Source organism: Lissotriton vulgaris, chromosome 10 (genome assembly GCF_964263255.1).
Source record: "Lissotriton vulgaris chromosome 10, aLisVul1.2, whole genome shotgun sequence".
Taxonomy (NCBI): Eukaryota; Metazoa; Chordata; class Amphibia; order Caudata; family Salamandridae; genus Lissotriton; species Lissotriton vulgaris.
Window position 1 is genome coordinate 36,194,695 of NC_141698.1, and position 144,179 is coordinate 36,338,873.

General features: G+C 46.5%; 2 protein-coding genes across 2 annotated transcripts in view; both read right to left on the reverse strand.

The window, feature by feature from the left end:
- Positions 1–2,021: 2,021 nt before the first annotated feature.
- LOC147684444 (uncharacterized) lies at positions 2,022–65,817 on the reverse strand. Its single transcript, XM_086942346.1, has 8 exons — positions 65,760–65,817; positions 56,294–56,550; positions 50,461–50,524; positions 49,964–50,091; positions 37,127–37,245; positions 22,842–22,974; positions 18,073–18,169; positions 2,022–2,318 (listed from the first exon to the last, which is right to left on the reverse strand). Exons 1-8 carry the CDS (start codon positions 65,779–65,781, stop codon positions 2,272–2,274), a joined length of 867 nt encoding a protein of 288 aa, XP_086798472.1. The 5' UTR covers positions 65,782–65,817; the 3' UTR covers positions 2,022–2,271.
- A 28,344-nt stretch (positions 65,818–94,161) lies between these two features.
- LOC147684445 (uncharacterized) overlaps positions 94,162–144,179 on the reverse strand; it is a 58,062-nt gene continuing 8,044 nt past the window's right edge. Inside the window, exons 2-8 of the mRNA XM_086942347.1 lie at positions 137,373–137,629; positions 131,556–131,619; positions 128,407–128,534; positions 123,822–123,940; positions 107,047–107,179; positions 105,498–105,594; positions 94,162–94,635 (exon numbers count right to left, since the gene is read on the reverse strand). Of these exons, the coding sequence (XP_086798473.1) occupies positions 94,589–94,635; positions 105,498–105,594; positions 107,047–107,179; positions 123,822–123,940; positions 128,407–128,534; positions 131,556–131,619; positions 137,373–137,629 (845 nt within the window). The 3' untranslated portion in view covers positions 94,162–94,588. The remainder of the gene's footprint in view (positions 94,636–105,497; positions 105,595–107,046; positions 107,180–123,821; positions 123,941–128,406; positions 128,535–131,555; positions 131,620–137,372; positions 137,630–144,179) is intronic.

The window sequence follows — 144,179 nt, forward strand, 5'->3', positions numbered from 1 at the left end:
CGCAACTCTGGCTTCAGATCAACGTGTTTCTCTCTGTCTCGTGAAGTGTGTAACCCTTGCACAGTGGCTGAGCTCGCACTGACATGCATATTATAGCGATTGTTAACATGTGGTAATGAGGGTTTCTAGAGTGCTAAGAAGAGAGGTCACTGCACAGGGAATGACAGTGTGAAACACACTAGCATCCAGCCAAGCACATAAGGGGGGGGGGGGGGTACGTTTATTGTGCCTTTTTTTCTTTTTTTATCTTTCTCACTCTTGGTATTTCACTCCCCTTTTGACTTCTTCACTCGAATTACTCGATTTTATCTCATTGTCTTTCTTTCCTTTCCTCTGGCCCTCTTCTCTCTCCTTCTCTTTTTTCCACCTCTTTATCCTTTGCCATTTCATATATACGAAAAACGCATCGACATGAACAATTTCATAACAATATCGCATTTCACATCGAGCCTGTGGCAGTAGTTTCTTCTGCTGTAACAAAGAGATGTTCCTGCCATTACCCAATTTAATGATACGTCATTTATCACTCTTGTCTGGATGAAAGGCCGACATGCCGTGCAGAGCTTGGACCCGGGCCTGCAGGTCGCACCAAATGCCCTAATCTATTGCTTAACTCGCCAAGCCGCCCAGAAGTAAAAAAGTTACCACTGGCCTTCAAAAATATTCATTTTATTTCTGGCATTTGAAACCGAAGGAGCTACTTCGGCCCTCAAAAAGTAATTTAACTTCAAAACGTAATCAAGCTTCGTCTGGTCTTTACCAGCACTCAAGTTATTTCGGAGTTTTATATTTTAGTTACTTATGTCCTCTGGGCGGAAAAGGTTTTTATCTTCCCTTTTTCAAAGTATTTACCCTCACTCTACCTATCTATCGCCCTCACTCTACCTATCTATTACCCTCACTCTATCTATCTATCTATCTATCTATCTATCTATCTATCGCCCTCACTCTATCTGTCTATCTATCTATCGCCCTCGCGCCATCTATCTATCTATCTATCTATCTATCTATCTATCTATCTATCTATCTATCTATCGCCCTCACTCTATCTATCGCCCTCCCTCTATCTATGAATCGCCCTCCCTCTATCTATCATCGCCCTCACTCTATCTATCTATCGCACTCATTCTATCTATCTATCTATCTATCGCATCACCACAGCATCACTCAGCACCACCACAACATCACTCAGCGCCACAACAGCCTCAATCTGTGCAACCATTTAACAACAACTGGTTCAAATATGTTCTCTCAATGTTTCAGACTTTATTACAAATGTCACAAAAAGATGTTACTATTTCACTTCTGTTTTTGGATTTTCGTCACTATAAAATACACTGAACATAATCTTTACAAACGTTATTTACAAAAGTTTAAGCAATTGCCATTATAAATTACAATAACTTTTATTTAAGTATTAATTATTTTAAAAAAAATTAAAAGCCATTGTTAGTTGTAATATCAATATGTCTAAGTCACGTAAATACAACCCATATTGCATTACAAATGCTATAGGTGTCACATTTGCGAAAGTTAAAACTATTGGCATTGTAAATGACAAAGCTATTAATTTCGCTATTTTGAAAACCAACACATAAATAAAAAAAATGTCATTTACAATGCCAACAGCTCAAACTTTCCTAATGCGAGACCTATTGCATTGCAAATGCTTGTTTTTTCTTGCAGTGAAAATTCAATGCAACCTTTACAATAAAGAACGAGCTGTCCGGTGGGTCCATCTTCGACACAAATGTGTACTGTTCGGACCTTTATTTCACTAACGGTTCTGGCAGATGTAGGTTGTCGTTTGCCCCGAGAATAACTGAAAGAGAATGTCAAGCATGTGGGTAAAAACTTTGTTTATTTAATATTGTAAAAAAGAAATCTGGCTTCATCACCCTGGCCACTTTGCTTTGTTTGTTCTTCGTTTGCTGGCGTTTGATAGTCAAGGATTTTAGAAGTAGATACACATCCATATACGACCATAGCGGTTACCACCCGTTCCATAAGGGTTTGGTTCGAAATACACTGGCATGCCACCACCCTACTGTTGGATTTGATTGGCTGACCCAAACCCCCCGCCCCCCCCCTCCCCCCAAGAGTTCAATGCCCCAGTGTAAAAGCACAGCTTCCACTTCCGGCCTCCTAATCCGGCCCCCATAGCTCGGTTTGTCCTTTTCCTTTCTGTAGCTCCCAGAGCTTTGCCTTCTAGGAGGACTCCACCCTCTGAAGATGTGTCAGGAAGGACTCCTGGCTGCACCTTCTCCGTGCTCACAGCGCCCGGTGGAGGCCTTCAACAAACTCCAGGTAATACGGGTCTGGGAGGGAGAAAATCAAAATACAAGAATTGAGGATATTTGTCTGTTTCAAAGCGAATAAACACTAACGTTACCCAGAACGTGAGACTAAGTAATGCCCAACCCAGAAGTTTAGCAAGAACTATTATGAGGCAACCCTATTAAATGCAGGAAAAAACAATAGTTTAAAGCCTAAACCACCTAGGGCTCGTGTTCATGATTCAAAACCCACTTTGCGACCGTTTTGCCCACCTGCTGATCCTAAATCTCGCATCAGCACAGCCCTCGGAACTCCTGGTGGGTCGCGGGTCACAGGAGCAGAGCGGCACTATTAACACTGTCTTGTACACTCGGGGAAGGGGGGGGGGACTACAGACCCCAGAGTGCACCAGTGCTTTGCCCAGCTGCCGCGAGTGAGGAGGGGGAGGCGTCACCAACGCTCTTATAGCGCAGCCTCTCCCACCACGGCGCGGGACGCAGCCCGGACCAAGGGCGGGCCCATCTGAGCCCGTCAGAGAACGACTGAGGCTGGGCCACACCTCTTTCCATCACCTCTCACCATCTCTCTGTGAGTCCCACCGTATGTACACTAGCTCCTACTGAGCTTTGTTGAACAGGACCGAGACCTTGGGGGCTCCATAGAGGAAATTTCTAGATTGCATGCTATTTGAAGATCTGTGGATCTGTGGAGTGAATGCTTCTTCCAGTGTACTGATTTACATTAGCTGGTCTTGTTCCAGGATCGGGGAGGCCTAGATAGTAAACGATTATGGGGAAAAGTACCCCCCCCCCCACCCCCACGCACAAGGCCATCCACTAGGCAGAAAGCCCCTATTCAAACCCCTATTATTCACTCTACTGCCAACAAGCAATAGGAGCCGTCTCCAGTGAAATATAACGCACTGAGGGACGACTTGCATTAACACCAATGCTTCCAAGTATCTCTCAAACCATGGAGCCACAAGACCCTCGTTCACCCCAATTACCAGTTGTCCCCACCACTCTAGAACTATCGCCTGCCCTAGATACTCTAGTCCTCAAAAATACCAGCAGGATCGGCACGGGTGGGGTTGCACAAAGGAAAGGAGCCCCTCGAAAGCCAAATGACCGTAAGGAAGGTAAATATGCGAAACGCACTCCAGGGGTAGAGCCAAACCAACTGCCAGGGGGCTATATTTCTGATGAAAGTGCCAACAAAACTTCTGAGCCCCCAGTATGGGCATCGCACTTGTCAATCGAGCTCAAAGCATACTTCGAACACCTCATAAAATCTGAACTCGAGGATGCATTAGACGTATTGACAAGTTAAATACACTTATGGACTCATGGGGAACTAAAATCGACGCTGTATTGCATACCATCCAATCTACTAAATTCCCAAATAGGGTAATTACCCCCCAGGGAGTTCAGACAACCTGGGCGGTTTGCACTCAGCAACCCTCCTCTGAAGGGGAAACATTTGTCGAGCAAACGAATTTGTCCACCGAGACAAACTATCCAGCTAAACAAATCCAACCCCTAGTTACTTTACATCATAGGGCGCCTCATCCCACTGACAATGCCCAAGATCGCAGGGCTGCGATAACCACCCCTGACCTACCAACCGAACACCAGGCCCATAGAACTCACGAAGAAATCCATCTCACTTTAAGCCAAGGGAAAGAAACACCACTCTCCCTTGTATAGATCTGCCTCCAGCATCAACACCATATGTTGTCATTTTAGCTGGAGTACCAGAGCTGGTAAAGGGTCGAGGGGAATCATATTCGGAATTGAAAAATAAAACCACGTATCGGCTAAATAAATATAGGCCGCTCCCCTATACAACACATAGCGAAATTCTATTCACCCGTAAGGTTAGTTGGTTGAGGCAGAGACAAAAAGACATTATGGGGGACTGTGTTCTAATCAATTTTAGAGACAGAAGGGCGGTCCAACATATCCTCGAATGGGGGCCACTTAGGGAGACAGGATGTATTCAGACACTGCCTCTGGGCTACTTTTACCCCCCCATGCCCCCTGATAGACAGAGTGGGGAGCGTGTACAAAAAATGGGAATTGAGAGCCCAGAGAGGCAATCCGCCAAAACCAGGACAGGGATGGGAAAACAAAATGACATTTAATATCCCTGTTAGTAATAGATTTAGCTCCCTAGACCTTATCTCTCGTTGGAAAAAATTAGAATTTTATCAATACCACCCGAGCCCCAAAACCCTGAAGGAACAGTGAATGGTGATCAATTTGCTGAGAATAGCCATGAAGCTAGCGCATTAGTTGGTACTTCTAGTGTACTTGCCAGGACGCTAGGCGACCTAGGCTGTATTATGCAGAACGAGCTAGGGTCCAATGAAGAGGCTAAAACTCTCCTATAAGATATGGGAGTACCAGCTTATCTATGCCACCAGCTGAAGCGTTTGCATCAGAATACGTATGCAAGAGTAAGATATGGTAAGAAAGGGGAATTGACACCTCCCTTCCCTGTAGAGAAAGGGGTGAGAAAAGGGTGAGACAGGGTTGTGTGTTGGCCCCGACCCTGTTCTCCCTCTTTTTGAATGGCTTAATTGAAACCCTACAGGCAACAAAAGATATATACTCTCCAAGGTTAGCAAAACGCAAAATACCAGCGTTAATGTTTGCAGATGATACGCTACTACTGTCCAAGACTCCTATGGGGATGCAGCAGGTTCTGGTGGAGTTCTGCAAATTCTGTAGGAAGAGGGATTTGGAGATAAACCTCCAAAAAACAAAATATATGGTGTTACATGCTAATACTAGTAACTGCCCACACCCTCTAATGGAAGGCAGGCCCCTAGAAAGGGTGTCTATTTTTTATTATTTGGGTATCACACCCAATGATAAGATGGATTGGGGGACCCAAGTAAAGAAAGCTAACCTAAAATTGACACAGTTTACCGGGGGCATTCTAAAAGTGTACAAAAACTGTACCCAAAAAGTCATAAGACCACCTGCAGAAATTTACAAAGTCCAGGCAAGGGGTGCGTCAACATATGGAGCAGAACTCTGGGGCCACTGCTTATCTAATATACTATCTATTACATGGAATTCCTTTCTTAGACAGCTTATGGCCCTTCCCAAAAGCACTCCTTTAACACTGCTAAGGATGGATTTGGGTATTGGCCCAATTGCTGATTTGATCGCCTCCCAACCAATTTTATTTTGGCGCCGTTTATGGAGTACCCCATAGCTATTAAATTATAGGGAGGAACTGAAGGATGTTATGTCCATCTTGGGAGAAGGAAATATTCCATGGCTATCCTATATTAGAAGGACATCCCAAGCTTTGGGGAGGGCAAATATATGGCAAACTCCTGAAGAGACCTGCCCCACCATCCCTAAAAAGTCCCTATCTCTTGCCCTCAAAGATCTTAAATTTGCACAATTATCCCAGAGCAGTAACTCATGCAGTTTGACCTCCAGGTTTCTGGATGTCAAACAGCAATACAAGCTAGATCCAGCTCTGGATAACATCCAGCCAATTCTCGAAAATAAATTGTATTTTCAATTCAGATATGGTGTGCTCCCGCTCCGAGCATTTACAAACAAATGGAAGGGAGCCTCCAAACTGGACTGCCCTGGGTGTATGGCAACTGAAGAGACAGAACTCCATGTTCTCCTCTTCTGTCCTGCCTCTAGAAGGTCACGATCTAAGTGGGTCCTCCAGTTGTGCAGAAATGTGGGGATTAGAGACCACACAGAGGCCTATAGGCTATTAAAATACGAGACACACCCATTATTTGTCATTGCCACGTCTACATTTTTGTTTGTGATGTGGTGCATATGTCGAGGCGTTATAAAGAAAAAGAGCTCAGGAAGTATCCAAGTGTGCTCATCTATTGACTATGCTGCTAACCTAAAACTGTATATGTTCTTATTTGAAAATATGTCAGCTATTTTTAAGTTTATTTTTTTACGTTTTAAACAAAAAACATACTTATTGTAACGTTTCTAAATGTTTTTTATTGTCCTTAAATATGTGATCATAGTCCCCTGGTATTGATCAACACTGAAGGTTATTAAATATCGAGCGAAGAGTGGCCCAGGGGTCAGAACACATTCCAAAAATATGGTTCTTAAGGACACTCTGCATTATTCCCCGATTGCATGAATTACTGTGTACTATAACCTCTTGTATTGTATGAATGTTTTAATCAATTGTGCTTTTATGGCTGTACAGCCGAAATAACGTTTTTTTGACTGACTGATTCAAAAACATTTGATTAGACTCAGACAATGATTTTAATTCTATAAATCCTATCACATTACAGTTTCTGCAAACAACGACGCATACATCATGGTAAATCACACCAGTCCAGACAGCTTTGCAGCTCGGCGCGTCCTCACTCAGGGAGAGAAACTCTCTGAAGACTCTGGAAGGAACGAACTCCAGGGCTGGGCGGACTCTTTTCTTGATCTCCCATTGACTCTACATTATTGTCCTGATTAATACTTCTCTCCTCGCTGATTCTTCCCTTATATTCTGGTTGGTTTCCTTATTCCTTTGTCTAATACCTTATCGATTTAATTCCGAGTGTTAAAAGTGGTACTTGTTACCTCACAATGACTCACAACACAAGAAGGGACAACAAGTGCACAGTTTAATGAAGATGGGAGGGGAGGGTGGGACTAATTCCGGCAGGGTGAGTGCCTGTGTCCGACAGGTTTCCACTGCAGCCGGTGATCTGGGAGGTCTACAGTTAAAAAGCAGCTCTAAATAGTTCAGCTGTCAGAAGTGTCCAGAGTCACTTGAAGCTGGATTCATGTTTCAAGGCTTGTTGAGTGAGTTTCAGTCTGTGGCCCTGGATGTCCAGGGATCTGCCTCAAAGTCCCTTCCTACTGAAGGATCAGTAATGTGCCAGGTGGGTGGACAGGCAACAAGTCTGGTTCTAAAGTAATGTCTGTTTCTGCAGACATTCTGGGCGTTTCACCGAGCTAGTGTTATGGACGGTGCAGTGCAGAGAGCCTTGCATTTTATTCTGGTTTCTACTGGAAGCCTTTAGAGGGCTTTCAGAGGAGACCTGATGTGTTCATGTTAGTGGAGGTTCAGGCACATTCTGGTGCTTGTTTCTGTTGCCCCTGTAGCCTGACATTCACGTCCAGAGAGACCAGTGCAGATGAGGTCCAGGCATGCCATGACAAGGGCTCTGTTCAACTCCACTTAGCGGTTGGCTTGGAGTAGTGAAAGCATGTTTTTAAGTAGAGAGTGCTGGAGACTTGGGGAACAAGATTTCAGAATCAAAAAGTATCCGCATGTCTTTTGGGTATTTTATGGAGCGGTTCCAAGACTTGGGGGTGGGGCAGCATGCGACGGATAGTGTGGCATGCTCAGTTTCACCCATTTTGAGGAGGATCTTGGGATTGGTTCTGCTCTTGTAGAGGAAGCTCTCCTTTGTCCAGTGATGTACATGGTCCAAACAGAAGGTGAGTTGTCTTCTGCCCCTGCATGGCGTAATGTGCTTACCTTTGTTTCTAAATTGCTCTGAAATATTTGGGCTTGAATTCCACGCAGGCCTTGCGGTTCTTAGGACTGTGGTCTCTTGGTAGGCAAAGGTTGCACGCCTGACGATTGTCCTTCTGGGGAAACCTTTGGTGAAACTCCAGGCAGAAGCGAAAGGGTGTGTTCTCCATTTCACTCTGAGAGGGGGCCCCCTGCCCGTGCATTGTCCGCTCTTCCTTCGACAGGTAATTCCCTTACTTCTCCACTGGAAGAAAACTCTGACTGGATTTTTCACTAACCAGATTTTTCTTACGATCGTGGTTTCAATGATTTCACTCTGGAACTTCGACATTGCTTTTGGCATATTCTTATTTTTTCAAAGACTGGGTAGCCCTTAGTGATGTTTCTAGACCCAACGGCGGAAAAAAGAACCTGAAGATGGCGACCACCTGTAGAGTCTTCTGGAAAGAGGCGTCTGACGTCAGGCGAGGATCACCAAAGCACTAAATGGTGAAGACAATCGACGGCCAACAAAAAAAAGAAAGGGAAGGAAAAAGGGACCAATACACAATGAGAGCTCTGGACCCATCCACTAGATGGCAGATTAATGCAACAGCATGTGAATCCAGAAAAGATTCAAGCTGCAAAACGTGTTCTTCTGAGCAGCCGAGTTCTCAACTTTTGAATAGATACCAAAGCAATACCCATTCGGAGGTGGGTCTGTGAATAGACTCAAACCAGAAAGTCCTTCAGGACAGAGTGGGCAAAATGCCATTCTCAAGGAACCTGAATGTCCAGATGATAGTGCTCCAAGAACATGTGGAGAGGTACCCACATAGCCGCCTTGCAAATGTCTAGGCAGGGACTCCATGTGCAAATGCAGTGGTAGCATCTTTAGCTGTGGGAGAATGAGCATTGAGACCTTTTTGGCCAATGTGTAGCAGAGCTTGATCCAGTAGGAGATGGTTCTCTCCTGCACAGCCTTGCCTTTTTTGCTCTAGTGAACCCCACAAAGAGCTGACCATCTCCCCAGTGATATTTTGCATGATCTATGCAGAACATGTTTGGCAGGGAAGAAGGTAGTATATGGTGGATTAACACAAAGAGCTTGAAGATAACTTACACTGCATGCATAGGTGAGAGGAACAAAGTCTTCATAGTGAGGAGCTGTAAAGAGCAGCTATGAAGAGGCTTGAACAGAGTACACAAATAAGTAAGGACTAGGTTGAGGTCCCATGTGGGCATTACAAAAGGAGAAGAGGGAAAACATTTATTGTAGCCCTTTAAAAAAATCTGCATCACAACCGGTGACTTAAACAAGAAGGGCTGATCTGGCAACTGCCAGAAGGCTGTAAATGCCAAAAGATCTTTAACCATGCCCAAAGAAAGGCATTGCCAGGCAAGAGACAAAACAAACAATTGAACATCAGATATCTTGGCCTGGAGGGGGTCTATCTGTTTGCTGCATCAAACCACAAATTTGTCCAAAATGCAGGCATATATAAATTTTGTCGAAGGAAGCCTGACTGACAAAATTATATCAACCAACTCCAGAGGCAGGTTGAAGGTGTTAAACTGTAGCCCCCCAGTTTCCATGCATGAAGGTGGAGATTGCGAAGACCCGGGTGCAGAACCCTGTCCTGTTACTGCAACAGAAGGTCCTCCCGGAAGGCGGCCTGATGAAAGGTCATGTGCTCAAGCCCAGGAGTTCTGGAAACCATACTCTTCGTGCCCAATCCGGAGTCACTCAGATCACCTGGACTTTGTCGGTCCTGGTCTTTGCGAGAACAGGGGGCAGGAAAGGTATCAGTGGAAAGGTGTAGGAAGCTGGCTCTCTATATAGTGTACTAAAATGAAGTATACAGTGCAGAAAGTCCAGTGGGTCCTCATTTGGTTTACAGGGGCTAAAGTAGATAATACTAATGCTCGCTTTTGTGGCAGTGTGGAAAAGCGGTTAGGCTTATCAGAGGGAAGTGCTAAGCATCTGTTGTACTCACAAAGGCTATAAATGAGACACACACATAAAGAGTAAATCCGAGACCAATTTAGAAAAATAACACTTCTTTTTAAATGTATTTCAAACTCAAGAACTTAGTTTCAAGGTAAGTACAGTTTTCCTAAAAAAATATGCACAGGTAAGTAAAGCGTTTAAACCTGTGCACTTTTACACATAATGCACTCCAATGGAAGGAAAAGTCAACAATGTGTAAAAGTAGGTACAGTCGGATTCAGGGGTTCACCTTTGGGAATCTGAGTAGTAGTAGGCCAAGGTTCAAAGTACTACCAGCAGTTCTTCGGGAACCACCCGAGTTTTAATAGGAGAAGGAGACTGGTGAGGCTAGTTTCTTCACAACTGAGAAGGGGATCACCTGAAAAGAGGCTGTAAGGGGGACTTGCGAGCAAGTCAAGGGCTCCCAAATAGGGGCTCAGGTCGCAAGGGGTCTTGGAGCACAATGGCACAGCAGGATCTTAGGGACCCAAGCCAGGGTCTCGGGAGCAGAGGGGTTTGTTCAGCTGGCTGGGTGCGCAAAGATGCACCTCGCGGGAGGGGCAAACAGCTGGCAGGGCCAAAATGAAAGCAGCTGGGCACCTCTCAAAGTGGGTCTTCAGTGACGCTGATGTCCCACGACGGCCGATTGGTCCTGGTTCAGTGAGAATCCGGACAGGACTTCCACTGTCTGTGTTTGGTGCAGAGCGCCTGGAACAGCGGGGGTTGGTGCTGCAGTGCTCCAGTTGGTCATGGTATCGTGGCGAAAAGATCAAGCCAGGCTTTACGCCACCAATGTGTGTAGTTGCAATCCATGATCTCCTAGGCACCGACAGCTGAGCTCATCCACTCTGGCATTTCATGATTATCCCAGGTGGTTCACCACCAGGAAAATACCTTTGTTGTGCAGCTCTTCCCTGTTTGCTGTAGTACCACATGGTGGGGTTGTTGTCTGTGAGCACCTGCACCAACCTCCCCTTGAAGGAGGTCAGGAAGGCTTTCAACGCCAAGCAGATGGCCCACAGCTCCAGAAAGCTGATGTGGAGCCTGCCCTTCACCAGAGGCCTCAGATCTCTACCTGTCCCAGGAGGCCGTCCCAACCCAGAAGCGATGCATCTGTCACCACTGTCAACTCTGGGTAGGGAAGGAGAGGACCTTGAACTGACCCTATTACCGTCCAGTAACCACCACTGTAGATCTTTTGCAGCCTCCTCCGAAATCTGAACGTGGCAGGAGAGGTCCCTTGATGGTGGGTCCACTAGGAGTGCAGACCCTGCTGCAGAGCCCATATATGCTACCTGGCGTGCTCGACCAGCAGAATGCAGGAGGTCATCTGTCCCTGTAGCCTCAGTCAACTGCACTGAAGTCCAGGACCAAGCCTTAAAGATGGGACCATACCCTGAATGAATTGGACTCTCTTTCGCAGGGCAAAGGTGCAAAACTGAACCGTATCCAGAATGGCTCCAATGAAGGGGAGTGTCTGAAAAGGGGTCAGGTGTGACTTTGGAACATTGATAGTTAGAAAAAAGGATAAGGCGTATCCTTGCAAACATTCTGTAGGAACCGCCTCTTCGAGGTGATCACTTGACAGATCAGTGAAAATCAGAGGAATCTGCCTCCCACCAGGTGGCTGTGTCGCTGCTAGGGAATATAACGAGTGTTATGGAGTCGGTGGAAATTCAAGTGGGGAAGCAGCTCCTCGGGCAGATTTGTGCGCAAAGTCAGACCAGCATTATGTCATGTCCGTATCGGAGAGGGCAATCGGAACCGCCGCTTCAGGTAGCGAAGTCAGCATCGGCATAGACATCCCCAAGGCCGTTGTGTGTCATGGTGCTGGCTTCGGAGTCAGAAGCATGATAAGCGTAGAGTGTCTACCCGGCACCAAAGACCTTGTGAGGACTGAAAGAGCACCAGAGGGGCTCAGCAGGTATCCAAAGAGCCAGAGCACGGCTGTGCTGAACTCTTTGATCAGATGTGGCGCTGCCAAGGGCCCCCGAAACTCAAGACTGTGCCTGAACCAGATGCAGGATCGGCTCTGAAGTAGCCATCTTCGGGAGCAAGATCGAAAGGAGAGGCGCCACCTACGCACTTGCTCAGGCGAATGTGAGTGGTGCGAGGAGGTAGAATCTCAATTCGGCTTCTTACACTTACCTGAGGACTTGGAACAAGATGACGACCGACCTGTGAAATAGCTCCGTCAGCTCTGGGAATGGGACAGAGAGCAGGCCTTGAATGCGGAGCGGGACTTTGAACACCAGAAGGGAGTCTTCCTATGCTTGGCAAAGTAAAGTTTCACCTTGCGTTCCCTGATGTAATACAGGTTCATTGACGTACAGTCGTCACAGGCCTTTCAGTTGTGGCTCGACCCCAGGCACACCTGATGGTGATTGATATTTGTTAGTGATAGTCCCTACAACACTTGAAACTTGTAGTTTTGGGGGAGACAGCCCTTGCACACTGTGAGAAATTTTGTGAAAATATTGAGGAAAGTGTCTCAGAGAGAATATCAGTATCTGGGGGCGCAGAAAGAAAGGAACTGATGACAGCGCGTCCATGGTCTGGGCTGGAAAGGGCAGTAGATTTAGGTTGAACATCTTAACCTTACAATGGGAAAAGGTAGGGTTGCAACGCCCATATATGGAGCTCTGTTACATGGCATCCCAACTGCAGCTTGAATTGCAGTTGTTGGACGAAAGCATTACCTGGGAGACCATTTACTACAAAGGGGTGAATACAAATGTACCACTCCTGGAATTTCTCAAGATGGAGGGTGCATCCCAGGGCACTTTTCAAATACAATCGGTAGGTGGGTCGAGTCTGGGAGGAATGGTAAAAGTTGGCATGATGCACCGGCCATTTGCAGGCAATATACGGATGTGGAGTCACACTGTACAGGAGATGTCAGCGACATAATGGAGGGAGGGAAGAAGATACCGGGGAACCTTCATCCTAGAAACAGATCTGTCACATTTGCTGATGCGCTGAATGATTCTGGAAAGCCTAGGGGAGTTATGCAGAGAGCACACAATATTTGGCAGATGTTTCCCAAAGCCCCAGAGCCAACACACTGATGCTGGCTATACCAATGGCATTAGCACATGTACGAATGCTTGTGGCTAATATATATAGGGCACCAAATAAGGAAAGTGGTGGTGGTGCTATGGACCAAAGACTGCGAGGAACCACTCAGTGAGACAAGGCGTGCACCTAGGTTTTAAACAAGTATCTAGCAATGCATGTTTTTTTTTTTAATTTCAAAACCTTTATTTAGGCGTCACATAACTTACACAGCTTGCAGCCTACAACCCTGGGGCCGGCAGCGAAACATAAGTAGCTAGAGCACGCTATCCGCGTGGAGCAAGCACAGCCGATTAGCCGGCAACCCGGAGGTCCTGCGGCGTGCGGTAACATTAAATGCAATCATCTCCAGTTTCCATGTAGCTTCGCTACCCTCCTCCCTGTCCTATCCCTCAAGGGTTAGGGCAGTCTCTCTTCCGTAAATCACTGTTGCGGCAACCCTGCCAGGAGGTAGATGCATGGTTTCAATTGGGTCCGTCTAAATACCTCCATACAACAAACTTGTCACTGCTCATCTTAAGTAAGATTTATCCTGAATACTCTAACTGCCCATGATTGCCAGAACCCAGAGCAGACTACTTTTCCATGACATGGCAATGTTCACATGGAAAAACTTAATGGTCAGAGGAGATGGAAAAGATAAAACAAAGCTTACTGGAGCTGCTCCTGTAAAAAAGGGTAACACGGAAGAGCTACGCCGTGAACCAAGATGGCCGCAAAGGCTCCCGGCTCCGCCGACCTCCACCGGCGGCCCGTCAATCCTGTTGTCTATCCTCTACCCACGCCCTGGGCCTGGATGTATGAAGGTTGCCTGATGCCAATGGTGCTTTCCCGGATTTTCTGCACACTTCAGCGACAAAGTTATGTCGTGTTCCATTTTTGGCCTATCCCCGGGCTGCCGCCGGGACCTCGATTTTTGCAATACCCAAGGGGGACCTGTTCAATATCGGCTATGGGACCGTGATTGTGGCCGGTCTTCCAGGCCTGAAGACATTTTTTCCACCTTTGAGTCCCTTCTCCTCGTTTATGGATGATGCCGGAGTAGAGACGCTGTGCTGTGCTGCTATCCTCCTAGACCGTGCTGTGGGTTGTGTACCTGACCCTCGTTTCCCGCCCCGGGGGCTGACGGGCTGCACCCACGGCTGGTGTGTGTGCTGAGTTTGCTAGTTTGGGGCGCCCGTGTTGTTGTTATCGCCAAATGTGTGCCCGGAGCCCGGCGTTGTGGGCTGGAGCTTGTGCCCCCCTCCGTCCCTTGGACTCCGGGATGGAGGGGGTGGATTGCGCACCTTCGCTGAGATCCGTAATGGCGGCTATTGGGGCGCTCCAATCGCAATTTACCGGCACATGTGTCTCCCTGGCGGCGAAACTGGACGATCTTTGCTCACGACCGGCCGCAGACGCTACATCGCCGGCACAGAAAACAGCGGTCCAGTTGAGTGAATTGACCCGCCATCTCGAGGAGCCCGTGCGGCAGCCCGACTTTGTTTCTCTGAGTGTCGACCTCACTTTTCCCTCATCCTCTACAGTGCATGGTCGTCCCTCTACATCTCCTATCCGATGGTATATCGACGATGGCTGTACTGCACTTCCTTGTTGAGTCTCAGGGTCCCGTCTACGGGGCTTGCCAATTTCCTTTGTCTCGGCCTGTCTATATGGGAGATGCCGCCATTTTGTGACCGGACTTTGCTTCATCTTCAACGCCCTGATCTGCCACGGACGCTTTGGATGCCTCTGGTCGGATGTGGCTTGGTCGGGATGTGCTCCGGGACGGATTCGCACTGGTCAGGGCTGACTTTGTCTTTGAGGTTTATTCGCCCCTTGCCACTGCTTCGGACCATCTGAGACGCTCCCTTTGTTTGTAACTGATATGCCTTTGGTTATGGATCTCCTCTTGAGACTTGCAGGGTTGACTTCTGTTTCCCTGGGGTTGCTCCGTTTAGTTTTGCCGGGACTGCACCAAATCCCTCACCGGGCTCTGGGTAGGGGGGGGGAAGGGGTGTTCATGGTGACTATCTTACCCGTAATATTGCTGACTGTTTAGTATTGCTTGATGAAGATTGTATTATTGGGGGGGTTGCCGCTGGTGGGGGGTACCAGGTGTCCGGGGGCTTGTTTGTTTTCTCTCCTCCTCCGCCTCTTCTTATATTTTCCCTTCTGTGGGGCAGTTTCGGGGCGACAGGCACGCTGTTAGTGGGTTTGGCCGTAGCCATTACAGGGGTGCAGGGTGGCGGGTGTGGGGGGGGGCTTGTTATTTTAGTTTGTTTTGTTCTATGGTCCCTATCGCTCTTTTCCGTCTTTGGGAGGGTTCTTTCCTCTTTAGTAGGGTTGGCTGTCTCTTGGTCTCGCACCTTTCTTCTTTTTCCGGCTTTTTGATGAGCCTCTGTTTTTCTATTCTTGGGGGGTAGGCTCTTGGGGGTGATCTTAGAATTGTGGAATATTCTACTATGGTTTACTGTCCAATATCGTCACCGTGGCTGCCCAGATTGCATAGATGCTTTTGTCATTGCCTGTCTCCGATACTACTTGGGGAGAAATCCCTTTCGTCTCCTTGGTGCTTTTATCCTTTGAGGAGTGATGTCCTTGTTGTTGCAGCCCCTACCTCTCTTCTAAACTTTTAAAATGAAAACCTCATATCCTATTTTCGAGTCCCACGACCACTCCTTATATCCTTCGATTATATCCTGCTTACTGATTTGCTCTAATTTCTCCTGTTTCATTGACTGTTTTTGCGGCCGGCCATGACGGTTGTGGGCCTGCGCATGTACCTCCTTTTTATGAATAAAGGTTTTCAAAAAAAAAAAAAAAGGGTAACATGATGTGTAGGTTTGGGGTGCTGGGGCGGTAGTGGCAAAACATTGGCTAGCCATTCACTGACTAAGCCCGTGGTCGCCAAGGATGCAATGTTCGGTCAGGGACATGATAGATGAGGCCACGGCGGAGGAAGCCAGATGAAGGCAGGAAGGAGAGATGACAAACTTACTGAGGATTTGGCAGAATGGGCAGCACTACTTCAGGAACTCTCCTTGCACACACCGTGCACAAGAGCACAGGCCCATGCACACACAAAAAGAAGGTTCTGCCTTAGGCTGAGGTGAAAAGAAGTAAACCGCCAGCTACAGTAACACGCATTTGCAATGCAATAGGTCTCTCATTAGGAAAGTTTGAGCTATTGGTATTGTAAATGACAAATTTCTTATACATGTTTTGTTTTTGAATATAGTGAAATTAATAGCTTTGTCATTTACAATGTCAATAGTTCTAACTTTCGCAAATGTGACACCTATAGCATTTGTAATGCAATATATGTTGTATTTACGTGACTTGCATGTATTGATATTACAGTGAGGGTGAAGGGGTGAGGAGGGTGTGTGGGGGTGTGTGAGGGTGATTGAGGGTGAGAGGGTGAGGGTGAGTGAGGGTGTGTGAGGGTGAGGATGAGGATGAGAGGGTGTGAGGGTGAGGGGGTATGAGAGTGAGGGGGTGTGAGGGTGACGAGGGGTGTGAGGGTGACTAGGGGTGTGAGGGTGTGAGCGTGAGGGGGTGTGGGGTGTGAGAGGGTGAGGGTGAGTGAGCGTGAGAGGGTTGTGAGGGTGAGGGGGGTGTGAGTGTGTGTGAGGGTGAGTGAGGGTGTGTGAGGGTGAGGAGGTGTGAGGATGAGGGTCCGAAGTAAATGGTGGCAGGGCAGACATCACAAGACAGAGAGAAGAGACTGCGTGGTGACGGCGTTGGTCAGTTTCAGAATCAGGAGGGGCAGAGTCAGCACAGTCTGCGAGGGATCAATGTGTCTAGAGGCAAAGCATAGCGGATGTAGTATTGCAGCTAGCAAGTCGAGTGTTTTCAAGCTGAGTTTCCCTAGAGACATGGCAACACAGCAACAGCATTTGAGGAGCATATAGGCCATAAAATAATGGATAGTTATGCAAAACCAAACCAGAGACAAAGAATGCAGAACTTAGTTCCGATGTTTGACAGTAACAATTCCCAAGAGAAGCCATTGGATAGTTTGCTATCCCTTTAACATGCGATGTTGCCGGGGGGCCACTTGATCCTACGCTACTGCAGAGGGGGTGCTTCGTAAATATAATTTGCTCTTACCTGCCTCCTCTCCGACGCTTCCATATTTTAAACACCGTATCTAGGATACAAACAGCCATTTCCAAACAAAAAGTCGGCACAGTGCCCGTGAGAGGGGCAGGGAGGGAGGGGTTAGCTGAATATCCCTTCGAATTCCGGAAGAGTCATGCCTGTTGTGGGGCGGGACTTCCGGGGGAAGCCCGTGCCCAGGGAGTTGCTGGCCGGTTGGAAAATGGTGACGCGGGGCTCCCATCCCTGAGGGAGAGCCCCGCGGTGGCGGCAGAAAGGGGCGACCGTCGATGCAAGTGCGGTGAGTGGGGCTTGGTTGTACCGTGGGGGCTGGTGCGTGGAGTACGCGTGCAGTGGCTCGGGGCGGCAGGTGTTCGCGGCTGGGGCGTGTGTGCGCGCGCTCAGATTGCAAGCGCGTCTTCACAAGCGCGCAATTGAGTACGTATGCAGTGGCTGGGAGCGGCTGGTGCGTGTGTGTGCGCGCGCGTCCAAAATGCAAGCGCGTCTTACAAGCGTGACCACAATCTGCTTGTGCACCGGTCTGTACCACTTGGGAAGCAAGTCAGTAACAAAGGATCTCTCGCGCTGCATCGCCAGGCGCGACCTAAAAAAGGAAGGTGCCACTCTAGGCAGAGAAGAAAGAAGGCACACGTCAGGCACAAACAAAATGAAATCATACTCCACGCAGAGTAGAGGGAGGGCATAACCCAGGCACAACCATAGGGAAAACATACTAAGGCACAGAAAAAAGGAAGGGTTCACCCTAGGCAGAGGAGAAAGGAATGCATTACCATAGGTAAACAGATGGCACACGCCATGCACAAACCAAAGGAAGGCGTACCGCAGGAATCGCAGAGAGAGCGCATACCTAGGCACAGACAAAATAAAATAATAGACTCAAGCACAGACAAAAGGCTTAGCACAGGTACAGAAAAGGCATGATAAAAGGAAAGCATAGCCCCAGATAGCACAGAGAGAGAGAGCACACCCTTGCACAGACAAAATAAAGAGCTACACCATGCACAAACAAAAGAAAAAATAGCCTTAGGCATTGATAAAAGTAATGCTTAGTCAGAAGTGCAAGTGAAAGGAAGGCCTAGCCCCAAGCACCATGATGTGATGTCTGCATTCCTCTAGAACAGCACTCTAAACCCACCCTCTGATGACATCACCTTGGTCAGGGTCAATGAATCCATGTCGTATCAGGAAGTCGAGCATCACCAAGGCACAGTTGGGTTTGAAGTCGGTGGTTGCTATGGTCTCTTTCACCTAGGGCCAAACCCCAAAACAAAGAGTTAGGCTGCAAAGGGAAAAAAGTTGAAACAGAAAAGGAGAGGTAAACTTGAAACAATTGTGTTATTGGTCACCGTCCCTGCGCTCAACATCCTCAACTCCAGCCAATGAAGTAGGAATCACAAGCTGAGCCCTGTACCAAGGGACGCCTGGTGATGCCCTTCTGTATGCCAGTTATGAATCTGCAAATTCTTGTGCAAAACTCTCCATCCACGTCTCATTGCTAACAATCTCACTCTGTCGATGCCCACAGCATCTTCCTTTGGGATTACAGACTTTGGCCTTATTTAGACTCAAACAGAAGAAGGTATCACATGCTAAGCGGTGTGCCATGGAACGCCTCGCTAGGTCAGTGCTCTTCTGCATACCAATCATGAAATTCCAGGTACACCTTCTGGTGCACAACTGACCATCTGTGCTTCACCACCACAACAGAGCCCTGGCCATGCACAGAGTTTCTCCCTGTGGTGTTCCAGTGACTCAGCTTCTTCACTCTGAACCAAATGAAGCCAGCTTCACACTTGAGCTCGATGCAAAGGAACACCTAGCCTGGACGGTGCCCTTGTGCTCAACTCTTCGTTTGCACCACACTAGCCCAACACAGTTTTATCTATGTCCAGAGAATCAATTACATGATGCATTCATCACACACCTTACCTGAGCAGTGCACTTCTGTCAACCAGTCTTTAATTTCCTGGTGCAGCTCCTTATGCACCGCTGCCCATCCGCATCTCAACATCCATGCACAGAAGATCGACCTGTGGTGTTACATCCAATGACCTTCTTTAGACTAAACCAGAGAAAGCAGGTATCACATGCCCCTGCCCGCCGCACATCTTCCACAGGGCCGCCGCCATCGCACCCGAACTAGGACGGACCATCAACGCCTCCTTCAGATCCAGCACCTTCCCAGACGACTGGAAGCGAGCAGAGGTTAAACCCCTCCTTAAGAAACCCACGGCCGGGGGGAGGAGCCAAGATGGCGTCCAGGTCGGACGCGTAGTCCCTCGGCTCCGAGGACCGTCACCCTATTCATATCTATCCTGCCGGTGATCCTGACCCGGAATGACACACCGTGGAAGCAGACGGGCTCCGACGGCTTGTGTCGAAATCCCGAGGCTCGCGCTGCACTGCAAGTGGGCGAACCGTCCGACGGCAGGTCGCGGCCTGCTACAGCTCTGAGACCGGGACCTCGAGTGGATGTCGAGACCGGCTGCCAGGTGAACAACATCGGCCTTCAGCGACTGATGTGCTCCGGTCGGAACTTTTTCTAGCGAAATGGCCGCGCCTCCATTCATTGCCCCGCTGGACTGCAGGTACAGAGATGAGTGTGCCCGCCGGCTCGATTGTTTAAGCCGTTTGTCTGTATGAGCCCGGTCTTTCGGCTGCCCAGTGACTGCTTGTTTACTCTCCCGCTGACTGCGGGCGGCTCCCGACCTCTTTGTTCCCTTATCATCGGATGGGGCGGCATCTCTACAGGACAACGTCTGTGGCCTACCTCGGTTCACCTGCCGCCCCCAGCCTCCTGGGGAACTTATGCCCATTGTGAGTAGCCTGGCCTAATTTGTAGCGTCCCTCCTGAAGACTATGGAGGGCGTACTCGAGTGCAGCATTGAAATGTCTGTGCCGCAGTGTGATCGCTGATGTATGGAGCAGCGGGCCATGTTTGGAAGGGAAAATGGAGATGCTCTGTGCTACAGTGACTTATTGGCGGCTGTTGTTTCCCTTCACCGTGATGTGGTGTGTTCTACTCGAGCTCTGGCCAGTAAGGTGGACGACATAGTGTGTGCACTGGGATGCTCCAAAATGGCTGACTCGCAGGTCCACAGTGACTCTCCTTCCTCTATGCCCGCCGGCGACAAGATGGCTGCCTCATGCGCCCCAAGCCTCGGGATGCCTCACGCTGTGGCTGGTGTTCGCCCGGGACAGCGTGCAATTAGTGATTCGCGACTGCGACTGGAGTGTTCTCCCCATCTCATGCCCCCTGTTTCCCGGGGTCCGCTCCGGAGGGGACCGAACACTGAGACTTTCTCCCCAGGCCCGGCCACGCCTTATAACAAGAGAACTGTGTATCTTGTGCCCTTCCTGGGATCGCTTACTTTGCTTGTACTTGGACCTATTCAATACTTGTTGGCTCCTTTGATTTGTTGTCCACGTCCCTTTGGGTTTCCATGATTCGCAGTGGTGGAAAAGAGAGAACGGGCCAGGGGTGAACGCCTATTTTCCTGATTTGGTTGTTTCCTTGTTGCTGACCTGGGCATGTGGGTGGTGTGTTGCTGCCTTTGATTACGCTATGTGTCGATTTTGTGCCTCCAACTTACTTTGATTGTAATGCTTAACATCACCGGACTTTATACTTTGTGCTGTTACCGGACTTGCGGGAGGGTGTAGCTGAGGGACTGGTGGTGGGCTCCTCCCCGCCTTTCTCTATTTAATGAGAGTTATAGATTAGGACCCTTTTCTTACTCTCTATATTTCGGGACTCCTTTTATTGGGCGACGGGCACACTGCTAGGGAGGGGTAGGCCGTAGCCAGCTGCAGGGGTGCAGGGTGGGGGGTGGATGGGGGGGGGGGGTTATTCTTTTTGGTTCTATGGGCCTTCTATTCTTTTTCCTTTCTTTCTTTTCTGGGTTTAGACGTTTCTCTTCTGTGTGGTTAGCAGCGATTCTGGCATTTTATTACGTTGTGTATTTGTGTATCCTGCTCCTACGAGGCCGGAACCAACTCGCTGTTCTGCGATATCCTGCTCCTGTCTATCCTTCAGAAAAAAACCTTCAAAATTAGACCTCAGTATTTCTGTAACAGATCCTTTGCGCTTTCCTATGTTGCAATGTACTGTATCTGCGAGCCCTCGGGCTCTTTGTTGGGATGTATGTGCGATTTTCTATCAATAAAGGTCTTCCAAAAAATAAAAAATAAATAAAAAAGAAACCCACGGCCGACCCAACGGACCTGAAAAACTACCGGCCCATCTCTCTCCTCCTCTTTGCGGCCAAAGTCACCAAGTGAAACGTAAACGCTCAGCTGACCAACTTCATCGAATAGAACTCCATCCTAGACGCCTCCCAGTCTGGATTCTGCAGCAACCACAGCACGAGACCGCCGTCCTTGCTGCCACTGATGGCATCTGCATGCTACTCGACAAGGGACACTCTGCGGCCCTCATTCTTCTAGACCTCTTCGCAGCCTTCGACACGTCTCACATTGCATGCTCGCAGCCAGACTTCTCGAAGTGGGGATACAAGGAGCCACCCTCGACTGGATCCAATCCCTTCTCTCTGGCAGAACCCAGAGGATCAGACTCCCTCCCTTCCTCTCCGAACCCACAGATATCAACTGCAGAGTACCCCAATGATCATCGCTCAGCCCCACGCTCTTCAACATCTACATGTCCCACTTGCCACCATCGTCAGACACACCGGCTCCGCATAGTATCCTACGCTGGCGACACTCATCTCATTCTCTCACTCAAGAAGAATCCCGAAAACACCAGACTCTGCTTCCAGGAAGGAATGAAGGACATCGCAGCCTGGATGAAAAACAACTGCTTGAAGCGCAACTCAGATAAAACCGAGGTCCTCCTCCTCGAACCCTGCACCTCCGCCTGGGATAACACCTGGTGGCCCTCCGCCCTCGGGAGTCCACCCACCCCCACAGACCACGCACGGAACCTCCGCATCATCCTCGACTCCTCCCTCTCCATGAACCACCAGATCAACGCTGTCGCTTCCACCTGTTTCAACTGCCTGCGCATCCTCTGCAAGACCTTAAAATGGATTCCTTTGATTGCAGAAGAAACATCACCCACCCACTCATAACCAGAAGACTGGACTATGGCAACGCCCTCTACGCAAGAATCAACAGAACTCTTCTACACAAACTCCAAACCATCCAGGACACCCCAGCCAGACTCGTCCTCGGACACTGCATCACGAACACATGACCCAACACCTACGAGACCTCCACTGGCTCCCCGTCGAGAAGCGGGTTACCTTCAAACTCCTCACCCACGCCTGAAAATCCCTCCACAACATCGGACCCAGATACCTCAACAAGAGTCTCCTTCCACGTACCCAAGAGGAACCTCCACTCAGACGGCCTCGCCCTGGCAGAGGTCCCCCGCATCCGCAGAAACAGAGCAGACGGGAGAGTCTTCTCCTAAATCGTAGCCAAGACCTGGAACGAGCTCCCTGTGAACATCAGACGCTCCCCAACCCTGCACACGATCAGGATGGACCTCAAGACCTGGCTCTTCGACTGATCCGGAGCTGCAAACCCCCCACCCGCCCTGAGCACCTTGAAACCCTCACGGGTGAGTAGCACGCTTTACAAACACCCTGATTGATTGATTGATGCTGGGGTCTGTACCAAGGGAGGCCTGGCCTGTGCCTACTGTGAAAAAACTCTGGTGCCGGCTTTGAGTGCAGCTTCTGCACAGCTGCCCAAACACACCTCACTTCCCCACACAGCTCTGTCCTTGCCATTGTTTCTCCCTTCTCGCCTTCTCCAGGGGCCACAGGTATAACTTCACCTCCCCAAACAGCCCTGTCCTTGACCTGCTATCTCCCTTCTCACCTTCTCCAGGGGTCACAGGTAGAACCTCACCACCCCACAGCACTCTGTCCTTGCCCTCGCGTCTCCTTCTCACCTTCTCCAGGGGCCACAAGTAGAACTCCTGCACTTCTCCATCTCCCACTCTAGGCACAAAGTCCTGGGGCAACTCCAGGTCAAACACGAACACGCACTCGGGGAAAATGCCCCTTACACTCTCATAGGTGTAGCTGCAAAAATTAAATCGGACACAATTTATGTAATTGTTTACAAGAAACAGTCTAATTTTAATACATTGTATGTTTTGGTGGCTCGGAGATCCATCTAGTGCTAGCAGTTGTTTATTCACTGATATACTAAAAACTATGCTTGCACATGAAGGCCCTCATTATGATGTCAGGCAGAATCACTTTCGCCCAACACAGCATTGGTTATGGGACCAGCCGACACTCGGTCGCAGTCCCTACCGCCACATTAGGATGCAACCAAACACTGTTCCGTCGCATTCCTACATTTTATAATGGGAGCATGCAATCTGCCCGTAAACCAGCAGTAATGCATGCTCCCATTGTAAAATAGAAGGTGCGGTTCATCCCTGCACCCACATGGAAGGCACCCCAAAGGCCCGCCCTTGAGATTACTTGACGCATTCCGACTGGCTCTCTGAGCCCGTCGAAAGCCAGCTAGAATGCCCGGTCAGATTCCTTTCCGACTACTTCATTACAATGGAGGCGGTCGGATTTGGCACACTAGGATGCGGTTCGGAAGGATAGGATCAACGATCAGAGTCTTCCAAACAGCATTGTAATCGGGCGGAAGTGTCTACATTCACTGCAGAGAGCCCCACCTCCAGGCATTACCATAATATTAAAAAAACTGGAAGGAATCTTAAATTCACATCAACACTGTGTGGTTAGTTTCGGACTTAATTTTCTTATACATAAAAATACACAGATTAGTCCCAAAATAGTGAAGGTGCTACAAACCGCTTTTTCACTTTTTTCTTAACTTGCTGGTTCTGCTTTCACCTTAGCAGCACGGCTTAGCTTCAATTAATAAAAAACTAAAAAAAGAAGCTAAGATAAAATCAGTGCATGGGCCTAAAGATTTTCTTAGGAATCCTCCACTAGTGCTACTGAATTCTGGGCTTGCCAAATATCTGATGTCTCTTTCTTTCACCACCCCACACCTTCTGTCTCTTTTTCTCACTCTTCAAGACTCTTTTTTCCTCCCTCTTATCGCCAGTTGTCATTCTCTCTATTTTTATAGGTTGCACACACCAGCCGTGCATGGGTCAGGACTCGCTACACTGCAGCTTACTGAAATCACCTCAAGAACCTTGGAGGCCCTTTAGCGCTTGACCTTACAACCTAGCCTGGGATCTCTTTAATAAGGACACACAGGCGGTTCCTTTAGGCCCGAGGCCATTTTACGTTCAAAAGATGTCCTTAATTTCGGACGTTCCACGGTAACTACACTCTACCGGAATTTTCTTCCTTGGCAAACATACTTCGCATTAAACTTTTTGCCCTGAAGAAGCCAATGTTTGGGCAAAACACGTTGGCTGTCTCAAAAGATGCACACCAAGCGGGTTTGAAATAAAGACATACAAAGACATCAACAAACGACTACTGATTGTTAATCAATTTGTACACCTTGCATAGTGTTACTTGCTACTCGTGTCAATTGCCTCTCATTTTTCTTCTGTGTATATCTCTATTTTTCCTCCTTATTTCTCTCTTTTGTTTCTTTCTTGATCTTGTTCCGGGAGATGATGAAAAATAAGTCCCTGTCCCCCAAAAAGTAAGCACTACGTAACTCCCTTCCGTAGAAGCCACCAACAAAAACAAGAGGAGAGAAGAGAGTACAGGAGAAAAGAGAAGAGGGGAGAACAGAGAGGAGAAGGGGAAAGAGAGGAGAAGAGAATAGAGAAAAGAGAGAAGGGAAGAGAAAGGGGAAAAGAGAGGGGAAGAGAAAAGAACAGAGGAGAGAGAAAACAGAGGAGAAGAGAAGAGAGGAAAGAGAAAAGAGGAGAAAGAAGACGGGAGGGGAGAGGAGAAGAGAAGAGAGGAAATTAATGAGGAGAGAAAAGGAATGAGGAGAGAGAAGAGAAGAGAAGAGAGAAAAAAGGGAGGAGGCAGGAGGTGAGGAACAAGGAGAGGCAAGAGGTGAGGAATGAGGAGAGTCAAGAAGTGAGGAATGAGGAGAGGCTAAAAATGAGGAATGAGGAGAGGCAAGAGGTGAGGAATGAGGAGAGGCAAAAGGTGAGGAATGAGGGGAGGCAAAAGGTGAGGAATGAGGAGAGGCAAGAAGAGAGCGGAGAGATTCCAGAGTGAAAGAGCCATTGTGTCTGGGAAAGAGGAACTAGCCTTATGCCCCTTTGTAAAACTAGCAGTGTTCTCAACGCTGATCACTCAGAACTCCTTCATCCGGAGAACTGCTTTGTGCATAGCCAGATGTGCTGTCCTGGCTAGATATCATGTGGTCAGGTACCCATCTGGTGCCGTCCTAAATACTGAATATGCTCCAGCAGACATAGCCCTCCTCTAAAAAGAAACAAACACAGTTTGGAACTGTCCAACTGGCACAAATGGAGTATTGTAGCCCAGTCTCTCTATGCCTACACAAAACATTACAGCTACTAATCTTGCAAAGTCAGGCAAGAAGACTAAGTGTAAATATTTAAAGAGTCCCCTGGCCATACTGGTTACCCAATGAACATCTGAGTAAAATGAAAAACAAATGTACCAACACAGGACCATCTGGGCAAAGAATGCAATATAAAAGCTTGAATAACAACTATTGGTATCAAGGGTCCAAACCCCATTGGAGTGCCATGCCCACAGATAAAACTGGGCATTTCAAACGACAGGAAGATGATGCTGATCCCTCCGCAAACTCAATGGTTCAATAACAACTATTGCGTCTAATACTGGGCGAGAGACAGCTTTAGATGTATTGCAAGATTCACCCCCCCCCCCCCCTTTTGACCAGCCCTCTTCATCCATTGGCTGTGTCCTTCACATTTTGCTTTCGCCCACAACAGTGGACAGCACGGACAATGAGAAAGCCTGCTTTAGCTGAAGGCTCCCTCTACTATGAGTTACCTCTTTTGCTTAAGCACATGTGGATATCCACCCACAAAATAGTTCACTTCAGTGACAGGAATGATGTGACAATCCCTGCGTTAATTTGATTTTATGTATTTTTGCGATTAGTCATTTTTTTAAACGTATTTTATTTATTTTGCAAACATTATGTCACTATTAGGCAGCAGCATTTTACATGTTTATTTGTATTACTTTTAATGCCTATTGCATTTGTTTGCAAATGAAAAAAGAAACTACACGCTTACCAAGTTCGGTCACATTCTCTTTGCTAATGCTTGAGTTGGTTTTGGTTAGCTCCAAGTGCAGGCGCGAACTGCTTGCTTCTTCTGGTTAAATTTGCAGTCTAGGCACTTTTGGGCGATAATGGATCACTATCCACATGTAATAAATAATTTGAGAGGAAAAATTAAAGGGCATTGTATCCCGCCACTAACCCTCCAGCACCTTTTCTCCACTCCGGAACTAGAAACCTTTTAGATGAAGCTTAAGAGCAACAAAAAGGCATACTACTTGTGTCTGATGTGAGAGGACAATGTATGTGAGCCTGCACCCCAAAACAAACAAAAATTGACCTCAATTGAGGGGTTGCCACCCAGACACCACCTGATAACACAATAGAATAGGGAATTCATCTTGAGAGTATACTCGAAACTGGATGGCAACAAAGTAGGAATCAATCTTAGAGTGCAATCAACCTGGCCCCCAACCTCAGAGAGCACTCAAACTGGACCCCACCTGAGAGCGCACTCAAACTTGTCCCCAATCACAAAGTGCACTCATACCTGACGCCAACCATAGAATGCGTCCAAACTGGACCCCAACCTGAAGGTGCAAGCGAACTAGAACACAACCAGAGAGTGGACTAAACCTGGACACCAAACAAAGAGTGCATTCAAACTGGACAGCAACTTAAAAGTGCTCTCAAAAAGTGCACGAAGCTGAATGCATAGACGCGTTAGCAGTGAGAACAGACTGAGTGTGTTCTGAGCATAATCAAAACTGATGCACTAAACTGGGAGCAGAATTACACTGGAATTCGTTGTAGGAGTGCAATCACACTGCACCCCAGACCAAGGGCCCAAGCAAAATTGAACTTAATATTTAACGAGAAAGAACTCAAACTGGACCTCAACAATTAAGGATTACATCAAAGTGCACTGCTAACCTGAGAGTGCATTCATACTGGTCTTCAACTTGAGATGACACTCACACCTGTCCCCAAACTGAGAGCGCACTCAAACTGGATCCAAACTTGAAACAGCACTCAAACTGAACCCCGACCACATATCTTATCTTACGTCACTGATGTTTGGGATAAGCGTACCGACTAGTTCACACTACTAATGCAGGATGCAAGCTTGGAGACTAGTTTACACCACTAATTTATGATGCATTCTTCGAGACTAGTTCACACCATTAATGCATGATGCACACTTGGGAACTTGTTTACACCACTAATTTATGATACATGCTTCCCTCCTAGTTCACACCACTCATGCACAATGGAAGCTCTGGGACTTGTTTACACCACTAATGTAAGATTAATACTTCCCTACTAGTTCACACCACTGATGCGCAAGCTTGGGGACTTGTTTACACCACTAATTTATGATGAATGCTTCCCGACTAGTTCACACCACTAATGCAGGATGCAAGCTGGGGGGACTTGTTTACACCACTAATTTATTATGATGCATTCTTCCAGACTAGTTCACACAACTAATGCAAGATGCAAGCTGGGGGACTTGTTTACACCCTTCATTTATGATGCACGCTTCCCAGCTAGCTCACACCACTGATGTGCAAGCTTGGGGACTTGGTTACACTATTCATTTATGATGCATGCTTTTCTCCTAGTTCACACCACTGATGCAAGCTTGGGGACTTGTTTACACCACTAATTTATGATGAATGCTTCACGACTAGTTCCCACCAATCATGCACAATGCAAGCTTGCGGACTTTTTTATACCACTAATTTTATGATGAAAGCTCCATGACTAGTTCACACCACTCATGCATGACGCAAGCATGTGGACTTCTTTATATCACTCATTTTATGATGAATGTTTCCAGACTAGTTCACACCAATGATGCACACGATTGGGCACATGTTCACACCACTAATTTATGATGAATGCTTCACGATTAGTTCACACCACTCATGCACGATGCAAGCTCGGGGACTTCTTTATATCACTAATTTATGATGAATGCTCCCCGACTAGTACACACCTCTAATGCACGATACAAGCTGGTGGACTTGTTTACACAATTCATTTATGATGCATGCTTCCCTACTAGTTCATGCCACTAATGCACAATGCCAGTTTGGGGACTTGTTTACACCACTAATATATGATGAATGCTTCACGATTAGTTCACACCACTCATGCACAATGCAATCTCGGGGACTTCTTTATACCACTTCTTTTATGATGCATGCTTCCCGACTAGTTCACAAAACTATTGCACGATGCAAGCTTGAGGACTTGTTTACACCACTAATTTATGATGCAAGCTTCCCGGCTAGACCACACCACTCATGCACAATGCAATCTCTGGGACTTCTTTACACCACTTCTTTTATGATGCATGCTTCCCGACTAGTTCACACCACTGATGCGCAAGCTTCAGAACTTGTTTACACCACTAATTCATGATGAATGCTCCCCGTCTAGTACACACCTCTAATGCATGATGCAAGCTGGTGGACTTGTTTACACAATTCATTTATGATGCATGCTTCCCGACTAGTTCACACCACTAATGCACGATGCAAGTTTGCGGACTTGTTTACACCACTAATTTATGATGCATGCTTCCCGGCTAGTCCACACCACTGACCCAGGACGCAAATTTACAAAATTGTTTAGACCACAATATACAATACACTTTATATGTTTGTTTGGAATACTTATGTATGATTTGGGCTTGCTGACTTGCTTACACCACTGATACATGATGCAAGCTTGCAGACTTTCAGACCTCTGAGGCAGTGCTTAAACTATGAAAAAAACAGATCTAAACTTTTTCTTAGGAGTCCACCTCCAGTGCAGCCAAATACCGCTATTTGAATAATCAAGTGTTTTTCTATTCCTCAAATTCTTAATGTTATTTTTGATAAAATGTTTTAAATACATGTGAGACCTTGGGTGGTGGATTGGAATGGTTCTAGGCAAAGAACAATTTTTATGTTTATTTAGTTGTAATTTTATAATCGTATAATTTAAAAGTGGGCGTGGCTGCATGATGTAACCATGCATTGTTATTTGAGGGTTTTCAGATAGTCGATTTTAGGAATTTGAACGTTGTGTAATATTTCTACAAGAAAATATTTCTTGGAAATAATTTATTTCTGAATCTGAAGGTAATGACCTTTGTCTTCCTTCTCTCTACACTTCCTATCACTTTATCTCACTCGAGCTGGTTCTTTTTTATCCCCGCTTTCTCCTTTGTCTCCGTTTCCATATTTTTGCTTTCTCCTCCCTTCAATTTCTAGCTCTGGGTCAAAGTCTTATGCTGAAAGTAAGCTGGGGTCTCAAAGATGAGTGTTGGTGCACTACTCTGATGTATGATGCTCGCTCAGGGTCTGGTTTACCCCGGTCACTGGCATATGATGCAAACTTGCAATCCTGTTTCCCCACTAATCTAGGATTCAAGCTTACTGGCTTGTTTACTCAACTGATGTGTAATGTAAGCTTGTGGACTGCTTTAAACAACTCATATACGGTGCAGTTTCAGTTTGATGCAACTAGATTCCTGTATTGTTTTTAAATGCTCGAAGTATCTGAAAACCATCCAAAACAATTGTGATAAATAAGGGAGACAGACAGAACACATGTTAAAAAGAGGCAGATCCGATTCTTAGAGCTGGGGCTGTTTAACCAAAAGACTCGGGAAAAACAGACATGCCCAGGGCAGGTAGAAGATGTAATCTTTGTTTTAAATGGCTTGTGCATCTCATGAAAATAAATTGTACTTAAACGTAGAGGTATACAATCCCAAATGCTTTGCCTAGTAAAAAAACTTTAATGACAGTACAAGTTTGTAAAATCGACTTCTGGTGGGCATTCAACCCATGAACCTGCAGGCCATGCATATATTTCTGCAGCGAGTGTGAAACTCACTGAGATGTGGCTAGCTCTCTATAGAGTATATTACTGCAATGGTCAATGCTCCTCAGCCGGAGGTTGTACACATTAGTCAGTGGGACCTTTTCCATTCAAGTTACATGAGCATGTTCACTGATTCAAATGTACCTCTATAGGGGGACTGTCTGCTGTTTACAGAAGGCTTCACTTTGTTACAATCAAGTCACACCAACATCTAGCGCCTGGGATTGGATGGGACCTTTTCGGTCTCACTTACAGCCAGCTTTAGGTGTCTGTTGTCAAAGACCTATTATCACAAATACGTAATAATACATACAAAGGGGATACTAGGTTGACAGTGGGCTTCGACTGAAACCTACCCAGCAGACACCCAACCTTAGAAGAGATACTTTGATGTCAGTGTGCGTGTCATCTGAGATTTTCTTGGACACCCATCCATTTATGACTGCCAAGTCCGCTTCAGAGATGCTAAGTGGGAGACAGCACCACATGAATTATTCCAGACGCGTCCAATCTTACAAGAAATCCATGGGTCCCCTCAGACTGACTCGGACACATGCCCGTCCTCTCAGCCCAGCAATACTCAGAAGGAGGTTCAGAAACAATAGTCTCTTTTACCCAAGACCGTCTAAGACAGACGGTCATCACAGGACACTTGAAATGTTCTTGGACAGACACACATCCTTCCAGAAAATACTGAATCACCCGAAGATGTCTCAGGCAGACTCCATCCTTTCTGGAGAGGCAGACGCACTCCGCGAACTTCAGAGATGACAAAGAAGATCTAGCGAGACCATCTCGGACAGGCACCCATCCTTGCAAGCGACTCAGGGGTGACCCTCTGCGTCACAGTAGACTCTCAAGACAGCCACTCATTCTCACAAGAGATCCAGGGGAGATTGTCTGTACTTTAGTCAGATATCCCATCTTGCTAAGAGTGCCCGGAGCACTCCGCGAGCTCCTTGTAAATGCACTTGGCCCGAAGGCCTCCTCAGCGCTCTTGTCCGCGTGGAGATGTGCATCCATCATGTCTGATCTCCAGTTTATGACAGCTGCTGCTCTCTCCAAGCTGTGTCAGCAGATTCAGTGACGCCTGCCCTTTTAGGCAGACCTTTCTGGGGAGTCCTACTCCTGTTCAGACTTCCACTGCACTCCAGGGAGCCCGAGGGTGGATAACCCTCACTCCTGCACCACCGGCAGACTTCTGATGGGAAACATCGCTTGTGAGGCCAGTTTCGCAGAGTGGCCTCCTTTCTCGCTTGCTTACTTTTGGTTTCCAATATTGAACCAAAGAATCCCCGGAATCTGCATTGTTTGTAGAATTACGACACAAATTTAAATAAGGCTCTAAACTACTGATCCTGTGGCAGGGCACGTCAATTCTTAATTTTTTTTAGGACTAGAAAGCTTTACGGGTCTGACCCTCTTCATATTTCCCAAATACTTTATAATAACAATACATTGCACAGCCGAGAGTGCCTGGGTACGTATGGGTAGTTCAGAGTTTACTTTGAAAATGTATTTTTTGTTTTTTTAACAACTTTGTTGCCGTTCCAAGAATATGCATGAAACTTTAGGGAAAAAAGTTTATCCACTTTGGGTTTGGCATGGCAAGTTTCATACAGATCTGTCAGGCAAAAGTCAAACTAAAATGGGGTGTTGGGGAGGGGAATAAAAAGACCCTTTTCACATTTTACTTTCAGGAGTTTGAGAAACTTCTAAAAATTATTTTAAGTGGCTTGAATGGGTTAAATTACGGATATATTTGGACAGTTAATTTGTAGAACTCTGCAGATCTTCCCAGTCCCCAGATTACAAAATGTACTCAAATCTTATTGGCCGAGAGAGCTTTCTTTTAAGTCATCTCATTCAGGTCTGCAAACTTCAAGTTGGATCCAGAGAATCAAAGCTCTCGGACTGGTTGACCGCATCTTCAGGAAAAGTTTACAATGCCACACTGTGCCTTATCGGCCGCCCATGGTGCGCCACCATACACCATTATATCGTAGCTACTTAACTATATGCAATGAAATGCAGTAATCTGTGCAATCCACAGCACAAGAGAGGTGTTCCTCAACTTGTCACAGTGATGTCTTTCCCAGATTATACCCGACTGGTTCTAGAGCAGAAAAGATCCCATTTCAGTCAAGCAAAAACTACATGCCATGTAGTTACAATGAATTTGACTGTATCCCACAAAGCTCAAAGTCAACACTGGGGGAAAGATGCTCTTTTTGAGACACCAGAGGCTGCTTGGGACTGGATTGAGGAGAGGAGGGTCACTCCAACCTGTCCGGGCAACTGGGAACCATCTCCCATGGCAGGATGTATGCCACAGAAGCATCCTCCAAGGAGAGAAGAGGCTGAAGCAGAGGTCGCTGCCATTCTACAAGTGTCTCGTACACTAGCCTTAGTGACAGTCAGGATTATCCCAGAAAATCTGACGAAAAGAGGCCGCATCCAACAGCAAGACCATGGCTTCAATGCATTGAGTTCCAGAATCCTCTGTGCTGTATCCATGTCCTTTGCTTTTGTCCCTTGGTTGTTCTGGAGCATTCACTCCTGTTACCGAGGATGGTGGCACATATTTATTTTCTCTGAACAACCCTCACATGTTCGGTTAGGTAGGGTGACCCACCCTCATCCTGGACTTGCTCATATCATCTGGTATCAAAGTGGTGTATTCTAGCTTCTTATTATAAATCACGGCAGTTGGGTGGGCTTTTGGATTGTTTCACATAACAAACGTTTTCAGTTTTTATTTGGATTAATTTTTAAAAAATTGTTGAGAGACAGATACTTCCCCGGATAGAAGTGTAGGCTCGGGAGGTGTTGGATGTTGGGACTTTGTTCAAGGTCTTCAAGTTGTTGATCATCCAAGGTACTCTTATTGAGGAGCTGACAATTATGAGGCTGAGTTGAGGCCAAGCAGAGGCATCCTTTCCCGAATAGTGGGTCCTCTAGTAAGAGCTGAGCAGGCTCAAACTATCACCCTCTACTGCCCCACCAGAATCTTAACCATTGATTAAAGCACTGAAAATCTTCCGCAGAACATTCTGACCTTGAACATCAAAAGACCCAGTGGTAGAATCAAGTCAGGAGCGGTATTGCAATATGCCAAGCATCATTCTCCACCTGTCCTCCAGTTGCAAGAAATGCATCTCATGAGCACCAATTGTAACTTTCTGGGAAGATCCACTTATACTAAAGTATATCATCCATGCTTCACTGTGAGTTCTAGAAAGCGTAGCAAGCTTGTTTCTTTTTATTGATGGGTCCCGGGTACACAAAGATAGTTTAGGTCGATACATATTGGTGACAGGTAAGCAGGAACGTCCTGTACACACAGAATGGGGGGGGGGCGAGGAGATTTTAAAGACCAGCGAGGGCGAACTCCTCGATTCTGATAACAAAACACACAAGAGCTCTCGAGTCTATCAAGAGATACTAAGGGACAAAGAAGGCTGACTAGGAGGAATGCGCCCCTTCATAGGATATTTTCCCTCAACCACCGGAGATGGCGAGCTTCATCATTAGAAATACTCCTCGCATCATGAAACCTAGTCTGGTTGCAGGCTACAACCCCCTAACTGGAGTGGAGGAGCTCAGGGATGTTTTTTGTGGGAGGGTTTATTATTAAAACCTAATGTGAGCTAACAGAGTGTTGTGAGGGGTGCAGTGCTGGTAGTGAAGTGGTGTAAAACTAGCTACAGGGTTTACCACATCATTTTATTTGGCTACCTTGTGCTAGGATTAAAAACAGAAGGTACGACAGAAACCATTAGATTCTATCGTATTGTACTCAGATTGACATGTTTCAGCCAATGACCTAGAATGAAGATAGATGTGGTTTTCTTCAGGATCTCAAGTTAGCTACTGATGTGAAAGTGATATTGATTCGAGTATATAGGATTTGATACTGAACCAGTGACCCAAGGAGTGCAAGATGGTGAATTCACTGGTTGTACATGCATACATCAGGCATAGTTCCCCAACTGTCCTTAGCATAGATGCTTAAGGTACAAACGCGTGGAGTGACTGCTGCACTTGTGTCTCTTTTTCATTTCATCGACCATCTTTCAAACTGGAGGGTCCCCCATGGTCCATTTTGAGTGTCTATTACAACCCACTTCCCTTACTCTGGGTACTCCATGGGCTCACAATGACTGGAGGACACTTTAATTTGACTATGGAACTTAGCGACTACCACTCTTGTCCCATTAGAACTTCAAGAAATGTGGGGATCGTCAATAGAGTGACCTATTTGGGCCTGAGCAACATATGGCAGTCCTGGCAGTCAGGCTTGAAGACCTTCACCTTTTATTCATCTGCCCATCAGTTATCTTCCCATATGGCACCAGCCACAGAACACAGACTCTAACATCCTACCCAAGGCATATCCGATCACGTCCAGTGGAACTGACCATTGGGCCCAACACGAACACACCAAACACCGATATCTGCTCCAAAGGACTGAGTTCACCAGACTGTACCTTAAGCAATTGGATTATGACATGGCTTCACTCGTGTGGATAGCCTGGGAAATGTGTATTGTGGAATCCATCTGGTTTTGAGTTGCTTTTTATAACACTCAAAAGGCCTGAAGAACGTACAGAGACCTGCTGGTCTATAGCTGAACTTGTCGCACCCTTGCAATCACAATGCCTTGAGAAATGACAGTTACAAGTGTGTGTGACAAACTGTTGTTAACCTATAAAACCCTCAAGTCAACCTCTACATTTCGAGTTAGTCCTGAATGGCACTACTCTCCACACAGCAGCTTTATATAAAGTTACATTTTGAAACCTTACTATCTGCTTGGTTTATTAAATATTAGGCTTCTACAGCATGTACAAGATGGGAGATTAGAGGGTTAAGATCATTTAGTGGTTGGCCAGCTGAGACATGGCTTCCAGGTATTTTGTTGCAATCTGGGATCCCTGGGTGGCACTGGGGTCTGGCACCTTTGCAGGCTATTACAAAGGCCTTTTCAGGGCTGATCTTTATCAAGCTATGAGGCTACTAATCCCTTATTATGAGAATTACAGATAAAACTCTTCCTAGGTGATCAAACCCCTAAATGCCTGGATGCGAAAGAACAACGTTGCGCAACGGTTCCAAAGGTAAGGGAGAACGGAATATCAACTGCAAGTCTATGCAGATGACATAGACGAACAGATATATTGGAACTAAATCGTAAGGCTTCCGGCCTTGGGGTTAAACTGCATAAATCGTTGTTCCTATCAAGGGTGGGCAGTTCGACAGTTATTGGCAGTCGTTGCCTGTACTGACCCGTAGAAATACATATTACTGTGGATTTGAAGTTGTGTTGGGATCTCAATGGCCGTTCTCTCCTAGACAGCCTGTGCAGTGTCCTCCAGGACTAGGATAGCCTTCCCATTGCCATAATCTGAAAGCAGCCTTTTATAAAATATTGTCGTTTTTCCTAGGTTCCGCTACATGCTCAGAAATAACTCCTATGAAATTCAAGGGAATTTTTGCGATATTTTGAGGGCTTTATCCCATGCATTCTTGTGGAGCAGTGAGTAGTTTAGGGTTTCAGTGGACAAATGTGCGAAGTCAGCCGACAATGGCAGACCTGACATGGTGGACATGCCTGTGTACTACTGGGGTGCAAATAATTGGCTTTTCATTTCTAATGACAACCTTGCCTTTAGCCTATAAATTGGATTATCCGAAGTTCCCACTCTGTTAAGATTTTTATATCACTACCCGATCCCTGACAGTCAACCTCCAGCCACAACAACAAAACTAAACTGTGGCAAGATGGGGTGAGCTGGACTATATATTTTTTTAATTGAGCATAACATGATTATTAGATCATACAATATCCAAATTCACTCTTATATCAGTCATCAGGGCATATATTACAACAGCCAAAGAATTAACCTGTGTCATACAAATACATTCTACATTTTAACAAATTTAATTGCCATTGAGTCACCAATACCCAAAGTAGCAAACTGTGAAAAAAGGCATTTTATGTATAGTTAAAACTAAAAGAATAGCAGAAGAAACAAATCTTACTCCAAGTTCCCCTAGGCATCCTTCATAAATGAAGAGTATCGCCCTAGCTTAGTCACCAGGTCTGGGGCAAGCCAATCACTATAACCAAAGCGCTCTATACTCCACTTTGACATGGGGGACCAAATCTGTGTCTCCCGCTTTCGGACAACCTATTCCTTGCAATTATGCAAAGTTCTCTCCAGATTATGCATGCTCAGTAGCCGAGAAAACTATTGTTGTGCCACAGGTGGTTCACTACCTGTCCATGTGTTCACATGTGGCGCACATACATGCCCTAAGGGCATGTATGTGTGCCACATGGCACTCTGTAAAAAGCCAAAAAGTGCTTTTTGAAATGAAATCACAAAATACCACCAACTTGAAGTTGGTGGCATTTTGTGATTTCTTAAGGCAAAATTGCAATTTGAGATGCCAATCAGCATAGCATTTAGGGAATTTCAAATTGCGATTCTCTAAATACTTGCGCAAAATAAGAAATTGCAGGTTTTGAGATTCCTTATTTTGTGTGCGGGTATTAGCCTACCTACATTGCTCACAGCCAAATTGCGATCGCAAACGCTGAAATTCTGTAAATTTCAGTGTTTGCGATCACAATTTGGCTTCCTACACCTGGCTCTAAGAGGCTTAAAGTCTTAAATCACACAAACCCAAAATGCAATCAAAGTGGTTATTAAAAAATTGAATTCACAAAATGGTTTCAGTACTTCTGGAAATCTAAGACTGAGGTTTCCAGGTATAACCTGGGAAACTGCTCTATCTTTAGCTTTCAGAAACCAGTGCAGGAGAGCTGAAACTAGTCATATTTTGTGAAGAAAGGCCCCAGAAAGCAGACATGTCTGTACTTCCTACTCATCCCAATTTTTTTTCAATTATTTTCTTTGACAAGACAGAAATCTGAGCAAATTGTTCGAGAGAGGTCACATGGCATTTGTAAATACATTGTTTGCACCACTTCAAGGAAGTAGAGCATGCACCTACAGATGCCCATAGGTGTAGGAGACCTCTCCTTACCTGCTTTCATAGCTCAGTCAAGTGCAAAAATGTACTTTAACTCAAAATTTCACAGTCACTCATCATTTTGAACAGAGATAAAATGTGCGTAGCTCATACCGGACAGATCCGACTGGCTTAGCTCTGGCTGCAATGGCTTCTGGGATACACGCTTCCTCATGGCATTCTTTGATCATAGTCTCTTTGATTCCCATCCCAGTGGAGATGCCCCCGGCTGCCTGCAACAAGGAAGGAGTGACGATGACAGAATATTACATATCAATAGCCTATTGCAGTTACGGAATTGTACCCTTTACCAACCCCCTTTATTTTCAGATCCAGTTTGTGATCAGCATATCTTCCAAAAGTGAGTAAACCACATCTGCCATAAGAAGGGCCGCAAGTAGGACCACTGAAGAGCTCAGGAGGGAAGCTGTCGGAAGAGCAGCATACCTTTTTAGGTCTCGCGCCTAGTGTTGCACTGCGTAGCAGTGCTTCGCACAGCGCGAGGCATTTTGTAAACGAAAAAAAGGGGTTCAGCAGTCACTTTGGACTGTGAAACGCTCGTGCGTGTGTTTTTTTGTATAGTGATACCCCATTGGCCTTTGCGTGCGTCTTATTGTAAAAGACTGCACGCAATTGGCCCAAAGCACGCGCATAGCTCATCCCATGGTCTATTGGTGTCTATTACGCGTACCAAGCGCGTAATTGACACCAATAGGCCATGGGAGGAGCTATGATTGTGTCCACACAGGCGTGACGTGCGCGCCACTTGTTCTTAATTGATTTCCTCTGGTTTTTCTTCTTTACACCCTGCATTGTGTGGAAACAGACTGTTGGAGCAGTAACTTCCTCTTGGCTCACTCAGTCTGTGGTATTAAATCAGCTTCTTTCCTTCCCTTGCTGAAGGTAGGAATGTTATGTCTGCGCAGTTTAGATTGCCAATGTTGTTAAACGTACACGTGTTAGGTTTGTCAGGAGCGCTTCAGGCGTGTGCCAACCACAAGGGCAGGATCCGGAAGCGGTTTTGTTTTATTTGTTATTCCGGCTGGAGCAAGCACAAACGCATTCACAAGCGCTCAGAAGCAGACTTCAGGGCGCCGTGTTTGATCCTTCATTTCCCACAGGATCACATGGATTGATCTCGGCGGAGGTTCTCATAGACATTTCTTGCAAGCAGACTGTTTTCCCAAGAGTTCGCAGCGATACGGCGTTCCTGGCCTGAACGGGTGGCTTCCAGTGGCCGCTGGAGGCCAAGGGGGCATTACTTGTGAGTGGAAAAAAATGTGAACATCTGCTCGCAGCTTCACAGGCCCTCTGCGAGGAATGTGCGCATACCTGGAAAGCCAAACCTCAAAGTTGGAGGGACGCCGTAGATAGGGGGAGGAGGTGTAGCGGTTGGTGCAAGGTGGCGGGCATTCCAGTAATTCAATTATTCACCCACTCTGCACAGTGTGTTACCTACGAAGGCAACGCACGTTCATTAGCCCAAAAAAGTGAGATAATTAATGCTGACGTGCGAGCGATAACACAAAGTAACCAAATCTATATGTTAGCCCGTTTCATGAGATGAACTTTCTTGGTAGACATAGCTACCATGTTTCCCAAGTCCACGAGTGAGGAACTGCCCCAGTCCAGATGTACTCGCTGAATTCTGGGACTTGTAGTCCTGGATTATGATGAAATAAACAAAATGAGTGCATTTCCCATTGAATCGAATAAAGGCGTTGCTCCCAGGCATGCAGTTTTTTAGGTTTAGAACCCTTGCACATGCACAGCCTCTTACCCGTCTTCGTCAGAGAGACAAGGAGTTTATACACATTTTTTGTCATCCGTATAAAATATGAACAAAAGGAAAGTTCAGCTTATCAGTTTTGCAGAGCCTTTGATGACTGTGCTTCAAGTTCTCTTCTCCCCCTTCCCTCTGCTTGCTACCTCCGAGCAAAACCTCCCCTCCTGGCTCCGGGACGCGGGCTGTGCTCTCCGGGCACCATGGCTCTCTCCTATGATTGCACTGGTGCCAGAGTGCTACTAGCCTGCATGGAAATCTGAAGATTTCACAGCAGGCCAGAGGCTCCCAGAAGCAAGTAGGGCTGGGGCAGGGACAGTTGCGTGACAGGTGAAGTCCAACGTGTGACTGACTCTCTCCTCACTCCTTGCCTGCCAGAGGTCATGAGAGCTTGCTAAACCGCCTGAGTTTTTCCATAACTCGCCTCTGTCGTCTCCCAGCACTGCTGTGCCCCCTGCCCACCTCTAACAAGCAGGATGTGCCCCCATCCAAAAGAATAATGTTTATCAAACTACACTTTGTTGCAGGGCACTTGTTTTACTTACTGCAAAACGAAGTGTTTCAGCTTGAAACACGCCTTTATAAAGTAATGTGCCCATTACTTTCTTTAGAGAGGATATAGTGGAGCAGCCACAGGTTCCGACATTGGAACTGGGGAACCTGGTTGGAATCTGAGCGTCGGCTCAACTGTGATTCTGGGCAAATCACTTAATCTCCCTGTTTTTAAGAACAATGAACATGTCATTACATGATATAACTGATTCTCATGTAAAACATGCCAATACCATTTGGTCGATTTCACGCTATATAAGAACTGCAAATAAATCTACCATGGTAACCAAAATAAGGATAATTTCATAGACGTACAAAACAATGTACGGTGGTAACTTAAGCAGTGCACTGGTATGATTTTACATCCTTTAACTGGTACGGTTAATATGCCATAATAGAATTCAATATTCCATGGTGCTATAGAATTCTCACACAGCCATTGTCTGCCGGAAGAGCCTACAAACACATGACATTCCACAAATAAACGTCATTACTGGGAGAGCTGGGGTGGTATACTTGCCAGTGCATTGTAAAAATGTATAAACAAAGTCTGTTACACACCTAGCACTGTGCTCACCCCCTTTCCTTTCGAAGTGCATTAACTTTTTCTTCGGTTGACCCATGAAATACAAAACAAAGGACGTCCTCCTTTAAGTTATGCACAGGCATTGTTTTTAATACGACTAGCTGGACTTATTCAGAGGAAGCCAGAACAGAAACAGTAATGAAATTTGACCAGTACTATCACTGAATGGAACGTTTAAGGACATATTAATGGCCTTTGATTAACTTAAGCCATTTGCTTTGCTATACAATACCATATATAGCAAAGCAAATGGCTTTAACTTATTCAAAGGCGAGACCTATTGCATTTTCAATGCTTGTTTTGGATATGGGGAGTCGGGGAACACAGAAGCATGGTTGTTTTTCCTGCCAATTCCTCTCCTGACTATGTCTCCACGCACACACACGCTCCACTCACCTATTCACTCACACGCCCGCTCTTTTACCAGTTCAGGTTTTAATTTGCTCCTGGACCCCTCCTACAGGTAGAAATGCCATGAAATTCTCCATCTCGGGCAGCTTGCTACACTATCTAACCAAATGTGACATAACATAACCTCATTCTCCCCCAGCATAGGCATCCTGATGCTGGAGGGGGACTACTACAAGAGGAGAGTCGGAGACTGTAATCAATAATGCTGGAACAGCCATGTTTTAAGAGCTTCCTTAAAAAGGACAAAGACAGGTTGATGACGGAGAGAGGTTGGAAGAGCATTCCAATTTTTGGCGGCCAGGTAAAAAAAGAGTAGCCACCACTCTTGCAGCGAAGTTTGCAGGGGACAGCTGCCACATGGAGAGTAGCAGAACATCGTTTCAAGCATAAGTATAGAAAGTTTCTTGTTTATCTGAGAGGATCCAGTGTTGTGAAGAGCTTTGTGCACAAAAAAGGGTTTTAAAAAGAGCGCAAAGGAAGCCAATGCAGGTCTTTAATGTGTTGGAGAACTTGAGCAGAGGCAGAAAGACCAAGTGTGAGCATGGCTGGCAAGTTTTGAATCCTTTGAAAATGCTGTAGCAGATGGTTAGGGATGCCAAGAATGAGTGCATCACTGCAGTCAAGCCGAGATGTAATCAGTCTTCAAACAACAGTTTTCCTTACTGAGAAAGATAACCAGGAGAATCTTTTACCCAGAAGTCTCAAGGTAAGCAAAAACCATACCGTGCTCTGGGTGACTTTACTTCCTATGGTAAGACTATGATCTAGCATGACTCCCAGATTTCTGGCTGAGGTGACTGAACTCAGGAGTGAGACCCGGATCTGCCAGCTGCCATGCTGAAGACCACGTAGAAGATAGTGTCGAAACATAAGTATCTCAGTTTGATCACCGTTAAGTTTTAAACTGTTCTCCTTCATCCAGGAGGTAGTAGTTAGCATGCAGGAACAGAACGTAACCTGGATATCAACAGAATTGTTAGATAAAAACAGTTATTTGAGTGTCATCCGCATAGAATACAATTTCAAAGCTAAAGTACTTGATTAAGTTGTCAAGAGGACAGACACATATGTTAAAAAGAGCAGGACTCAATGACGATACCTGTGGGACCCCCAAACAGATGCTAGTTTCTTCTGAATGAAATGGTGGAAGCAAAACCACTTGGGAGCTTAGTCATAGAAGATCCAGTTTAGGGCTTTTGAGCAGATACCAAATTCATATAGTTGACTAAGGAGGATGGAATGAAACTCTGTTTTGAAGGCCGCAGAGTGGTCGAGTACAATCAGGGCAGCAGAGCCAGCTTTGTCCAAGAAAGCTCAGAGGTCATCCGAAGCAGCCAAAAGAACAGACTCTATGCAGTAGGATGTGCAGAAGTTGGAATGTGAAGGATAGAGGTAGTTAGTCTGTATGTTTACATTTAATGATCAGTTTTTCTAATAGTTTGGCCGGGAAAGGTACCAACAACGGTGACGATTTTCAGGGACCGTGGGGTCTGCAGAAGAGTTTTTTAAATAGGAGAAGTTCAAGAGTGTGCTTCCAGCATTTCGGTACAGAGGCACTGGTGTTAGAGAGATTGAAGAGATCTGTAAGAGCAGGATCAATAAAGATAACATCTGAGGAAATGAAAAGGGAGGACAAAGCTGCAAAGGCGAACAAGATTTATTGGAAGGAATAATTTTAAGAACCTCCTTCAGAGTAACAGAATTGAATTCGGCAAGAGAAGCCCCATTGGGAGTAATTCATGGATAAGCAGATAGTCAAGTGGGGGTCGGGATTCAAAATTGGCTTGCATTTTGGTTATTATATATATATAAGAGTAGAAAGCACAACATAAGGCTGTGAAAAGTTAATAGCGTTGTTGCAGGCACTGCGAAAAGTTCTCATTTTAGCAAATGTTTCGCAAGAGGAGTTGGAAGTACAGACTGCAATATATGCGTTGTGTGGCCTTAAAAAGGTGTTGGTAATCGTTGATGCCGCTTTATAAGCCAACCTGTCTGGAGCCAAATAAGAATGCACCAAGGTTTCTTCAATTGCTTTGCTGTGGCGTTTTTTTCTTGCTGTTCTTCGGAGTACCAGAGGGCTGTAGGAGTCTTACCGTAAGTCTTCAATGATCTACTGCAATAACTGGTTTATTAAAGATGCCCAAAGCAGAGGAAAGTTCCATACTGACGTCCCAAAGCAGAGGAAAGTTCCATACTGAGGTCAGGAGGGGCCGCATAGAGTGCATTCAGAATATTGTTTGAGGAGATTTTAGACCAAGAATAGCTAGATACGGAGGGCTATCTCCTCTAGCAGCCCTGAAACCCAATATCCTGGAGCCAACCAGGGGGAGGTCTGGTAGCCAAATCCAGGCCCAACTTTCAATTGAGTAGTGCCAAGGTGGGCCTTCAGCATCCAAAGAATCACTCTTCCTCGAACTGTGATGCCTTTGCCTTCTCAGAAGTCAGAACATGTGAGGAAATGATGGGAAGTGCATAATTTACTTTAGGTCTACCTCCCAGCATATCTCTCTTTTACGTGGGGGCCCCACAGCTAAATGTATCAATCAAGGAGGCGATTGTTTGCGGAAATTTGTAGACAAGGAGCAAGTAAAGCAACTTATTTCACTGGAATTCTACTTGGCCCAGTAACTGGGGACTGAAAACAGGCTAAGAGAGCCTGCAGCCTGACAGCCAAATTACTGAGCCCTAGACGGCACACTCAACACCAATTGAGGGTCTTAACCAGCTCGCTGATGTACTGTTGACTCGGTAAACCCCTACTAAAGGCCATGAAAGCTAATACAGGGTGGGACAATGTTTGGTTTGGGATTGTTCTGTGCTTAAAGGGACAGAAGAATGTCCTGGTGGGATTAGGCTACCAGTGTGGGTGAGGGCTGGAGGGATTCCAGTGTTGAAAACTGCACAGCAATTTGCAGTACACTGGCACTGTGCAATCATTGGAAATATGGAGAAATGTACCAGTTTCGACACTACTCACTTGCACATGCAACTTCCATATACTGCGGTGACTCATGGGCCGACCAAATAAACAAGGCCTGCCCAAGCTCACAACCTGTTTAACATGGAATGTGTGAGGTTTCAGCAATCCTTGCAAGAGGAGACAGGTCCTGTCATATCTGAACTGACACAAGGACCAGGTAGCCTTTTCACGGGAAACCCACACTGACATACGCTCGGTGTGTAACTTTGCCTCCCAATGAGCTGCCTATAGGCTATTCTTGTCATACTCTTCCTATTCACGAGGAGTAGCTATTATCACAGAAGTGGGTATCCCATTTCACACGCTAGGTTTCCAATTAGATGCCTAGGGCAGCTATGATAATGTTTGGGGACGGCTGGGCACCACTACAATCAGCCTAGTGAATTACTATGGCCCCAATATAGATGAACCCACCATCTTTGACTTTCTCTGGGGTGAGAACCTCTCCATAGGTTCACACTCCCTGAAATAGGGAGAAGACTTTAATTGTGTGCTCCAGGACCACTCAATTAAGTGAGCCTACCCGCTGCTCATCCACGGCGACAATCCAAGACCACTGTCTGGTGGATATATGGGGGGAGAGACATTCACAGGTCTGGGATGGCACATTTTACTCAGGGGTGCACAACGGATGGTTGAGACTTGACTGGTGACTTGGGACATGAGTAGCTGGGTGCATGAAACCACGTATATATAACAAAGGAGAGAGTAAGGGAAATTGCACAGGCTATGTGTGGTGGGAACTCCTGGTCCCCGGGAATAGATTTAACAGCAATGGAGGAGTACCCCCTTGGGAGGAAAATACAGAGAAGGATTTCTTCTGTATCTGGAGCGTGAGGCTCAGGTTAGCACTAAGTGCCCCAACCCTTTACCGGACAGTGCTTGTCCTTGAAGAAGACCCCTCACTCACCAACCTGGTTGGTGACATGCTTCATCATCGGGGTCCCACCCCATAGGCCGAGTGCCCATAGGGTGTGCTGCGACACCTGATTACAGTGGAGCGGGTTTCTTTTTTTTTTTTATATGTGCAGAAAGTTACAGTGATACGTGTATTAAAAAGGGCCAAGACTACTCACTCCAAGACTTTATTCTTGAGTGCTTGAACCCTGCTAAAATCAATGTGGCACCTGTGCCTATTTAAGAAGGCTTTGGTGTCTCGAGAAATGTGATAAATAAAAATAGCGTAGTGTGCTATGTGATTTAGTTAAAAGTAGGTCTACATGTTTCAACCATATGGAAAAATTATTTGGTTTTCGTCAGGACCGTGAGGTTTGAGCGGGGTGGTCCGCACACGCTAAGGTGCGTCCAGCCCTCGTTCAAATGAAGACCACAAATTATGGTCTGGTGTAAAAATGTGTCTTTTCCTGGTTCAGGAGAAAACCTGTAAGAAAAAATGTATAGGGTTGGGTTTACGTACTGGGGAAGACAAAACGAGGGTACACACTTAACAAATAATGTGCTTGGTGGGTTCACCAAAAGTAAGGTGGCAGGAGAACACCTTATGTATCAGGTCGTACCCGTGGTCTATCTGCAGTGATAGACAGCAGTGCTCAGGCGGTAATTACCGGAGCGTGGATGTGCTTAAATATAGAAACAACTCAGTATCTTGTTAATATGCTATTTTGCTGGGGATAGTGAGAGGGAGGAGGAGGTGTGGGAGAGTGATCGCCACTGCAACGCAGCGTCAAGCACGCCCAGGCATTACTGGAAGTGATCGGCGGCTAAGTGATTGTGCCGCAGTTAAGCGGGTTACTTTGTTATTAAAATAAAGAAAAAGTGAAATATTGCTCTGCTTACACTTGAAGCGGTAACTATCGCTTCATGGGCATCGAGTTATCCAAGACGGCAAGTATCCGTCACCTACAGAGTTTGAAAAATGAAGGGCGAACATATAGTTAATATACAGCCTGTTTTCGATGCATCTAGTGCAGGACCGGTGTATTTTGCCGCATGATATGCATCGTGCATCTCTCTCAAAAAAGCACTTACTTGCAGCTTCTGCTCATCTGGAGTACAAACCTACTTGGTTGCTACTCGCGAATGCCCCGTGGAGTGTTCCGATGGATCAGCGACGCCGAGAAGTAAACTCTGCGTTACTTCCTGGATGGGCGTGGCGCTGGTCTGGGGCTCTAGGTGGGCCAATCAGAACGGGACACAGGGGCGGTGTCCGCTGGAGTTCTGATCACGCGGAATCTGGTGTAGCGGTTGCTACAGCAACCGCGTTGGTGAATAGACGGGGCTTTTAAAGGAACCGCGTCTAATGAAAAGACGGGGCTCTTGAAGGAACCGGGTCTAGTCATTCCTTAAGTTAAAGAAAAGAAAAACCTTTTGAACCAAAAACGGGGGAAGGAACAGAACTGTTGTAAAAGGACATGGGGTCAGCCCAATTGCTGATAGTGGACAGATTAGACGTACAGGTTTAGGCATGGACGTCAAAATAGAGTGACCACTGTTGGACCTTCTTTCACAGAACAGGCTTAGTAAGGGAAGTTATCCCATCACTGTGTTCCATGGAATATTGTCATTTAGGCCAGTTTTATGCGTTGCAAGTCTATAAACCCACCTTTGTTCCTTTTCAAAAAGGCGTTGGTTCATATTGGCTCCTCGTTTGATTTGCTCAATTAGGGTCCATTGTATTTCGTCAGGATTGTGCCCTACCGACAAGTAATGTTCGGTAAGTTTTGTATTGGCCTTTTTGCACCTAATAGTGATCCTGTGCTCTCCAATACGTGTTTTTATCTTTCTGCTGGTCATCCCCACATAGTGTAGGTTGCAGGGACATGTCAACCTGTACACGACGTTCTCGCTGTTGCAGTTAGTATGCCCTCTGATCGTCCAGGTTTTGTTGGGTTCCAGTTGTAGGGTCTTGGTGTTGTGAGTGAAAGGGCATACGCTACAATTGCCGCATTTATAGTGGCTTGTCACTTTTGGTAACCCCCATGTATTGAGAACTGTCTCATTTTCTACCACGTTTATTCTGGGTCTGGTGTTCACTACTGCATCTCTGATACTCCGTGCCCTTCTGTATGAGAACAGTGGTTTTTCCCATCTCAGGTTGCCGGTGTTGAGGATGCTCCAATGTTTCCCTATTATCTTTGTTACCTCGTTGGAGATGGTATTATACGTGGTGACACATGTTAGGGGGGTTTCCTCCACGGTCTTTGTTGGGTCCTCCAAAAGAGCAGCTCTATGTTTATTTTGGGCTCGTTTCTGACTTTTGTGTAAGATCTTATCGGGGTATCCCCGGTTTTTTAGTCTGACAGTAAGATCTTGGGCCTGCTGTTTGTAGTCATCAAGCTCGCTGCAGTTTCTGCGGAGCCGTAGATATTGTCCATACGGTAAATTCTCCCGCAGTGGTCTCGGGTGGAAGCTTTCGAACCGAAGTAGGTTGTTTTTAGCGGTGGGTTTATAGTGAGTGACCGTTGACAACTTCCCGTTAGTTTTTGTTATGGTGAGATCCAAGAAGACCAAAGAATTAAGGTCCTTCACATAAGTGAACTTCAAATGGTCGTCCAGTGTGTTGATCCAGTTGAAGAAGGATAATAGGGTATCTTCAGTGCCTTTCCAAATGGTCAGCACGTCGTCTATATACCTTCTCCAAAGTAAGATATTGGAACTGTAGGGGTTTTGGTTGCTGAGGATATATTTTTCCTCGAAATCGTGTACATATAGGCCTGCTACACTAGGAGCAAAAGTACTGCCCATAGATGTACCCCCAGTTTGGAGAAAGATCTTGTCCTCATATTGAAAATAGTTCCTTTTTAGGGCCAGTCTTGCACATTCCAAGATGAACTCTCTTGGTGTTCAAGGACAAGCACTGTCCGGTAAAGGGTTGGGGCACTTAGTGCTAACCTGAGCCTCACGCTCCAGATACAGAAGAAATCCTTCTCTGTATTTTCCTCCCAAGGGGGTACTCCTCCATTGTTGCATGAAACCACGCACATGGCACATACCCTCTCAAACCACTTACCAGTGTTGCTAAGGCTTGCGATACCTGGCATGACAAATGCAGTGGTGCCCCGACGCCTCTTTCCTAGCACACTACTAGAGCCGACATTTGCAGATGAGCTACAGACTGAAACCACTGACTTCTTTAACTGTAATGGCAGCACAGTGAACTAAATGGGCACCATATGGGAGGCATATAAGGTCATCATGAAAGGCCTCTACATAGCTGAACACAGGGGAGTCCAGATCTCACTGTGCGATCACCTAACAAGGCTAGAAAGTGAACTCCGATCCCTTCAGCAGTCACTAGCCCAGAAACCTGATGGTGTCATCCTTGAGCAGATCAGAACCAAGCTTACCCAATATGAGTGGCAACGAGGGAGAGCAATCACAGGAGCAAGTATGAGACAGCTAGAACTTATGGTGAGTAAGAGGTGCTGGCAAAATCATTAGCGTTTAAGATAATGAGAACTAAAGCTGCTAACCCAGTACTTGAAACAGAAAACACGTAAGGTGGAAAATACCATGACCCCACAAAGTCCCTTTCTGAATGTGTGGCCTTCCTTAAAACACTGTACAACTCATCTCACACCCACCCCCGGGAAGACATCGGGATCTGTCTGGCTTATGTTGCCCTGGTGTGGCACAGCGATGCCCATAGGTTCTTCATAAACAACCCTTTACACTAAATGAAATTTCTTCGGCTATTGGCACACCCCCCACCTGTGAAACACCCAGAGACGATGGCTTCCCAGCTGAATTTTTCAAGAGATATACACAACATACTCGCTGTATATGAGGTGGCTTGACAGAATGGTGTGTTGTTGTGGTCCATGAGGAATTCAGTAATAATCTTGCTGCCAAAGCCAGATAAGGACCCCATCTATGCGATTCAAAGTGGCCGCTTTTGTTGATAAACTGTACGCTAAAATACTTGCCAAACTCATTGCGAGCTGCCTAACATTATTACTGCCAAAGCTGGTGAGACCGGATCAATCAGAAATCAACCCTGGCCCCTCTCCTTCACTTAACTTGCCCACATTGTTTGCCCTCGAATAGGATTTTGACCCAGACACAAATGCCATGGCCATTTATTTGATGTCACTAAGTCATTTGATTCCCCAGAGTGGGATCATCTATTTCCTGTTCTACCTAGGATGGGAATGCCCTTATCCAGCGACAGATAGATATGACTCTTTTACACCCAGCCAGTAGCCAGCGTGTACATAAATGGGTAATGCCTGGAACCCTTTGACTTGTCCCATTGCAGTAGACAGGGTTGCCCGCTCTCGTCGCTCTGATTTGTATTGGTGGTGGAGTCCCTGGCTGCCAAACTCAGGCAGCAGAACGCTGACTACGCCGTACGGTATACAAGCAGGCCGTTCCTAGTCTCACTCTATGCTGATAATATCACCATTTATGTAGGCAGGCTGAGGGGGAGCATGAATCCCATATTGCTAGAATTTGTGAAGTTTAATGCACTCTCAGTTGTACAAATAGTTTGAGAAAAATCACAGATCTTCCCCTGATAACACACAGCCGTTTCCAACAGACTTTCCTGAGATGGTGCGCAAGCGAGCTTAAGTATCTAGGAACCTGAGAAAACGGTACGAAGAGCTAATTATGGCACCACACATAACACCAGATCACTCGCTGTATCTCACTCCCACTCTCCCTGGCAGGGAAAATAAGACTAATTAAAATAGTGCTCCTGCTGAAATTGTTACACCCTTTCTTTAATATCCCTTTCCTGCTCGCAACAGCCTTTTTTGCGTCATTCAAAACCCAACTATTCCACTAGATATGGGAGGGAAAATAACCCTGATTAAAATAGGAGACACTCACGCTACCATTCCACGAAGGTTGGTTCGAAGCCCCGGATGTGGAGATGCATTATATCTGTGCCCAGGCACATCATGCTAACTACTGCATCACCCTGCCCCCTTCCTCACCAGCCTAGCGTAGAGGAAGCCAGTCTGTCCCAGACTCCTATCCGCCCTTACTGGACTACCTCCTTGCAAAAACGCTAAAGATAGATCCACCATGGGATGCACAATAAGAGCATAGGAACAATTGGGTGGGTGAGTGCTACTCAAATTATTGTACTCCCCTGTCCTCCCACTGATATTCCACCCTCTGCTACCAGTCACGCACGAGCAGATGGGGATATCCAGCCTTCGAGCAACAAAACCTTGCTGGTCTGTGGCAACCTTTATTGCCAGAGCGTCTTCCTCACACTGGTGGTGTTCCTGGGTGGACCTCCACATTCCCCATTGGATACTTTTATATACTATAGGGTTCGCAGTGGGTGCAGTCTAGCATTACCAGGATTTCCAAAGGAGAGGGCTGTCTTTGCAATGCTAAATATCACCTCCCCACACACATAGACACACATACATGTGGTCTTCTCACACACAAAGTTCATCTGTGAAGCCACTCAACCCAATTTCAATCCTTCTCAACAAAATTGCAGTACTATTAATCTAACCACCAGGTCTGCACTAGGGGTCCTAACCTTCAACCACTCACTGCCAACTCACAACGAAAAGCTGATTTTTCTCCCACTTGCCTGTCAGCCGCAAAAAAAGCGTATAATTGAAAACAAAATCCAATGCATGACAGAAACATGGATACCCCATGACAAAGAATTCAGTAAAAATGTAATGGTATAGTACCTTGAAGCCACCTTACCATGTTGTCCAGCAGGCCTGGGTACGTAGGTTTGTTCTGCGACCTTCTGGCGATCCACATGAAAAGCTCACTTCCACGCTTAAAATAGCCATTAACGTGGACTCCATACTGTTTCACCCCAAACAGGGCTGCAGTGAAAGAAACATAAGCATTTCTCCACACAACAGCATCAAAGGCCAAATCTGCATTTAGGCACAGAAGAATCGTCTCACTGCATCTCTTTGGCCCTACCAGCAACATTACTTGGATGCAAGAGGCCCCCCCAAAGAAAGAAACCACATCATTCGACAATAAATCATGTTTTAAAAGGGATTGTCTGTAACCATGATTCTAACGGCGTTCTTGTATTTTTATTTTTTAGATATCATATTGCTGTACCTTATTCTTCGTCCTTAATAGTACCCAGAGAAGTCTGCGTGTGCTGCATTGTAAACAGAGCTGTAACATAAACCAATGGAGTTTGAGAAGAAAGAAGATGAGAAACTGAATGGACTCACCGGTCGCAGCGCGCTCCATGTTCATTAGAGAACGGTCAGAGTATTGGGGCATCACTTCGTAGCACTAGCAGGACAGATGAGAACACAAGGTGTCAGAGCAGGCCCAAAGCAGAGAAGCAATTCTGTCTGGCATGCAGGCACACCACTGATTGTTTGTGAATATACTCTTCCCTCCACCTGGGCTTTGGGACCTGGGTAAATGTCTGTGTCCCTTCTAAAACGCATCTGAACTGACTACAGGGGTTTACTACTCATCTGCAATATTTCTGGATTTTCTTGGCCCATAATATCTTTCTTAATATCTTTGATATATTGGGATCCATGATTACAATATATCACACCTGGTCATTGTTTTTGCATTATCCTACCTGTGACATTGCAACTGGGCTCACAGACCCGGTGAACCTCTCCATGCCTGCTGCAGAGATAAGCCACGACACAATACCAGAAACATACCAAAAAGCGGAAAACTTAGAATTGTGTACGAGGCACCTGGGACAGCAGAGAATGCTAGGAAGTAATATTATGGCTCCATGCCAAAACCGTAAACACTACATTTATGTCACCTATCTGTAAGTGGGGCACTATGGCAAGTGGGAAGAGCCCTTATGAATTATTTACTTCCAAAACAAGGCTTTATACTATTAATCAACAGAGTCAATGTGACATCATGGTGGAGACACGTAAGTACCTCAGAGTATTACTTTCTTAACAATTCGCAATTCCCCAAATTCTTCTTCAGTTTTGGTCTGAGGCCTGTAAAGTTCTTCTAACTAAAATGACCATATCCAGGACACGAGGAACCATCACAGATCTTGCCGATCTGTTCATCCTGCACAAAACATTGGACATGTGAGAATTGCCGCATTACTTTAGTCTAGCAACTAATTTTTCTCAACTGATGGGATATAAAATGAACTCCTGGTGGACATTACTTGGTATAGTCTTTATGGAAGCTCATTTCTCTGAATATTATGTTCCTTCTAAGGCAGGGGTCTTCAAACAGTGATACGGGGTGGGGGGGGCTTAGGCTCTGGCCAAAATAAGCATTATGCTGGCAACAGTGCTTTGTTTTAAGCAGAAAACAATTTGTGACAATAAGCTGCTCTGTAATGGGCCATCACCAACACATTTTGCTTTTTATATCCTAGCTGGGAGTATGTGTCAAAAGGGAAGAGACTCCAAATAGTCTTCAATCCCCCTAGTCCCATTTCTAATAATCACACTATGATTACTTTTACATGTTAGTAAGTAATTTTAGGGGATTTTAACCATAAGTTACATCCAATGAAGGCAGATCGCTGGTACACAGAACTACTGGACACCTATGGAATTAATTATGCTAGTTTTCCAGCATGTGTTCCCTCGAAACTGGATTGGGATTTGGTCAACTATCTAGCGGAAAAGGGCATTTTTTGCTTAAATGGCAGGTTTAAAACAGACTGCCCGGCAAAGAAGACCTTTAAAAAAAGGATTACAAAACTCCCCAATCGACTATGTCTTTATGCCAGCTTGGAACTTCCCCTTAGTGCAGGAATTTAAGGTACATCACAGCGAGGGTAGTGACCATAACCAGCTCTCACTGAGGTTAAAAGGGGGAAGGATGGAACCAAGAGAAAAGGTGATCCCACAAGAGATGGAATACCGAAAATGGGCACCAACAAGATTAACAGACGAGTACCAGGAAAAGCTAAAATCATTTCAACAAAAGATAGAATTAGTAAACCACGAGAGGGAAAACCTGGAATTGTATGAGGAGAAAATAGCCCAACTAGTCCAATGCCTTAGGATAGAATAAAAAAGGAGAAAAGAAAAGATACAATAAACCGGGTCAGCCGCCTGAAATGGTTTTCAATGGACTGCCAAAGTAAAAAAAGGGAGATAAGGGCAGAAGCTAGAAAGCAAAGGAAAGAATTCAACCAAGAGAGAAAAAAACACATTATTAATCAAAAAGCTGAGCTTAAAAAGATGGTCCTCGATGCAAAAAGGGACTACAAAGAGAAATGCTGGGGCAAGCTGTTAGAATCAATTGAAGATAAGAACTTGAGACAATTTCGGAAATTGATAAAATCAGCATCGTCCCCCCCCAGCCGGAGATATGATCTGCGTCGTAAGTGAGGCAGCCTGGGATAAATACCTAAGGGAACTGTATGAAGCCAGATTAGTCTTAGGAGCTACAGTACCCTCAGGTTGGCAGAAAATCTCAGAAGAATTCAAATTAGACTTTACAGAAGACCATGTAGAAGAAACAATCAAGAAGCTGAATCTAACCAGGGCTTCAGGGCCGGATAATCTCCCAGCGATAATACTAAAGTCCCAAACAAAATGGTGGGCAATATTCCTTTCTCACCTCTTCCAAGTAATTTTAACAGAAGGAAAAATGCCATTAAACTGGAAGGGCACAATAATTAGACCTATCCACAAAAAGGGTGGTACCGGGGAACCTCAAAACTATAGACTGATAAACCTCCTGGATATAGGGGAAAAGGTATTCTCAAAACTAGTCTTAAATAGACTAAATGACTGGGTTGAGGAGAACTCAGTAATACCCATCGAACAGGGAGGGTTCAGAGAGTAACACTCTACAATAGAACACTACTTCTCTCTATGGGCAATGGCAAGGAAGTCGACGGAGCAGAACGGAAAACTCTGTTGCTGCTTCGTGAACTTCCGAGCCGCATTTGACTCTGTGGATAGGGGCTGCCTCTGGGAAACATTAATTAATAAAAATATCCCAAGAGACCTGTTGACGATATTAAAAGAATTGCACCGGGACAACTGGGCTCAAGTAATTCGGGATACCGAGGGGTAACTGACGCCAAAAATATCTATCGAAAACGGTTTGAGACAAGGCTGCGTACTGGCCCCCCAGCTATTCTCCATATTTCTATCGGAATTACCGGAGTGGCTTGAAGTGAAGGGTAGTACCAGCCCAAGAATGAATGGCAAAAGGTGCCGTGTCTGTTATATGCGGATGATCTCGTAATAGTGGATCAAACAGAAATTGGCCTTCAAAGGAAGTTGAACTCTTTTAACGAATATTGTATAAAGAAATGTTTAACGGTAAATTTAGACAAGACGAAAATCCTGTGCTTTGGGAAAAAAGTGATTAAGTTTAATTGGTTTTTAGGGGATCTTAAATTAGAATCTGTTAACGAATACCGCTAACTAGGTGTGTGGTTTGACGAAAGATTAAATTGGCAAACACACCTAGAAGCCCAAAAAGCGAAGGCACAAACTTCAATCGCTGGTCTAAAAATGTTCAACCGTGACTATGGGGATAAATCACATCGACCACTGTTAAAAGCTTTCAATGCAATGATCCCACCACAAGTACTCTATGGAGCAGAAATCCTTTATTTGAGCTGTAAGGGAGCCTGGGACCTAGAGGAAGAAAAATGCTTGAAAAACCTCTTATCCCTGCCCCCATCAGCAATGGTGCAAGCAATAAGAACAGAACTGGGGACAACAGCTTGGGGGGTACAGTCACAAGTTGCAGTGATTAGATTGTGGAAACGCCTCGAAAATGAACAAAAAGTTGCACAATGGTGTCGGAAAGAAATACAACTAAGTAATTTAAAATGGGCAAAAATGTGCAGGAAGAGAATGATACAGGCCTGCGAAAATATGAAAGTGGATATATGCCGTGATTCCCTAATAGTAGAGTGTTCAAAAAATGAGCTACAATTCAATGGACAAGCTGCTATTAGAAGTATGGATAGGGAATACCTTGGTAAGAAAATATTGGTTGAATTTATGATGAATGCATGGGCAAAGGAAAACTGGTTCCCCTATTTGGATTTCTTGCCAAACCCGGGGTTTAGACAAGAGATCCTAAGGTTACGCATTGGGATTAACCCATGGTTATTAAATAAAGAATTTAAAACCAAAATGTTGGACCCTAATGGGCGTTGCAAATGCAGGCTGGGTACAAAAGGGGATACCGTGCACTGTTTGCTGGACTGTATAAACATCTTAGATCAGCGCAAACTTTGGCTGCACCCAATATTTGTAAAATATGATACAATAACTAGGGGACAAGCAATTGAGCTGATCACAGAATTACCAAGTATTGGCATTGCAATTGCCCTAGGGAAATTCATAAAGGTGGTACAGAGTTTTATAATAAGTCAGAAATAGATTTTAGAGTTTTAAACTGAATCTTGCCTAGAGATAGCCGGTTTTATCAATTTTATTAGGATAAGAATCAAATGGAGGAATCAATTGTATGAGCACCCAGCGTTAAATGTCATATTTCTAGGGGAAGATCATTTTATGATCAAAGGAATAAGATTTTAATTACAAATCTTCATGAGTGATTGTTGGGAAATATTTTATCTCAATTAATTGTTATGTATTTGTTTAAAGATTACGATCTAAATAAACATACTTTTTGACTTGACATGTTAGTAAGGCCTGTCTGACCAGAATAGTAGGTTTTACATTCATGTATTTGATTGCATATTAAAAACCATAACAGAACTTACCTGCAGTATTTAAATAAGTATAGACATATCTAAACATTGCCAATATAATAGAATAATAACAAAAAATACTGGACCGGCCAGATAATTTTTTTCCCCAACTGAGGTGGGGTGCGGAATTAACATGTTTGAAGATCACTGCTCTAAGGGGTAAGGAATACCTAGCATCCATACCAATGATGTAAGATTAGGAGGTCTGCTTTTGACTTGCATAGTGCAGCTGCCTAGCTGCGAAAGACGTTGCGCGCATACCAAGAACATAAAGCTGCTTGCAGCCCACCCATTGCTTACCATTGGACTGCTTTACGGTCACTCTTCTTATTCAATGGTTGCCTTGTCCATATTTTGTCTGTTCCTCCCATGGAGCATACACCAATGTACTTGTATCCTTTATCCTTCTACTGCTCGCTCACTTATAGGGAACAACTTTTTTGTTGTTGTCTTAAGCACTCCACCAGAGTCCAGGCATTCCGAGCTGTTTCCCTGGTGAGCATCTTTCCCTCACTCCTTATTGCTCTCTCTCGCCCGTGTTCTTCTCCCAGTTCCGCTTCGTGATGTACTCAAGCACATGTGCTTCTCCTCTCTGGATGCTTTCTTTATCTGTCCGCTTCTCCCTCAGCTCCACGTTGCTCTCTCCTACCCCTTTCCTTTTCTCTGCCCTCCACCCACGGCCTCTGTATTGCTCCCACCCCATCCCTGCCTCGTGTCGCTTCCCCTCCACTTTCATTCCCCATTCTGCAATCCTTGAGTTGCTACCATCACTCATGTTGCTTCCACCCAGTTTTGCTCCCCTACCCGCTTTTAATCAAAGGAAAAAATGCGCTGGCGCCCTTTGTTTTCCTTTACCAATTCAACTGGGATCGGCAAATAAAAAATATAAGTGGCTGTCATTTTGTGGGAACACACATGCCTACAAACTGACATGGACAGCCAAGTCATAGGCTTTTCCCCCCTCTTTTTTAACCATGCTGTACAGCATCACACAAAAAACATTAGCAAAGCCTATCTGTCCTAGAGGTGAGAACAATTGGGTTTGCCAATGCTTGTTCATGTTGGTGGAAAAAGAAGAATTTAGGCAAAGGGCGACACGTTGTTGTGCTGGGAAAAATTTGAAGGAGGCTCAGGAGGCCAAAATAAAACAAAAGTTAGAAATCAAGGCTGCTGCATATGCAGAGCAGGTAACGTCATAGTTGCTACTTGTGATAAGCACTGCAAGTGATGTATTGTTGGGAAGCAGAAGAATTCCCCCCTGGGTAGTTTACAAAACTGCTTTGATCCCTTTTGAATTGGAAGGCTGAATGGCTCTTACAAGAACAAATGGGCGGCCTCTTATCATGGTCACTGCTCACCTCATCTCTCCACTCTCTCAGTGTTTGAAAAAGGTTCTTGCTTCTCAGGTCCTCCAGAACCTGGTGGACCGCTGCTGAGCGCAGATCGTAGGACGACAGCTTCGTGTTGAGCTCCACCGAGGGCGGTCCTGTGGTGGAATCTTGATGCACAGTGAAAACCTCAGGGTAACCACGCAGCTCCTTCACCACAGCGGCTGGGATGGACCCCACATTCTGGCCATCCACGAGGAAGGTGGAGCATGTCCCTTTAGAGGACCCTGAGGTTATCAGAAAAATATTATCCCATGATCACATTAATACACTCAATACTGTCTGCAAAACGTACCGTTGTTTTAGAGTTTTGTCACCAAGCGTTTCATAACAAATACGGATATATGCAAATGAGGCTCATTTCCAGTCTGGTAGGATCCAAGCAGCCATTCTTCCATTTTGTACAAAGAAGTGGTAGCGAGTCCACACACCACTGCATCAATCACCACTCCTTCCACCAATCCAATTAATCTGACATCACACTAAATTAAATTATATTTGGGTAAAAAGTCAAGTCTCCCCTTAATGACCAAAGAGGTCATTTAGGGATGGATGGTAATGAGACATATGCTGAAAATAGCAAATGCCCCATTCCTCCTTTCTCTTTATCCCTTCCCGCCTCTTTTAGAGTAAAAAAACACATGGTTTCCAATGGCAGAGCCTCAGCAAACTCAGCAGTGGGAAACATCCTGTGGCTGTGGAAAGCTGCCCTATCCAGTGTACTCCTTTTTAGGTCTCGCCTAGGCAGCGCTTGCGCTGTCTCTTCGAGACATGCTGTACATACAGCTCCGCCCTCTTTCCGCCTATCTTTTAAATTGGCTCCTGTCCCTGTCCTTTGTAAATTGTGGCTTTTCATTGGTCAATAGGCTTAGTAGTTCCTCCTTAGTACCGCCTGGTCTCTTCTTGTAATCTCCCATGAGGACACCCCCTTTTATATGTGCGGTTACTCCCTAGGTTTTAATTATAGTCTCAAGGCACTATTTTCTTAAAAGGCTTCAGGCAAGACACACACTTGGTCCTAAGCTAGGCTGGCAGTGTTTACTTTGGTCACTAGAGTACAAACGAATCCGAAATTAATGTAATAATTCTTTAGTCACATTTCAAAGCAAATAATTGTATATATGGACAAGGCTATTTGAATGTACTCGTAATACTGTCTTGCATGCAATGCATTCTGGGTAGGGTGGATTTACCATATCTTCTGCAGGGTGCAGTCCCATATGTGACCAAAAGAGGTCCGTAGTGCTGGTGCCTTGCTCACTAGGGACCTCAAAGAGCAGCTTGCGGAACTGCACCAAGACATACAACGCTGGCATCTTGCTCACTAGGGACCTCAAAGAGCAGCTTGCGGTACTGCACTGAGACATACAAGGCTGGTTCCTGGCTCACTACGCAAGCATTTGCAATTCACTAGGTCTCGCATTACTGAAAGTATGAGCTATTGGCATTGCATTATAATTTGCAACGCCAACACCTCAAACTATCAGTAATGCGAGACCTATTGCATTGCAAATGCTTGTTTCCTGTATGCTGCTTATATGAAAAAATGGTGGTAAAAAACAGATGGAAAAACATTAAGAGCATTGATTTTTTTTGTTTGTTAGAAACACCCCCACCTAGAGGATTTGTTTCTTTTAAAAAAATGCCAACTAGCCCGCACTGAAATAACACGCTGGCCAGCAATGCATTTTCAGCAAAAGTCCTACCACCATGTTGGAAGGAGCACTTTTGAAGAATATTTCCCAAAGACCTGACCAAGGACTCAACATTTGCCAGTAGGGTCAAAGGGTGTTGGACAAGGTGTGTAGAAACCACACTGCCAAAACCAGGATTAAAGCCAGTAATTGTGACACACTGCACCACCCATATTAAAGCTCTAATTTATCAGCAACAACTGATCTAAAATTCCACAGCACTCACAGAGTCCACAAAGTCATGGAACCCCAAAGCGGAGTGAAAAAGCAGTGTCGCCAAGCAGGTCTATCACGCTTGAGATTCACAATTTTTTTGATAGAATTTTAACTCTTATCAGGATGTTCAAAAGCAAGCCCTTGGTGGCCCGTTAACAGAGTCCTAGTTAGGGGCCAGCGTTCCATGCATGTTGTGAGCACTAACAAGGCAACACAAATGAACATGAGCCAAAAATTGTCCTGTAATATCGTTAAGAGGACAGCTAATGGGAGGGGCAGAACACTGACCCCCTAATTCATATCTTCTTTCTTTTTCAGCTTAAAAATTAGGGCATTCAACCATGTACAAAGGGCATCACGCAGTAGTGGAAACGAGGAGGACGCCCAATCCTTAAAATGAACAGGGGCAAAGTGTGTGTTACAGACCAACTGCATAAAGATTGGTCCATCCCTTCAAATGTACCTGTAAGTCTGACAAGAGTGGGCTAGCCAGAGAGTCAGGAAACTGCACATGCAAACCAAAGCAGAAGATGAATAGAAAGAATAAAAGTAGCAAACAGAAAAGAAGCTGCCACCTACACTTGAGGGGTATATGCGTGCAATACAAAACAAAATGAAACAGAGCAACTTTCCTAAACCTGCAGTCTGCTACTGGGGTAACCAACACCAAACCCCTTGCCTACTTCAGTAATCAGTGAGATTCTATGGAACAAAATACCTGCCTGTAGGATTTAATGTATAGTATTAACAATAAACCTGTAAATGTCTATTGTTATGTTATGTTAGTAAAGCTTCTAGAGCGCATTGAGTGATTAGTCTTGCATAATTCATTCTTGAATTATATTTCCTGAACTCTTTAAAGAATTCTGACTGACATTTGACGCCCAATTCCCTTCCTTTATGGAATGCTTTGTATGCAACCTATAATATGTTCTGTATTAATTCTATTTTTCCTGTTTTCCCAATTCTGTAACCTGATTGATATTTGACTAATGAATAAAGGGTCAGAGAAACTTAACTTTTGACTAGAAAATAAAACCCTTTACAATACTCACCAACTCTCTTTATTGGCTTAAATATTATTTGTATTTTGATTGTTCATGTTTATGTAAAGTCTCCTGAAGGTAATACATGGTGTCAAGGGTCCAATACCTTTTCAGCTGTAAGATAGAGGTAAATGAGGGTGTGAATTAAAAATACTCGTACAGCCAGAGAGAAGGTTTAATAGGTCTGGATTCGAGATATCGATTAAAAGGTAGATGTAGTGTGTATTGAGATTTGATTAGGGATCTCCCGCACTTAAAGTGTCCTTAAAAAGGTTGACGTGTTTGAACCCTTATTTTGCCCCTGGGGGTCAAGTGGGCTTTCTTCAGGACCTAGAGTGCAAATGGTGATAGGAGACTGTTGGTTTCTCTGTGTGTGTAAACCTCAAAAGAAATGTATTTTAAGAGGTGGTAGGAAAAATATATATTAATCAGTTTCCGTCAAGGTGCAGCGGTACCTTGTGTTTATCTCATTGGGGCATCAACGGGCGGCCACGTAGTCTTTGTCCTTCGGCTCTGCTTCAGCACTGCTTGTGCTGACTCTTCCACTGGGGGCACCTGGCAGGATTGCTAAAACACATTTTACCTTTGGTTTAAAATATGTGAGGGTTTTTTTATCCTTTCACAAAATTATGCAGGAATGCTGACAGGGGTTAGACTAGAAATTTCACTTTCTAACGTCCACGGAAATACAGCTGCTGTCTGTCTGCCCTACTTGGACTGTAAGAGAAGAAGCAGCAGCGCTATATAAATAAATACCTTTAAAAATTATTATACCGGCTGTATTAGAAAGAGGATGTTTTACAAGATTTTGGTACACCCCGTAAAATAACAGGACTTCTTACAAGATCTTAGTATACAGGCTGAAATAGAAAGAGGACTTCTGAGCAGTGTTGCCAGATTTTGAGACCCATCCCAAGCCCAAAGCCGCTCGAGAATAAGCCCAAATTAAGCCCAACGCAACCAGTTTCTGCCCAAAAACCAGCCCAAAGTAGCAAGTCTGAAATTATGCAGAAATAGTCATCAAAAACAATTTTAAGGACAAATATACATTCTATTCAATATACAGATAGTGGGAGAAATGTAAGAATGTCAGATGTGTTGGTCTGTCCAAGTATTTACACAAACTTTAAATAACTCAATTTTATTTCTTTTATAGTGTTACTCAACCTAATGCGGGGTGTCAGAGTGCTTTACATACCATACACCACAGCTTTCTAAACTTTTCATGTTGGTGACACTTTCTAGACATGCATCATTTCGCGACACAGGAAAGAAGTATAGCAAGTGAGCCTGAACCACCTAAATGGGTTCAGGGGTTCTCAAACTACAGATGTTACAGGTGAGGTAAAGTCTAGTAAGGACTAAATCAGGTTACCCTTTTAGTCTTCTTTTTTCTAAAGCTAATATTGCAGGTTAAAAGCACCAGCCTCCAAGATCAGCACAGACTTCTAGCTGTGCCTCTTACTCTTTTTTGTTTCCAAATATTTTATTTGCATTTTATAAACGAGAACCAAAAGTGTTGTACAGAAAAGTTTAACAAGTACTGCTGTGGTGAATGGCCAGCAAAAATAGCAGAGGCTGCTGAAATGAGACCAACCAGCATCGGACTGGTTAGGCCTCAGACAAGCATGTGTGACACCACAGCCAGACAGAGGAGAAAACAAAAGGTGGAGGAGCCAGAGGTCTGTGGACTTGGCAAACAGGACTCGGGCTGCAGAGAAGGCTCTGGGAATTGTCTCCTGCTGTTTAATGACCGCCCTGTAGGTATTTAAACGTCCCCAATTGGCATTCCTAAAGAGAAAAAACACGTGTTTAGAAATGCATTTGGAACCGCAGCAGCATCACCATCAGCCGCACTTCAGAGGCTCCTGTGAAGAATTTACTGAATGCAATAGAATCCTTTGAAGTGCAGCTGAATATAGAGGGAACCATGATGGCAATCTGAAACCTTGGCAGCTATGCATCATCGTGCGACACACCCAGACATGGCAGGTGGCACAGTACTGTGTCCCAATACAGAGTTTGGAAAGCTCTGCCATACACATTGACAAAAAATCATGCAAGTGTGTAAATCATTGTACAAGATGTGTTGCATGACACAGTAAGGGTTAAAAGATGTAATGTAAAAAAGATTTATAGAGCGCAACATACACCGGACGGTTTCTTGGCGCTGTTCACTAAATCATAAAGAGACAAAGGAGGGAGGGAGAGGGAGCTTATGTGTAAGCACAGCGGAAAAGGTGAGTTTTTAGGAGAGACCTGAAGTGAGGGAGGAGGAAAGTCTAAGTTCCAGTGGAAGAGAGTTCCAGAGTGAGGGGGCCAAAAAAGAGTATCTGAGGCCACTGTGCTTTTTGCGCCTAAACCTAGGCGTCTGGACGAGTGCATGGTGGGAAGATCGGAGGTGTCTAGAAGGGGCGTACGGGTGCAGAAGAGACGAGATGAAGGAGGGGCCGATGCCGGCCAGGGATTTATGGGTCAGACAGCCTAGTTTGAATTTACAACGCTCTGATACAGGAAGCCAATGAAGGGCTTTGAGTAGAAGACGGACGTGATGATGTTTTGGTTGGTGGTAAATCAGGCGGGCTGCCTGGTTCTGTATCAGCTGTAGTCTTTTGATTTGGTATTGTGGGATACCTGCGTACAAGGCGTTGGCATAGTCGATCCGAGAGATGACTAATGCCAGCAACGTCAGGGTGAGAGCTTCAGTGGTCAGAAAATGGGCTATTTTACGAACTTTTCTAAGCTGGTGGAAGCAGGAAGACACTGTAGCACTGACCTGATGTTTCATGGAAAGATCATGTGAAATGTAGACCCCCAGGCTTTTTACCTTGTCAGAAGGACAAGGGGAGGGGCTAAAGGAAAGGGGCCAGAAGGTGGAGTTCCAGGGGTTGGATGGGCCTCCGACAAGAACAAGCTCCGTCTTGTCGGGGTTGAGTTTGAGATGGTGAGTGCCCATCCAATTGCTAATATGACAGAGGGTAGACTGGAAGTCCAGAGCCGCTTCCTGCGAGGAGTCAAGATTGAAAATGAGCTGAATGTCATCTGCATAGTTAAATGCAGTGACATTCCTTCCCCGGAGGGAGCGGATCAGGGGGGTGAGGTACAGATTTAAAAGAAGTGGGGACAGGGACGACCCCTGTGGCACACCGCAGGTGAGTTTCATCCTGTCAGCCGAAAATTGGGAAAGTCAGACAGATTGGTGGCGGTTCGTCAGGAATGAACGGACCCAATCAAGGGCCGTCCCTCCGATACCAGCCTCTTTGACACGGTCGACCAAGATGGTGTGGTCGACCGTGTCAAAGGCCGCCGACAGATCCAAGAGAATCAAGGCTTGATGGGTGTTAGAATCGGCGCCTCTACGGAGTTCCTCCATTACAGAGAGAATGACCGCCTTTGTCGAATGGGCGGGTCTAAACCCGGCCTGCTGGGGGTCCAAGAAGTTGGAGTCCTCAATAAAAGAACTGAGGATACTGGTTACATATGTCTCGAGTACTTTGCTTAGGTAGGGAAGAAGGGAGATGGGACGGAAGTTGCCCATAACCGTAGGGTCGGCAGTGGGTTTCTTTAAAATGGGTACTACCTCCGCGTTCTTAAACTGGCTAGGGACCTCAGCGAGCAGAAGGGAACTGTTCAGGAGGGCCAGTGGAAGGGCGGGGCAAGCTGAAAAAGCAGCCCGGAGAATCGCGGGAGGGCAGCAGTCTGTGGGGGAGCCAGAGGGGACTTTGTTAAGCAAGGCGATGAAAACGTCTTCTGATAAGAGGGGGAACTGAGTCAGAGAATGAGGGTTAGTGGAGGGAGCAGCCTCAGTGAGGGGTGTAGCCGGGGGTGTGGAGGAAATATTGTTTTTGATTTTGCTAATTTTTTCTATGAAAAAGCAGTTGAGGGAATCACAAAGTGCTTGAGACGGAAGGGGTTTGATGGTCACCCTATCCGGATGTGAGAGTTCTTCTACAATGGCGAAAATGTCTTTAGATTTTTGCGCGGAATTGAGGATTTTGGTGGAGAAGTAGGCGGTTTTGGCGACTGAGATTGCTCGTTTGTATTCTCCCAGTAATTCACATACCCTACATAGCACACTGTGCAATATTAAAAGCCTTAAAAATTATGAACTGCAAGTAACAAAAGGATAGGTGTTCAAAGCAGTAGCCCACTAACTTAGCTACATTAAAAAATTAATCTGTCATTTGCATATTACATGAAGTGCTTAGTAGGAGACACATTAACCTTCAAAACTACTTTGATTCAGATCTGGGACTACACAAAACAAAGATCTCTCAAACAAATACTTTAACCTCCAGAGTTCTCACCAATTAGTATTCCCTGATATTTACTGGGCACCTCTGTAGATGCCTTAACACCATAAAATGTTTGCAACCAATTAAGCATAACATGATGTATGACCATGTGCATTATGAGATTTAACACATTTTGCTTTAAACTTGTTCTGAAAAAAGTGGCCTCGCCGGGTCACCTGGCCTTGCCCCATCACTCACACTACGGGACTCACTCATTTATGCACAACAATCCGTTCCGAAGCGACTTCTCTGGCTTGTGGTGCACTAGGCTTGACGGTGTGGGGAACACACAACTTTTAGCTGTCCCAATCGGTACGACCACAGCAGTGAGTTTGTGCTTGGTCGCCCCTTCCTGATTGCCAGGCAGAAACCCCATCTCCTGGGCCCCCTGAGATTGCATTGGCACCTAATATAGCCTCAGCAGGATGGGAAGGTGCTTAGCTGCCAGCAAGGGGGTGCTGCTACAGTGGGAGGTGAGAGAACATGATCTAATGTGCTGGGGAGGGAGCGAGGCAGTGGAAATCGCTTATATATGGACCATGGCAGTCTGAGGATGCCTACGAATGGAGTAAGAAAGCAGGGACTCTAATTTTGTGCGATTTGTTGTGTGAGTCAGGTTTGGGAAAGTGTGCTTTCCTTATCTGTGCCATTGCCTCCACCTTGATCAAGCCGTCACCTTGTTCTACGCTAATGGATGCAAAGTGCTGCGCTGCGCTTTATATAATTTGATGATCATTCCTACCTAGTCGTTGGTTGTCTACGTCCTCTGCACAAGACACGTCACACTTGTTGTGGACTCACTTCTTCACTGAAGGGCCCCGGTCTCCCGGTCAGACTTCTCTGTCAACTGCCAGTGCCACCAATTTCCCAAGGGTAGCAAGGAAGGATGGAGCCAGGACGCGACCACAGGGGCACAGCAGCACACAGGCCAGGGAAGGATGGAGCCAGGCCCGGGACGCGCCCGAGATTGACAGTCCTGGAATCCACATACCTGTCGCTGACTCTACTACTAGGCTAGGGTGCGCAGCGCTGCTCATGTGCAAGACCAGGTGCGCTTGCACTTAAAAAATACACATGTGCTGCTGCGGCGGGCACGGCCCACTTCACATGTGGGGGTTGGGGTGGGCGTGCTGTGTGCCATACAAAGGCTAGGGCAAGGGGCAGGGCTGCAGGCAGCATATACGGACATCATTGGAGGGACAAGAGTTAGTCACGTCACGCCACTGTATGCGTAGGCTGGGCTGGTCGTCTCCGTCCTGACCTCCTCCCTCCTCCACTCATACTTCTCATCCAATCATACCTCACCAATGACCGCCTTCCTCCTCCAATCATACCTCTCCTCCCTCCTCCAATCATACCTTACCAATCCAGCTTTGCAGTGCGCTCATTCACCAGCAAGCGCTTGACAACAGACTCCTCGTGGTCGGCGCCGCCCCAGCAGTATTTTTGCGCACAATGGGCTTAAACCCGCCCAAAAAGTAGCAGCCCGCCAGGTATGGGTTTTTCCTGCCCAAATGGGAAAAATGTCACCCAATTGTGTGGGAAATAGCCCAATCTGGCAACACTGCTTCTGAGAGCTTGATAAACTGAGTGAAAAAGAATAAAAGAAAAAAAGAAAAAAAAGAACTTGGCACACCCAGTGACACAGAAAGAGGACTAATTACAAGGCACCTGGCTGGAATTACGCGCTCTGAGCAGTCATCCTACTACAACCCAGGTGACGATAGACTAGGGTGACCAGAATTTTTAAGCCAAAAACCGGGACATTTCACAAACATCGAAGAAGGACTACAATTTTACTTCAAGTGATGAGAGCGCTCCTCAGCAGAGAATTACAGAAACTTCAGTAAGAATATACAAAAAAAACAATTTTTAAACCCAGTAGTTAGCCTGTTAATTAAATTGCTTTCTTGAGACAATTGCTAACTATCCCTGCTTTGTAAAACATAAAAACACCTCCTACCGTTTTCAGTCGACCCTCTTTAAAAACAGGGACATGAGCTAAATTTCTTGAAATTTGCTGGGACAGCTGGTTAAAAACTGGGACCGTCCTGGCAAAGCGGGGAACGCCTGGTCACACGTGTAACAAAACAATACAGTGCTCGTAGGTACACAGAGTAGAAGATCCGAAGACCTAATGCCTGAAAGAAAACCGTTCTGTCGTCGCCCCTAAACAGTTACAGACCTGGCAGATGAAAGGAATTCATGCTGCGCACCAGCGCGCGCGTACGCTCCGACCATTCCATGCCCTGCTGGTGAGGAGACATCTTGTGAAGCCCCGCCCTTCACGCGCTAGTGCCGTGTTTTATGGCCAATCCGTGAGCAGGCTGACTGATGACGTAGTCATTGTCCTTCTGCCTCGAGGATACACGCGCACGAGGATACACGTGCAACTAGGATAATGGCCACGGCGTCTGCAATTATTAGTTAATTTAAACCAAAGGAGTGGCAGGCTCCCTTATGTAAACTCATTAAGGATTCCCTCCTTGTACTTGAATAAACAATACCTAAATTAGGTGCTCCAAAGGAAGAGGGATGCCACTATTGCCCGCAAATATGGGCTGAAAGCAGCCAGTCCTAAAACAATCCAATAGAATTTCCTGAGCACCAACAAGTATAAAGTAACACGTGTGTCTTCAGAAAACGATGTTCTAACATCACTGACTTCATCAGGGCTATAATTAAACAAACAAAAAGAATCTAAGATCCTATTGGTAAATCTTTTCTTCATGCAAACCGAAAATGTAATTGTGTATTATTAAGATAAACACCCGGGCAACCCAAAGAGTGACTTGCACTCTATTCACATATTGATGGTCGGGCTCACCTTCTCTTCTTGAACATCAAATCTTTAAATCTTTCCTAAGCCACAAAAATACAAATAAAGTGTAAATATTTTGTTACACACAAGTCCTCCAAAAAAGTATTCTACTCCAATATTTAAAACAGAGTCCTCACCTTAATTCTTTTCTGCCTTCTATCCCAAAAGTAAGGATTAAACCATGTAATATTCAGCCTACAAGTAATAAACATTTATTAGAACACTACCAGCTCTCCGGAAAATCTCAAATTATCTCCACTTTACTTCACATAACATCCGTTCATCCGCTAGGACTTTCACACGTAAAATTGGACACATTACTATTCCTTTATCACACACTTTCAAGGGCTGCAACCAAACAGCTTCCTTAAAATTCCTATATTACGAGAGACGTGTCCAAGATGGTGATTGTGTAGGACGTGCTTCATGGTCGCTCCGGTCCCGCTAAAAAATTATACAAATTGTGTGGTGTCCATCTGTAGTGTTGTCAATTGATTACTGTATGTGTTCACAAATGCTTTAAACAGTGCCTCTGAGATAAGCCTGTCTGCTCGTGCCAAGCTACCAAGGGGGGGAGCAGGGGTTATTTTAGGAGTGTACCCCCTTACCCTGACTAGACGCAAGGGTCCCTATTTGTCACAGGTACCTACCTATGCCAACTAGAGACCCCCAAGTCTACCAGATCTTAGATTCCTTTTGTTTCTTTAAATATTGCCCTGATGAAGTCAGTGATGTAAGAACATCGATTTTCTGACGAAACACGTGTTATTTTATACTTGTTGGTGCTCAGAATATTGTGTTGAATTGCAATGATTAGTTGCGCGCTTCTTCCCTGGTCAGGCAGACACTTTTGCCACCTTCAGTTACATTATCTGGTTACGCCGCAGTTTTCCTGAATATCTGTAAAACGTTTTAGTGAAGTTATTTTTGACTTTGCATTACAAAGTCAGTTTTAAAGCAATGCCCAGAGTCTAATGGTATGTGTAGTGGTGACCTATACTGGTGCCGGGGCCTATGGCTGAGAGCACTAAAAATACACAACCACTCTGCCTGCTAGTCTGGGCCGGAAGTCCCGAGCGACCTCCGTCCGTTTATTGAAGCTCTTTGGCCACGCCTGGCCAGAGAGTGATGTAAAGTGTGGAAGACTTTCTGGGCCAGCATCAGGGTCCCGACTGCACAGTACTCAGATCGCTTCATCCCTTCCTAAGTTAGTGTTCAAACATAATTTACAGATTAACACACAAATTCTTTGGCTGGGTTTGGGATTGGGTCTCAGATTGAACTTTTGCTGACGGGACCTCTGACTCCCAGTCTGGCTGTGAGGTGATGACGTGTACCCACTGATGTTCAGATCAGACTCTGCAGTTGGGGTTGGGGACGATTCCCAGATTTGGTTCCTCGCCGGCCTGGATGGGGGTGCCCTTGACTTGAGCTTCTTCTCCTTCCGCAGGTCTGGGAGAGTCTTTGTCATGGCCTGAGTGTTGGACCGTTTTGTGCCAGGCCATATTTCTGGTGATTGTTTCTGTTCCCCGTTGTACTGTGAATGCCGTGCCATTTGTCTTAAGGACAGTCCACAATTCAGGTTCATATGCTGTTCTGAACTTTCTCCCGCTGCGGCGGTTCCAGACTAGGACAGCACTCCCTGGAGTGATGACGCGGGCTTTGGCTCTTCTCCGCCTGCTGGCCCACTTTTTGTTTGCTGTTCGTCACGTTTGAGTGTTGGTGGGGTCATGCGGCGCTGAAGCCCAGCAATAAGCTACAGGAATTGTATCCTGGTGGTGCCCGGCTGGCATCAGAGACCAGGGTGACCTCTGTTCTGCAGTGCGGGGTACTGCAGTATTCACACAGAAATCGTTGAAGCGCAGTTTCAGTATCGGACTCATCCGCCAATGCAATCCGGAGGATCTTGTTAAGTGTCCACATGAAGCGCTCAGGTTCGCCATTGGCCTGTGGTCATTGTGGAGTGATTCGGTGATGGTGGACTCCCAGTAGGGTGAGCAGGTCTTTGAACTCCGCACCTCCCCCTGAAATGGGGGCCCGTTGTCTGTTTTGATTGCATGGGGTAAACCAAAGATTGCAAATGTTTCTCGAGAACAGGCTGTAGGTGTGCGAACGACGTGGCCGCTATTACTTCGACTATTGGGTATTTCGAATAACTGTATCAGCATGGCAGTTCCTCTTCAGTCAGGGAAACGCCCAAAATTGAGGTTCCCTTGCGACCACGAAGATGCCGCAGGATTTTCTGTTATCACCGGGACCGGCGACTCTAGGCTGCTTGTGAGCTGGCAGGGTCAGCAGTTTCTTATGAGGGTATCACCGGCTGCTTCTAGCCCTGGGAACTATATTTTTCTCTCATTCTTGATTTCATCCGTACGGTCCCTTGGTGTCTCTCGTGAGCACGTGTAGTAGCTCTTCCAAGGAGAGGCTCTGGGCTCCAAGGCCAGGCAAGGAGAGGCTCAGGTTGTATTGCCAGGCAAGGAGAGGCTCAGGGCACTATGGCCAGGCAAGGAGAGGCTTGGGGCTCCAAGGACAAGCAAGGAAAGGCTTGGGGATCCATGGCCAGGCAAGGAGAGGCTGGGGCTCCATGGACAGGCAAGGAGAGGCTTGGGGCTCCAAGGACAGGCGTGGTGAGACTGGGGACTCCGTGAACCAGTGGGGAGAGGGTAGGGACTCCTAGGACCAGCCAGGAGGGGCTGGGGACTCTTAGGACCAGCTGGGAACCCCAAGAACCAGCGGGGAGAGGCTGGGGACTCCAAGGACCAGCCGGGAGGGGCTGGGGACTCCAAGGACCAGCCAGGAGGGTCTGGGGACTCCAAGGACCAGCAGGGAGAGGCTGGGGACTCTTAGGACCAGCTGGGAACCCCAAGAACCAGCGGGGAGAGGCTGGGGACTCCAAGGACCAGCCGGGAGGGGCTGGGGACTCCAAGGACCAGCCGGGAGGGGCTGGGGACTCCAAGGACCAGCAGGGAGAGGCTGGGGACTCCAAGGACAAGCAGAAAGAAGAGCATAAATGCAAGGCCAAGGAAAGAGAGCCGGGAAACACCGATGCCCGGCAAGGATAGGCTTGGGACTTCGAGCCGTGGGCAACCACCTTTCCCACTGAAAAACAGCCCTTTGTTCACGTTTTAAGATTCTGGAAAGGCCTGGACATGATAAATAGAACTTTATGTCAATTCATATGGCCTTTGTGTCTTTGTTTACTTTAATTAATCAGCCAGGAATCAATATGGCAGCTCTACAACAAACTTTAAAATGCTTTCATCTTATAGTTACTGTTTTAAGCATGGCAGGGACATTAAAATACTGATCATGCTGGTATACAACACACCCTTGGTGTCTCTCGTGAGCACGTGTAGTAGCTCTTCCAAGGAGAGGCTCTAGGCTCCAAGGACAGGCAAGGAGAGGCTCAGGTTCTAAGGCCAGGCAAGGAGAGGCTTGGGCTGCATGGCCAGGCAAGGAGAGGCTCAGGTTCTATGGCCAGGCAAGGAGAGGCTCGGGCTCCATGGCCAGGCAAGGAGAGGCTCGGGCTCCATGGCCAGGCAAGGAGGGGCTGGGGACTCCAAGGACCAGCCAGGAGGGGCTGGGGACTCTTAGGACCAGCCAGGAGGGGCTGGGGACTCATAGGACCAGCTGGGGACTCCAAGGACCACTGGGGAGAGGCTCGGGCTCCAAGGCCAGGCAAGGAGAGGCTCGGGCTCCATGGCCAGGCAAGGAGAGGCTGGGGACTCCAAGGTCCAGCCGGGAGGGGCTGGGGACTCCAAGGACCAGCCAGGAGGGGCTGGGGACTATTAGGACCAGCTGGGGACTCCAAGGACCAGCCGGGAGGGGCTGGGGACTCCAAGGACCAGCAGGGAGAGGCTGGGGACTCCAAGGACCACTAGGGAGAGGCTGGGGACTCCAAGGACCACTGGGGAGAGGCTCGGGCTCCAGGGCCAGGCAAGGAGAGGCTGGGGACTCCAAGGTCCACTAGGGAGAGGCTGGGGACTCCAAGGACCACTAGGGAGAGGCTGGGGACTCCAAGGACCACTGGGGAGAGGCTCGGGCTCCAGGGCCAGGCAAGGAGAGGCTGGGGACTCCAAGGTCCAGCCGGGAGGGGCTGGGGACTCCAAGGACCAGCCAGGAGGGGCTGGGGACTCTTAGGACCAGCGGGGAGAGGCTGGGGACTCCAAGGACCAGCAGAAATAAGAGCATAAATGCAAGGCCAAGGAAAGAGAGCCGGGAAACTCCGATGCCCGGCAAAGATAGGCTTGGGACTTCGAGCCGTGGGCAACCACCTTTCCCACTGAAAAACAGCCCTTTGTTCACGTTTTAAGATTCTGGAAAGGCACAGACATGATAAATAGAACTTTATGTCAATTCATATGGCCTTTGTGTCTTTGTTTACTTTAATTAATCAGCTGGGAATCATTACGGCAGCTCTACAACAAACTTTAAAATGCTTTCATCTTATAGTTACTGTTTTAAGCATGGCAGGGACATTAAAATACAGGTCATGCTGGTATAAAACTTGCCAGTTGGCAACATCAGGGCCTGCTCAGAAGAGAGAAAATTGAGAAGACAAGCTGGGGCCTGCTGAGAAAACCAGAAAGACAGAAATGACAGCAAGGTCGACTCACAGCCACGCGCTCAAGACAATACCAGAAACAACCAAACATATTCCAGCCTTGAGCCCACCCTACTGTTGTCCTTAAAGCATTATGCATTGTAATGGAATGCATTGTAATGGAAGTTTAAAAAAATGCAGTGTAATGGCATGTGTTCTAAAATCATGCAATGTAATGATAGTTGCGATGTAAAGACTGCGTTGTAAAAGCATGCATTGTAACGTCATATTTGTAGAGGGGAAACATCCATTACAGCGCAGTCATTACAACAACCTACCTTTACAACGTGACTTTTACAACGCAACACCTAATTAGACGAAAGGTGCACTTATAGAAAGGACTGTTTATATTTATTTCTGGGGCAAACTACAATAGAAGAGTGAGCTTTTACACACATGGCAGAGCTTTAAGATCATCTCATCAACATCTGATGAGCGTGCCTAAATTCGATCGCTCCCGTCGAGGAGGCCGCTCTTATCAAGTTCAGGTTGCACACCTGTGGAATAAACTCCCAACAGCTATCAGGGAACTGTCCGACATTTGATCTTTCAGGAAACAACTTAAAACATGGCTGTTTCAGCAGTAATCCTCTCCCTTTTTGTCTGAGAGTTTGCTCTATTCTTCCTACTATCGTCCTATTTCCGCAGGCGCCGGGACACTCTATCGAGTAGCTGTGCGCTCTACAAATACACAATAACATAACATATGCAAGGTAGAAGAGATAGGGTGAATAAAGGGTGATCCTGTGCTTCTCTGCAAGTAAAAAGAAATTATTTGTAGCTGATTAAAATGTTCAGATGGATCTGGAGAACGGGCCTATTTTTCTTTAATAAGAAATCTGTTTTTCTTTTTCCAATCCTTTAGATCCCTTGGTCGAAAAGGATTGGTCGCCTTAAAAGAGCAATAAAAAAATAACTGCCACAGAATGTGGCGCACAATGCTATATAATTGGACTTCAATTGTAGAGTAATGTAGTCAACCCTGCCACATAATTCAGTCCTCTCACATGCAGCATAATTCCATTGCAATAGTGTAGTGACCCCTCCCCCACACACTTAGCAGCTTAAGCCGGGGCTGCCACTGAGATGGTGAACTGAGCCCACTAAAACATGAATGAGTTATTTATGGCCTCTGTCTCCAGGTCTGTAGACACAATGCTCATAAATAACACCGTTAGAGCATACCATGACAGGGGTGCTAGCCATGGGCATCAAATAGAGAGAAATTATCAAAATAGGGGAAAATAGAAAATAACAAGTAGAAAACAGCGAGCACGAAAGGGAAAAACATATTAGGTAGCTAGAGGAAAGAAGGAACAGGAAGATAAAGGAAGAGTGATACTTCCAGATCCATACTGACCCCAACACCACCATCAGAGGAACTCTGATCTACAGACCCCCCCGGACCCCGGACACAGTTCAGCGACTCCATTGCCGACTTTATCAGCAAACATGTCCTCCCCTCCACAGACGACATCCTCCTCGGAGACCTGAACTTCCACCTCAAAAACAACAATGACACCAAATCCACGAAAACCTCGCCAACCTCGGACTCAGACAGCTCCTCACAACACCCACCCACTCCGCTGGCCACACTCTTGACCCCATCTTCTCCGCAAGCTCCCACGTCTCCTTCAGTCACACCACCGAACTCTACTGGACCGACCATCGCTGCATCCACTTCACCTTCCAGAAACCCACCACGCACCACCGCACCAAACAGATCCCTTGCCGCAGCTGGAGCAAAATCACAGAAGACCAGCTAAACGCCGCCCTCGCCCAAAGCCCACCTGCCTCAGGCTTTGGATCGACAACTGCGTCAACACTCTCGCCCTGTTCAAGAAACCCTCCAACAGACACACCACCAAGAATGCCAGCTGGTTCTCCACAGAACACCAGACCTCCAAATAAACCAGCCGGAAAGAAGAGAAGAAATTTGCACCACAAACAGACACCTGAGAACCTAGAAGCCCAGAAGACCGCCATGGGCCAACACCATCACCTCATCAGAGCTGCCAAAAGGACCATCTTCAAGGGCCGCCTCGACAACAACGCACACAACAGCAAAGAGCTCTTCAACATCCTGAAGGAACTCTCAAACACCAACGGCATCCCACCATCACAAGACCTGTGCAACTCCCTCGCCACCTTCTTCCACCGAAAGATCGCCGACATCCACGACAGCTTCGACAACCTGACCACCCCAACAACCAACGACACCTCGGACCCCAGGGCCACCACCAACAGCGACCCCCTGCTCACCTGGTCCCACATCAACGACGACGACACCATCAAGATCATAAACACCATCCACTCCGGCTCCCAGTCAGACCAGTGCCCTCACCACATCTTCAACAAAGCCAGTGCCACCATCGCACCCCATCTCCGCAAGGCCATCAAAATCTCCTTCGAGACCGCGACCTTCCCGGAAAGCTAGAAGCACGCAGAGATCAACGCCTTGCTCAAGAAACCCAAGGTAGACCAGAGGGACCTCAAGAACTTCCGGCCCATCTCCCTACTCCTGTTCCCTGCGAAGGTCATAGAGAAGACAGTCAACAAACAGCCGACCCGCTACCTCGAGGAGAACAACATCCTGGACCCGTTCCAGTACGGGTTCCGCAGCAACTAAGCACCGAAACGGCCCTCATCGCCGCCAACGATGACATCAGGGCCCAGCTGGACAACAGCGAGACCGCAACCCTCATCCTCCTGGACCTATCAGCCGCCTTCGACACAGTCTCCCACCGCACCCTACGCACTCGCCTCCACAACGCAGGAATCCGAGGCAAAGCACTGGACTGGACCACCTCCTTCCTCACCGGCAGAACACAGAGCATCCGCCTCCCCCCTTCCGATACAAAGCCTCCAAGATCGTCTGCGGAATACCCCAAGGATCATTCCTCAGCCCGACATTGTTCAACATCTACGAGGCCCCGCTCGCCCACGTCGCCAGACTGCACAACCTCAAAATCATCTCCTACGGCGACCACACGCAGCTGATCCTCTCCTTCACAAAGTACCCAAGCACCGCCAAAGCCAACCTCCACGAGGAATGACAGCCGTCGCAGACTGGATGAAGAACAGCCGTCTAAAGCGGAACTCAGACAAGAGGGAGGTCCTCATCCTCGGCTCCACCCCCTCCGCCTGAGACGACTACTGGTGGCCGACCGCCCTGGGAGCAGCACCATCACACACGCAACCTGGGATTCATCCCCGATTCAACACTCTCCATGACCAAGCAAGTCAACGCCATCTCATCCTCCTGTTCCAACACCCTCTGCATGCTCCACAAAATCTACAGGTGGATCTCTACCGACACAAGAACAACAGTCACCCAGGCCCTTGTCAGCAGCAGGCCGCACTACGGAAACGTCCTCTACGAAACTGCTGAAACATTTGCAACGCATACAGAACACCTCTGCACGCCTGATCCTCGACATCACTCACCACAGCCACATCACCCCCACATGAGAGACCTGCACTGGCTTCCCGTCAACAAGAGGATTACCTTCAAGCTCTTCACCCACGCTCACAAGGCACTCCACGACACCGGACCAGCATACCTCAACAGACGGCTCACCTTCTACACACCGCCGAACCGCTAGCTACGCTCCGCTGACTGCTCCCTGGCTACTGTCCCTCAGTAGCGGTGCGTCCATAGGGGCGTGGGGGCGTAGCCCCCCTCGCCCGCGCCGCAGCTCCCTCGGCATTAGAACTTAAGTAAACAGTTTACTTAAGTTCAAGCTAAAGACACCGATGGAGATCTAAACTAGTCAGCATGACGTCGTCGGACCGCCCACGAAGGGGGTGGGTGGTCTGGCGTCATGACTGACATGACTCTGTCACCAGGGGTACCATCAGCAAACCACAAGTGCACATGAGTGGGGACGGAGGCGACTTGCCCACTCATGCGCATTTGTGTTTTCCCTTTAGTGTCCCTTGTTTGCGCATGCCCATTAGGAGCCCGAATGGGCGTGCCTCAGGCGAAAATGAGCCGTGCCTTTGCCATGCCTGGCACTCCTGGCAGCGCCAGGATTGGCTGAGAGGGGCCACTCCTCCAGGGCCGTTCGTGATCGTGAAGGCGCCAAGCTGCAGCAGTGGTGCGGACCGGCGGGCTCAGTAAGGTTTCTTAATGTCCTTCTTTTTTAAATTTAATTGAATAGAATTCCCTGCTGCCACCTACAGATGCTCTGTAGATGGCCCCCAGCTCAGGCACAGGGCTGGCAAGGAACCCCCCGCCCTGAGGAGCCGGTGGGAGGAAAAAAAATGAATCAAGCAGAAAACAGTCTCTATTAAATAGCACTATTTTACATTAGCCACGGTTGTTAAATGCTTGTTTGCAAATGTATACACTCCCCATAACACCTGAATTGCTCTTACCAGTCATTACATATAATTTAAATATAGATTACTGACAAGGTTGATGTCTACCTGGAGAGTTGCATCGCTTCTTTTGGCACATGGCAGAAACAGTCACTTTTTTCGCTGATAATAGTGCCGTTTTCATGAAAACTTTTGCAACCTCTAACTAACCAAACACAAAACAGCATTTAGTTGTGAAGAAACTTAAAATATATACATTTCTAATTAGTTGACAGGCGCAGCAGTCAGTGTCAGTGTGTGTCGGCGGGCGTCTGAATAATTTCTCAGTGTTGAGGAGGGTCTAGGGTGGTGCTCTCACAAGGATCTTTCGCCCTCTCGGTCACACTGCGCTCTGTAGTTGTGCAAACGTAATAACCTTCGCTCCAAGGTCAGTTTTTAAGGTATGCTGAGTTTACCAAATTTAGAAAAGAACTCATTTTCGTGCACTTATATATATTTTTTTGTAAAACGTTTCAAATTATGTGAAGTTCACACACGCTTCCACCTTCGTAGCTTTCACTGAAATGGGGAAGCTGGATATCGCCTTAAACCCCATCCTTACCACTGGCCGTACAAAACCCACAATATAGAACATTAATTTGACAGCAAATAAGCTCTCTCAAGTGCTGGCGACACATTCAGTATCATACAGGGACATACAGAATGGGAGAGAAACTTGCAGGGGCTCCCAAACCACTCGGGGTGTTCTTTACTATGCTCCTTTCTATAGCACTGAAATCTCCACACTCACTCGGGGTGTCCCGGATAGGAGCGAGCGAAATTAGTTTTTAACCCAGGCCTGTGGGCAGCGTCAGATTTGTGATGCGGGCACTCGGGCACTGCGGGGGGGGGGGGGGGGGGGGGGTGTCTGAGTTCCTGCTGTGGGCTGCCTTTTTGAGCACTCTGGGTGGCCGATTTGGGCGGTGTCTCTGTAATAGGTGAATGAGACCGAGACCAGTTGGATTTCCATGTAGATTTATTGTAGATATTGTAGAACAAGAATCACTGTTACATGCGAACGTTTCAGATTCAGTACGAAGGTCATTTCGCAACGAGGGTATTAAGGCAGGTGTCTGCAGAGAGCTAGAAAGAACACGTCTATTAGTACAGGTACAAGAGAAGGAAATTAAACCCAACGACCAGAGTTGCCAATTTTGGATTAGAAACCCGATTCAAATCCCGGCGTCCACTCAACATCCTGTGATTCTGGGCAGATCATTTAAATTCACATGCCTTCAAAAAAATAATCTGGTCTTGTGTAATACAATCTTATACTCATACAAAGCAGTCTAATTCTTTCAGTTAGTGCTTGCGCTTTATAAAACTGCAGAACTGATTACAATATAAGCTGAGAAGGAGATTTGGAGCCACTTCTACGATAGGGGCGTATTGAGGCAGTGTCTCTCCCAGTAAAGGTATTCAATGCAAAAATGGTGGGAAAGCGTTCACCGATATGGTGAGCTGTTTGTATATCTGTTGACTGTAAAATTAGGGTGACGTTTGAGGTTTAAGAGGGAGATTCCAATAAGGTGAATACATTGTTTCTTTGGAAGGTGATATGGGTTTGAAAAGAATGTGAGCACTTTGATGATTATGGGGTCATTTTGTTTGTCATGAGAGTGACTGAGCGAAGAGAGTGTCACCTGCAAAATGTGGGTGAGTTGATCATTATGTAGTTCATTATGTGGTTTTCTTGAAAAATATAGAAGCAGAAATGTCTCTCTGGACTACATGTGTAGTATATATGATGCTTGAGGGCCAAAGTTGTAAACAATGTTACTTTGGTCTTCGGCCTGTCTACATGTATGAAGCAAAAATGAATAAGAAATGGGGAATTTAAGCTTTAGGGACCAGTTCATGGGTGTCATTTATGCTCCTTCACCTTTCAGTTCAAATCACTGTTGCATCACCTGGGCACCATCCTTCCAGTTTGGAACAGGGCGATCTGTCCAAGTCGAATGCTATAGATCTTTCTCAAGGCGGTGGTAGAAAGTGAGATATCTTTAGTAAAAATAAGTTTCTATAATTTACTCCGTATTAATATGGCAGCTCCTCTATATGATCATGCATGCTTTAAAATGTGATCTGTTACACAACATTCATAACAAGTAGAATTACAACTGTAGCAATAAGATGCAAACTGCTAATGTAACAATGAGTTTCACACTCCAATTCACTTTACTGTATGAGGTACTTTTAGATGCCAAGTATAAAATGGGTGCAGTGCATTGATCTGGCATTTGTCTTGCATAATTTATAGATTTCAACAGCAAAAGTATTCTTGCTTAAACACATTTAAAGTTACAAAAACATGCCACACATTGGGTGCATCAAATGCTTTTTGAAAAGTAACTAGCCCATTTTCGACTGTTTTTATTAAGGCATTTAAAGTGGTGACACTTTTTTGCTTGGGTGACATTAACATTCACAAATAACAGATATCTCGGCAGTAGGAAGCAGTAACATTGCCTGCTTAAATGTAATTCAAACATTGTGCCGCAATGATTAATTTCTGGTCATGAAATTGTTTGTTTTTAATCTATTCATGTTTAGTCAGACCCTGTTCTCAAACAGCAGTTATTGTATTTCTTAAACTGCTTTCACAGTTTTGTACTCTGGTTACTGTGTCGGATAAACTTGTGCAGACTTCCAGAAAGAGTGCAGGAGTGCAGGGGGGTAGAGCAGGCCCCTGAACCCACTGTAGGTACACAACTGCACACGTACACTCCAGCCCTGGCCGAAAGCTAGATTTGGGAGACTCGAGGCCCCTCATGACACACTGCAGGGAGCCCCCATCATTTTGGATGAGTGGGTTCATGCTCTCTTTCAACAGGAAGTGTGCTTCTCTTGGGTCATTTATATGCCAAGTTTAGCTGGATCAGGACTCATCTGGTGTGCAAAGGGGCTGCACATTTCTTTCAAACATAAGCGGTCTTTATAGCTTTCAACTGTTTTGGGCCAGAGGATGCTATACTCAGCTTGTAAGTGAGAGCAATGCTCACGCTCCTCCTGTTTTATTGGGCTGCTCAGATTATTGATAAACGTCACCTGTACACACTCTGCAGTGAATGTGCTATGAATAGGCGGTGCTTTGGGTGTGAGTGAAAGAGACTGCTTATTAAAAGTTAATAGGTGGAAAGTTGTTAGAAAAACAGAACCGATGCCAAAGCAGTAAAATCAGGTCAGGTTCAGTTGAGGCTATAGCATAACGAGCTGGCAAAGGTGCTGGTGCTGTGGGAATCCAGAAATTAATAGTTAAGAACCCTGCATGAAAATGGGCCCCCGAAGAAACAGAATAATGTGAGTTATGAAATCCAGCTCGTAAAGTTTATGAAGGAATTTGAGGCTATCTTCGAGCATCGATTTTTGTTTCTGTGTTGTATTTCTTTATTTGTGCTACAGTGGTTTGGTAATCACATAACAGGCATCCAAGACTCCATACAGAAACAATAAATAAAGACCAGCTTCATTTATAACAATTCCCTGCTGTCTTTACCATTGCTGATTAGAATGTAATAGTTAAGGCAAAATTCATTGGGACTTTTAGCAGCATGTACAACAGCCCTGGTAGTTTTCTCCACGTCTGCCATACTTCACAGAGAAGCTCTGAAGCTGTTGCAGAGACAGAGTGATCCATATACATGCAGCTTGTAACCAGTAGGTAACCAATATAAGGCAGGGGAGATGTGGGTGTGTGACTTGGCAGACACATAACGTCACAGACTGTCGTGTTGTGTAAATCAAGTGCCCTGTTCAACGATCACATACAGGAATTTTGGGTGTATATCACAACTGGTATGAATGAGCCAGGAACAGGCCGTCTGGACATTCGGGGTTACTGATTTAGTTTTAGGCAATGGTGTTTGAGTAGCTAACATGAAGAAATCACTATGGCTACCTCAGGGATTCAAATGGACAGTTTGTGGGCTGTTTCCTCTTATACAGTACAGAGGTGAAGTCAGTGTGAATTCCATGAAGGGGTTGAGATGGCGTGGGCTAGGGAGAAGCAGTAGCTTAATTTTAATTTTCATGTCAGCAATTTTCTATGCCTTGCCGTCTTCTGGGTTACTGTGTTACACGCACCCTGTTCCTGGAAGCCTGGCATCAGCCTCACATCCTGTCCTGTCGGAACCTAAATACACTTAAACGCTATTATGTTAATGTTACAGCACTTTAATGTGACTAAAGAGCACACAATGGCTGCCACAGTGCCACCATCATTTTGTGGGCCCGCTGCTTCCATCTTTCCTTTAGCCTGTAAGACTACATTGCTTAAGAGTTGGCCTTGCTACAATATTTTTGGTTTTGCGGTTTTGCTGGTGGGATGTGATCGCTTTTGGGGTACATCTAACATGTAAACAAAGATGGACTGTAAAAACTGGCTGCAAGTACTTAGGCCTCAAACAGCCTGACAACAATCTCCCTGCAGGAACACAATCTGCTGTGTGTCTGTGTGTGTCTGTGTGTGTGTGTCTGTGTGTGTATGCTAGATCCTTTATTTGCCTTTTCGAAAGAATAGGCATGTGTGGTAGCGAGCTAGCACCTCATGTAGTGACTGTGGAGAGTGGAATCTATCTAGATATGTGTGTGTGAGCGTGTGTGTGTGGGGGGGTGTCTGTGTGAGTGTGGATTGATGTGTGGGTGTGTGTGTGAGTCTGTATGTGAAAGCGTGTCTCTGTGTGTGGGCGTGTGTTTGTAATGTAATAACTGCACTTTCACAATTGCTTTATTAACCTTCCTGCTTTCTCAAATCTGCTTGAAAATGCACGATTTTTCTTCTCTTTTCTCAAAATTTTCCAAACCCCCCTTATGGGCAGAAAGGCACAAAAAACGAGCAGGACAGAGGGCAGAAAGGCACAAAAATGAGTAGTACAGAGGGCAGAAAGGTACAAAAAACGAGTGGTACAGAGGGCTTTGTAAAGGCTGTCTCCCAACTGCTGTGCAACTTGTTCTACTCTTAGAGCTAAGATTTTCATGCAAGTCTTATAGTCTGAATTCAGCTGCGTAATAGGACGGAATGTATGAAGCTCTGTGGTTATACTGTATAAACAGCTACCTATGTTATGCCATCTATTAATGTAATAACTGCACTTTCACAATTGCTTTATTAACCTTCCTGCTTTCTCAAATTTGCTTGGAAAATGCACGATTTTCTTCTCATTTTTCGAAATTTTCTTGGGGGGGTTATCCCCCCAAACCCCCCTTAAAGGGGTTTGGGCTCGCTCGCTGCGCTCGCTCGCTACGGTGCAGTATGCTAATCACTTTGCGTCCCACTACTTTCAAATGTCACCACCTGCCCCTGCTGTCTCTCGCATCCGAAGAGCGACCTCCGGTGGCCGATCCTTCTCCAGCCTCGCCGCCAAGAACTGGAACACCTTCCCCATCCTCCTACGGCAGACCGAAGACCTACTAACCTTCAAGAGGCTACTCAAGACCTGGCTATTCGAGCAGTAGCAGCATCCCCCCGCGCCTTGAGACCGTTACGGGTGAGTAGCGTGCTCTACAAATGTCTTGATTGATTGATTGATTGATTGATTGAAACGGTGAATGTAGGATGGAAGAGTGGAAGAAAGTGTACGGAAGGGTGAAAGGAAAAATAGACGGAAAGGTGAAAGGATGAGTGGAAGAATCAATAGGTGAAAGAGTTAATGGATGGGCGGATGGGGGATAGAAGGGTTTAAGGAAGAGTGAAAGGGTGAATGGAAGGATCAATAGGTGAAAGAGTTAATAGATGGGGGAATGGACCAAAGGGTATATGGAAGAATAAAAGCATGAATGGAAGAATCGAGAGGTGAAAGGGTTAACAGATGGGCGGATGGGAGAATGGCCAGAAGGGTATAAGGATGGGGTAAGGAAGAGTTAAAGTAAGGATGGGTGGAAGGATAGATGGAAAAAGTGCAGACATGGACAGATAGGGGTATGAATAGATGGAAGGGTGACAGAATGAATGTATGGGTGAAAGGGCGAAGGTATCTATTCTAAGGAAGGTTGGGGTTGCTCACTTCAGCGCCTGTGTGATGAGAGGTATGGTTTGTAGGAAGGTGGATACCCGACTATGGTTGCCCCCAACTTTTTACCTAGTGTTTAGCTGGTTTTTTACTTAGTTGGCCTGGGATCCTGCTATTCAGGACCCCAGGCTATCTGCTCTCTCTGTAAAATGGACTCCATGTGCTGTTGGTACATACCAAATTGGATATTGGGTCACCCTTGTGAGTCCCTGTATGGTGTAACATAGGTACCCAGGGCATAGGTGCACCCAAGGTCTACCAAGGGCTGCAGGATATATTATGCCACCCCTGGCTGGCCACGTAAATTGACAAAACTGGCTGATTACTCAGCGGGGGCAAGGTCGTGTAACCACCCCTTGCTTAGGTGTAGTATTCCTATACCTACTTACATATAGACACATAGTAACCTATAAGTCACTCCTATGGCAGGCCTTAACAATCCTGAAGGCAGAGTGCTTGGTTATGTGTGAGATGGTGCTCTAGCATGAGCTGAGCCTGTCTGCAGCTTTTGGAACCATGTCCTTATAGCTGTTCTATGATATTGCCATACCATATACTCTTAAGTGCATTATGAACCTCGCAGTTAAATGCTAACTTTGGTTTGACATTATCCAGACATGTCGTGTAAGGTGTCATACGCTTTGGAATACTACCCCCTCGCCAATTCTGGTGACGGGGGTAGCATTCCACCCTTCTAGAGGGAGAAGAAATGTTAGTTCTGACTATCCCGGTTAAAGTTAACCAGAGCCCCAGCATCACAAAACGGATGCTCCTGCCACAGACACAAGTCTGACCTTCTGCAACTGGGAGTCCTTCCAGTCAAGGAGGTTTGGACAATAGGTTTCCTGCTTGGGGGGGTGCGAGCACAACCCCAGACAGGAGGATGTGTATTGGGACAGGGAGGGCTGAATAGAATCAGACACTGCCTGGAGCACTCTAGGTGCTCCATGCATACCCCAGTTTAAACCGGTTGCTGGGGCACTCCAGCCCCAGCTCTGGTGCAAAATGCACAAAGGAAAGGGGGTGTGACCACCCCCCCCTTCCTGGTCCCACCCATAGGAGGGACCTAGTGACCAAACGGCCCCCTTTAGTTGTATAAAGGTAGGAGCTGACCCAGGAGACTTTAGATTAATCCTGGAATCGACTGAAGACTGAAGAAATCTCCCTTGTGGCCAAGGAGTGACCACCCTGGGCAACCAAGCACCATCCAGCAACTCGACGGCTTGCTTTATCCCCGTTCCCACCGGAACCCGAGCACAGAGCCTGACAAGACCTCGACTCCCGGATCCCTCTGACCCCACTGCACGACTCCAGCACAGCTGAGTCCCGTGGAAGGCATCGGGACCCGTGGAAGCAGGCAACTTGGAAAGTCTTCAACTTGCTAACAGCGCATCTCCTGAGGCCTCCTCGAAGCTATGCACTGGGGACTGAGACACCCCGACACCGAACTCCACCTGTACTGAAGACCTGCCCTCCACACTCCACGAGATCTGCCTGGGGCCCTTCTGCTTGTGTTCTGCTCGACGCGTTGTCCGGTTGCTGGCTCGTTGGCTAGTAGCCCTCTGACGACGACCCTTTTGAGAATCCATCGCTGGTCTGGTTGCTCCAGACTGTCACTAGCTTCCCTGAAAAGGTGAAGTACCTCAGACCCTCCTGGTCTGCACCAGAAGCTCCTTGTGTATCCTGCGTGGGATGCCTTTGCTTAGGCTTGTTGGCTCCGATCTAGAAGCCGACCCCTCCATCTGCGAGAACCTTCGTAGGACTGCTCCTCTCCAGCACCTGGTCATCCTCGACGCCTCCTGGTCCACGTGGCTGCAACAACAAGCTTCACCCCAGCACCTGATTGCTCCTCGACGACGTCTGGTTCCTTCCTGGTTCGAACCGGTCACTGACTAGTGACCTAGAGTCTGGCCCCTCTGCTTTCAGGTCTTCTTCAACTCCGATCCACCCATGGATCCACCCGGACATCTTCCTACTGGTCGCCTGTAGCATCTTTCTTCACAGGCTCCATAGACTTCAACGGCGAAACCCAACATCTTCACACCTATGCACCAGCTTCCTGTGGGTGAGGTAACGCGAGTACTTCGGTGCTCTCAAGGGTATTGACTATCCAAGTGTCTAGGTTTTTAGTTGCATCTTTCTAGCTAGACCGGAAGTGTCCTAAATCTTCATTTACTTACCTTTAAAGTACCCTTTGACTTTCTATTGACTCTTGCGTGAGTGTACTGACACTGCACGCGCCGCCTGTGGGCCTCCTACTCCTAACCTAAGGGTCAGATAGTGTAGCCCCAGCGATTCTCTAGGCCCTAGGCCTCTTCCTTTCCCAAGTCGTGGTTCTTATACCACTTACTTAGTATATGTTTTTACGCGCCCCTAGGGCCTAACTGTAAATTGTGCTATTTAAAGTATTTCTGAGTATAACTTGTTATGTGCTTTTGCCTCTGACCTCATAAAGAGTTCAGAGGAGTGTGTTAGTGAATAAATACATATATATTTGATACATATCCTGAGTGGTGTCCTTTCATTTGATATTCAAGGGGTTACATATGGTAAAACAGCTGGCTTTACACGCCCTCAAGAGTCTTTTAGCCTAAGACTGATTTGTCCATGCTACCTCTAGGATAGCTGGTCTAGAAGGTTGACTTTACAACCATCACCATAAGGATTGTTTGGACTGGTGCAAGGTGTTCACTAGAATAGTGAACATCATATACCAGGCCAACTTCTCATATGGTTCAAGTGTGGGGTGGGGTATTTTCATTTCCTGGCTACTCCCATGTTCCAGGGGCCCTGCATACCTCTCGGACCAGTGGCCTAGCATTAGCCCTGCCCCCGTTACCCCTGCGCTGAGGGATGGGAGGGTGCTAGGGCAGGGTGGATGGGGCCCTTCTGCACTGTGCACGGGCGGCGGGACCCTTGCCTCAGAGCTCCTGCCTGGATTTAGGGGGGGCTCCGTGTACTTAGCAGGATGGCCCCCTCAAGTTTTTTTACTCCATTGTTTCAGACTTTTTAGACCCGACCACCAGGGCCGGCACTAGGCATGGGCAGCGTGGGCAGCTGCCCAGGGCCTCACACCCAGCCCACCAGCATGGGGCCCCGAAACGATAGTGTGCCCTGTTGTTTCCCTGTCTCCTTGCAATTAGGGTCTATGGGAGGGGTCCCCTCCTTGGGCCTCTAAGGGATGGTGTCTGGAAGCCTAGGGGAGGGAGTCGCTTCCCCTTGTCCCAATTGCAAGGAGACCCATTCAGATACACTGCTGGAAGCCTAGGGGAGGGAGACGCTTCCCCTTGTCCCAATTGCAAGGAGACCCATTCAGATACACTGCTGGAGGCCCATTGTACAGGATTTTAGCGCCCCCACAGTGTTAACTTTCAGCCCACAAGCAATTCTCACACCTATCAGGCTGGAGATGTGAGAATTGCTTGTGGGCTGAAAGTTAAAACCGTGGGGGCGCTAAAAGCCTGTACAATGGGCCTCCTGCGGTGTCTCTGAATGGTTTCCTTGCAAGGGGTCACTTAAGGAAATTAGAGGGGCCTCGCGCCTTCCCTTAAATAAATGAGAGGGGTCTCGCGCATTCCCTTATGGCCCAGGGCCTCGCAAATCATAGAACCGGCCCTGCCGACCACGCAAGACTAACGAAGCAGATGAGCAACTCCAACCTCGAGAGGTTTCGCCTTGTAAATAACTATAAGGATCTGCCGCCCTCTTGTGGCTGTCTTATGAACTGCCCGGAGACCTTGGTAAATTCGCAAGCCCGAAACGGGCGCCTTTTTGAGCACTTCAGCGGTGTCCTACGACAGCCAGTGCGGGCTAGTACTGTCCAGTACAGAGTACCGGCACTTTTTTATTTTGAGAGGAGGAGTACCGGCACTTCTCAAGATAAAGGCTATTCTTTTAATTGGCGAGTACCTGCACTTCTCAAAAACAAGCAGGCACTCTGCTACAGAATACCTGCACTTCTATTTTTCCATTTCAAGCACTGACCACAGCACACGATTACTTGAAAGCTAGCAGGGTTTGCCTGCACAAAAGACATCAGAACCAAACAAAGAACAATTCTCTTGCAGTGAAAATTCAATGCAACCTTTACAATAAAGAACGGAGCTGTCCGGTGGGTCCATCTTCGACACAAATGTGTACGGTTCGGACCTTTATTTCACTAACAGTTCTAGCAGATGTAGGTTGTCGTTTGCCCGGAGAATAACTGAAAGAGCATGTCAAGCACGTGGGTATTGCCTAAATCTGCCCAGGTCAGATTTTTCCATCCTACCGAATGAGCGGGCTTTGGCCAGAAAGAACGACTAGAAATATAAGATTTTCCATCATTTCTGATTTACCACACTTACTACAAAAACATCACTCCATAATATGCAGAGTAAAATAAATTCATTTTCTATCTTAAATGGATCAAAAGTTACTAATAAAAAATGCAGCGTGTGGTGCTGCACTGTGGCAGACCCTTTACAAAGTTTAACTAGTCACCTTTTAGTTGATGTCTGCTTGACTCTGGTGTTATACTAGTATTAGTAACATAAAACCTTTATCCTGATAGTACTCCTTTGCCACATAATTCCAGTGGCTCTGGTTATGATCTTTCTTCTAATCCTGCTGAAGAATTGGACCACTTGGAGTCCTTCATTTCTCTCTACCCAAACATGAGTTAATTCATTGTTCTAGATGCCGGGCTTAATCTGCTTTTCAATGTTGTTAATGTTAATGGCCTCTTATATAGCGCATGACTCACCCAGGGGCATCTCTGGGCTTACTTAGAGGAAAACCAGAGGGAAAAGTGAGGGTTCAGTGAAAGACAGAGTTAAAATAGGAAGGCCTTGAGTTCAGTCAGTCAGTCAAAATACTTTATTGCGATAACTTAATATCATACAAAGACAATGGCATAAAATCACAAACAACAGATACAATGAATAAAAACAGTTTAAAAAACATTTTAGTTAAAATCATTGTACTCCATGTCACATTTCATAAGTAAAAGATTAATACAAGGTGCAAAGTGCTAAAGTGCAAGGTGCTAAAGTGCAAAAAAGTTTTAAAAAATTTTCCTAAGTGTGTCCCCATCTGAATGTTAGAAAAGGGTAACTACAAGCCCTGTTACAATGTATTCTAAGATTCTTGACCGATAATCACCAGCAGCCAGACTAATTAATGTGCAGGTCTGAGCTACATAAGGAGGTAGGCACATTTTTAAGTCTGATGTTCCTGCTTCTTATAGCTCTCACCAGGAAACTAGCCACATGAAACATGATCCTGGGAGTTTGTAACATTTGCAAGTAAATAAGAGCAGGTCGGACTAGAATAAATCCTGCTTCCTTGAGTATAGGTACAAGAAACAACTTTCGAGCATCGTTATAATAACTGCAAAACATTATAAAATGCATTGTACTTTGCTCAGAAAACTGATCACATGAACATGGCGTAGCCTTTTCAGGGGTACTCCACACAGGATAAAAACCCAAATTAAAATGAATCAAATTAAACCGAAAACGAGTTAAAATAAACCTGTGGTAGGGATGGGTCACCACATTAAGATAGCGGTCAGGACCATTAGGTATAGCCAACAAAAGACTGGCCCTGACACAGGGTTTCTTCAGCTCGGTTTCTTCCCTCTCCAGGGATAGGAGCTCCTTCATAGCCACCTTGGTGTAAACAATGTCTTTGGATGTTATGGAGTCAATGACAGAGTATAATTCAGGCCTCCCCAACCTAGAAAAGCTATCCTTGATATACATCAACCACCTAATCCTATGTACATTATCTAGGGTCAAACAGTCCCTCATTATGGTATGATTTAGGGGGATTTCTGTATTAAGCCACATCCTAAGCCAGGCGATTAAGGGTGCAGTTTTAATCAGATCTGCGATGTACCCTTCCCCTAATTCCATATGGACGGTATAGGACGGGGTTGACTGTGGGACGCCCAAAACGGATCTAAAAAATTTATTTTCCGCTGTCTGTATGGGATCGACTCCCCTATGACCCCACAATGAGCCACCATATGATGCAACTGAGATGCATTTAGCTTTGTATATTTTACTAACAGCTGCAATTGGCCTACCCCCCAGTTTCTTAGAAAACCCATGGAGGGCAGCAGAAGTTCTGGCCAGCATGGCTACTCTGCTTTTTACGTGGGGACCCCAACTACCTTTCTCGTCAAAGGTGATCCCCAGGTAGGGAAAAGAGGTGACACGTACAAGCTTTTCCTGGCCACAGAAAAAGGTTTTGTGGAAAGATTTCCTTGAGGCCCGGCCCATGAGCATAACCTGAGATTTTTTCGCATTTATTTTCAGGTCAAGGGAACCCATAAAGGATTCAAAGGCGTCCAAGAGTCGTTGGAGCCCCACCCCGGTTCGGGCAAGAAGAACCGCATCGTCCGCGTAAAGGAGAACTGGTATGCCCTGTTCCCCTGCACGTGGGATGTCGCTTGTCACACCCCTGAGGGCGGGCTCCAGAGCGTTCACATATAGCGTGAACAACAGTGGTGCCAGTATGCAACCCTGTCTGACTCCCCTTTCAGATGCAAAAACGTCTGTGCACCTTCCATTAGTAGATACTCTAATTTTGCCAGAAAGGCCAGAGTGGAGGTCAGCCAATAAGTTGACTATGGATCTATCCAGGCCCATGTCAAGTAATTTTCCCCAGAGCTTAGTTCTGTTGACCATATCGAATGCAGAGGAAAGGTCCATGAACCCAAGGTACATGGACCCATCCTTGGCCCTGGTATATTTCTCAATCAGTGGATGAAGGTTGAGACACTGGTCCAGGGTACTTCTCTTGGGTCTAAACCCATATTGCACATTACTCAAGATGTTGTTCTCTGTGGCCCATTCATTCAATTTCGCTAATATGACTCTCCCTAGAATCTTAACTGAGGAGTCTATCAGTGAAATTGGCCTATAGCATGCAGGGTCCTGCCTATTTCCTTTTTTGAAGACCGGAATAATTATTGATGTTTTCCATGACTTAGGAATATTGTCACGGTTTAAAGCATTGAAGACCCTGCAAAGCAGTCTTGACCAGAAGTTAGGGAAGCATTTAAAGGCATCGGCAGGAACACCATCTGGACCCGGTGCCTTTTTAGTCAGAGTACAATCAATAGCAGCTAAAACTTCCTCAACTTCAAAGTGCAAATGATTACCTGATGTAATAGTAGACGCTTCCTGTGCACCATTCTCTACATGATAATGGTCTGAGTATATATCTCTGAAATGTTTAATCCAGCCTTCATCTGGGATATTAGTTTCTAGGGGGGAGTTATCCTCGCCTGTAAGAAGGGGTTGGTTAACAATCCTCCAGAACTCTCCTCTATTTTTTATTATGGCTGGATCTGTGAGTTGTGCCCAGGCTTCATCTTTAAGCTGTTTCTTCCTTTCTACAATGGCCTTTTTATATAAAGCTCTACTTGTCCTGATGAGGTCACGATCTTTTGGATCGGTTTTAAGAGCATTAAGCAGTGCAGAATGTGCATTGGAGCAACTGTGATCAAACCATCTTTTAAGAGGTTTCATCTTGGGTTTACTGATCACAGAGAGCTTGCCGTTTATCTTGCTACATATGCTGCCAAATGCAAGGATCACTTCCCCATCATTAGCTTCACTAGATAGACACACTCCGACCTCTTCCTCTGCCTCTACTAGAATTTCTTGAACGAAGGGTTCTGGGATTATACTGTCCCATTTCAGTCTACGTCTTTGATCCTTAACTTTAAGTGAACCATCTTTATGACAAGGACCATGATTTCGCCCTAAAAGTTCACTCTCTACTAGATCCAATGAGACTGGATTATGGTCACTAAAGGCGGATACCACAGTTCTATACATTAAAACCTTGGATAAAAAACATGCAGAAATAAAAATATAATCAATGATAGAGCCATTGTCTGAGCCCTTAAAAGTAGGGGCCCTGACCCCCCCTCCCCACAACTGGATTCGTATAGGTTCCATCTTGCGAGGAAGTTTTCAAGACAGTCCCCCTGTTTATTATGCTCAAGATGGACCATTGCACAATTAGGAGGGGAATCTGTGTCATCGCAAACACACAAAAGTAAGCAAGGGTGTATATTAAAATCCCCTAGGAAGATGATTTCAAATGCATTAACATCTTCACTATAGACTGACAGAAAATCATCCAATCTACCTAGACTATATGGCGTACAGTCGGCAGCATTGGAATTATAAAAATTAATAAACAAGATGTTGGGAGATTCCGCACGAGACAATTCAACAATAAGACAATGCTCAGATCCTGAGTCACATTTCTTGAGGCAACCTTTGATGTCAAGTTTAGAGAGGCTTATCAGACCTCCCTTCGCTCTTCCTGCTGTGCTAGCCACAGCAGGGATACAGAAGTAACTGTAGCCATCGAGAGAAAAACTATTGTTTGTATCCCAGGTTTCCTGTAAAGCGATAATGTCATGCTTGGATATAAAATTTAACCATGTTACATTGTCTGCTTTAGTCTTAATACCTGCAATGTTCCAAGTAAGTATGCTAAGAACAGGCACATTATTCCCAGACTGTCCAGAATATTCTGGCTGGAGTCAGTCATTATGATCCAAAAAGGATAAGGGTGCAAAACGATTAGACAATAAGAGGGGTTGAGCAAAAGGATTCTGAAAACCTTGGGGTACTGATTGATTTACAGTGTTACGAGTATATTCACAACCCCATCTGTGGTGTAAGTCAGAATTAGAATCCCATCCAAAGGCTGGTGTTTTAGGGTATGTAACATTCTGTTGCTCACCATAAAAGAATTTCAAAGTTAATGGTACAACAGAACCCTGCCTGTGTTGTGGTGGAAGTAAGTTAATGAGGATATTGGGTAGCACACCTGTGTGTGAAAAGCTTACGGCCACACAATCCCCCTTACATTTTTTGGGGCGATTACCCAGCCATGAAACCCTTTTAGCGGTTTTGATCTCTTGAGCTAACTGCTGACCCCCCCCCTGGAGCTAATCTCATATTGGTTGTAAGCCACTGTAAGGCTTTGTTAGACAGGGAGGAAGGGGATTCTTCAGTACCGGCTTCTAAAGGTGGTACATTAGCCAGTACTAGAACAACAGGAGAAGCTTCAACTATAAATTGAAGAGGGTCGGTTGGCTGAGCATGTGCAGGGGGTCTCTCAACTGTTAAAGGACCGTCCCCTCTATTAATATTAGAACCACTAGTTTTTTGGTCAAGAAGCTGGGGTGGTGGATTATTTGGGGCATCAACTATATTCTCCCCCTCTTGATCGTCAACTTCCCTACTGTTATTACCCAGGTTTGACGCTAACGTCATGACACTGTCAACACCCTCAGTTAGTTTGTTCATCTGCACTCCCAATTTTTTAACTTCAGATTGTAATTTGTCAATCTTAGAAAGCAATGGTTTAACAATGGATTTAATTTTCATATCTATTAACTCAGCAATTCTGTCAAATAAGTCCTCATCAAGGCTAACAATAGGCTTAGCACTTCCCCCTCCGGCTTCCTTATGAGAAGCTTTTGGGGTGTTTACCCTCTTCCTCCTGGTCCCAGATCTTAGGCCCCCCCGCCTAGGCGGGTTTTCAGTTTTTCCAGAATCCGAGCGAGAAGGTTGTTCAGTGATTGAAATATCTTCATCTGTAGGGGATGCATGAATTTCCTGATCCTCATCACTGTCAGATTTATTTCCAAGGTCCACAATAAGAACCTCAGGACCAGATCCAGATAGTACGTTGCCATTCATAGGGTCGGATTCCTGCGTTGTGGGACAGTTAAAGCAAGCATCAGGGAAAGTCTGCAAGGACACTGAATCCTCAGGTGAAGGGGTTAGAGAGGGGGACAAGCAGTGTAAGTCAGGTGACTGACTAAGTCCCAAGGATTCTCTCCTCTGTAAGTTAATTTTTTCCACTGTTTGCACCAAATAGTTCTTCATAGTGTTAGCTGGTGGTGCAGATCCCTTTTTCGACATAATAGTGAATATAACTAGGTGCCTGGACTCCTAAATACACACAGAGGGCTATTGCCAACAAAACAGTCTTATTTGGTCAGTACGATGCCTCGTGTGCCTCGAGCAGAGTTTCTGGCCCTGCCCCTGCCTCCTCCTGCCGATGAGGGCCGTAGAGGGCCCGCCCTTTGCCCGGGCTTCGCCCCGGGCGTCCCGCTCGCGTCCCGCAACGCGGGTTTCCTGCCGCCTTTATGGCCCTTCGCGCCCTCTCTGCGCGTCACTCTACGCGCCGCCGCGAGGCCTGCCGGGAGTTGTGGTTCCCGGAGCGGCGACGCGGAGTTCTGTGGGCAGGTGACTCTTGGCGGTGGCGGCTTCTCCCTTCTCCCTCCGTTCGGCGTCTCTGGCGGTAAGTGTAGCTGTTAGGTAGCGGTCTCCCCCGCTTTGCCGGTTTCCTGCCGCCTTTATGGCCCTTCGCGCCCTCTCTGCGCGTCACTCTACGCGCCGCCGCGAGGCCTGCCGGGAGTTGTGGTTCCCGGAGCGGCGACGCGGAGTTCTGTGGGCAGGTGACTCTTGGCGGTGGCGGCTTCTCCCTTCTCCCTCCGTTCGGCGTCTCTGGCGGTAAGTGTAGCTGTTAGGTAGCGGTCTCTCCCGCTTTGCCGGTTTCCTGCCGCCTTTATGGCCCTTCGCGCCCTCTCTGCGCGTCACTCTACGCGCCGCCGCGAGGCCTGCCGGTAGTTGTGGTTCCCGGAGCGGCGACGCGGAGTTCTGTGGGCAGGTGACTCTTGGCGGTGGCGGCTTCTCCCTTCTCCCTCCGTTCGGCGTCTCTGGCGGTAAGTGTAGCTGTTAGGTAGCGGTCTCCCCCGCTTTGCCGGTTTCCTGCCGCCTTTATGGCCCTTCGCGCCCTCTCTGCGCGTCACTCTACGCGCCGCCGCGAGGCCTGCCGGGAGTTGTGGTTCCCGGAGCGGCGATGCGGAGTTCTGTGAGCAGGTGACTCTTGGCGGTGGCGGCTTCTCCCTTCTCCCTCCGTTCGGCGTCTCTGGCGGTAAGTGTAGCTGTTAGGTAGCGGTCTCCCCCGCTTTGCCGGTTTCCTGCCGCCTTTATGGCCCTTCGCGCCCTCTCTGCGCGTCACTCTACGCGCCGCCGCGAGGCCTGCCGGGAGTTGTGGTTCCCGGAGCGGCGACGCGGAGTTCTGTGGGCAGGTGACTCTTGGCGGTGGCGGCTTCTCCCTTCTTCCTCCGTTCGGCGTCTCTGGCGGTAAGTGTAGCTGTTAGGTAGCGGTCTTGAGTTGTTTGCTGAACACCAGATAGGAAGTAGATTTACGCAAAGTCTCAGGTAGAGAATTCCAGTACTTGGGAGCAATATATGAAAAAGCTTTGCCCCCTGTACGGTTACGCCGAATGCGAGGGATCTTCAACAGTGCCAGCGAGTTTGATCTCAAGTTGCGGCTAGAAGGCTGCTTACAAAGTTCATTTTGCAAATAACCAGGACCCGTTCCATTAATGGCTTTAAAGGTGAGGCAGCAGATCTTAAAAAATGATCTATTTTTCACTGAAAGCCAGTGAAGCTCTCTGAGCAAGGGGAGTGATGTAGAACCTGGGGAATTAAGACCATCCTCGCTGCCATATTTTGGATGACTTGAAGCTGGGCTACCAAAAGTGCACCCACTTCAGCCAGTAGCTCGTGCCCGTAGTCCAGGCGGCTCACCACCATCGCCTGGACCACCGTTCTGCGATGTTTCACTGGCAGATATGGTAGAATTCTACCATCATCTAACTATAGAGAAATATATAGAACTATACATATCTATCTATACAAATCAATAGCTAGCTATTTATACAGATGGATCTCTGCCTGTATTGACAGATAGGCATCTACCTGCACACACAGAAAGACCTCATTTCAGGCCTCTGACCCTCAGGATGCAGATGGACAATCTAAGCATCTATAGACCGTTTTCTGGAAAACCCTGAAAATGCTGCGTTATAATGCCTCAAGACAAAACCATAAGTGCAAGACTTGAAATAAAAGAAGCAGGGCTGGAAGACACTGGATCAACCGGTTCATGGCCTGAGAGCTGGCTCTGCAAGGGGATCCCTTACCCCCACCTGTCTTTCCTCACATCTTTCACAGTCAGGCATGAGTTACACACCACATGATGGCTTTTTCGCTCTCAACGCTCGGTCTTCTTAAAGTATTTTTAAGTTTCTCTGCCTCCTGTCGTGAACTTACAATGAGGAAGTCACATTGGCCTCAGAGGTCCAAACTGAGGTCAGCTTAAAGGCCTCAAGGGCCTGATCAGCTCACATTTAAAATGGAGACTGGATATGTCCTTTTTTAGACCTAAAAGCTTCCTTGGTCTGAGAGCCTGTGCCAGGGGAAGGGATTTATCTCTCAGGCAGTGTTTGCAGAATGAGAATCAAATGTACAAAAGCATCAGCCTTCATGCTGCAGACCAGGTACAACTTAAGCACATTTACTGAGTGTGGGGAGAGAACATTCAGAGGGTCCTCAACAGGTATCTTCGAGGACCACCGACCGCCTCCAGAAGAACCTGTACCCAGGAGCCCAAGAGCACACACCTGTCTGCTCTCACGCCCAGTGTACCACAGTAAATGTGTTCAGGACATCCGAGGACGGAGTGTGTAATCAAGTCTTGACCTACTGGAACACACACAAACCTCAAACAAAACCACCAGGCAGGTGGGTCCAAGGTTGTATCAGCCCATGTTAGGCTTGCTCCATCCTTCTAACCCTTCAAGTCCTGTGAACTGAACCACAGGATTCCCTCAGAGCAAACACGAGCTCACTGCAAGGAGGCTGCACAAAACACACAAACATTCATTAAAAAAGATCTCATACAAATACACCAATATATAAATCACTGTACTTTTCTTTAATAAAAAAAACTTTGTTTATTTAGTATTGTAAAAAAAGAAATCTGGCTTCATTACCCTGGCCACTTTGCTTTGTTTGTTCTTCGTTTGCTGGCGTTTGATAGTCAAGGATTTTAGAAGTAGATACACAATCCATACACGAACATAGCAGTTACCACCCGTTCCATAAGGGTTTGGTTGGAAATACACTGACATGCCACCTCCCTACTGTTGGATTTGATTGGCTGACCCCCAGAGTCCGATGCCCCAGTGTAAAAGCACAGCTTCCACTTCCGGCCTCCTAATCCGGCCCCCATAGCTCGGTTTGTCCTTTTCCTTTCTGTAGCTCCCAGAGCTTTGCCTTCTAGGAGGACTCCACCCTCTGAAGATGTGTCAGGAAGGACTCCTGGCTGCACCTTCTCTGTGCTCACAGCGCCCGGTGGAGGCCTTCAACAAACTCCAGGTAATACGGGTCTGGGAGGGAGAAAATCAAAACACAAGAATTGAGGACATTTGTCTCTTTCAAAGCGAATAAACACCAACGTTACCCAGAACGTGAGACTAAGTAATGCTCATCGCAGAGGTGTAGCAAAAACTATTATGATGCAAACATGGGAACCTGGGCTTTTACACGGGTTATTAAATGCAAGAAAAAACAACAGTTTAAAGCCTAAACCGCCTAGGCCTTGTGTTCATGATTCAAATACATACGATTAGAATCAGACATTGATTTTACTTCTGTAAATCCTATCACATTACAGTTTCTGGAAACAACGACGCATGAATCATGGTAAATCACACCAGTCTAGACAGCTTGCCAGCTCAAAGAGTCCTCACTCAGGGAGAGAAACTCTCTGATGTCTCCGGAAGGTGCTAACTTCAGCCCTGGGCGGACTCTTTTCTTGATCTCTTTTTGGCTCTACATTAATGTCCTGATGTACAAGTTACTTACCTTCGGTAACGATGTATCTGGTAGAGACGATTCTAGCCGGAGATTCCTTCACGTAGAAATATCCCCAGGCGTGAGACTGGATCCGGAAACTTTTTGCCACAGCATCCCTGCGTGCCGGGTCGACATCACGCGACTCCGCCCAGGCGTCGTCCACGTAGGTGATGTCAGCGAGGTCACATTAGACCCGCCCCGGCACGACTACGTCAGTTTTCTTCGGAGAACTTTTCCGATGCACAACGCAGAGCCACCAGATAAACTGTGGGAGCATGGGAACAGTGTGCAAAGAGCAGAAAAATTGGAAAAGTAATGGTGACTAACATCACCACAAGGAGCAGTGTCAACACTGCAGAGCCCAGAAGCAGGGAAAGAAGAAAGAACAGAGCAGAGCCCTGAGCAGCCACCCCGCCGTACATAGACAGCTTCCCCCCGTGCCCTAGAGGCAAGGAACATGCGTAAAAGTCATGACACCTGTAGCCCACCACCCCCATCCTGAACAAGGAAGTGGAGCCAGTCCCAAAACAGACAGGGAGAACAACTCCAAGCCGCCCCAGCATGGAGGGCAACCATCCTCCATGGAACAAGGTCAAGGCATGGCCAGATGACCTCTATTCAGAGGTTATCAGATGGGGGGACACAGAGATTGAAGGCAATCCCCCCCAACCTGGAGTAGCCAGAGCAGTGGGGTACCAGAGCATCGGAACACCATCCTCCAACAGAAGGAGGAATGAACCGCAACCAGACGGAGCCACCCATCATGAGCAAAAGAAGGCACTCACAGGAGACACAGCCCCCCACCGGCGAGGACAGTATCGAAGACCAACCCAAGGTTCCTCGCAGAACGGGGAGAAAGGGCGGGTATAGGAGTCTGCAGCTAGAATCGCCTCTACCAGATACATCGTTACCGAAGGTAAGTAACTCATACATCTGATAGAGACTACTAGCCGCAGATTCCTTCACATAGAATAGATACCCTAGCAATACCCACGGGGAAGGAGGGTCTGCGAAAGGGCCCCACCAGCCAGGACAGAACAGAGGGTCCCACAGGAGACCAGATCCGCGCACCAGGTAAGAACCTCGTCCCTGCCAGTCAAGGGGAACCCCCACAAGCAGAACACCACCGACCCCAAGAGGATGTAGGAGGGAGAAAGAAGGCTAAAGAGGCCCGTACACTCACAGCAGAGGAACCAAGGGCAAGGCCAGAGAGGCCGAAGCACCCCACTCCCCAAGAAGGCAACAGAGCTCCAATCCAATGCCAAACAGACAGAGGAAGAAGAAGAATAAGAAGAAGGACCCCAGAGGGCCCATGGAAACAAGGGAAAAGAAGGCAAGTCTACCCTAGATGGAAGGCAACAGGCCAGCCAGAAGGGCACTGCCAGTCGTAAGCCGCCAGAAGCAAGAACAGCCCGGGGCCACAGGGAGACCGGGCAGGTGACCCCTGACAAGGGAGAACACAGAGTCATCCCAGCCCTCAGGACAGGACCAGAAAGGCGAGGAAGTGCCCAGACACACCCCTGCGAGGAGTCGCGCACACAACTTCAAGAAGCAAAAGCAACATACTTAAACGCCATGGAGAACAGGCACCCGAAGGCAACCAGGACTCTCCAGCAGAACACAAGCTATATAACAGCCACCACTACCCCACATAGGGTACGTTAAGTCCCAAGATATGGGAACCCTCTTTGGAAGGACTTATGCAGCAGATGAAAAACAAAGAGCCGCGGGGAAAGAAACCCCCATGAAGGGCTTGTTAAGAAGCCCAAGAAAAAAAACAGAAGGCCTAATCTTAGGGCCAAGTCTGTGAAAACAACTCCGGTAAAAATACACACACAACAATGGGCCGTCCAGCAGCCAACAATGCCATAGTCCCAGCAAGGAGGGCTTGATGGCCATATAACACGCTCCACAGCAAGGGCAACCGGCCCAAAGAAAAGCCCAGAACCAGCTCAACTCAGCAGTCACTGAGAAGGGGGGAGGAGGACGGAGCCCTGCAAGGAACCTTTGGATGGCGGAGTCAGCCGGGGCATGGAATAACAGGCTGCCATTGAACAGAAGATCAATCAGTCGCTCCCGAATATTTTCAGGGAACACTCCATCCTGAAGCCAAGCATGGTGACGGAAGGAGACTGAGGAAGCCATGGCCCTGCCCAGCACCTCCGAAATGTCCAAAGCGGAGCGGAGAATAAAGGCTGCTAGCTCCCGGCCATCCAACGCATTATGCTGTAAATCCACCTGAGCAGTCTCTGGGGAAGCTGTGAATCCCAAAGACTCAGCCAAGTCCCACAATCAAGAGGAGGCCTGTAACGGCGGGGTTAGTGAGAGGCTGTAGGCTTCGTTGTGGTAATGCGGTTTTATTTTCACATATAGTTTTTTTCGGCGAAATGTCAATCTTTCCCGGGCAAACTCTGAGGGATCCGTGGTGAGGCTGTCTCTGTTGTACCCCTTCTTGTCTAGGTAGCCGCACTCCTGGCAGTTCCTTGGAGCCCTCTCTCGACGTGGCCGTGTAAAAGAAACACAAACAGAAGGACCGTTAGTTTCACATCCTCATACCGTGTCCATCCCGAGGGAACCGGGGAAGTGAGGGACACCGCTGACGGGTGCTAAACGGCAACCAATAGTGGAGGTTTCGTGGTGGGGAAAGAGTGAGGGGGGAAAGGAGGTAGACAAGGGAGACGGGTTCAGGTCTATTTACACTATGTAATGCTATGTACAACCGGATGAGATGTAACAACAGTACGTCCGGTTCTATGGCGGTACTGAACTCCTCCTCCCCGCCCAGCTCGAAAGTTTCTGCCGTACCTGTGTTAGCCACACTTCTCCCTCAGGAGTGTGGCACGGCGAAGCGTTGATCCGTTGGCCTCCTGGCTCGTCTGCTTCTCCTCCTGGCTTGTACCGTCCTCCGTTCTTGTCTCCTCTCGCACTCCTCACTCCGTCTCCTCTGGTGTCGTCACACGCCGACTGGTGTTCTTCCTGGTCTTTACTCACTGCTGCGAGATCCACGTCACGCTGGGGTGTTTCTTCGTCTGTAGTACACGCCCACTTAAAGGCGTCGCTCTGACTTTTCCCCCTTTGTGGCAGTGGTTGCCAAGGTTCCTGGTAGTCCTGTGAGGAAGGAGGGGATGAGTCCATGAGCCACCATTCAACCCCTGCGTCCTGTTTTACTACCCGTTTGTGGCGGTGTACCTCGTTACAAGGCCCTAGCCAACACACATAATGTGTTATGGGTCCGCATTGCAGCACTGGTCGAGGCGAACGTGTTGCGCCCCCAAGAGTCCAGCCAATGGACCTACCGGGACGGCGGAGTCAACAGTGGCGGCAGGGACGGAAAAGACATCCGTAAAAGTGGACTTGAGGTAGAGGGGTGGAAGGAAAGACAGACCTCAAAAATGGCAGGGAGCCACCCTTCGATGATGTCGGTGAAAAGGACACCACGCTGCCGCACGTCTCCAGGGAGGATGACACCAGTGTGCAGCAACCTCTGGAGAAGAGGGAGCGTCCGAAGATGAATCCGCGGCACGACTCCTGTACGGGGCAGTAGAATCCGCCGCCCGCGGTAGGAGGTCGACGCCATCTGGTGCCGACAGAGACACCGGACAGGGCCCCTCCAAGTCACACCGCGCCAGGGACCGGAGCGGAGTCAAAATGGTCAAGGGGCGGTGCCGGAACGGCACCGACTCGACCTCCGCCGAGGCAGCCGCCTGTGTGGAGGAACGAGAGGGACCAGGGGAGTGACACGAAGTCCTCTGCCAGCCTCGGCCCAGGATGTGGAGGAGGTGTCCCGGCGACCCATGCGGCGGTGCAAGGGACACTTCTACCTCCGACTCGCCCCCTGACGAGGCAGCCGTTCGCGGGGAGGGTCGAAAGGGGCCCGGCAGGGGACGATGGGACCCAACCCAGCCTCGACCCAGAGCGGAACAAGGAGGGTCCACCGACCCCTGTGGCGCAGCCCGGCCCCGCGGCGGCATCAGCTCAGTCATGGACAAGGCCTTCGCCTGCCCAGAGGGCCGAGTGGGGCTTGGGGATGTGACCTGAGCCCAGGCGACCTCCCACGACACCACAGGGACTCACGCAGGAGTTTGCGGCGAGACAGAGGCGCAGTGGTCTGAAGGAGGGACCCCCGAAGGGCCGCACCCCAACAGCACCACATCCTCCAAGCCTGCATCCGAACCAGACAGCGCCGGGCCGGAGCCGCCGGAGGGCCCCGTGCAAGGCAAGGGATCTGCTGACGCCCCAGGTGGGGAAGGAGGAGAAAATGCCAGCGAGGCCTGCAAAGCCGCCGCGTATGTCTCTTCTGGACTCTCGACGCTCAGTCACCGGAAAACGGGGGTTAGGAGGACGACACACGGGGCTGCATCAATCTCGGAGAGCCCACGGCCCCGGCAGGCCGAACATCAGCCCCTGTGGGACAAATTGTGACACTTACCCACCGGTGAGCGATGCTCTCGCGACATCGAAGAAGGGCGAGGCCGACGACAACGGCCGTATCTGAAGCTCTCTGCAGAGGCTGACCAAGGAGAGGAAGCCGCCCTGGAGAGGTACGCCGAGAGTGAGCTAAAGAATGATGATGGATTAAACCCAGGTCAGTTGACTGGGGGTGAGTGTTTGATTTGCTCAAACGCTCCGTCCATCATACCCTTTTGTATCGCTTTGTTCGCCCTAAGTCGGCAGGGTATGCTCAGATGTGAGTCCCTTGCTCACTTTACCACTGGATTCAAGATAGCCTGGCTGATGAGAGTAATGAACCCGAAACCTTTCCCGTGATGCTTGTTTCCGGTTCAGAGAAGACATGGCTTGTCAGTTCGGGCTGGACTGTTCCCATGAGGAACAGGGTCAGACTGATTAGCATATGGCCATGTCTGAACTGGGGTGGCGGAGTGAGCTAAAGAATGGTGATGGATTAAACCCAGATCAGTTGACTAGAGGTGAGTGTTTGATTTGCTCAAATGCTCCATCCATCATCCACTATTGTATCGAGAGTAGTTTCATCCGGCACTCCCGCCGCGACTTCGGCTTCAACTGTTGGCACGCCTCACAATCCGCTATCCTCTCCTAAACACCACATACAAATAAGGTGAGGGTCCGTCGCCGACATAAGATGCTCACACGACGTGCAAGTCTTAAAGTCCGAAGGCATTCGCACACTGTTCCACCCAAAAAATGGACAATGAGGAGAAAAAAGGGGCACCAAACAGGCCCGAGCAGAGACCGGATCCTCGTTGCATGCGGCAAAGGAAAAAACTGACGTAGGAGCGCCAGTGCGGGTCTTATGTGACCTCGCTGACGTCACTTACGCGAACGACGCCTGGGCGGAGTCGTACGATGTCGCCCCGCTCCCGGCGCGCAGGGATGCTGTGGCAAAAAGTTTTCGGATCCAGTCTCATGCCTGGGGATAATTCTATTTGAATAAATCTGCGACTAGAAGCCTCTATCGGATTAGTCCTCTCCTCGATTCTTCCCTTGCATTCTGGTTTCTTTCCTTATTCTTTTGTCGAATACCTTATCTACTTGATTCGGAGTGTTAAAAGCGGTGCTTGTTACCTCACAATGACTCACAAAACAAGAAAGGACAGCAAGTGCACAGTTTAATGAAGATGGGAGGGGAGGATGGAACTCTTTCTGGCAGGGTGAGTACCTGTGTCCGACAGGTTTCCACTTCAGCCGGTGATCTGGGAGGTCTCCAGTTAAAATGCAGCTCTAAATAGTTTAGTTGCCAGCAGTGTCCTGAGTCACTCAAAGCTGGATTCAGGTTTCAAGGTTTGTTGAGTGAGTTTCAGTCTGCGGATCTGCCTCAGTGTCCCTTCCTCCTGAAGGATCAGTAATGGACCAAGTGGGTGGACAGGCAACACATCTGGCTGTAGATCAATGCCTGTTTCTGCAGATATTCTGGGCATTTCACTGAGCTGGTGTTCTAGACCGTGCAGTGCAGAGAGCCTTGAATTTTATTCTGGTTTCTACTGGAAGCCTGTGGAGAGCTTTCAGAGGAGACCTGATGTGTTCATGTTAGTGGAGGTTCAGGCACATTCTGGTGGTGTCACCTCTGTAGCCTGGCATTCACGAACAGAGAGACCAGTACAGATGAGGTCCAGGCGTGCCATGACAAGGGCTCTGGTCAACTCCACTCAGTGATTGGCTTGGAGTAGTGAGAGGTCATTCTTAAGTAGGGAGCGCTAGAGATTTGGGGAACAAGGTTTCAGAACCAAAAAGTATCTGTATGTCTTTTGGGTATTTCATGGAGCGGTTCCTAGACCTGGGGGTGGGGCAGCATGCGACGGAAAGTGTGGCATGCTCAGTTTCACTAATTTTGAGTAGGATCTTGGGATTGGTTCTGCTCATGCAGAGGAAGGTCTCCTTTGTCCAGTGATGCGCATGGTCCAAACAGACGGCAAGTTTTCTTTTGCCACTGCATGGCGTAATATGCATCTCCATTGCTCTAAAATATTTGGGCTTGAATTCCGCGCAGCCCTTGCAGTTCTTGGTACTGTGGTCTCTTGTTAGGCAAAGACTGCACTCCTGATGATTGTCCTTCTGGGAAAACGTATGGGTACACTCCGGGCAGAAGCAAAAGGGTGTGTCCTCCATGTGACTCAGAGGAGGGGGCCCCCAGCTTCTGCATCCTCTGCTCTTCCTTCAACGGGTAGCCTCGTAGTTCCCTTACTTCTCCACTCGCCTACCTCTGAGTGCCTTATCTTCTACGAGTGCTTCTTTCACTCCTCCTTAGCGGGGTGTTTGTTTGGTGGGTTTGCATCCATTCCTCCTTTCTGGTGCTTGGCGGGTAGGTTCATAGGTACTCCTGCGTCCCTACACTCTGGTGTTTCAAGTGTGGGGCCTTCTAATATTTTTCCTCTGTCCTTGTTTGTGGAGTTTCTGACTCATGTGCAGTCCTCTGAGTTGGAAACCTGACTGGGTCTCAGCCTTGGCTCTTTTTAGGGGACGCAACTCTCCTTGGTGGTGTTATCTGGGGTGAATTGTCGTTACTCTTTTGTCCTTCAACATTAATGGACTGCGGTTGCAGACTTCTTTCGTCTGCTGCACAGTTTTACATATGTTATTTTTCTGTCTCAGGGAGAATGTTGTATTAATTGCAGGGTTGCTTTACAGTGGCTGCGCTCTGCTCTTTCCTTCTATGACTTTCGGTGCCATAGTGCCTTGCACTTTCCCGAATGGGCTGTTCTCCATTCGTTTCTGTTTATCTGCTGTTTCGCACACTGTTCCCATATTCTCACAGTTTTTGTTGTGATGGTTCCGCGTTGTGGCGCGGAAAAGGTCTCCGAAGAAAACTGATGTTGGCGTGCCGGGGTGGGGCTTATGTGACCTCGATGACCTCACGCCCGCGGGCGACATCAGGGCGGAGTCACGCGGTACCGCCCACTGGCGCGCAGAGATGCTGGGGAAAAGAAAAGTTTTCCGGATCCAGTCTCACGCCTGGGGATAATTTTACGTTAAGGAATCTGCTGCAAGAATAGTCTCTACCAGATCCATCGTTAACAAAGGTAAGTATCTCGTACATTAAGTCCACTCGAAGGGGGTTACAGTACTTTAGGACTCAACTTATCTAGACGTGGGACTCAAACAGTGGCTTCTAGTTTTTGATACACTGGCATCTGGATTACTCATCATGTTGGTGCCCAGTGTTTTCAGAATGTGGGCAAGGTGAGGATACGACCATAGAGCATGATTGAATTTTGGAACAAGATGCTGCTGTCTGCAATAGGTAGGGGCTCGCGGGCAAAGAATGTGTTTTTTCCTCAATGTCTCTATGTTCTCCAGTGATCCATGTCCCCGTTTACACAGGAATGGACCAGTTGTTTGTGTCCATTGTCTGGCCTCGGAAGGACAGTTGATTTTGGTTGAACATTTTAACCTTGCAATGGGAAAAGGTAGGGTTGGAACAACCAGATATGGAGCTCTATCACATGGCATTCCAACTGCAGCTTGATGCGCAGTGGTTGAACGAAAACATTACCTGGGAGATCGTTTACTACAAAGGGGTGAATGCGAATGTACCACTCCTGGAATTTCTCAAGATGGAGGGAGCAAACCAGTGCACTTTTCAAATACAATGAGGCAGGTGAGTCGGTCTGGGAGGAATTGTGAAAGTTGGTATGAGGCACTGGCTATTTGCAGCCAACATGCGGTTGTGGAGTCACATTGTACATGAAATGTCAGCAATGTAAGGAGGGAAGGGAGAAGATACTAGAAGATGCCTAGAAACAGATCCGTCACATTTGCAGAAGCGCTGGATGATTATGGTAAGCCTAGGTGAGTTATGTGGAGTACACGCATTATCAAAGCCCCAGACACAACACAATGTTGCTGGATATAAGGATGCTTGTGGCTAATATATATAGGGTGTCAAACCAAGAAAGAGGTGGTAGTGCTATGGAGGCATGGAAATTTGACCAAAGACTGTGAGGAACCAATCAGTGAGACAAGGGATGCACCTAGGTTTTTAAACAGTATCTAGCAATGCATAGTTTATATTGGCTTGGTCTAAATACCTCCAGACAACCGACTTGTTGCGGCTCATGTTAAGTAAGATTTATTGTGAATACTCTTCTAATTGCCCATGATGACAAGAACCAGGAGCAAAGTTCTTGCACATGACATGGCAATGCTTACATGGACAAACTTAATGGAAGATGTAATGGAATAAAAAAGCAATGCCCACTGGAGCTGCTCCTATAAAAAAAAGGTAACATGATGTGTAGGTTTGTGGTGCTGGGGACAGTAGTGGTAAAACATTGACAAGCCCTACACTGACTAAGCCTGCAGTCGCCAAGGATGCAATGCTCGATCAGGGACATGATAGGACACAATGAAGTCAGATGAAGGCAGGAAGAAGAGATGATAAACTTACTGAGGATTTGGCACAGTGTGCAGCACTACTTCAGGACCTCATCACGCACAGGTAAAGTATAGGCATGCGCACATAGCACACAAAAGCATAAGCCCATGCACACACGAAAGGAAGATTCTGCCCTAGGCAGAGGTGAAAAGAAGAAAGCCGCCAGGCACAGACAAAAAGAAGTTGCAGCTCTAGGCAGAGAAAGAAGGCACAAGCCATGCACAAAATAAAATGAAATCATACTCCACGCAGATTAAAGGGAGGGCATAACCCAGGCAGAACCATAGGAAAAACATACTAATACACAGAAAAAAGGAAGATGTCGCTCTAGGCAGAGGGGAAAGGAATGCATTAGCATAGGCAAACAGATCGCACATGCCATGCATAAACAAAATGAAGGCATATCCTAGGCAGTGCAGAGTGAGCAAGTCCATGCAAAAACAAGAGGAACATAACGCAGCGGCAGATGGTGCAGCGCTACACAGACTCGCTCCTGGAGGACGCAGTGAGTGGCCGCACGCCCTTCCAGCTGGACACCGGCAGCCACCTCTTCTTGGACCGTCACAGACTGCTTTTCAGGCACGTTCTCAACTTTTGCTCATGAACAGTACAGCTATGAATTTGAAACGAAATGCCCTCCTCCTCCTGACTCTCTTACTCATTTCCCCCTCTAGTCTACTGTCCTGTCCTGCCTTCCTTTCCCTTTCTTTCTGTTCTCCCCTCTTCCTTCCCCTGCACACCTGGCTGAACGATGGCAAGAATTCCTTGCTCTGTAAATATGTAATATATGTAATCCTGAGTGAATTTGCAATTTGTATATATTTTTATCTCTAACCACTAGTATATGTAGTAGTCCTTTGTACTTACTACCATTCCTATGTGATTGTAGAGTTTATCTGTTTGTATCTTTTCCTTGAGTGACTTTACAACTTGTACATTTACAATTTTTCCTGTTGATATCTCCTATGTAACTCATGTAATCCAAAGTCCTAATGTATCTCAAATGGTTCTATTGTAAAGCGCTCTGACATCTTCGGGTAATGTTAGCGCTATATAAAATTACAATAAATGAATAAACTTTAAAAAAAAATACCCCAGGCAGCGCAGAGGAAGAGCATTCCCAGGCACAGACAAAAGGAGAGCATAGCCTCAGGCTTAGACAAAACAAAGGCATAGCACAGGCACAGAAAAGGCAGGATAAAAGGAAAGCACAGACCCAGATAATGCAAAGCGATAGCATACCCTTGCACAGACAAAAGGAAGGTATAGTACAGTTGCAGGAAAGGCAGGATAAAAGGAAAGCATGACTCTGGACAGCGCAAATGGAGAGCATAATCGTGCACAGATAAAAGGAAGGCATACCCCAGACACAGAGAGCTACATAATGCACAAACAAAAGGAAAGCATGGCCCTAGTCATTGACAAAAGGAAGGCATAGTCACAAGTGAAAGGTGGGCCTAGCCCCAGGCCACCATGATGTGTAGTCTGCATTCCTCAATGGGACAGTCAAGGCACTCTAAACCCACCTTCTGATGACCTCACCTTGGTCAGGGTCAATGAATCCATGTCGTATCAGGAAGTCGAGTACCACCAAGGCACAGTTGGGTTTGAAGTCGGTGGTTGCTATGGTCTCTTTCACCTAGGAACAAAACACAAAACAGAGCGTCAGGCTGCAAAGGGAAAAAAGGTGAAACCGAGAAGGAGAGGTAAACTTGCCTCATTTGTGGTATTGGTCACTGTCACTGCCCTCAACATCCTTAACCCCAGCAAATGAAGCAGGAACCACAAGCTGTGCCCTATACCAAGGAACGCCTGGCAACGCCCTTCTGTAAACCAGTTATGAGTCTGCAGCTTCTTGTGCAAAACTCTCCACATCTAACTCAGAACAATTTCGCTCTGTCGATGCCCATGGCCTTGCGTCTCCCTTCTCCACGGGCCACAGGTAGAACCTTCCTTTGGGATTACAGACTTTGACCTTCTTTAGACTCAAGCAGAAGAAGGCTTCCCATGCGGAGATCTATGCCTTGGGATGCCTCGCTAGGGCGCAGCTCTTATGCATACCAATCATGAAGTCCTGGGTGCAGCTTCTGGTGCACAACTGACCCTCTGCGCCTCACCACCACAACAGAGCCCTGGCCATGTGCAGATCTCCCTGTGGTGTTGCAGTGACTCAGCTTCTTCACTCTGAACCAAATGAAGCCGGCTTCATACATGAGCCCGATGCAAAGGAACACCTGATCTGGGCCGTGCCCTTGCGCTCAAATCTTCTTCTGCACCACACTAACACAACACAGTTTTATTTATGTTTAGAGAATCAATTACATGATGCATTCATCACACCCTGACCTCTGTGCCAAGGAACGTCTCGCCTGGGCAGTGTCCTTCTGTTGACCAGTCTTTAATTCCCTGGTGCATCTCACAGCTGCTCAGCCACATCTCAAAGTCCATGAACAGAAATTCTCCTGTGGTGTTACGTCCAACGACCTTCTTTAGACTCAACCAGAGAAAGTATGTATTTACATGCCAGGCTCTGTGCCAAGAAAGGCCTAGCCTGTGCCTAATATGAAATCCCTGGTACCAGCTTTTAGCACAGCTTCTGCACAGCTGTCCACACACACACCTCACCCCCCCCCCACACAGCTCTGTCCTTAGTCTTGCGTCTTCTTTCTCATCCTTTCCATGGCCCACAGGTGGAACATCACCCCTCCAGACAGCTCGGCCCTTGGCCTGCCATCTTCCTTCTCCCCTTCTCCAGGGTAGGACCTCAGCGCCCCACAGCACTGTCCATGGTCTCACATTTCTCCAGGGGCTGCAGGTAGAAACACACCTTCCGCACACACCTCTCTCCTTGCCCTCACATCTCCCTTTTCACCTTCTCCAGGTGCCACAGGTAGAACCTCACCACCCCACAGCACTCTGTCCTTGGACTTGCGTCTCCTTGCTCACCTTCTCCGGGGCCCACAGGTAGAACCTTACCTAACACATCACCTGTCCACAGCCTCGCATCTCACTTCTCACCTTCTCCAGGGGCCACAGGTAGAACCTCACCACCCCACAGCACTCTGTCCTTGCCCTCGCGTCTCCTTCTCACCTTCTCCAGGGGCCACAGGTAGAACTCCTGCACTTCTCCATCTCCCACTCTGGGTACAAAGTCCTGGGGCAACTCCAGGTCAAACACGAACTGGCACTCGGGGTAAACGCCCTTCACACTCTCATAGGTGTAGCTGCGAAAATGAAAAATCAGAGACAATTTGTGTAACTGTTCACATGAAGCAGTCTAATTTCAACAACATGTATGTTTCAGCGGCTCCGCGATCCATCTAGTGGATGCGGTTGTTTATTTTTTGATATCCTAAAAACAATCTTTGCACATGAAGTGCCTACATTCACTGCAGAGAGCCCCACCTCCAGGCATTACCGTAATATTAAAAAAACTGGAAGGAATCTTAAATTAACATCAATACTGTGTGGTTAGTTTCTGACATTTATACATAAAAATACACAGATTAGTTCCAAAATAGTGAAGTTGCCACAAACCGCTTTTCCACTTTTTTCTTAAATTGCTGCTTTTGCTTCCGCCTTAGCAGCACTGCTTAGTTTATTTCTTTTTCTTAGGAATCCTCCACTAGTGCTACTGAAATCTGGGATTGCCAGATATCGGATGCCTCTCTACACCTTCTGTCTCTTTTTCTCACTCTTCTAGACTCTTTTTCCTCCCTCTTATCTCCGGTTGTCATTCTCTCTATTTTGTTCTCAAACAATTAAGCAGTACGTAACTCCCTTTCATTGACACCACCAACAAAAACATTAAGAGAGAAGCGAGGACGTGACAAAATAGAGGACAGAAGAAAGAGACAAGGGGAAAGAAGAGAAAAGAGAAGAGAAGAGAGGAAAAGGGAAGAGAGAAAAGAGAGGCAGACTCCTGGAGCCCTATGTGAGAGGACAATGCATCTGAGCCTGCACCCCAAAACAAACTCAAAATGGAACTCAATTGAGGGGCTGTCACCTAGACACTACCCGAGAACACAACAGAATTGGGATAAATCTTGAGTGTGCACTCAAAGTGGATGGCAACAAAGTAGCTATCAATCAAATTGGCCCCCAACCTCAGAGAGCACACAGACTGGACCCCAACCACAAAGTGCACTCAAACTGGACCCCAACCACAAAGTGCACTTAAACTAGACCAACCTGAGAGCGCACTCAAAACTGTCCCCAATCACAAAGTGCACATGAACTGGAACACACCAGAGAGCGCTCTAAAACTGGACAGCAACCAGAGAGTGCACAGAAACTGGACAGCAACTTAAGTGTCCTCAAAATGGGCCCAAAGCTGGATGCGTAAAGTGTCAGCGTTGGGTCCAGACGGAGTGTTCTCTGAACATAATCAAAACGGATCCACTAATCCGGTAGCAGAATTACAATGGAATTCATTGCAGGAGTGCCATCAAACTGCACCTAAAACCCAAGCAAAATTGAACTTAATATTTATTTATGTTATTTTTTGGGATTTGTAATGCGCATAGCTGCCCCAGCGACGGGGCGTCCCAGCGCAACCACAGACTCCTCAGCGGGAACCAAAAGGATAAAGATTACACAGGGAAGAGCCAGGTCTTTATTGCTTTTCGAAAAGAAAAGTGGCTATGAATGGCTCTAATAGACACAGGGAGCGAATTCCAAAGTTGCGCAGCCAAGCTGCGGAAGGAGCGACCACCCGCTCTGGCTTTCCAGACACGAGGGGTACAGACCAGCGCTGAATCAGCTGATCTCAGAACGCCGTGGCACATAGAACTCCAAAATGAGAGCGCACTCAAACTGGAAGCCAACCAGGAAGGATTACATCAAAGTGCACTGCTAACCTGAGAGTGCATTCATACTGGTGTCACACTTGAGATGACACTCATACCTGTACCCAAACTGAGAACGCACTCAACTGGATTCAAACTTGAAACGACACTCAAACTGGACCCCGATCAGCGAGCACACTCTAGGGGCCTGATTCACACAAGTAAACTTACACTTTTGTGTAGATTTACAATTGTTTGTGTTGTAACCTGTTTCTGACCCCTTAACTATGATGTAACCTGTAGCGTCTTGCTATTGACAAAGGGATTTACAAGTGGTAGCTTTACAAGTGAGGTGTCTCCGGCCATAAAGATAGGACAGTCCTGTCTTTTTATGTGCGGAGACTCGGACCCCGTAAAGCTACTACTCGCAAATCCATTTGTGAATAGCAAACAACGTAAACTTACAGAAAAGTGTAAGTTCACCTTTGTGAATCAGGCCCTAAGAACGCAAAGTGGACCCCAATATACGGGCAAAATTTAACTGGGTACCAACCTGAAACAACACTCAAACAGGACCAAAACCTGTCAGCAACACTAAGATGAGAGTGCAACACAAGAGTAACCGCATCAGCCATCTTTCTGCTCACACTAGCCATGCTTTCAAGTTGTGCCCGTCTAGGACGCCTAAAGCCTCACTTCCATATCTGCTTTTGGAGGCAAGAAATTAATTTCTGATTAGCTTGCTCAGTAGTGAAAGATTACATGATTTTTGTATTTATCTGAAGGTGGTTTGCATACTCATGACGTCAGAATACTGCGCCTGTGTAACTCCTTTGTTCGGTCTCATCACATGATCTGCTTTGGAGTCCTGCACACAAAATCTATACATTTGTGTTTTGCCTCTGCTTGTGCAGGTGCTGGAGGGTTCCCCTTGTCGCCCGTTATTGCGATACACAGTTACATTTTCTTTTGTTAATAATGAGCAGACTTTCTTTAACAGGGGCAATCGAACTAGAACAGAACTTCGAGAACAATCAGACGGGATCCCCAACTGAGAGTAGAATCTGACCCCTGGTCCTCAACCTTATAACACAATTCAAATGGAGCCCCAGCCGAGACTGCAAACAAGCTCGCTGCTCTTCAGGGAACGTCTAACGATGGCCCGGTCCAAACAAGCACCGAAGAGCTACCGAGGCTCATAAAGACTCAATGATGCGCTGACTGATTTTTTTCCCTTCTGATATGATCTACCATTTTATATCTTGTGTATATCTTACGTCACTGATGTTTGGCATAAGCTACCCGACTTGTTTACACCACTAATTTATGATGCATGCACCCTGACTAGTTCACACCACTAATGCACGATGCAAGCTGGGGGGACTTGTTTACACCACTAACTTATGATGCATGCATCCGGACTAGTTCACACCACTAATGCACGATGCTAGCGGGGGGTTTTGTTTACAGCATGGACTTATGATGCACGCATCCGGACTAGTTCACACCACTAATGCACGATGCAAGCTGGGGGGACTTGTTTACACCACTAACTTATGATGCATGCATCCGGACTAGTTCACACCACTAATGCACGATGCTAGCGGGGGGTGTTGTTTACAGCATGGACTTATGATGCATGCATCCGGACTAGTTCACACCACTAATGCACGATGCAAGCTGGGGGGACTTGTTTACACCACTAACTTATGATGCATGCATCCGGACTAGTTCACACCACTAATGCACGATGCTAGCGGGGGGGGTTTGTTTACAGCATGGACTTATGATGCACGCATCCGGACTAGTTCACACCACTAATGCACGATGCAAGCTGGGGGGACTTGTTTACACCACTAACTTATGATGCATGCATCCGGACTAGTTCACACCACTAATGCACGATGCTAGCGGGGGGTTTTGTTTACAGCATGGACTTATGATGCACGCATCCCGACTAGTTCACACCACTAATGCACGATGCTAGCGGGGGGTGTTGTTTACAGCATGGACTTATGATGCACGCATCCGGACTAGTTCACACCACTAATGCACGATGCAAGCTGGGGGGACTTGTTTACACCACTAACTTATGATGCATGCATCCGGACTAGTTCACACCACTAATGCACGATGCTAGCGGGGGGGTTTTGTTTACAGCATGGACTTATGATGCACGCATCCGGACTAGTTCACACCACTAATGCACGATGCAAGCTGGGGGGACTTGTTTACACCACTAACTTATGATGCATGCATTCGGACTAGTTCACACCACTAATGCACAATGCTAGCGGGGGGTTTTGTTTACAGCATGCACTTATGATGCACGCATCCGGACTAGTTCACACCACTAATGCACGATTCAAGCTGGGGGGACTTGTTTACACCACTAACTTATGATGCATGCATCCGGACTAGTTCACACCACTAATGCACGAGGCTAGCGGGGGTTTTGTTTACAGCATGGACTTATGATGCACGCATTCCGACTAGTTCACACCACTAATGCACAAGGCTAGCGGGGGGTTTTGTTTACAGCATGGACTTATGATGCACGCATCCCGACTAGTTCACACCACTAATGCACGATGCTAGCGGGGGGTGTTGTTTACTGCATGGACTTATGATGCACGCACCCGGACTAGTTCACACCACTAATGCACGATGCAAGCTGGGGGGACTTGTTTACACCACTAACTTATGATGCATGCATCTGGACTAGTTCACACCACTAATGCACGATGCTAGCGGGGGGTTTTGTTTACAGCATGGACTTATGATGCACGCATCCCGACTAGTTCACACCACTAATGCACGATGCAGGCAGTGGTCCCAGGGACCACTGCCTGCTCCTAAAAAATTAAACAAACGTTTCATTTTTGTTTTTTAAATGCATCCCATTTTTCTTTAAGGAAAACGGTCTGCATTTATGAAAAAAACTGCTTTATTAAAAAAGTATTCACAGACATGGTGGTCTGCTGACCCCAGCAGGCCACCATCCCTGTGAGTGTAGGCCATATCTAACCGGGTCGGAAATAGCACCTGCCTCATGAATATTAATAAGGCCAGCAATTTGCATCCCCATTAGTAATCGCTCAGTGTCTGAGACACTGTTGTAAATTGCATTTTTCGAGTCGCAAAGCGACGCAATTTGCGAGTCGCAAATGTAAGGATCTGGCCCTTTATCTTTTTTTTTAAATGGCTTGTGCATCTCCTGAAAATAAAAACTTACATAAACACAGAGGGATACACTTGGCTAGCCATTTAATTGACTCTCTAAAATACCAAATGTTTTGCCTAGTAAAATAATTTTGCTGACAGTACATTTTTGTCCAGAGAGCTAGAGTTTGTGCAAAAATCGACTTCCAGTGGGCATTCGACCCTTGATCCAGCAGGCCACGCAGATATTTCTGCAGCGAGTGTGCAACTCACTGAGATGTGGCTAGCTCTCTATAGAGTATATTACTGCAATGGTCAATGCTCCTCAGCCGGAGGTTGTACACATTAGCAAGTGAGGCCTTTCCATTATAGTTATATGAGCATGTTCAATGATTCAAATGTATCTCTACAGCGGGGACTGTCTGCTATTTACAGAAGGCTTCAGTTTGATACAATCCAGTCACACAAACATCTAGCACCTAGGTTGGGCTGGGACCTTTTTCTGTCTCACTTGCAGCCAGCCTTAAGTGTCTGTTGTGAAAGACCTATTATCACAAATACTTAATATATGCAAAGGGTACTCTAGGGTGACAGCGGGCTTCGACTGGAACCTACCCAGCTGACATCCAACCTTAGAAGAGATACTTCGATGTCAGTGTGCGTGTCATCTGAGATTTTCTTGGACACCCATCCTTTTAGGACAGCCAAGTCCGCTTCAGAGATGCTAAGTGGGAGACAGCACCACATGAATTATTCCAGACACATCCAATCTTACAAGAGATCCATGGGTCCCCTCAGACTGACTCGGACACACACCCGTCCTCTCAGCCCAGCGATACTCAAAAGGAGGTACAGAAGCAATAGTCTCTTTTACCCAAGACTGTCTAAGACGGACGCCCATCACAAGATGCTGGGGTGACAGCCGCGGCACTTGAAATGTTCTTGGGCAGACACACATCCTTCCAGAAAATATTGAATCACCCAAAGATATTTCAGAAAGACTCTATCCTTTCTGGAGAGGCAGACGCACTCCGCGAACTCCAGAGATGAAAAAGAAGATCTAGAGAAACCATCTCGGAAAGGCACCCAACCTTGTAAGCGACTCAGGGGTGATCCTCTGCGTCACAGTAGACTCTCAAGACAGCCACTCATTCTTACAAGAGATCCAGGGGGTCTGTGACTGATAGATGGCCATACTCTCAGGTGAGCCTAGTGATCTGTGAACTCCAGGGTTGACAAACGAGGGCCATGGGTTACAGTCTGCAACACCTGCATCTCTCACACAGACACCCAAGTTCACAAGAGCAGGAGGAAAGTCTGTACCTCTGGCAGCTATTATTTTAAGAGAACCAAGTCAGAGATAACACAGGAGGTCCAAAGTTCACAGTCTGCGCCGCATGAGCCTGTCTAGGGGATACACTCATCTTTACATGAGAGCCAAGGGGTGGTGGGGGTCCACACCTGAGTCAGATGTCCCATCTTGCTAAGAGTGCCCGGAGCACTCCGCGAGCTCCTCGTAAATGCACTTGGCCCGAAGGCCTCCTCAGCGCTCTTGTCCGCGTGGAGATGTGCATCCATCATGTCTGATCTCCAGTTTATGACAGCTGCTGCTCTCTCCAAGCTGTGTCAGCAGATTCAGTGACGCCTGCCCTTTTAGGCAGACCTTTCTGGGGAGTCCTATTCCTGTTCAGGCTTCCACTGCACTCCAGGGAGCCCGAGGGTGGATAACCCTCACTCCTGCACCACCGGCAGACTTCTGATGGGAAACATCGCTTGTGAGGGCAGTTTCGCAGAGTGGCCTCCTTTCTCGCTTGCTTACTTTTGGTTTCCAATATTGAACCAAAGAATCCCCGGAATCTGCATTGTTTGTAGAATTACGACACAAATTTAAATAAGGCTCTAAACTACTGATCCTGTGGCAGGGCACGTCAATTCTTAATTTTTGTTAGGACTAGAAAGCTTTACGGGTCTGACCCTCTTCATATTTCTCAAATACTTCATAATAACAATACATTGCACAGCCGAGAGTGCCTGGGTACGTATGGGTAGTTCAGAGTTTACTTTGAAAATTTATTTTTGTTTTTTTAATAGCTGTGTTGCCGTTCCAAGAATCTGCATGAAACATTTGGGAAAAAAGTTAATCCACTTTGGGTTTGGCATGGCAAGTTTCATTCAGATCTGTCAGGCAAAGGTGAAAATAAAAGGGGGTATGGGAGAAGGGGTTAAAAGACGCATTTCACATTTTACTTTCTGGAGTTTGAGAAACTTCTTCAAATTATTTTTAGCGAGCTTGAATAGGATAAATTACGGATAGATTTGGACAGTTAGTTTGTAAAACTCCGCAGACCTCCCCAGTACCCAAATTACAAAATGTACTCAAATCTGATTGGGCGCGGGAACTTTCTTTTCAGTCATCTCATTCGGGTCTGCAAACTTCAAGTTGGATCCACAGAATCAAAGCTCTCAGACTGGTTGACCGCAACTTCAGGAAAAAGTTTACAATGCCACACTGTGTCTTATCGGCCGCCCATGGCTTTCCACCACGCACTATTATAGCGTGGCTACTTAACTATATGCAGTGCAGTAATCTGTGCAATCCACAGCACAAGAGAGGTGTTCCTCAACTTGTCAGGATGACGTATTTCCCAGATTATTCCCAACGGGTTCTGGAGCAGAATAAATCTAATTTCAGTCAAGCAAAAACTACATGCCATGTAGTTACAATCAATTTGACTGTATCCCACAATGCTCAAAATCAACACTGAGTGAAAGATGCTCTTTTTGATACACCAGAAGATGCTTGGGATTGGATTGAGGAGAGGACGGGCCACTACAACCCGTCTGGGCACCTGGGAACCATCTCCCATGGCGGGATGTATGCCACAGAAGCATCCTCCAAGGAGAGAAGAGACTGAAGAAGAGGTCGCTGCCATTCTACAAGTGTCTCGTACACTAGCCTTAGTGACAGTCGGGACGATCCCAAAAAATCTGACGAAGAGAGACCGCATCCAACAGCAAGACCATGGCTTCTACGCATAGAGTTCGGGAATCCTCTGTGCTCTATCCATGTCCTTTGCTTTTGGTTGTTCTTGAGCATTCAGCCCTGTTACTGAGGATGGTGGCACATATTTGTTTTCTCTGAACAACACTCACATGTTCGGTTAGGTAGGGTGACCCTCCCTCATCTGGGATCTCCTGATACCATCTGGTATTAAAGTGGTGTATTCTATCTTCTTAACCTCTTTTTATAAATCACAGCAGCTGGGTGGAAGTGGGTTTTTGGATTGCTTCACATAAAAGTTTTCAGTATTTATTTGTATTAATGTTTTGTGGTTTTTTTTTGAGCGACCGATACTTCTGGGGATGGAAGTGTAGGCTCGGGAGGAGTTGGATGTTGGCATTTTGTTCAAGGTCTTCAAGTTGTTGATCTGGTAAGGTACTCGTATTGAGGCGCTGACAATTATGAGGCTTAGTTGAGGCCAAGCAGAGGCATCCTCTCCCAATTAGTGGGACCTCTAGTAAGAGCTGAGCAGGCTCAAACTATCACCCTCTACCGCCCCACCAGATTCCAAACCATTGATTAAATCACTGAAAATCTTGCGCAGAACATTCGGGCCTGGAACTTCAACAGACCCAGTGGTTTATTATTAAAACCTAATGTGAGCTAACAGAGTGTTGAAAAGGGTGTAGTGCTGGTAGTGAAGTGGTGTATAACTAGCTACAGGGTTTATTTTGGCTATCTTGTGCTAGGATTAAAAACAGAAGGTACGACAGAAACCATTTGATTCTATCTTATTGTACTCACATCGACATGTTTCAGCCAATGACCTAGACAGTGCTGTGGCTTTCTTCAGGATCTCAAGTTAGCTACTGCTGTGAAAGTGATATTGTTTCATGTATATATGATTTGATACAGAACCAGTGACCCAAGGAGAGCAAGATGGTGAATTCACCGGTTGCACCTGCAGACATCAGGCATAGTTCCCCAACTGTCCTTACCATAGAAGCTTAAGGTACAAACGCGTCTCCAACCTGTGCGTGGTGTGACTGCTGTACTTGAGTCTCTTTTTCATTTCATCGACCATCTTTCAAGCTGGAGGGTCCCCCATGGTCCATTTTGAGTGTCTATTACAACCCACTTCCCTTACTCTGGGAACTCCATGGGATCACAAAGACTGGAGGACGCTTTAATTTGACTATGGAACTCAACGACTGCCACTCTTGTCCCATTAGAACTTCAAGAAATGTGGGGATCGTCAATAGAGTGACCTATTTGGCCTTGAGCAACATATGGCAGTCCTGGCACTCAGGCTTTAAGACCTTCACCTTTTATTCATCTGCCCGTCAGTTATCTTCCCATATGGCACCAGCCTCAGAACACAGACTCTAACATCCTACCCAAGGCATATCCGATCACGCCCATTGGAACGGACCATTTGGCCCCACACTTACACGCCAAGCACCAACATCTGCTCCAAAGGATTGAGTTCACCAGACTGTACCTTAAGCATTTGGATTATGACATGGCTTGACTCGTGTGGATAGCCTCAGAGATGTGTATTGTGGAATCCATCTGGTTTTGAGTTGCATTTTATAACACTCAAAAGGCCTGAAGAACGTACAGAGACTTGCTGATCTATAGCTGAACTTGCTGTATCCTTGCAATCACAATGCCTTGAGAAATGACAGTTACAAGTGTGTGTGACAAACTGTTGTTAACCTATAAAACCCTCAAGTCAACCTCTACATTTCGAGTTAGTCCTGAATGGCACTACTCTCCACACAGCAGCGTTATATAAATTTACATTTTGAAACCTTACTGCCTGCTTGGTTTATTAAATATTAGGCTTCTACAGCATGTACAAGATGAGAGATTAGAGGGTTAAGATCATTTAGTGGTTGTCCTGCTGATCCATGGCTTCCAGGTCTTTTGTTGCAATCAGGGATCCCTGGGGAGCACTGGGGTCTGGCACCTTTGCAGGCTATTGCAAAGGCATTTACAGGGCTGATCTTTATCAAGCTATGAGGCCACTAATCCCTTATTACGAGAATTACAGATCAAACCCTACCTAGGTGATCAAACCCCTAAATGCCTGGATGCAAAAGAAAAACATTGCGCAACAGTTCCAAAGGTAAGGGAGAACGGAATACCAACTTCAAGTCGATGCAGATGACATAGACTAGCAGATATATTGTAACTAAATCGTAAGGTTTTCGGCCTCGGGGTTAAACTGCATAAATCGTTGTTCCTATCAAGGGTGGGCAGTTTGACAGTTCTTGCCAGTCGTTGCCCGTACTGACCCGTAGAAATACATATTACTGTGGATTTGAAGTTGTGTTGGGATCTCAATGCCCGTTCTCTCCTAGACGGCCAGTGCAGTGTCCTCCAGGACTAGGATAGCCTTCCCATTGCCATAATCTGAAGAGCAGCCGTCTATAAAATATCGTTATTTTTCCTAGGTTCCGCTACATGCGCAAAAATAACCCCTATGAAATTCAAGGGAATTTTTGCGATATTTTGAGGGCTTTATCCCATGAATTCTTGTGGAGCAGTGAGTAGTTTAGGGTTTCAGTGGACAAATGGCAGACCCGACATGGTGGACATGCCCGTGTACTACTGGGGTGCAAATAAATGGCTTTTCAGTTCGAATGACAACCTGGCCTTTCACCTATAAATTGGATTATCTGAAGTTCCCACTCTGTTAAGATTCTTATATCACTCCCCGATCCCTGACAGTCAGCCTCTAGCCACAACAACAAAACTAAACTGTTGGCAAGATGGGGTGAGCTGGATTATTATTTTTTTATTGAGCATAACATGATTATTAGATCATACAATATTCAAATTCATTCTTATATCAGACGTCAGGGCATATATTCAACAGCCAAAGGATTAACGTGTCATACAAATGGTTCCACGTTTTAACCAATTCCATTGCCATTGAGTCACCAATACCCATAGTTTCCCCCTTCTAGCAAACTGTGAAAAAAGACATTTTATGTATATTTAAAACTAAAAGAATAGCAGGAGAAAAAGAGAAGAAAAAAACCCTTACTCCAAGTTCCCCTAGGCATCCTTCATAAATGAAGAGTCTCGCCCTAGCTTACAGTCACCAGGTCTGGGGCAAGCCAGTCACTACAACCAAAGCGCTCTATACCCCATGTTGTCACGTGGGACCAAATCTCTGTCTCCCGCTTTCAGACAGCAATTATGCAAGGTTATCTCCAGATTATGCATGCTCAGTAGCCGAGAAAACTATTGTTGTGCCGCAGGTGGTTCACTGCCTTTCCAGGCAGTCGCTATCAGAAGGCGTGCCACTGCCTTGGAAATAAACACGAAATAACACTGCCCCACGTCCCACGCGAGAGGGGTGTCGACCATACAAAACACAAGTGATGGGCTTAAATGTATCTCTCGTCTAAAGATCCTGCTCCAATAATTCTCAATACCCTCTTTCAGCACAGCTAGCTTTGCACAATAATAAAACTTGTCCTAAATCAGCACCTTCCCACACAGAGGGCAATTGTCATCGGCCCTTCTGCCCCAACTGAACAATTTGTCCGGTGTGCAATATGAATTAAAAAATGTTTTAGAATGCTGGCCTTTCAGGCTTGCAGTCAGCAACACTTTCATCCCAACCTCTATTGAGATCCGAATATTTACACCCTGAACCCCAGTTTTCCGCCCACTTAGCTTCTTGCTTGTCAAGATCGTCCTCCACCATATGTTCCGTAATGCATATATCTGCCCAGTTTTAGTTTAATGAATTATAATCCACACAGAACCCAGAACACCCCTAAGAGATTACAGTAAATGGTATGCTCCACTCCAAGGACTGTTATGGACGCTACTCAGAGAAGGGAGCGTTCTGGTTTGGTTCTGCCCAGTAATCCAGGGTTATTGGCAGAAAGCTAGGGATAGGGTCTCTTGGGTCTTGGGATAACCAACTGAACTTTCCAGAAAGGTGGGGCTCTTCTGAATCAGGGAAGGGTAGAAGGGTTCCAATGGGTGAGGATTCATTTTGGCTCTAGGATTCCTTTTTGTCGGAGATGAAAATGCATTCAACTGGTGTTCTAAAAGGCACCACTCTTCATGGAGTGGTTGATGGGTATGGACCACTGATCTCAAATTGAGGAGGTAATCTACTCAGCAATAGGGTGCCCAGGTAAAGGTCAAAAGGTTTGGAGCCCTGGTGGGATCATTTTGTAGGAGTCATTTGGGATTGTGTTGTGAAGATTGTGTTTCCTTTGCATGTACACCGTCTAATCACTTTGTCTATCTGTGTAAGGCTATTTAGTTGTAACACTACCTATTTTGTTAAAGATCAAAAAGCAATAAAAAGAACAAGGTAATGAAAAGACTGCACTTTGGTAAGAGACCACAGGAGATTAATTACGGACAGAACCATGTCCTATGTTCTCCAATAGAACCATAGGAGACCCGTTCACTTCTTTTCTTGTCACTTACGCCGACAAACAATTTAAGGGACTACTAAACCTTGAAAGGAATGTATTGGCTGTAGGAAGAATTGCAGATTTTGATCAAGATACACAAATATATGTTATGAATTACTAAAAACGAATGCTTAATATCACTTAAGGATCCCACTGGAACCGGCAGGGTGTTCCGCCATCTCTAACGTCACTGGCACCACGGTGTACCCTGACCCACCCCCTTATGTCTTCTAGGTTTTGTAAAATTCTGTCCGGATCCTTCTCGCCGCCTGACTGCTATGTTGCTAGTCCTGGCCAGACATAGGGTGGCCATGTGTTGGGGTCGTAGACCTGCTCCTAAGATCAAGAGCTGGCTGGAGGACGCCGGTAGGTGCCAGACTTTGCTATCGGAGTTCTGGGATCTATTACCCGCCAAGTCCCATGCAGCTGACATCTCGGGTCCTTCAGTGACTTATCTCCACGCCCGCTCCCCTCCCAGTGGCACTGCTTTTACAGCGCCCCCCGCCGGCACCCCGCCCGCAGCGGCCGCCGGTGCTCGTCAGTGATCGCCCCACCCCCTTCAGTTACCCCCCGTCTTGCGATACGCACGTCCTATGTTGTGGCCGAGTCTGTGACGCCCTTGGGGGAATGGGACTCCCGCGAAATAATGACGTGATCGCAGCCTCAAATATGTTCCTGTTGCTGGTAGAGTACAGTTGATTTTGACTCCCTAATGCCTGACTTGTAAAACACTGTATCATTGGATTTATAATGTAGCACAATGTAATGTGTCTGAATTGAATATCCTTAATAAAGTTTTTTTTTTTTATTAAAAAAAAATAAAAAAATAAAAAAGGATCTCAATGGAACCTACTAGGATTGGTGTCACAAATAAATTAGTTATACAAACACAGCCTCATTGCTACTATTATTAGACAAAGACTAGTGCAGCAGTGTGAGGCGTGCAGCAGTGTGAGGCGTGCAGCAGTGTGAGGCATGCAACAGTGTGAGTAATGCAGCAGTGTGCAGCGGTGTGAGGTGTGCAGCAGTGTGCGGCGTGCAGCAGTGTGAGTAATGCAGCAGTGTGCAGCGGTGTGAGGTGTGCAGCAGTGTGAGGCATGCAGCAGTGTGAGGCGTGCAGCAGTGTGAGGCGTGTGGCAGTGTAAGTAATGCAGCAGTGTGAGTAATTCAGCAGCGTGCAACAGTGTGAGGCGTGCAGCAGTGTGCGGCATGCAGCAGTGTGCGGCGTGCAGCAGTGTGAGTAATACAGCAGTGTGAGGCGTGCAGCAGTGTGAGGCGTGCAGCAGTGTGAGGCGTGCAGCAGTGTGAGGCGTGCAGCAGTGTGAGGCGTGCAGCAGTGTGAGGCGTGCAGCATGCAGCAGTGTGTCGTGCAGCAGTGTGCAGCATGCAGCAGTGTGAGTAATGCAGCAGTGTAAGGCGTGCATCAGTGTGTGGCGTGCAGCAGTGTGAGGCGTGCAGCAGTGTGAGGCGTGCAGCAGTGTGAGGTGTGCAGCAGTGTGAGGCGTGCAGCAGTGTGAGGCGTGCAGCAGTGTGAGGCGTGCAGCAGTGTGAGGCGTGCAGCAGTGTGAGGCGTGCAGCATGCAGCAGTGTGTCGTGCAGCAGTGTGCAGCATGCAGCAGTGTGAGTAATGCAGCAGTGTAAGGCGTGCATCAGTGTAAGGCGTGCATCAGTGTGTGGCGTGCAGCAGTGTGAGGCGTGCAGCAGTGTGAGGCGTGCAGCAGTGTGAGGCGTGCAGCAGTGTGAGGCGTGCAGCAGTGTGAGGCGTGCAGCAGTGTGAGGTGTGCAGCAGTGTGAGGCGTGCAGCAGTGTGAGGCGTGCAGCAGTGTGAGGTGTGCAGCAGTGTGAGGCGTGCAGCAGTGTGCAGCATGCAGCAGTGTGAGTAATGCAGCAGTGTAAGGCGTGCATCAGTGTGTGGCGTGCAGCAGTGTGAGGCGTGCAGCAGTGTGAGGCGTGCAGCAGTGTGAGGCGTGCAGCAGTGTGAGGCGTGCAGCAGTGTGAGGCGTGCAGCAGTGTGAGGTGTGCAGCAGTGTGAGGCGTGCAGCAGTGTGAGGCATGCAGCAGTTAAATATACTCTAGCTAAGCCGGGATCCCTTTAATTAGGGTTCATGGACCTGACGTTCGCCTTTGACTGGGTGCAGAGAGGAAAGCTTTGGGAGTAGATGCTGATAATGGGCATTGAACCAGCGATTGTGCACTTTATAGCAGCTATGCATAGGGATGTCACCAGGGCTGTGTGCTTGCCCCATTTTTATTTTGTCTGTATATAAATGATTTAGAAACTTCCATTTTAAAGGAGAATGTGGACGCTCCCCAGATAGGCCATAGGTTGTTACCGGCCTTATTATATGCAGACGATTGTGTTTTAATTTCTAGAACCGGGGTGGGGCTGTAAAGGTTTTAACCAGTTTTAATAATTTTATGGATGACCTTGGCCTTAAGACAAATGTGGCTAAAATCCCACATTATAGTGCTGGGTAAACATCCTTTAAGTGCAAAGAAATGTTTTATATGCAGTGAGAAATTGCTTTATGTGCCTTCCTTTTCTTATCTAGGAATTCTTTTTCACTCCAAAAACAATTGGTTTCACCTATTGGAGGCTAGGACTAGGGGTTTTATTCAAAGCCTGGAGGCCATTTTTAGATTTGCCAAGAAATTAGGCTCACACCCACTAAAAGTAATTATTGAAATTTACAAGCCACGTACGAGCGAAGCTACACTGTATGGTGCTGGAGTCTGGGGCTCTTGTAATACTCTAGCCACGCAGAGAGCTGAAAATTCGTTTTTGATACGCCTGCTGACTGGTCAACAAGCACCCCCGCCACTATGTGTCATAGTGAACTTGGCGTTACCCCCTTGTTCTTTCGCATAAATTTAGCGCCTCTATTATTATGGTATAACACTTGGGCAAAAGAAGAAACCGTTCTGAACCGTGCCATTATCACAGATTGTTTAAAACTAGAGTGGGTGAATAAAATCCCTTGGATCTCTTATGTCAAAGCCCAGTTAAAGAATATGGGACTGTCGGACTGTTTCGACAATCCTGGGAACATTGTTAAAATATCGAGGGCTAAGCTGAAGAGAGATTTCTTGACGTATTCTTATATGAAAAGAGATACCCAGGAGTTGGGGGAAAAAGGGTCATCGAGCACTCACTTCTAGTTTGCTCTTTAGGCACTGAGCCTTATCTTTCCTTCCTTTTATTTTAGCTATGCTAAAATATACTATCTTATAAGGTTTAGGTTTGGAACGTCTCATCTACTTGTCTCATGTCCGCGAAACGTATTTTCAGAGGCCAGTTAGGATGTATGCCCATGTGATTCAAAATCTATACAGAGAACGTTGCACTTTAGGTTTTTTTGTAAACTTTACACGAATCCAAGGCGTGCCTTCTTAATACCTCTTTTAAAAACTCTAAATATAAGAAAATGTCAGGCTGCTCTGCGCCATCTCCAGCTTTTAAAGGATGAATTTATCTGTCCATTGGTCTCCGAATATATCTCCTCTGCAGTTTGCCTCCGGAATATAGTTGGGAAATGATTTTATGATGTTACATTTTTTAATATAACTTGCGCACAGGACTTATGTACCCATAAACGATGATGTTTGAAATTGCTGCTACTAAGTTTCATGTATGTAAGATTCTCCCATTCAGTCTTTTTATTATTTCCAGTGCAAATATTGATGTGTATAGATCTGTGATATCCACGCAAAGAATTTGTTACTGGGACATTTGCGAATTGCTACTCTTTTTGAGGATCTTATCTTTTCTTTTTATTATCTACGAACGTTTGTAATCGTTTTCATTTTACTTTGTCTTTAATGAGAAATGTCTTTTATGAATTATTCTTTTATGGCTTGGAATATAGCCGAATAAAGATTTCTGACTGACTGAATGGAGGTACCTAAAGTTCTTGCATTACCTGGCTCTTCAATTGTCCGGGATAAGGGTACAAACATAAGGTGGAGTTTAGAGGCTGGAAGTCTTAAATCACACAAACCCAAAACACAATCAAAGTGGTTATTAAAAAAGGAATTCACAAAATTGTTTCAGCACTACTGGAAACCTAGGACTGGGGTTTCTAGGATTAACCTGGTAATTTGCTCTATCTTTAGCTATCCAAAACCATGCTAAGTGCAGGAGTACTGAAACTAGACACATTTTGTGAAGAAAGGCCTCTGAAAGCAGACCCTTCTGTACTCTGTACTTCATAACTCATCACAATTTGTTTTTAAATTTTTTTCTTTGGCAGGACAGAAATCTGAGCAAATGGTTCCAGAGAGGTCACATGGCATTAGAACATACATTGTTTGCACCACTTTAAGGAACCAGAGCATGCACCCAGTGGTGTAGGAGACCTCTCCTTAAATGCTTTCACAGCGGAGCCAAGTGCACAAATTCACTTAAACCCAAGATTTCACAGTCACTCTATGTTGTGCAGGGAAACATTTACATAACTAATACCTGACAGATCCGACTGGCTTAGCTCTGGCTGCAATGGCTTCTGGGATGCACGCTTCCTCCTGGCATTCTTTGATCATAGTCTCTTTGATTCCCATCCCAGTGGAGATGCCCCCGGCTGCCTGCAACAAGGAAGGAGTGACTATGACAGAATATGAAATATCAATAGCCTATTGCATATACAGAATTGTAACCTTTACCAACCCCTTCTATTTTTTATCCAGTTTGTGATCAGCATATCTTCCAAAAAAGAGCAAACCACATCTCCCACAAGAAGAGCAGCCAGACTCAACATGTAAGACCACAGAACATCTCACAGGGGAAGCTGTCAGAAGACTGCATTCCTTTCTTTAGATTTGGTCAGGGCACACAGAAGCGTGGTAGTTTTTACTGCCAATTCCTCTCTGGATATATCCCACAGCAGGACCCAGAAGAGGCCCACCTTATACTTCCGCCTGCTTGAACCGATGCCAGCCGCTAAGTGGACAGCAAAACACACAAGATGATGGACGGATTGTTGCACAATGGCAAAACATTCACCTTCAGTCACAGATCTGGGTTTAATCCATCGTTATTTTGCTCACCACGCCACCCCAGTTTAGACATGGCCACATGCAAATCAGCTCTGACCCTGTGCCTCATGGGAACAGTCCAGTCCGAACTACCAAGCCATCTCTTTCCTGGACCGGAATCAAGCATCCTAGGACCGGTTTCTGGCTATCAGCCGTCTTCAGCCAGGATAGCTTGACTCCAGTCGCTTAGTGAGCACGGGACCCACATCTGGGCATGCCCTTCCCACATAGGGCGAATAGCAAAACACACAAGTTGATGGACAGAATGTTGTACAATGGCAAAACATTCTGGGGTGAATGTTTTGCCATTGTGCAACATTCCGTCCATCATTTTGTGTATTTTGCTGTCCAGCCGCTAAGTGGATGCACACACTTAGAGCACAGCGGGTGAATTTTTCTGGATCTGTAACTTCTGTATTTAGCTCTCTGTAATCCTACTGAGATGCCATTGTACTGTGCTTCAATCTGGATTATTTCATATTAGTTGCAGCGTCAGTATGGAAGTTAAAGTATCTTAAGGCAAGGATATATGACAGCGAGATGATCTCTTTCCCTTACAGATCAGGAAATCTACCTGGCCAGTGAGTAGCTGCATCCTGAGTGCAATATGTTAGAATGAATGTTTAAGTTATAGAAGGTGAAAGAGCATGACATGCATTCAAGCATTTGTTTTGTAAAGTGCTACATCTGATCTGGGTCACTTGTGAGACCTTGAACAGAAAGAAAAAATACACAGAATTCCGAAAGCATGAGAGTTAGGTTAGGGTCTAGCCAGATCCAACATTCTTTCATCACCCCGAAGAAGAAGATGGTTTTAATTGAAAGGTTTTCAGGAGTTCTCCGAAATGAAGGGAACAGGCTAGTGTTCAGAGTTTAAGGATAACCTTCTTTCAAAGTTTCAAGTCCTAGGCCCCCCAGGATCATTGACTCTGTGTATGCTTTTGTATCAGATGAGCCGGCGAGGATCAGACGTTCTTGGTTGGAGAGTAGAAGACAGACAATTTGTTTAAGGTCAGCAGGAGCTTTGAACCAATATAACTTGTGCACTAGTAAATATTATTTTGTTCTTCAGTGGTAACAAATGAGTAGCTCACGAGCACCATATTGCTCGCAGCACCCTAAAATGTTGCTCTCCATCGGTTCCATACCAGAGGTTTATTTTTCTAGGCAGCACCGACATTTTTCTTGTACAGATGTACAGAAGAGCATGTGGAGCCTTCCATTTAATTCTGCAGCAAGTGTGCCCCAAGGACTTGTTATGGTAAAATACAAGTGTTGCCAGACTGAAGACACCGCGGCTGCAACCCCTGTAATGGTGAATTGGGGTCTCTAAAAGGGAAACGCGATCTTCCTGCTGAAGATTCCAATACAGTCAGGGAGATCCCTTTGATGATATAATAAGAGTTTGCAAGTAAAGAATATAGATACGGTGCAGTGATACAGCCAAGCGGGTACCACTGATACAACCTGATTACAGGCCATATTCAAGGTGAATGATCACGTTTCCTGTTCTTATTACCAAATGGTTGAACATTTATGTTGAATTCCATTAGAGGAAGTAACGAGCCAAGACTCCGCTAACCAGAGCAAGAAAGAATCACACATTTGGTCACTTCCGACAATATAAAACAGGCAAAGTGTGCATACTAGGAGCTTTAATGTAAAACAGCGACGCGTGCTGGCAGATGTATTATGAAAACTGGAAAAGTGCCTTCTAGATATTATGGGATTTGCCAAAGTGTACATTGCTGCCATTAAGAACATATGCAAAGTGTGTTCAGCGAGAGAGAGAGAAAGAGAAGGGGATCTGAGGTACACAGAACGAAAGAATAATAGAGAGGGGTTTGAGAAAGAGAGAGAGGAGTGTGAGGAAGAGAGAGAAATTAAATGAGACAGATGGGGAGAGAGACAGAGAAAGAATAAAGGCAACACATAGCGTAAAAAGAGACCTAGGTAGTTTAAGCACAGCATAAACTTCCAGTAGAATTGGTAATAAAACACATTAAAACAAATGCAGGTGATGTTAGTAGTGCCAAGGTAATAATCAAAACCATGATTATCACATAGGACATTAGGGATCATGAGAAGAAACTGGCCACAATGTACCTCCTCTGCTGTCAAATCCGAATATTTGTGTTCAAGTTAAAGGCTTTTCACCCTCTGCCAGATGTCTGCATGCAGTGCCACACACCTTACTACAAACACAAGCAGGTTCCTGGTCTCAGACTTCAGGCAAGCTGTTGGCCAAATACAAATCTGTGAATAATCATCTCAAGCTCTTCGGGAAACGGCGAGTCCATTCAATAAGTGGTCCGCCTCCGTTTAATCGATTTGTCCATTCACAGCTCCCACTTGTCCCATTATCCTGAGCTCCTTTCTTGCAGTTGATTTACTACAACAACTGTCTACAAACTATTTGGTCCCCTCCTTTTACCGCAGACATACCTCCCATGAATGTTGGAGTTCCATTGGGCTCAATTTTGAGCCCCACTCTGTTCTATCTGTATATGGCCCCTCTTGCACTCCTCGCCGAGAAGCACAGTGCCAAAATAAAATCATATGCAGACGACACCTAACTGTTGTTCACATGTGAGAAGGGTGCTGGGTTCAATGGTGATGCAATCAAGAGTTGTCTATCTGAGGTATTCTCCTGGCTCAGAGAAAACCAACTGAAGTGTAGCTCTAAAAAGTCTGAGATTATCTTCTTTGGCTCTAGCCCTTGTGAAGCATGGCACAACTGGTGGACGCAAGATTTGTCTCCCCCTTATCACCAGTTACCACAGTGAAAAATCTTGGGGTCAAATTGGATGCTACCCTCTTGATGAGGCCACAGATTCAAATCGGTGGCCGGTAACTGTTTTGGGGTAATAAGAATGCTGCGAAACTTTCTACCCCTGCTTCCAGTCTCTCACAGAAAGATGGTTGTTCAGGCTCTGATGGTCTTGAGACTGGATTACTTAAACTCCCTGTACTTGGGCCTCCCGGAGTACCCGCTCAGCCGTCTGCAGATGGTTCCGAATGCGGCGTCCAGGGCCAATTTTTTGGCAGGACCTAGAACACACACAACACATCTGCTGTCTTCCTTACACTGTCTTCCTGTCCGGAAACAAATCCTTTCAAGGCATTGGCGTTGGTCTACAAGGACTTTCACAAGATAGGGGCCCCCCTACCTCAGGGAAAGATTCCAACACTGTACACCTCAACGCGGTACAAAAGGGGGTGGTGATGGACGGAGCATCTGAATCAATCAAACACTCACACCCAGTCAAAAGATCTGGGTTTAATCAATCACCGTTCTTTAGCCCACTCTGACACCCCAATTCAGACATGGCTATATGGACCTTGAAGTCATCTGCTCGGCTTCTGACCTCTACGCCTAAGGTCTTGCTCTTCCGGATTGGGGGAAGATCCTTTCAAGCGGTGGTCTCTCGCTTATGGAACACTCTACCTCTTTCTCTTAGACAGGTACAGGACCTCCTCACCTTTAGGAGGTAATTAAAGACCTGGCTTTTCGAACTGTAGGTTCCGGCCAGCCTTCTGCAATAGGGTGTTTCTTTCTGTCAGCTGTTATGTGGTCTTTCTCTTCAGTGCCGGGACCCTCCTGGGAGTAGCCGCACGCTTTATAAATACCATATAACATAACAACACAGCCACATCTGTACCAGAACACCACTCCAGTCCCACAAAAATATCACCTCCCCACCCACATAGACACACATACATGTGGTCTTCTCACATACGAAGTTCATCTGTGAAGCCGCTCAACCCAATTCCAATCCTTCTCAAAAAACTTGCATTACTATTAATCTAACCACCAGGTCTGCACTGGGGGGTCTGAACCTTCAACCACTCACTGCTAACTCGCAACGAAAAGCTGAGTTTCCTCCCACTTGCCTATCAGCAGCAAAAAAGCTTATAATTCAAAACAAAATCCAACGCATGACAAGAACATGGTTGGCCCCATAACAAAGAATTCCGTAAAAATTAAAAGGTGTAGTAACTTGAATCCACCTTACCATGTTGTCCAGCAGACCGGGGTATGTAGGTTTGTTCTGCGACCTTCTGGCAATCCACATAAAAAGCTCACTTCCACGCTGAAAATAGCCATTAACGTGAACTCCATACTGTTTCACCCCAAACAGGGCTGCAATGAAAGGAACATAAGCATTTATCCACACAACAGCATCAAAGGCCACATCTCCATTTAGGCACAGAAGGACCGTCACACTGCATCTCTTAGGTCTTACCAGCGACATTACTTGGATGAAAGAGACCCAAGAGAAAGAAACCACATAATTCAACAATAAATCATGTTTTCCCTACATGGAGAAGTAATTTAGCACTAAGGCATTGGCTTTTGCCAGATGCGCATTTGAGGCAGCCTCTGAAGAGTGACTCTGTGGTTGGAAAAGTGTTGTGTGTATACAAAGCAGCTTAGTCGCCCTTCTATTGTGGTGACACTACCAAGAGATGCTGGGGGTTAGGCCCTACCCATCTTTATTTTGCTGAGGAATGGAATAGCCAGAAATGTGTGCACCCCCTAATGGTACTGTCTATTTCTTCACTTCATTTTTTGAAAGCATTTATCCGTCACATTCTGTAGAAGGCAATTCCAATCCTTCTCAATCCATAGACAAGAAACTGAGTCACACCGGACCTTTCGCAAATGCTCTGATAAATGGCTCTTTATCAAACAAACAGGTGCTAAACTCTGTAGTCAGGCCTTCCAAACCATTAATCTGACATCTGGTTCAGTCACTTTGTACACAAGTAAAAAATAAGCTTTCTTTTTTAGTGCCAAAAGGGCCAGATGTATGACCCTGAATTGCAAGCGCAAACGGGTTGGCGACCTGTTTGGGCTTGCAAAATGGCCCCGGACCATGTACAATTCCTAAATGTATTTGCGACTCGCTATTTAGGAATTGCAAGTCGCAAATAGGATGGGGCATTCCATTCCTAATTGTGTCCGCAAATCAATGTACGATCGTTTTGTGACCGCAATTGCGGTCGCAAAACACTCGCAAATTACCACCCTCTTCAATCAAAGACTTTATTTCGATCCCTGGGGATCATAAAAGTACTAATAAACAAGGAGAGAGTAAGGGCATGACAAATCACTCTCTTACCCCAAAGGAATAATTACATAAACAACTGAAGAGTGATAGAACAAAACACCACATCCAGGGGAAAGTCTTGGCGTGGTGAGAAAACAAACAGAAAGTGAAGGAGACCCAGAAGTAGGTAGAGTAAGAACCCTCACTCACCACCTAGTGGTGACATGTTTTATCACTGGGTTCCCACTGGAAAGACCTAGCCTAGCGTCTTTCCAGTGTGCTACGACGCCTGTTTTGCAGCGGAGCTGGTTGTTTGTGAGTGTTGAGGGTGCAAACAAAAAAAAACGAATTGTGATAAGTGAGTGCAAATATTTAAAAAGTGCGTAGTTGTGACAATCAACTATTTTATTCAAAGTCCAACCAGCACTGGTTAAAAACAATTTGAAGTGGAAACATAGGGTAGGTCTCAATAATTAAAGACACCTAGTCCACTGAGTGAGAAAACACCGCGGCCCGGTTGACTAAATAGGTCGCAAGCGGGGAGTTGTCAGCGGGATCATACGTGACGTGAAGCTTTCCCTCCACCGCGTTTGCCATTGAGGAGAGACTGTCGTCCTCTGATAGTACAGGCCTCAGCAACTTGCTACCTGGGTCTTAACCGGCTTTAAGCCGCGAATATTTTGGAACAATTTTCCTCATATTTTAATTTTTCACATATTATTCCTCACGGTTGAGTGCACCTTAGCGCGTGCATACCACCGGAGGATCACTGTCCTTTGGTCCTGACGAAAGCTGAGCGACTTGGGCTCACTGAGCAGAAACATGTCGACCAATTTTCTCACTCAGTGGACTAGGTGTCTTTAATTCTTGAGACTTTTTAAATATTTGCACTCACTTATCACAATTCGTTTTTTTTGTTTGCACCCTCAACACTCACAAACAACCAGCTCCGCTGCAAAACAGGCGTCGTAGCACACTGGAAAGACGCTAGGTCTTTCCAGTGGGAACCCAGTGATGAAGCATGTCACCACCAGGTGGTGAGTGAGGGTTCTTACTCAATCTACTTTTGGGTCTCCTTCACTTTCTGTTTGTTTTCTCACCACGCCAAGACTTTCCCCTGGATGTGGTGTTTTGTTCTATCACTCTTCAGTTGTTGATGTGATCATAAAAGTACACCATAGAACAAGACAAATTCAAAAACTCAATACAAATGGAACAATCCATTATAAATAAATAAACAATCACAGCCTATTTACAGTCACAGCTAAAAGATCGGTCAAAGAGCATTAGTGTTTGCGTAATAAAAGAGATCATTATGATAGCAGCATGAATGTAAAAATTACATCATTTTTTCTCTACAAGAGGGTGGTAATGCAGTTATAATTCAGAAGAGGTCCCGAAGGGACCCCTTCCACTTTGTGACTGTCTCTAAAAAGATTTTTTAAGGGCAGGCAGTGGTTCCAAGGACCACTACCTTCCCCTAAAAAAATGAAACGAAAATGTTTCTTTTTTATGCATTTAATTTAATTTATTTATTTAATAACAGTCCCAGACATGGTGGTCTGCTGAGCCCAGCAGGCCACCATACCTGGAAGGGCCTGTCATTCTGAATGGGCTCGCACATCGCGGGGGCTCGTTAATATTAATAAGCCTCGTAATTTGCGACCCCCATTGGGAATCGCAAACAGTGTTAAACACACTGTTGTACATGGCAAATTGCACCTTGCAAATTGCGACTCGCAAATGAGTCGCAATTTGCGAGGCGCAGTTTTGCTGGTCGTACATCTGGCCCTTCGTCTTTTTTTTTTCACAACCGTAACATGGCCCTTTGTCTTTTAAAAAAATAAAAAAACACACTATACAAGTTCTTGGGTTCAAATAGTTCTCTTTGCACCACCTAAACGGGCAAATAAAGTATTAAAAGGGATTGGCTGTAACCATGATTCTAACAGTGTTCTTGTATTTTTCTTTTTTACTTATCATATTGCTGTTCATTTTTTTCGTCCTCAATAGTTTCCCGAGTAGTCTGCATGTGCTGCATTGTAAAAAGAGCTACAACATAAACCAATGGAGTTTGAGAAGAAAGAAGAGGAGAACCTGAATGGACTCACCGGTCGCAGCGCGCTCCATGTTCATTAGAGAGCGGTCAGAGAACTGGGGCATCACTTCGTAGCGCTAGCAGGACAGATGAGAACACAAGGTGTCAGAGCAGGCCCCAAAGCAGAGAAGCAATTCTGTCTGGCATGCAGGCACTCTACTGATTATTTATGAATATACTCTTCCCTCCACCTGGGCTTTGGGACCTGGGTAAATGTCTGTGTCCCTTCTAAAACGCATCTGAGCTGACCCTACAGGGGTTTACTACTCCTCTGCAATATTTCTGGATTTTCTTGGCCCATAATAACTTTGATATATTGGGATCCATGATTCCAATATATCACACCTGGTCATTGCTTTTGCATTATCCTACCGGTGACATTGACACTGGGCTCACCAACCCAGTGAACCTCTCCATGCATGCTGCGCTCTCATGTCGAGGTCTGACATGAGACGCCTACATTCAGTTTACAGTCGATATCATGTTTGGGTTACAACAAATAACAGTGTCCCCCAACTCAAATTATTTACAACAAGGGATGGTGAGGGACAGAGTCTCTGAATTAAGCAGAAAGCTCTCAACCAGTCAAGAGATCAGGGCTAGATCCAACACCGTTTTTTAGCTCACTGCACCATCCCAGTTTCAGAACCTGGCTGTATGCAAATTAGTCTGTTCCTGTCCCAGTGCATGATGGGAACAGGGCAAACCAAACTACAAAAGCCAATTCTTACACTGGGAAGGAAACAAGCTCCCGGGGACCGGTTTCTGGCATTACAGCCGTCTTCGGCCCGGTTTGCTTGAATCCTGATGGTGCAATGAGCAAGGGTCTCACATCTGAGAATACCCTTCCACGCTTAGGGTGGACAAAAATATTTACAACAAGGGATGGTGAGGGACAGAGTCTCTGAATTAAGCAGAAAGCTCTCACCCAGTCAAGAGATCAGGGCTAGATCCAACACCGTTTTTTAGCTCACTGCACCATCCCAGTTTCAGAACCTGGCTGTATGCAAATTAGTCTGTTCCTGTCCCAGTGCATGATGGGAACAGGGCAAACCAAACTACAAAAGCCAATTCTTACACTGGGAAGGAAACAAGCTCCCGGGGACCGGTTTCTGGCATTACAGCCGTCTTCGGCCCGGTTTGCTTGAATCCTGATGGTGCAATGAGCAAGGGTCTCACATCTGAGAATACCCTTCCACGCTTAGGGTGGACAAAAATGTTTACAACAAGGGATGGTGAGGGACAGAGTCTCTGAATTAAGCAGAAAGCTCTCACCCAGTCAAGAGATCAGGGCTAGATCCAACACCGTTTTTTAGCTCACTGCACCATCCCAGTTTCAGAACCTGGCTGTATGCAAATTAGTCTGTTCCTGTCCCAGTGCATGATGGGAACAGGGCAAACCAAACTACAAAAGCCAATTCTTACACTGGGAAGGAAACAAGCTCCCGGGGACCGGTTTCTGGCATTACAGCCGTCTTCGGCCCGGTTTGCTTGAATCCTGATGGTGCAATGAGCAAGGGTCTCACATCTGAGAATACCCTTCCACGCTTAGGGTGGACAAAAATATTTACAACAAGGGATGGTGAGGGACAGAGTCTCTGAATTAAGCAGAAAGCTCTCACCCAGTCAAGAGATCAGGGCTAGATCCAACACCGTTTTTTAGCTCACTGCACCATCCCAGTTTCAGAACCTGGCTGTATGCAAATTAGTCTGTTCCTGTCCCAGTGCATGATGGGAACAGGGCAAACCAAACTATAAAAGCCAATTCTTACACTGGGAAGGAAACAAGCTCCCGGGGACCGGTTTCTTCTGAAGAAGGCTGAAATGCCAGAAACCGGTCCCCGAAGAAGGCTGAAATGCCAGAAACCGGTCCCCGGTAGCTTGTCTCCTTTCTGGTGAAGAATTGGCTTGGTAGTTTAGTCTGCCCTGTTCCCATAATGCACTGGGCCAGGGACAGACTGATTTGCATATAGCCAGGTTCTGAGCTGGGATGGGGCAGTGAGATAAATAACGGTGATGGATCAAGCCCTGATCTTTGGACTGGGTAAGAGTGGTCTGTTTAACTCAGACACTCTGTTCATCACCACCCCCTTTTTGTAAATCGTTTTTGGCCACTATAGGTGTGGCAGGGTATACTCAGACATGAGTCCCTTTCTCACTGCTCCATCAGGATTCAAGCAAGCCGGGCCGAAGAAGGCTGAAATGCCAGAAACCGGTCCCCGGTAGCTTGTCACCTTTCTGGTGAAGAATTGGCTTGGTAGTTTAGTCTGCCCTGTTCCCATGATGCACTGGGCCAGGGACAGACTGATTTGCATATAGCCAGGTTCTGAGCTGGGATGGGGCAGTGAGATAAATAACGGTGATGGATCAAGCCCTGATCTTTGGACTGGGTAAGAGTGGTCTGTTTAACTCAGACACTCTGTTCATCACCACCCCCTTTTTGTAAATCGTTTTTGGCCACTATAGGTGTGGCAGGGTATACTCAGACATGAGTCCCTTTCTCACTGCTCCATCAGGATTCAAGCAAGCCAGGCCGAAGAAGGCTGAAATGCCAGAAACCGGTCCCCGGTAGCTTGTCTCCTTTCTGGTGAAGAATTGGCTTGGTAGTTTAGTCTGCCCTGTTCCCATGATGCACTGGGCCAGGGACAGACTGATTTGCATATAGCCAGGTTCTGAGCTGGGATGGGGCAGTGAGATAAATAACGGTGATGGATCAAGCCCTGATCTTTGGACTGGGTAAGAGTAGTCTGTTTAACTCAGACACTCTGTTCATCACCACCCCCTTTTTGTAAATCGTTTTTGGCCACTATAGGTGTGGCAGGGTATACTCAGACATGAGTCCCTTTCTCACTGCTCCATCAGGATTCAAGCAAGCCGGGCCGAAGAAGGCTGAAATGCCAGAAACCAGTCCCCGGTAGCTTGTCTCCTTTCTGGTGAAGAATTGGCTTGGTAGTTTAGTCTGCCCTGTTCCCATGATGCACTGGGCCAGGTACAGACTGATTTGCATATAGCCAGGTTCTGAGCTGGGATGGGGCAGTGAGATAAATAACAGTGATGGATCAAGCCCTGATCTTTGGACAGGGTAAGAGTGGTCTGTTTAACTCAGACACTCTGTTCATCACCACCCCCTTTTTGTAAATCCCCAACTCAAATTGTCAACACAAATTAACACACAAGCACAAAGCAACACTACATTTAGACTACCTATCCCCACTGGACAATGGCCATGTTATCAACATTAAGCAACTAGTAAAGTGTTTTGACCACACCTACACAACACACCCTCAGATTCCTGAACAAGACCCTGTCATCCAACTCAGAGATAAGCCAGAACACTATACTTAAAACATACCACAAAGGGCAAAACTTAGAATTGTGTACGAGGCACCTGAGACAGCAGAGAATGCTAGGAGGAAATATTATGGTTCCATGGCAAAGCTGTAAACACTACATTTAGTCACCTCGTAAGTACATAAGAGTTTTACTTTCTTAACAATTTGCAATTCCCCAATTCCTTCTTTTATGTCCTCTTCCCTTTGCCACGCGTATTTTCGGACTGTTTTGGTCTGAGTGATTGTGAAGTTCTTCCGACTAAAATGACCATATCCATGAGACGAGGAACTACCACAGAATCGGTTTTTCCTGCACCTTGACCGCTCTACTGTATACATTCAAGGCCATGGACATTAATATGCCTACGTTGGGACAGAGTAAGTTGTCTTTATTGGGTAAGCTCTCTTGACCGCCAAGAGCCATTTGAGAGATCTTCAGCAAACATCCCTTGTTGGGATTCATGGAAATGCGACCCAAACCTGCCAAACGCAGAGGCTGATGTACCAAGGATCACACAAGGAAGCATAAACCGCAGGGTAGTTCAGAGTGGATTTATAATGAGACATAAGGAGGAACCGTACAGAATGTAGTGCCTCTGTTCCATTCTATTTTTTGCCCCTTCACTTACACTGTGCAGAACCAGCTGCCGGATGGTGCCACCATTCAAATTGCTGGTGCATTTAGGGTCAAAGACACCCAGAGCCAAAATGTTGGACATGTGAAAACGGCCGCTTTACTTCGGTCTAGGAACTCATACTCCTCAACTGATGAGATACAAAATGAACTCCGGGTGGACACGACTTGGTATAGTCTTTACGGAAGCTCATTTCTCTGAATATTATGTTACCTCTAAGGAAGGGGTCTTCAAACAGTGATGCGGGAGCTTAGGCCCTGGCCAAAACAAGCCTTATGCTGATAACAGCGCTTTGTTTTAAACAGAAAAAAATAAATAACAATAAGCCGCTCTGTAATGGGCCATCACCAACATATTTTGTTCTTTATATCCTAGCTGGGAGTATGTGTCAAAATGGAAGGGACTCCAAATATTCTTCAAAAAACCCAGCCCTAATAATCACACTGTGGATACTTTTACACGTTAGTAAGGCCTGTCTGACCAGAATAGTATGCTTTGCATATTAAAAACGGTAACAGAACTGAACTACAATATTTAAATAAGTATAGACATATCTAAACATTGCCAATTTTATAGAATAACTATGGAAAATACAGAGGAGGGCCCGATGATTTTCTTTCCACTGAGGTGGGGCGCGGAAATAAAAAGTTTGAAGACCACTGCTCTAAGGGGTGAGGAATAGCTAGTATCCATACCTATGAGGTCAGATTAGGAGGTCTGCTTTTGACTTGCATAGTGCAGCTGCCTATCTGCAAAAGACGTTGCGCGCATACCAAGAACATAAAGGGGCAGCAGCCCACCCATTGCTTACCACTAGACTGCGCTACACTCACTCTTCTTATTCAATGGTTGCCTTGTCCATATATGTCTATTCCTCCCATGTAGCATACACCAATTTACTTGTATCCTGTATCCTTCTATTGCTCACTTATAGGGAACTACTTTTTTGTTGTGGTCTTAAGCACTCCACAAGAGTTCATGCAATCCAAGCTGCTTCCCTGGTGAGCTTCTTTCCCTCACTCTTTGTTGCTATCTCTCGCCTGTGTTCTGCTCCCCGTTTCCCTTCGTGATGTACTCAAGCACATGTGCTTCTCCTCTCGGGTTGCTTTCTTATCTGTCCGCTTCTCCCCTCAGCTCCACGTTGCCCTGTCTTCCACCCCTTTCCTTTTCTCTGCCCCCCCACCCACGGCCTCCGTATTGCTCCCACCATGCCTCGTGTTGTTTCCCCTCCACTTGCATTCCCCATTCTGCAATCCTTGAGTTGCTACCACCACTCATATTGCTTCCACCCAGTTTTGCTCCCCTACCCACGTTCAATAAAAAGAAAAAAAATGTGTTTGCACCATTTTTTGTCCTTTACCAATCCAACTTAGATCGGTAAATAAAAAAAAAAGTGGCTGTCATTTTGTGGGCACACACATGCCTACAGACTGACACAGACAGCCGCGTCATAGGCTTTTTTCCCCTCTTTTTTAACCATGCTGTATACAATCACAAAAAGACACTGGCAAAGCCGATCTGTCCCAGAGGGGAGACCAATTGGATTTGCCCATGCTTGTTCATGTTGGTGGAGAAAAAACAATTTAGGCGAAGGGCGACACATTGTGCTGGGAAAAATGTGAAGGAGGCTCACTCAGGAGGCCAAAATAAAACAAAAATTAGAAACGAAGGCAGCTGCATATGTAAAGCGGGTCAAGTCATAGTTGCTACACGTTCACAGGCGTTGCAAGTGATGTATTGTTGGGAAGCAGAAGACTTCCCCCCTGGGTAGTTTACAAAACTGCTTTGATTCTTTTTGAAGTTGAAGGCTGAATGGCTCTTACAAGAACAAATGGGCGGCCTCTTATCATGGTCACTGCTCACCTCATCTCTCCACTCTCTCAGTGTTTGAAAAAGGTTCTTGCTTCTCAGGTCCTCCAGAACCTGGTGGACCGCTGCTGAGCGCAGATCGTAGGACGACAGCTTCGTGTTGAGCTCCACTGAGGGTGGACCTGTGGTGGAATCTTGATGCATGGTGAAAACCTCAGGGTAACCACGCAGCTCCTTCACCACAGCGGCTGGGATGGACCCCACATTCTGGCCGTCCACGAGGAAGGTGGAGCATGTCCCTTTAGAGGACCCTGAGTTTAATGGAAAAATAATATCCCATGATTACATTAATACACTCAATACTGTCTGCAAAAAGTACTGTTGTTTTGGAGTTTTGTCACCTTGCGTCTGATAACAAATACGAATATATGCAAACGAGGCTCATTTCCAGTCTGGTCGGATCCAAGCAGCCATTCTTCCATTTTGTACAAAGAGGAGGTAGCAAGTCCACACACCACTGCATCAATCACTACTCCTTCCACCATTTAAATTAACCCGATATCACGTTAAATGAAATTATATTTGGGTAAAAAAAGTCAAGTTTCCCCTTAATAAACAAAGGGGTCATTTAGGGATGAATGGTAATGAGACATATGCTAAAAAATATCAAATGCCCGTTCCTCCTTTCTCTCTATCCCTTCCCGCCTCGTTTAGAGTTACAAAAAACACATGGTTTCCAATGTCAGAGCCTCAGCAAGCTCAGCAGTGGGAAACATCCTGTGGCTGTGGAAAGCTGCCCTATCCAGGGTACTCCTTTTTAGGTCTCATCTAAGCAGCACTTGCGCTGTCTCTTCGAGACATGCTATATTCAGGATATGGGCATAAAGCTTTGCCCACTTTCTGCCCATCTTTTTAATCGGCCTCTGTCCCTGCCCTTTATAAATTGTGGCTTTTCATTAGTCAATAGGCTTAGTAGTCCCTCCTTAGTACCGCCTGGTCTCTTCTTGTAACCTCCCATGAGTTATGATGTTACATGTGTTGTTACTCCCTAGGTTTTAATTACAGCCTCAAGGCACTATTTTCTTAAAAGGCTTCAGGCAAGACACACACTTTTTCCTAAGCTAGGCTGGTAGTAGTTACTTTGGTCACTAGAGTACAACCTAATCAAAAATTAATTTAATAATTCTTTAGTCACATTTCAAAGCTAATAATTGTATATATGGACATGGCTATTTGAATGTACTCGTAATACTGTCTTGCATGCACTGCATTATGGGTAGGGTGGATTTATCATATCTCCTGCAGGGTGCAATCCCATATGTGACCAAAAGAGGTCTGCAGTGCTGGTGCCTTGCTCACTAGGGACCCCTAGAAGTAGTTTGCAGTACTGCACAGAGACATGAGGTGCTGGTGCCTTGCTCACTAGGGACCGCTAGGAGCAGCTTGCGGTACTGCACCAAGACATACAATGCTGGTGCCTTGCTCACTAGGGACCTCTAAGAGCAGCTTGCGGTACTGCACTGAGACGTACCATGCTGGTTCCTGGCTCACTACGCAAGCATTTGCAATGCACTGGGTCTCACATTACTGAAAGTACGAGACACTGTCATTGCATTATAATTTGCAACGCCAACACCTCAAACTATCAGTAATGCGAGACCTATTGCATTGCAAATGCTTGTTTCCTGTATGCGGCTTATATGAAAAAAATGGTGGTAAAAAGCAGATGGAAAAACATTAAGAGCATTGACTTTTTTCGTTTGTAAGAATCCAACCCACACAGAGGATTTGTTTCTTTTAAAAAAAATGCCAACTAGACCGTACTGAAATAACACGCTGGCCAGCACTGGATTTTCAGCAAAAGTCCAACCACCATGTTGGCAGGATCACTTTTGAAGAATATTTCCCAAAGACCTGACCGGGGACTCAACATTTGCCAGTAGGGTCAAAGGGTGTTGGGAAGGTGTGTAGAAGCCACACTGCCAAAACCAGGATTAAAGCCAGTAAATGTGACACACTGCACCACCCATATTCAGGCTCTAATTTATCAGCAACAACTGATCTAAAATTCCACAGCACTCACAGATTCCACAAAGCCATGGAACCCCAAAACAGAGTGAAAAAGCAGTGTCGCCAAGCAGGTCTATCACGCTTGAGATTCACAATTTTTTTGATAGAATTTTAACTCTTATCAGGATGTTCAAAAGCAAGCCCTTGGTGGCCCGTTAACAGAGTCCTAGTTAGGGGCCAGCGTTCCATGCATGTTGTGAGCACTAACAAGGCAACACAAATGACATGAGCCAAAACGTGTCCTGTAATATCGTTAAGAGGACAGCTAATGGGAGGGGCAGAACACTGACCCAGTAATTCATACCTTCTTTCTTTTTCAGCTTAAAAATTAGGGCATTCAACCATGTACAAAGGGCATCACGCAGTAGTGGAAACGAGGAGGACGCCCAATCCTTAAAATGAACAGGGGCAAAGTGTGTGTTACAGACCAACTGCATAAAGATTGGTCCATCCCTTCAAATGTACCTGTAAGTCTGACAAGAGTGGGCTAGCCAGAGAGTCAGGAAACTGCACATGCAAACCAAAGCAGAAGATGAATAGAAAGAATAAAAGTAGCAAACAGAAAAGAAGCTGCCACCTACACTTGAGGGGTATATGCGTGCAATACAAAACAAAATGAAACAGAGCAACTTTCCTAAACCTGCAGTCTGCTACTGGGGTAACCAACACCAAACCCCTTGCCTACTTCAGTAGTCTGTGAGATTCTAAGGGACAACATACCTGCCTGTAGGATTTAATGTATAGTATTAACCATAAACCTGTAAATGTCTATTGTTATGTTATGTTAATAAAGTCTCTAGATCGCACTGTTACCCTAGGGTGTCCTGGCGCTGAGCACTGCCCTCATGGCTATAGAAATTATAAGACCGTTTAAGAGAAGAGCAAGGTCTTCAGCCCCTTCCTGAAGGAGAGGAGCTCGGTAGAATTTCTGAGGTGCAAGGGTAAGCTGTTCCAAGCCTTTGTGGCACAGTAGGGAAAGCTCACGCCACCCCAACTAGCTTTTTTGACATGAGGAATGATCAACTGTTTTGCTCCCAAAGAGGACAGCGCTCTTCCATGAACGTACCATTGTATGTATTATCTAAGATAGGCAGGATCAATGCCCTTTAGGGCCTTAAAAATGGTGCAAAGGGCCTTAAATTGTGCACATTGTTTCACAGGGAGCCAATGAAGATCTCGAAGTCCCTTCCTCGCAGAGACAAACCTGGGTATACCCGTTAGCAGCCTGGCTGCTGCATTTTGTACGATCTGGAGTCTATTCAAGTGCCTCTTTTGGATGTTCAAATAGAGACTATTGCAGTAATCCAGTCATGACAAAATGAGCGCTGTGACTGCTTTCCTCAGGCTATCTTCAAGAAAGAGGAATTTTATTTTCCGCAAGATTCTGAGGAGGTAAAAACTGGTTGAAACAACCCCCTTATCTAGTCACCAAAAGAGAGTTTAGAATCAACAATCACCCCCAGAATCTTGGCCTTTTCAGTAGGGGCCGGAGGCGTGCTCATTTCATTTGGCCACCAATCAGGCGTCCAGAGATTTGTGATATTACCAAATATGGTAACCTCCATTTTTCCTGCATTAAGTTTCAAGCATTTTGAAGACATCCAGCCCGTAATGGCTTGCATGCAATCATGGCATCTTAATCTCGTCTCCACTTCTTTACCACGTACAATTTGCGTGTCATCCGCATACGAGGACAGTTGGAACCCAAAGGATCAAATCAGAGCTGCCAATGGTGACACATACACATTAAATAATGTGGGACTAAGAGATGACCCCTGCGGCACCCCGAACGGAAGAGAGAAAGGCCTCGATCTGTCTTTGCCGAGGTCCACCGTTTGAGTCCTATCGCCTAGAAAGGACTTCAAGAGATCCCTATTGACTTCCAGATATGCTTTTCACAATAAATTCTTCGGAGCAACTGCCTTTTTCATATAATTTCATAATAAACAGATCAGCCTATAGCCATGATCACAGGATTAAAACCATAATCAACTAGGTCCTGGTGTTTTGAGTATAAGCTTTGTCAAAATCCAAAAATTGCAATTCAGGCACTCTTTTTAGAAGAAGCACACAACTTTGGCCCAATCAAATCCACTTCTCAGGAAACCAGCATGTGGGTGGAGCCTTTAGGCCGCCGTGCTGTTGCTAGCTCATGCAGCTGGATAATCAAACAGAATAATGACACCTACATTGATGTATATTTACAACAAGGGGTGGTGAGGGACAGAGTCTCTGAATTAAGCAGAAAGCTCTCACCCAGTCAAGAGATCAGGGCTAGATCCAACACCGTTTTTTAGCTCACTGCACCATCCCAGTTTCAGAACCTGGCTGTATGCAAATTAGTCTGTTCCTGTCCCAGTGCATGATGGGAACAGGGCAAACCAAACTACAAAAGCCAATTCTTACACTGGGAAGGAAACAAGCTCCCGGGGACCGGTTTCTGGCATTACAGCCGTCTTCGGCCCGGTTTGCTTGAATCCTGATGGTGCAATGAGCAAGGGTCTCACATCTGAGAATACCCTTCCACGCTTGGGGTGGACAAAAATATTTACAACAAGGGGTGGTGAGGGACAGAGTCTCTGAATTAAGCAGAAAGCTCTCACCCAGTCAAGAGATCAGGGCTAGATCCAACACCGTTTTTTAGCTCACTGCACCCCGGTAGCTTGTCTCCTTTCTGGTGAAGAATTGGCTTGGTAGTTTAGTCTGCCCTGTTCCCATGATGCACTGGGCCAGGGACAGACTGATTTGCATATAGCCAGGTTCTGAGCTGGGATGGGGCAGTGAGATAAATAACGGTGATGGATCAAGCCCTGATCTTTGGACTGGGTAAGAGTGGTCTGCTCAATTCAGACACTCTGTTCATCACCACCCCCTTTTCTAAACCTACATTGATGTAAGCACTTTCTGTGGAGCACACGACCTCCGCTCAATGAAAACATGAACCCCTGTTCACGAACATGTGGATGGAGCAGAAGTCACAGTCTGAAGTACTCCTGAAAGTCCTTTTTTTAGGTTTATCACATGAGGTCTGTGCACAACTGCGCTGTCCAACCAGACCTAAATAGGCCAAATTCTTTCCTTCAATAGGAACTATTTGGAGACAATCAAGTAAGCGAACCACTAAATATTTCTCTTTGTGAATAAGGAGGACGTGTTTGAGGCAGATGTTTTAAATCCCCTAGGGCCTCCTACACCTCTACTTACTTCTTCTGTCATTGGTCTCCCTCCTGCAACCAGTGGTGCGACAACTGCAGCATGTTTGTCGAAAACAGAATCTCCATTGCAAAGCACTGTGCTCCGGATGCTGAATTTGCACTGTGCACTCCGCCGCACTTGTGCTGCTGGTGGTGTATGTTTGGTGCTGCTTTGTGGATCTCCCTGTGCTTGCTCTAAACCCCAAAGCTTGGCCCCTGCAACAGATCTACTTCACTGCAAACAGTGTGGCTTCAAGCATCCCCAGTCTCTATTGAAACAAAATGGGCCAAACTCAGATTTTGCCCTCTGCACCTCACCACCCCTCTGCCACAGGTGGTGCAGTGTTGGTACTCACCTAAACCTAGCTGACTTTTGATTCAGAAGACTGGAACTGTAAGTTGTGTACTTAACTGCATAACCACATTATTAGTTTTCTCCATAGGATAACATTGAACTGTTCAGAAATTGCACTGTGTTGACTTTTGTGAGAAAGTATTTTTAATTAAAAATGTACTTACCTTATTGGGCAGATCTGGGTCTTAATATAAAGTACAAACAAAGCTTAGTTTTATAAAATTGGTGTGGTTGAGCACCTGCTGGAAAAACCATCTGATGCGCCATCCCTGGCGGGCGAGCGAATCCCTACCCTCTTATTCGCTGACGATACGCTTTTAATATCTAAGACCTCAGGGGGCTTTCAGAGCCCCCTGGATAATTTCCAGGCCTTTTGCACTCAACGAGGGCTTGTAATAAATACAGATAAAACAAAGTATTTGGTGTTGAACCCACCAAAAAAACCTGGGCGACCCCCAGTAGTAAATCATGTATCCCTGGAAAGGGTCACTGTATTTGATTACCTAGGTATACGTATTTCAGATACCATGCAGTGGTCCCCACATCTTTGTAAAATGTTGTTAAGCCACAAGAGGGCCACGGGGTGCTCCTTAAGGAACAGCGCTCTTCCTCAATCAGACCGATTGCCCCGGTCATCGATATCTACAAAGCAAAGGGAGTCAGTTCTGCCCTTTATGGGGCAGAGTTGTGGGGTACTTCTAACATAGATCAACTGGCAAGGTCCGAAAATACGTTTTTAAGGGACCTTAAGTCACTCCCGCAGAGCACCCCAATGATACCCTTGCTACTTGATCTAGGATGTCATCCCATCAGTGATCTGGCAAAAGTCCGGCCGTTGCTCCTATGGGCCCGGCTGTGGCGAGTGCCGGAACTGGCAAAGTATGCGAAGGGGTTATCGGAAGTAATGTCGATGGCGGGATGGCATAAAATAAAATGGCTAAAAGATGTAAAATTCCTACTTGGTGAACTGGGCCTTAATGAAGCCTGGGTAAACAGGTCTTCTCCCCCGAAGGCAACTCTAAAGACCCTTTACTTGAGACGGGTCGCATTCAGAACCAACACTGACCCAACCCTTGGCAGATTAACGGAAGAGTTCCTAAGGTTTAAGGATGTGGCATTTCGGGAACCCTACCTAGATATTGTTTGGAAATCTGATGATAGGGCTTTGTATTTCAGATTTAGGGTTGGGGCTCTTCCAGTGCGCGCTTTAACTGCTCGCTGGAAATCCCTGCCCCAAACAAC

What these genes read in the sequence shown, in the direction of transcription:
- LOC147684444 (XM_086942346.1), bottom strand. Translation starts at nt 65,781, where the DNA reads ATGAATTCCTTTCATCTGCCAG. An exon ending in GAATTCCTTTCATCTGCCAG is followed by an intron (nt 56,551 to 65,759) that starts GTCTGTAACTGT and finishes TGATAACCTCAG; the next exon opens with GGTCCTCTAAAGGGACATGC. An exon ending in AAGCCAGTCGGATCTGTCCG is followed by an intron (nt 22,975 to 37,126) that starts GTATGAGCTACG and finishes TAATTTTTGCAG; the next exon opens with CTACACCTATGAGAGTGTAA.